The 132790-nt window shown below is 46.8% G+C and overlaps 1 long non-coding RNA gene across 2 annotated transcripts; it reads left to right on the top strand.

Moving 5' to 3' along the window:
- Positions 1-11153: 11153 nt before the first annotated feature.
- On the top strand, positions 11154-96903 carry LOC147577933 (uncharacterized). Of its 2 annotated transcripts, XR_015254162.1 has the most exons (4): positions 11154-11364; positions 14782-15021; positions 54386-54516; positions 96651-96903. It is a non-coding gene; the product is annotated as an uncharacterized LOC147577933 (long non-coding RNA). The 2 variants fall into 2 exon arrangements; XR_015254163.1 differs by lacking the exons at positions 54386-54516; positions 96651-96903 and adding an exon at positions 39990-42308.
- The last annotated feature ends 35887 nt before the right edge of the window (positions 96904-132790 follow it).

Raw genomic sequence — 132790 nt, 5'->3', positions numbered from 1 at the left:
GGAAATTCTTCCTCTGGAGGTAGCTTTTGTGCTTTCTAGGAAGGAAGGGGGCTCAACCCGAACTTGTTTTGGCCTAGTGGCTGTTCTTATGCATCTGTCGGTGACACGGCTTCTGGTTCTGGGACATGGGGCCTTGCCTTGGGGCTTGGACATGGGGACACTGAGGCCCAGAGGGGGAACAGCTCTGTCAAGGTCACTCCAGGGCAACCAGGTGTTTCAGTCTGGGATTCTTGCTGCCAGCAAGTCTTGCTCAGAAGGCTTTTCTATTTAGTCCTCTCCAAGTTCTGCAGTTTGTATTGATTTTGAGAAGCATGGAGGCTTTGTCCCAGAGCGAACGGACCATTAGGGCCTAGGAGCGGGGTCAGGCATTGAATGGGCGTCCTCTCTCCTGTGGGCCTCTAGGCCACACCTGGCCCAGTGGGGCCCTGCAGGCCAGGTCTGATGAGGGAGGGCCGGCTGCGGAGTTAGGGAATGGTGGTGTGAACGTCCACTGATCCTGTCACCAGGGAAGGTGGCCTTCCTGGGGGTGGAGGGAGTACCCACCACTTGCCCCTCTGTTAAGATTACAATTTCCATGAAGGAGACGCTCTCTAATGGAGGCTGTCAAGTCGGCTCAGGCCGCAATGGTTCAGAGCACTCCCGCCACCGAGAGCCCCGCGACTCCAAGGGGATCCCAGGCGTTAACCGTGCCTTGCGTACCAAGGACGCAGAAGGCGGCCAATTTCGATTTCGAAGGGGACTCGGATCTGGCACCTGTCAGGCCCGCCGTCAAATTACTCGGTAATTATTCCGCACAGCCGTGCAATCGGCGGGGTCGCGGCGAGCCCGCCAGCCACGGAGGGGGGAAGGCGAGTGTCCCCGAGGCCCCGGGGCGCGCTCGGGTGGAGAGGGGCCTCTCCGGGGCCGCCGGGCAGGGCCCCCTTTGACTGCGCGCAAGCACCTAGAGCGGCCGTCCTTACTGGCAGCGGGAGAGGCTGGGGGGGGGGGGGGGAGGGAATGGCAAAACTTGTGTCGGCGGCGGCGTCAGTCTTGCAAAGGGGGGTAGCCAAGCGGTTTGCAGCGCGTTCCGTTCCCCGCGCGGCCGCCACCGCCTCTGCCGCTCCGCGCCTGCAGGGGAGGGGGAGGGGGAGGAGGTGACCGAGTTCACGTCCCCACCGCTGCCTCTCCTGGAGTGATGGATGGCTGTCTACTCAGGCGGGGGAGCGCCTGCACAGCTTCCTCTGCAGGGAGCCGCGCTCGGCCTCCCACCCCCGGCGCTGCGGCTGCCGCAGGCTCCCGGCCCCAAACGCTCGCGGAGGCCGGGCCCGGGGTCCCTTACCCAGGTCGGTGGTTGTGCGTTAATGAGACCCGTCTTTGGTTCCATCCGAATCCGTGGCAATCTTGCACAAACGTCCATCCCGTCTTCCGGGCTCCGGGGTTTCGGGCCTAACCTTTTACAACAGACCCACAGTGGGTTTTCCTTCCTCACGTCTCCGACGTGGAGGAGGTGGTGGGACTCCGCCGAGTTTTCTCTGGGTGGCATTTTGTGCTTGGGTTAGGGAACAACTTACCTCCTGGGAGACAGATCACAGAGGCTGGCTTTTTGTCCCTCTCTTCTTTAAAAGAGAGTACACGAAAAAGTCCATCAATCGGAGGCTGTGGCTAATCAGTTAATTGTAGGACTTCGATTCGATTTTGTCTTTCTCCTCTCCCTCCCTCAAATGTTCTTTGTATATCTTCTGTAGTTGGGACTTCTGAAATCAAACCCTGGGGTGGGGAGGGGAGTTTGGGTAGATTGGATTTAGGGGTAGATTGGGGAGAAGCCTCTCCTGTGGGAAGGGGCCTTTATTTTGCAGTTTGCTTCATTCCGGGGATCCTTGGGTCCAGTTCATGATGCAAAACCAAACCCCAGCTGGGGCTTGAGGGCAGGATGGGTAGATGCTACTGCACCTGGGGCCCAAAGTGCTTTAAAAAATGCATTAACAACAACGATGATGCAAATAATAATGCAGGGCAGCCAGCATTTCTTGGGCACCTAGTATGTGTCAGATACTGTGCATTTAATCTCCATTATCTTCCTTAATCTTCAGAGCAGACCCTTGCACGTAGGTGCTATCATTCTTCCCACTTGGTCGAGGAGGAAACTGAAGCTCAGAGAGGTTAATTAACTTGCCTCAAGTGACACAGCTGGAAAGGGACAGAGGCAGAACTCTGCCTAAGTTCTGACTTCAAAGCCTTGGACTTAATTACTCTCCTCTATTATTGCAGAAACTTGGAGTCATCTTGCTGCAAAGCACATTTTTATGTTGGGAAATACCCTTCAAAATTATTTTATGGTTTTGCAACGAGTGGATATTTGGCTTTGCTGCTTCTCTCTTTGTTTGAAAAGCAAACCCAAAACCATTCTGTCACTCTCCAATGGGTCAGCCAGGTTAGAGAAAGAAACCGCTGCATTTCACTGCTGGCTTACATAAAAGAGAAATTGCCCTAGAAGTATTTGTCTTAAGAAATGATGCATTCATGTAACTAATATTTAGTGCACTTACTGTGAAGTCACCTGGAGTGTCTTCCTTTTCCACCGTCCTCTCTTCCTGGTGTGCCCCAGGATCCCGGATAAATCTCTTCTCCCTTGGTACCACATTGTACCTGCCTTTCAACTTCTGTGAGGACGCAGAGGGCTACCCCATGAGGAGGCTCTGCACGGACTGCTCAGCAGAGTTGGCCCAGAGCCACGGAGAGTGAGAAACTTTCAAATTTCAAAACTGCCCTGGGCCAATTTAATAAACTCTTGCCACCTCCATTCTTTCCACATTTTTGAATTCTCAAAAATTCACTCCCATCTAAGATGCGTACAAGAGTGGAAGGATTTTGGAATGTTAATAATGCAGAATTTTACAGCGTAGCAAGGTGAATTCTCAAGGGGTAGTGGTTAACATCTGCTTTCTCTTCCCAAGATAACAATGGGGGAAACCTGTGCTCTGCACACACACACACTAAGCCAGGATAGTGAGAGCTGAGTTTACCTCTCTCCTTCTCAGCAAAGAGGTAAATTGTCCCCAGATCCAACACTGGGAACAATAACCAGAAAACTTGGATGTGGCAAGAGTGACAGTGATAGGACACACACACACACACACACACACACACACACACACACACACACACCAGTAACCCCAAACAAAACCAAAGCCAAATCTCTCAGGGGCACTTCCTGGGCTGTGAAAAAGACTTTCTTCCAGGGGGTCTGGAAGATGGCAAGAAGCTCTCTGCTTTGTCCCAGTGGGGCAATTCTTAGCAATCAGCATCAGAGCTGTGGTCCTGACATGTCACCCTAACCCTAACCCTGGGAAGTAGCAGGATGCTTTATGACTGAGAGAGCTCAGTCAGTCTGTGGTTCTAGATACAGGCTCTGGAGCATTTGGGGAAGGGGTCCTGTGCTTGTCCTCTGAAGGTCTGTGCTTCTGTCACCCTATCTGCCCTCCACCGTGACAGATAGCGACTACCAGTGAGCTCTGGAAACAGAGGCGCCCAGGTCTCAGTTTCACGTCTGCCCGTGTGAGCCTCCCAGGCTTCTCATTGTAAAATGGAGGTAATAGGACTGGCCTCATGGGTTTTGGGTTGCTTAGCATGGAGTCTGGCTCAATACATGGTAACTATTTAAAAAAAACCACACACACGTAAATATAGTCCACACTTGTTTTCTAAGACCCATTTCACACCCTTTGAGCTGCTCATTTTAGGGAATAAAGTGCTCTGTGACTTGGAACCAGGCGACCCAGAATATAATTTCTGATCTAGCCTTGCCCTATAGACTCGCTTGGATAGCTCTATGGAAATGATCCAGATTCAAATCTAGGACCAGTGCAGACATGCTTTTTTAAGGGAATCTCTTGGTTAGTTTTATCGGTTAAAAAAAAAAATGACCCAGAAGTTATTTTTAAAAATGAAGGATGCCAACCTTTTGCTTGCAGCTACCTAGGGATTTTTATCACGGGATTTGGGAGCTGAAACAAATGTTCCTGTATGTTGCAACAATATCTTCCAGCTGGCAGAAATGCAGGGAAGTGGCCAGGGCCTCATTGTGTAGATACCATTTTAGCCGAATATTGGAAACCCTGAACTGGTGCACCCCCCCCCCCCCCCCCCCCCCCCCCCCCCCCCCGCTTCTCTCTGTCGCTTGCATAATGCAATTTAAATCCCTTGTTAATTTCCAGGTCGAGTTTCATTCATGAGGATAATCTTTAATTGATGTTAAATATAGGGATCAAGTTAAGTGCATTATTTCTTTTTTACAAAGTGCTAATTGTTCATGTTCTCATAAATTATTTTCTCTTCTCATGAAGCAGGTTTTATGAAAGAACTTTTCAGCCAGTGCTTTTAACCTCATTGTATGAATATTATCCTGTAATCAGGAGGTCGCTCAGGTCCCTCATGAGCTGATGATCTCTATGTCACCTTTCGGAGCAGAATGGAGAAGAAAAATGAGCTCGTTTTGAGCGTATCTATAGATGGGTGGCTCACAGATATTAAAACAATATTTATACTCAAACATTAAAATTTTTTTTAATGTTTGTTTTTGAGGGAGAGAGAGAGAGAGAGAGAGAGAGAGAGAGAGAGAGTAGGAGAGGGGCAGAGAGAGAGGGAGACACAGAATCCCAAGCAGGCTCTAGGCTCTGAGCTGTCAGCACAGAGCCCAATGCGGGGCTCGAACTCACAAGCTGTGAGATCATGACCTGAGCCAAAGTCGGATGCTTCACTGACTGAGCCCCCCGGGTGCCCCCCTCAAATGCCGCTTACTCATTTGTAAGTGTACAGTCAGCAGTGAGTACATTCACAGGGTGCCACCAATCGCCAGAATGCTTTTCATCTTGCAAAACTGAAACTCTGTACTCATTAAACAGCTCCCCATACCTCCCTTTCCCAGGTGATGGGCACTGGGGCGGGGGAGGGGCACCTGTTGGGAAGAGCACTGGGTGTTGTATGGAAACCAATTTGACAATGAATTTCATATTAAACAAAAAAGAAACCACCATTCCACTTCTCATGTCTATGAATTTGGCTACTCAAGGTACCTCATATAAGTGGAGTCATAGAGTATTTTTTTTTTTTTTTAGGTGACTGGCTTATTTCACTTAGCATAATGTCCTCGGGGTTCATCCATCCATCTGTCAGAATTTCCTTCCTTTTTAAGGCTGACTACTATTCTGTTTTATAACTATGACACATTTTGTTTTTCTACTCATCCACTGATGGACACGTGGGTTACTCCCACCTTTTGGTTGTTGTGAATAATGCTGCTATGAACAGAGGTGTAGAGCCTGAAACTATTTCTGATTGTTTCATTTATTCTAAAAATGTTTAACCATGTTCAGGAAGCCCCTGTGCTCAGAAAGACGGTATGTCTGCCCTCAAGGAGCTTGCAGAAAAAGAAAGACCAGACGATAGTATTACCAGCTACTTCCTGAGTTCTTACACGCATCGTCTTACTTAACCTTCTCTACGACCCTCTAAGGGAGGTGCTGTTTTATTCCTATGTTACACATGAGGTAAGTGAAGTTCAGGACCATTAAGTCACTTGCCCAAGATCATCGCACTTGAGGGAACTAGGACTTGAACCTAGGTTTGTTTGACTCCAAATCTCGCCCTTAACCCAAACAATATCCTGCCTCGTATGGGCATAAAGCCCCATAAAAAGAAGGTAGGGGAGCTGTGTTCCTCAGGATGGTGGTGGACATTGGTCTGGGAGGGCTCAGACGGCATGAGATGACTCCTCTTGGGATCAGAGCAGGCTTCTTGGGGAAAGTGATGTTTGGGCTACAGCTGGGAGGGGGAGGAGAATGTGGGTGGGCAGAGATAAGAGGGAAGAGGTTTTATGGGAAGGGACAATGAGAACAGAGACCCAGGGGAGAGAGGGCAGGAGGAAAGGGAGGAAAGCAGTTTGGGTGGAGTCTGAGGGCACTCGATGGGAGATAAGGCTGCAGAGATGTGCCCGGAGTCAAGCCATCTGAGCAGCAAGGGCTGAGAGATGCGACTGTCGTTGGGGAAGCCGAGGACCCAGGAGGAAAACCAAGCCAGGTCTCCAGCCTCTAGGCTGGTGCTTATTCCACGGGAGTTGGGAAAGGTGGAGGGTCTTGTTATGGGGGTGATGGGAGAGCACTGAAGGTGTTTTGGCAGAGGGATGATGTGGTTAGGACTGTCTTGGGCATTTTGACCTTGTACACTGAGCCCCAGAACCACAGGGCAGTCTTAGATGTGAGGATGGTGTCAAGGGCAGTGGCACCTACTCAAGGGCCCTGCTGGTTTTGGCTGTGGGCCTATGCTGGGCGGATGGGGCGGGCCCTTCTCTCAAACTGCTGGAAGCCAGTAATTGTCTCCCTGCAAAGCTACTGAGTTTGCTCCTTCCATCATGGGTAAATTTCCAGACCTTTTTTTAAAACAACTGGAGGCAGTCGGTGGAAGGGTGGTTAGGAGCACAGGCGTTGGAGACAGACAGGTGTAGGTTGGACCCACCTCTCGGTGCTATAGCTGTCTCAGTGCAAAAGGAAGAATGCAGCAGGACTCAGGTGCAGATTGAATGCAATACAGTGTGGACGCAAGGAGGGGTTTCTGGCTTCAGGAAGCACTCGCTCAACGCGAGTACTACCACGGGTGTTCCCAAGACGGCTCAACCAGGTGTTTTCTCTTCAGTAGCAGCCCCACTGGGGGTGGTCAGCACTGGCATCCATGCTGCAGATCCTGCCCTTGATCTAGAACAACACAGAAACCAGACAGGGCCAGAGGCCGATGGTGGGTGTTAAGCATCTAATACTGGATTTTGTCAGCCCTGCTCACTGGCCGATCAGGAAAGCTGGCTGTTTGGGAGTGAAGAAGTCAGACCTTTCTGTTCGTTCATCCATCCCACGAATTATTATTGGTCGATGGCCTGCTTTGGCGGAAATTTCCCGAGTGATATCTGCACGTGGAGGTAGGCGAAGCCCCACACAGGCTGGCCTTGGCATTGTACCCAACTTCTACCCAAGGCTTGGCCCTTCACAACCTATTAAGGCTTTTTGGTGCATGCTTGTGGCATGATCTATTTTTGACATATGAGTGCATCTTGCTTATTTTTTTTTTTCTATTCCCCGATCTCTGTGCTCCAGTAGCCTGGCCCTTCGAATTCCTCTGCCTCATGGATTCTTGCATAGGGCAAAGCAAGAATAAAAGCCAAGGCTCCTTGAATAAATGGTGTCTCACAGAGTGGGGATTGCATTGGAAATCATCAAGAGAAGACGGAGACTTCATGGAGCTAGAAAGGGAGAGAGCAGGGGGTCCCTCCAAGAGAATTGCAGGGCCCCATTTCCAAGAGAGATAACATGACCTCAGAAGGCCAGCTGTGTGGCCTGGAGATAGCAGAGCTGGTGGGGCTGTGAGGTTGGGCCTCCCCGGCATGTCCTTGGGAACAAGCAGGGCAGGTGACTGCTGGTGACTGGGGGGCCTCTCTGAGGCCCAAGACCCCAAGACCCCGGAGCAACCCTGGGGCAAGGAGAACCCCAAAAGTGAGTGATAACATCGCCCATGGCTTAGAGGGCTGGGCCTTCAGAGCTGGGCTTAAACTTATTTAAAGAAAAGACATATACTCCTTGGACACTCGAGTTTGAAGATTGCACTGAGTATCTGCCACACTCCACCTTAGCCACACGGCCCCCAGAGGGAAGCCAGGCAGGCATCGATGGCCCCTGGGACTCGATGGCTCTGGGGCTCTGGGAGGACAGAGGTGGAGATGTCCTAGGTTGGAGGAGGATGGAACAGGCCGGGGGTGGGTGCGGCAGCGGGGAGGTTGGAGGGCTGGTTTCCAGAGGCTGTGGCGGCACAGGAAGGTATCAGCCAGGTGGATGAAAGGATGATGGGAGGTCCCGGCAGAAGGAAAAGCACGTGTAGAGGTAGGAGAGGGTAGTGTGTTGAGGGATCTGAGGGAGACCAGGTTACGGGCAGCTGCAGACGGTAGAAGGTACGGGAGGGTGTGAGTCCGGGTCTGTGCGAGTGCGTGCCTCTGTCCCCCTCGCCCGCTATTGTCCAGCCCTTCCGACTTCCTCCATGTCCCCCCCTCCACCGTGTGGCTCTTCTCTTGCCGTCAGATCTTGGATTCACACGTGCCGTTCCCTGTGCCTGGAACTCACTTCCTCCTTGTCCCCCAACCTGCCTAACTTTGAAAATGATTTGTACTGGCACAAGTAATGCTCGAATCCCTCCTCTTTTCAAAAATAGTTTTATTTAGACATAATTCACATACCATAAAACTCACCCTTTTAAAGCCTACCATTTAGTAGTTTTTATATATTTACAAGGTTGTGGAACTCTCCCCAGTGTCTAATTCCAGGACGTTTTCACAACCCCCCCCCCCCACTACCCCAAAGAAAGTTTGCACCTATTACCAGTTACTTCCTGTTATCTGTTCTTGTCCCCATCTGAGCGCATGCCCTCTCCCCAACTCCTGGTGACCACTAATCTTTCTGTCTTTATGGATGTCTCTTCTGAACATTTCATATAAATGGAATCATACAATACGTGGGCTTTTCTGACTGGCTTCTCCCACTTAGCATCATGTTTTCAAAATTCTTCCATGTTGTAGTGGGGGGTCAGTACTCCATTCCTTATTGTGGCTGAATAATATTCCACGGTGCAGATATCCATATTTGATTTATCCATTCATCAGTTGACGGACTTTTTTGTCCACTTTGGCTATTGTGAAAAATGCTGCTGTGAGCATTCACATACAAGTCTTTGCGTGGACCTGTGTGTTCAGTCCTCTTGAGTATAGATACATAGAGGTAGAGATGCTGGGTCAATGGTAACTCTGTTTAACTGTTTTCCAATGGCTGCACCATTTTGTGTTCCTCCTGGCAGTGTTGAGGGCTCTAATTTCTGCCTGTGCTGTGGGTCTGTTTGGTTATCGCCATCCTAGTGGGTGTGAAGTGGTATCTCCTTGTGGTTTTGATTTGCATTTCCCTAATGACTAATGATGTGAGTTTCTTTTCATGTGCTTATTAGGCATTTGTATACCTCTTTTGGAGAAATGTCTGTTTATATTCCTTCCCCATTTAGAAAATTCAGTTATTTGTCTTTTTATCATTGAGCTGTAAGAGTTCTTTATATATTGTAGATACAAGTTCCATACTAGATATGTGATCTGCAAATATTTTGCCCTATTTGTGGGGATTGTCTTTCCTTCCTTCCTCCTCCCTTCCTTCCTCTCTTTTTTCTTTCTTGCTTTTTTCATTCTTTCTTTCTTTTTCTTCCTTCCTTCCTTCCTTCCTTCCTTCCTTCCCCCTTCTTTCCCTCTTTCTTTCTTTCTTCCTCCCCCCCTCTTTGTTCTTCCTTTCTTTCTCTCCTTCCTTCCTCCCTCCTTCCCTCTCTTTCCTTTCTTCCTTTCTCTCTTTTCTTTCTCACTTCTTTCTTTCTTTTTCTTTCTTTCTTTTTCTTTCTTTCTTTTTCTTTCTTTCTTTCTCTTTCTTTCTTTCTTTCTTTCTTTCTTTCTTTCTTTCTTTCTTTCTCCCTCTCTTTCCTTCCTTCTTTCCTCCCTCCTTCCCTCTCCTTCCTTCCTTCCTTCCTTCCTTCCTTCCTTCCTTCCTTCCTTCCTTCCTCCCTCCCTCCCTCCCTCCCTCCCTCCCTCCCTCCCTCCCTTTTTGCAGCATGGAGGCTTTTAATTTTGGAGCAATTCAACTTCTCTTCTTTGTGCTCGTGAGCTTTTGGTATCGTACCTAAGACACCACTGCCTAACCCGAGGCCACAACTATTTACTCCCATGTTTTCTTCTGAGTTCTACAGTTTCAGCTCTTACATTTAGGCCTACGATCCTTTTTCAGTCAACTTTTGTACACCATGGTGTGGCTACCCCGTAGTACCAGTACCCTTTGTTCAAACAACTGGTCTTTCCCCACTGAGATATCTTGACACCTTTGTCAAACATCAACTGGCCACAAATGTCAACACTTAATTCTGGACTTCTGATTCTATTCCATTGATCTGTATGTCTATTCTTATGCCAGTGTCACACTGACTTGATTTGTGGTACGTTTGGCCCCCTCCCCTCTCTCCCGTCACCCCCAGGCAATTGCAGTGCTCAGCACACACATGGCGCATGAATGGTAGAAAGTGACAGCCATTCCTGCTGATGCTGGGACACCAGGTGCCTGCACGCATACACCCGAACCTCAGGGCTCCTTAGCTTCTTCTTAAAAGGTGCCACCCGGAGCACAGGCTCCTTCTCCAGCCTCCTCTTTTGAATTCACTCGTTCCTGAGAACCTTCCTGGGCCAGAAAACTTTAGTCCTACGAAGTGCACGCCTCAGTCTACCTCCGAGACAGACTTTGCTCCCGGCTGCTTCCCCCGGCAGTGCGCGAGCTTCCTGGCTGTCAAGACCTCTGCCACTTCACCCCTCGGAGCCCCGTTTACCGTGACAGTATTAATACCCACCTCTCAGGGTTGTTGAAGAATAAATTAGATAACGTGTCAAGCACTGAGATAAGTGCTTTCACAAGCATGGACTCCTGTGAGATACGTACCCAGCTTCATCTGTAAGGGTGGGGAAACTGAGGCACACATAGACGAGGCTGTAGACCAGGGCCCCGTATCATTGCACTCAAACCCACGCCTGGCGCCAGAGCCTGTTCGCCAGGTCCGGAGCTGCAGGGACGGAGGGCAGGGGGCTTCCCGGGGAGAAGACCCCGGTGGGGGTAGGCTGCGGGGCGAGGCCTCGCCCCTGCCCCGGGCCCTTCCGGCCTCTCCTTGCCTGGCACGCCGTCCCAAAGTGGGGGGTCTGGCCGGACAGGGCGGCCGGCAGGGGCCCCCCCAGAGGCAGCCGCGGGCCGCTGCGTTCCGCTCTCGCTCTCGTGGCCCCAGCGCTCAGTCCGCGGCCCGGGACGCGCGGCGCGTTCGGGCTGGAAACTGGCACAAAAGAACAAACAGGGAGGCGTCTAAAATGCTAATGCGGCGCCCGCGCGGCTGGCGGCGGCGCAGCCCGGGGCCGCGGTCACGCCGCCGTGGCTCATTATTGCCGCCGGGGGCCCGCGGCCGGGAGCAGCGGGACGCGGGGCCGCACGCGGCGCGGCTGATGGCGGCGCTGATGGCGCGGTGGCGCGGCCCGCGGGCGCAGCGGGCGCCGGGCCTGCCGCGGGCTGCGCGCTCCGGGGCCCCGGGCCGAGCGGCGGGCCCGCGCCCGCCGCACTCCTCGTTCCCACTCATTTTCTAATGAAAAAGCCCTGGCTTCTTTGAAAATCCAAAGGGCGCCGGACGCTAGTGGAGAAGAGCCCCAACAAGACGGCGAATGCAGAAAGTAACAGGCCGGCGTCCCTCCAACTCGTCCTTCGCAAATCTCTCCAGAGAGATCCAGCCTTTACAGATCGGAAGGTAGCCCCGCCGACTTTTTTTAATGCTCATAACAATTGGATTTAAAACAAAAATCAAAAGGGAATCGTAGTTTATTTCCCTCACCCCTGAATGCAATCCTGATAAACATTCTGGTCTCTTGCTTTTTTTGAAGTTAAGAATGTGACTGGAGATCTTAACCAGGTTATCAGGCCTAGCTCGATCCAATTCTCCCCAAAAGTCCTGTGATATTCCAGGGTATCAGGGTACAATAGCCAATATAACCTTTCTTCTGTTGCCACGAATTAAATACTTGCTACATGCCAGGCTTTTGCATAAGCACCTTACCTGTACGGTGTCATTTTTTAAGTTATTATAATAGAGGCAAGTGTAATAATTCCCTTGAATTAATGAAGAAAGGGGCACAGAGAGGCGAAGGAACCTGCCTGAGGCCACACAGCTAGTCAAGTAGCAAAGGCAGGAGTGAAGCTGGGTGGATTTGACTTGGAAGTCTCGCCCTTCTCCCAAAGCTCAGTGCCCAGCCAGATGGATCATTCAGGTCGCTGAATACTGGTAGGGGGCCCTTTCCCTGCTCTGGTAGTTCTTTTCCCACAAAGTCTACTTCAGTGCTTCTGTGGGATTCTGCTGATTTCTTCCTGGTGATTCTACCCCAATTATTTTGATCTGGGGATCAAAGCATTGAAATTATATATATTTGGTTAAAAACAAGTACCAGTGGCTATGAAGTGAAAAGTGATTCTACCGTTCCAGATTTCCAGCTTCCTTTCAGAGGAAACCCTTGTTAGCAGTTTTTGTGTATCTTTCTAGACATTTGCAGTGCCTGTGCTTTCCCATACAAGTGGTGGCATACTAGATAGGCTTCTGTAGCTTGCTTTTTCCAATTAACATTATATTTGCAGATCGTTTTGTATTGGCAGAGATAGATCGATTCATTCTTTTTCTTGTTCTAAAATTCAGTTTTGCTTTTTGCAATAGATAATACATTCAAAGCATTCAAACATCAAAATAGTAGAAATAAGAATGCATTGAGAAGTCGATTCCAGTCCCTGTCTCCTCTGTGGGGGTTCCTCTCCCACCTTGGGCATCTGCTTTTATTAGCGTCTCTTTATACAACATTTACTGTACTTCTGATGTATTTAACTATCCTATTGGTGAATGTTTAGGGCTTTCAGGGTTTTTTTTCTTTTTCTTTTTTTGGCGATCGCATAAAGCTGTAGTGACTATTCTCGTACGTACTTTTTGCACACGTTTGTGAGTGTATTTTGTAGGACACATTCTTTAATTTTAATTTTTTTTAATGTTTTACTTATTTTTGAGAGCAAGTGAGAGACAGTGCATGAGTGGGGAAGGAGCAGAGAGAGAGAGAGAGAGAGAGAGGAGACACAGAATCCGAAGCAGGCTCCAGGTTCTGAGCTGTCAGCACAGAACCCAATACGGGGCTCAAACTCACGAACCCGCAAGATCATGACCTGAGCTGAAGTCGGTTGCTTAAGAAGTTGGTCGCTTAATCGACTGAGTCACCCAGGCGCCTCCTGTAGGAAACATTCTTAGAGGTCAAATCGCTGTATCAGAGGTGCCTGGGTGGCTCAGTTGATTAAACATCTTGCTTCGACTGAGGTCATGATCTCGCGGTTCGTGAGTTCGAGCCCCACATCCGGCTCTGTGCTGACAGCTCAGAGCGTGGAGCCTGCTTCGGATTCTGTGTCTCCCCCTCTCTCTGCCCCCTCCCCTGCTCACATTCTGTGTCTCTCTGTCTCTCAGTAATAAATAAACGTTGAAAAAAATTGAAAAAAAAAACACAAAAAGATCGCTGCATCAAAGGACACGTAGGTTGAAAATTTTCAACTTCTTGCCAATTTGTCCTTCAAAGAACTTGCACGAATTTACACTCCTATTGACAGTACATGAGCATATGTTGGCATCTTCTTGTTTCCACCTGCAAATGGTATTGTTACACTAAATTTTTTTTTGCCAATCTGATAGATGAAAAATAATCTGTTGCAGTATTTCATGATGATTGAAGCAGAACATCTTTTCAGGTGTTTTAAAGTGATTTCTAGGGGCGCCTGGGTGGCGCAGTCGGTTAAGCGTCCGACTTCAGCCAGGTCACGATCTCGCGGTCCGTGAGTTCGAGCCCCGCGTCAGGCTCTGGGCTGATGGCTCGGAGCCTGGAGCCTGTTTCCGATTCTGTGTCTCCCTCTCTCTCTGCCCCTCCCCCGTTCATGCTCTGTCTCTCTCTGTCCCAAAAATAAATAAAAAACGTTGAAAAAAAAAAATTTAAAGTGATTTCTATTCCTTTTTTTTGTCACCATTTTTCTTTTTCTTAAATTTAATTAATTAATTTATTTTTACCATTTTTCTATTGGGTTGTTGGACATCTTCTCGATCTCTGAAAGTTCTTACATCATGTGGACATTAGCCTTCTCTCAGTTTGCCATTTTCTTTTGCTTTTGTATTTGTTTTGTCTGGTAGACATTTTCAAACTTTTGTGTAGTTATATTTGTTAGTTTTGAAATAATTCATGGAACATGTATCTCACTTAGATCTTAAAATCTTTTCAAAATTTCAAATGTTTTTCATGTTTTCTTTTGTATTTTTATAGTTTTATTTAATATTTAGATCCTTTATCTATCCAGAATACGTTTTAGTATAAGAAGTGAGGTCAGGATTTGACTTTTCCCCTCAGTATGCATAGCCAGCTGTCCCAACACTAGTTATAAAATAATAAAAAATTTCCTTATTGTTTTGAAATGCCAGCTTTTTTAATACACCAAATTTCGATATGTGTTTATTTCTAGACCCTCTATTCTTTCCATTGATTGGTTTGTCTATTCATGATTTGGTACTGAATTGTTTTTTTTTTTAAGTTTTTATTTATTTATTCAAGTGATCTATCCCTACACCCAACATGGGAATCGAACTCATGACTCTGAGATCAAGAGTTACACGCTCTTCTGACCGAGCCAGCCAGGCACCCCCAGTACCAAATTATTTTAATTACTGATTCTCTGTAATATGTTTTTGTATGTAGTAGGGCTAGTCCCCATACCCGTTAGTTACTATTTCTTTTGCCAGAATTTTTCTGGCTATACTTACATGTTTCTTTTTTCACATGAGCTTATGATTTACTTGTTTTGTTCCAAGAAATATCCATTGGTACTTTATTTATTTATTTTTAAGTGCTCTCTACACCCGACGTGGGCCTCGAACTCAACATCCCTAGATCAAGAGTCACATGTTCCACAACCGAGCCAGCCAGCCTCCCCTCCTGTTGGTACTTTAATTGGGATTATATTACACTTATAGCATTAACTTAGGGAGAATTGATATCTTCCGTGAGTCTTTTAAATCAAGATCACATTATGACTTTCATTTACTCTGGGGCAGGCGCAGTAAATTCTCAGCAAGTATTTAATTCATTCCTTCTACGTTTTGCAGCTTCTTGTACATGGCAGGGCTACATACCTGGTTCTGGCTGGTGAAATATGAGCAAAGGTGACATGTGACACTTTGGGGCTGAGGCAGTGACAAACCCAAGCGTGGTTCTCTGCGTTCTCTTCCCTTGCTTTGGTGATCGTGGGAGCATGAGGCATCACGGGATGAAGGCAAGCCTATTGCTGAGCCACACGTGGAGGACAACTGTCTCCAACACTCACCCAGATACACAGCCGAGTTCAGGTGAGAAAAATAAGCTTGTGTTGCGTTAAGCCACTGAGATTTTGGTGGTGGTTGTTTCTGCAACGTTTAGCCTATTCTTTCTCTCTTTTTCTGTCTTCCTTCCTTCCCTCCTTTCCCCCTCCTTTCCCACCCCTCCCCTTTCTTTCTCTCTATGCCCAACATAGGGCTTGAACTCACAGCCCTGCAATCAAGAATTGCACGCTGTCCCAGCTGACCAGCCAGGTGCCCCTAGCCGATGCTTTCTGTTACACCCTCAGTAGAGTTTTAATGTTTTACTCATAGATCCTGTGCATTTCTTATTAGGTTTATTTCCTTGTATTTTACTATTATAAATGAGGTTTCCTCCCTTCCTGTGTATTTTCTAACAGGTTGTGGTTTATGTATAGGAAAGCTATCAATTTTTATGTATTACGTCTGTAATCAGTCACCTTACTGAAGCTCTTGGATTTTTGAATAGATTTTTAGTTGATTCTCTTGGGTTTACCTTTCCTTTTTTCCTTTTTATTCTTATCTATTTGCTAGAATGGAGGTTGAAAACTAACTGCTGTAGGACCAGGTGTATTTTCTGTATTTGCAAAATAATTCAACCATCTTTTAAAAAAAATCGAGAGTTTGTGCCCATATATTAAAGCTGAAATTCCAGCTTCACTTGAAATTTTAGGTGGTTAGACAACACTGGGCTGGTATTCCTGCCGGGAAAAATACACTGGAGCGCATGAGCCTCTGCCCTGAGATAGGTCCTGATCCTAGAGTTTAGCCAGTCCCTATTTTTTAAATTTAATTTAATTTTTTAATTTTTATTTTTGAGAGAGAGAAACACAGAGCGTGAGCGGGAGAGGGGCAGAGAGGGAGAGGGAGACACAGAATCCAAAGCAGGCTCCAGGCTCTGAGCTGTCAGCACAGAGGCCGACGCGGGGCTCGAACCCACGAACCACGAGATCATGACCTGAGCTGAAATCAGATGCTCATCTGACTGAGCCACCCAGGTGCCTCTAACTAGTTCCTGTTTTTAAAAACCTAATTATCTTCACTTTTAAAAATTACCTGCATGACCCCTGAAGGCATTTGAGTTTGTAACCTTGCTGGCACTTTCAGAAAGAAATTAAATAATACTGGTGATAGAAAGTATCCTTGACTTATTTCTGACTTTAATGGCAGGGCTTCTAGCATTTTACTGTGAAGTATGAAGTTGGTTCTTTCCTCTAACATTTTATTATGAACAAATTCAGATACAGAAAAGTTGAAAGAATTGCGTAGGGAACACTCATTCCCAGCTCCTACTTGGCTACAATTAACATTTCATTATACTTGTTTTATTACATTTTTATCCATCTACCCTTCCCTTCCATCCATCAATCCATCTTATTTATTTATTTTTGATGCATTTCAAAGTAAATTGAAGACATCAGTACACTTTACCTCCAAAAATTTCAGCATACATGTCATTAACCAGAGGTCAATATTTGCTTTTTTTTTTTTTTGAGGTAAAATTTACATACAACTTAATGCGCAAATCTTAAGTATGCCATTCTATGAGTTTTGATAAGTTCATGTTCTTGTGTAACCCAAACTCTTATCAGGATTTAGAATATTGCTATCATTCCAGAAAGTTCTGTCGTACTCTTTCCCAATTCAGTCCCTATCCCCCAACCTCAGGCAGCCACAGTTCTGATTTTTTTCCACCACAGATCAGTTTTACCGATTCTAGAACTTGATATAAAAGGGATTGTACTCTTGTGTAAGTCTTCTTTCACAAAGCGTGTTTCTGAGACTCATCCATGTTGCCACAGATATCAACAGTTCTTTTTATTGTTGAATATTGTTTCATTGGTATGGACTGAATGTTTGCGTCTCCCCCCAAATTCACATGTTGAAGCCCAAACTCCCAATGTGATGGTATTTGACTATGGGGCCTTTGGGAGGCAATTAGGGTTAGGTGAGGTCATTAAGGTGGAGCCCTGGTCTGATGGGATCAGTGCCCTTATAAGAACAGACACCAGAGAGCTTGTTGTCTCTCTCCTCCATGTGAGCATGCAGGGAGAAGGCGGCCATTTACAATCCAACAACAGAGCTCTCACCAGAACCTGACCATGCTAGCACTGTCTTCTTGGACTTTCAGCCTCCATCCAGGACCATGAGAAAATACATTTCAGTTCTTTAAACTGCCCAGTCTATGGTATTTTGTTATGGCGGCCTGAGCAGATTCAGACACGCATTATATGACTATATCACCATTTGTTTAACCAGTATACTGTTGTTTGGTCCTTTCCGGTTTGGGGCTAATATGAATAATAGTATTATGAACATTTATGTACAGGTCTTTTTGGGATATTTGCTTTCATTTCTCTTGGGAAAATTCTTAGGAGTAGGATTGCTGGATTGCAAGGTTGGTGTATATTTAGTTTTATAAGAAAGTAACAGACATTTTCTCCCTTTTTAATTTTTTTTTTTTTTTTGAGAGAGAGTGTGTGAACAGGGGAGAGGGGCAGAGGGAAAGAGAGAGAATCCCAGGCAGGCTCCATGCTCAGTGTGGAGCCTGACGTAGGGATTGATCCCACAACCCTGAGATCATGACCTGAGCCAAAATCAAGAGTCAGACATTCAACCGACTCAGCCACCCAGGTGCCCCCAGACCTTTTCTCCATGTGTTTTGCACGTCCACAAACAATGTGTGGGAGTTCTGGTTGCTCTGTGTCCTTGTCAACACTCAGTGTGGTCTGGATTTTGTTTTGATGTCCAAGGTGTGTAAATCATGTTCATGAAATACCCATCTATTCCTATTTTATTAAGGGTTTTTTTTTCTCTGTTTTTAAAATCTGGAAAGAATGTTGAAATGTATAAATTCTTTTCTAGCATCTATAAGATGATCCTTATTATTATTTTTTATTTGTCGTTATAGTGAATTACAGTAACAGATTTTCTAAAATTGAACCAGCCTTGCATTCCTAGGATGAACTCCATGTCGTCATGGTATGCTGGCTTTCTTTCTTTTTTTTTTTTTTTAAATTTTTTTTTAACGTTTATTTATTTTTGAGACAGAGAGAGACAGAGCATGAATGGGGAAGGGACAGAGAGAGAGGGAGACACAGAATCGGAAGCAGGCTCCAGGCTCTGAGCCATCAGCCCAGAGCCCGACGCGGGGCTCAAGCTCACGGACCACGAGATCATGACCTGAGCTGAAGTCGGACGCTTAACCGACTGAGCCACCCAGGCGCCCCTCTTTTTTTTTTTTTTAAGATTTATTTATTTTTGAGAGACAGAACGCAAGTGGGGAAGGGGCAGAGAGAGAGGGAGACAGAGGATCCGAAGTGGGCTCTGTGCTGACTGCAGTGAGCCCAATGCAGGGCTCAAACTCAGAGCTGTGAGATCATGACCTGAGCCAAAGTCGGATGCTGAACCGACTGAGCCACCCAGGTGGCCCTGTATGTTGATTTTCTAATATGTGGCAGCACTCTGGTTGCTCGTCCTCTATTTAGATTGTTATTCACTATTCGTAAGTAAGACAAACCAGCTTCATGTTGGGTTTTTCCTTTGTGAGTTTTTAATGTTATACTGGCTTTGAAAATGGATTCAGAAGCTTTTTTTTTTTTTTTAGCATCCTGGGCTCTGACCCGGTGATCTTGGACTTGTGGTTTCTGTATGATTTTCTGTCTGTCGGTTGGTTGATTTTGGCATGAAAAAATAAATAAACGTTACTAGCAGGCATACTACCCGTTGTGTGGTCATCACACAATATGCTGTAGCCACAATATGCTGGGGCAGCACAGCTATTGGTTAAGAGCACAGGCTCTGAACCCTGGTGGGGCCACATTCTAGCTCTGCCATTTTCTGGCAGCGTGGGGGCAGCTGGGGCTCCAGGAGCCAAATGCCTGGGGCGCGGTAAAGAGACAAAGAAATTCTCATCTATGACACGGGGACAGTAATAGTATCTACTTCCCAGGGGGAGTTAGGGGATGGATGCAGTGCCAGGTGAGGGTACCAGCTGAGAGCCTGGTACACAGTAAGCTTGTGGGAGACACGACGGTGAAGCTGGTTCTAACCCCTCAGTCAAGTGGAATCAGTCAAACCCTTGCAGTTCTCTGTCAATCCACAGAATTCGTGTCCTTTCCTTGGGAGCAGCTTTTTCTTATCGTTTCCCCTAGACACAGGGTGAGGATGTGAGAAGAGCCAGCCCAAGTTCCCCGGGAAGTTCAGCTGGGTTGGTGATAGGAGCCGTCTTCCAGATGGGTGCAGCCAGACTTGCTTGGACCCACAGAGATTAGGTACCAGGCGTGACGTCTTCTCTGTCACCCATTTCCTTGCCCTGCTCCCTGCTTTCCTGGAAGGTGTGAAGCTGACGAGTGCTCTGGAGCAGGCTAGGTTCCTGGATGTTGCTGGATTTTCTGTTTTTTATTTTCTTCTTCCTGTATCGAATGATTCTAGTTAATTAAAAACATTTTTTTTAATGTTTATTTATTTTTGAGAGACAGAGACACAGAGTGTGAACAGGGGAGGACGGAGAGAGAGGGAGACACAGAATCGGAAGCAGGCTCCAGGCTCTGAGCTGTCAGCACAGAGCCCGATGTGGGGCCCTAACCCACAAACGGTGGGATCATGACCTGAGCCAAAGTCGGATGCTCAACCCACTGAGCCACCCAGGTGCCCCAGCTAGTTAATTTTTTTAGAAGCTGGGTTTAAGACTTTCCTCTTATCATCCTGCCTCGGCAGGGTGGGGTGGGGGGGTGGATGGCTTCCTGGCTCTCCCCACTGAAGAGGCAAGAAAGCGTGGGAGGTGGAGGGGGGACAGAGGATGCTTTGGAAGGGCGTGAGCCCTCTATCCCAGCAGGTGTTTGAGAAGAGGCAGGACGGCCACTAGATATGGACACTGCGGTAGGGATTCAGGCAGTGGATGATGGGGGTGTCTGGGGAGTGAGGTGGGGGACTGTGATTAACTAGTGGAAAGGTCTTCGAAGGTGGATGGAACTGGGTACCTGGGTGGCTCAGTCAGTTCAGCATCCAACTTCAGCTCAGGTCACGATCTCACGCTTCGTGAGTTCAAGCGCCGCATCAGGCTCTCTGCTGTTAGTGCAGAGCTGGCTTTGGATCCTGTGTCCCCTCTCTCTCTCTCTCTGCTCCTCACCACTTGCCCTCTCTTTTTCTCAAAAACAAATGAACGTTAAAAAAAAAAAAAGGTAGACAGAACTAATAACACATTCCATAATACAACAGTGTGATCTCTGGCAGGTAACTGCTTTTCCGTGCTTCAGTTTTCCCATCTGTGAAATGGGTACAATAATGGGCTAAAATGCTGTTTCTTTTCACCCAGAGATTCTGTGAAGCAGGAAGGGTTTTTCTGACGTTTAGCCAGAAGGACCCTTGTTTTTAGCACCTGCCTCACCTTGCAGCTCACCCCTGTCTTTCCCACGAAGCACACAGTGTGCTTGGGTTTAGAGGTTTCCACCTTAGAGATGATCTGGGGGCTATGGCTACAGGGCCAGGGACACATGTCACTGTGAGTGGGTCCTGCTGTGGATGCGGGAGGTTTCTGTTATATTTGGCCTCATTGGCTACTTCCCCCCAATCTGTAAATCAGATATGCGGGCATCATTAGAGTGTCCACTTTGGCAAAAAGACCTTCCTTAGACTAGAAATGCAGCTGCCTGGTGGCTTCCTGGGGGCCTGAGGAAAGTCAGGTTTGCGTGTTCATTCCATTGTGCTGGGGACAAAGAGAACACAGTTGAGGACCAGTGCGAACCTTTGCATTTTTGGGTGTTCAGCTGATGATTTACGATGCAAAAATTTCCAAGAGAGGAAAGATTTGGAGCTTGATGTACAAGCCTGTCTTGAGGTTTGATGGTTAAACGTTATATTCTAGAACTACAAGATGTAATAATAAAAAAATTTGGGAAAATTTCCCTATAATGGCAGATGGAGATTAAAATGCATTTGGGGACATTTCCAACATACATGAACATAGTGGATGAAAGCAAGTCCTCAACAAGCTAACCTGTGGGAGCCAAGCTCTGCCCTCACACCTCCACCTGAGGGGGCCATTTAAGAGGCATAAAGGCCTGTAGTTAATTAGATTGTAAGGGAGGGAGGGGTAAGAATCAAACAGTCCCCAGGAGCAGGTTGGTGAGATAAAGCCATCCTGAGACAAAAGTAGTTTTGGTTTGGAGTTTCGGAGTATAAAAGATGCCAGTGAATATCTAACCAGAGCCAATATGGACAGAGAATGTTGCCCATTCTGCAGTGGCGGTAAACCGAACTTGGAAACACAAAGATTTCTAGAGGCTATCTAAGGAGTCAAGTGTCCTTGACAAAATCATGCCCGTCTCTTTGCCCCGGACTTCCACATGGATCCTCTCCATCTGGATCCAAGCACCCTGTTATTCGGGCTGGGCTGGCACGAACACCACCAGGATTATAGAATCACCTTCTGCAGGTGCTAATTAGCAATGTGGAGGAGAGAAGCCTTAAATCCTAGCCACTGGCAGTGTCCCATGAGCCGCATGGGAGGGAGATCTGGCTGTACCATCAGCCCCGATCCCTAAAGCTCTCCCCCCCCGGGAGGCTGCAGGTGTGGATGATTCAGGGTGCAGAAACAATTCAAAGACATGGGTGCCTGGGAGAGGAGGCATCGTTGGGGTGGTGGGATCCTCATGGCCGCTTGGCAGCTGTGAGATGCTCCGTAAGCTGGGACTGAGGGACGGCGTGGGGGCACGCTTTGTGCTGCCTGATGCGGCCCCTCCCTCTCCCCACTTCTCAGGCCGCTCCCAAATCTTCATAAATTCTACTGGAACTCGTCAAGTGCTCGGTGTGCATAGATTTCCAGGGGACTCTGGTCAAGGGGCTGAGTTTTGCACCTGGGGGGATGTGGGACGGAACACGGACATCAAGGGGAACAGAATCTGGACCACAGGCACGTGAGTCTGGGGACTCAACTCACATCCTGGGAAGGCTTGAAAAGTCCCCATGTATGTAGATACGTATGTAAACCCCAGGCTGGGACTGCACCTATGTTACATTATCAATACCCCCCCTATTTAGAGTGGAGGAATCGGGAGTCTCGAGAGGTTGTTAGCTGGCTGGACATCTTTTCCCATCTGGAGCTTTAGATCCGGACAGCAACACTCTGGCCTGCCTCTCCTGAAAGTCCTCATGCCTGGAGAGAGAAATTGGCCTGCCGTTGGGGGCCAAGCGGAGACCTTCTGAGAGGTGAGCTGTGAGAGCAGGGAACAAGGGAATTCAGGAAGCAGGACTTTGTTATGGGCCAAGGCCACTCAACTCGCTGCCATCTGTGAGGATTTTGGAGGCTGCTTTCTGGAAGCCCAAAACACAGCTTCCAGAGGACCTCATTGTTCCTGGCTGGCCAAAGGCCTGACCCCTCCAGCAGCAGCCTGGGCCTCCTCTCCCTCTCTTTGTACCTTGGGCTTCCAGACCTAGAGGTTAGCTTCCCTTCCCAGTATCCTCAGAGGCCTTACAGGTATGCATTTCAGTGCCCACAGCAAAAGCACTACAGGACAGGGGACTCTTTTCTCTAGAGCATTTATTATTAGGGGCCAACGGTACCCGGAGGAAAAAAAAAACCCACTGACTTCCAAATTCTGCTCTGGAAACCAAACCTAATTTAGGGAAGTACAATGTGCTAAAGAAAGATTGCCTCTTAATTTTAGATTCATGCGGAATGCAGGCAGGAAGGCAGAATCACTTAACATAACACAGGCTTTTTGGTGGTGTAACAGAATAATAAATCCTTGAGGAATTCCCCAAGCAAGGTAAAGTAGGATAATATACATTTCTTAATATTGCAGAAGTTCCCTTAATCTTATTGTTTAAACTTTTCAATAAACCGTAATGTTTATTAGTAGTTTTTCATTTCCAACTGTCAGATAATTCCTCTTGCTAAGTTGGGATAAACAGGGTCCCCCAGTGCCTCTGGTTTCAGTTTCGTGTGATATATATCTGACCAGACACCTGATATAATAGAGAAGTATTGTGTTTTCCACTGTGTTGAACTTCGAGGTTCAAATGTGTTAATGCAATTGAATTGATTGTAATATTTTATAAAAGTTTCTCCAACGGAAATATGGTTAGCGATCTGAGTTGTCAGAGGTTATGAGAGCACAGAGAGACTTACTTGCAGTGCTAGAAGCTTCTGGCTAAGTACTGGGGGAGGGGCAGGGAGGCTTGGTGTCGGGGAGTTCGTTCCTTGTCTTCTAGGAAGAGATTCATCCGGGGGGAATGATGGCCAGGTTTTCCCCCAGAAAGGTCTGCTGGAGGGACAGAATGCATTTGTGTTGTCTGAAGGGCATGCATTTGTCCACGGTGAGCCTGGCACGCTGGTTCCTCCCCGCAGCTGAGCACCCCGAAGTGAGGGAGTCGGGGAGTCCAGGAGGCTACATCAAGCTGGAGACTGAATGGAAGAGTTCTGAGCCCCTTTTGCAGGAAAAAGTGGGAGATGGCAACGTTAATCGCCACAGAGAGAGAACTTTTTTCCTTATCAAATGCCCCAGAAGTACTGTTACTCTTTGCTGTATTCCCCGCAGGGGAAAATCCTATCTTGAGTGATCAGCACACACGATGAAGAAATTCATTTGTTACCCTCTCCCTGACTCTTTTTTTTTTTTTTAACTGATTTTTGTTCCCTCTCAGAAATGGCAGTAATCTAACCTTGTTGCAGAATTCCTTCCACTCAGTAGTAGAGGGAGGACCCCCACCCCCTGCCCCAGCCCCAAATCACAGTAAGGAAAAGGCTAAAATCCCACCTGGCTAATGAGGTCTATAACTGAGCCATTAGTTCTGCCTAGAGCCCCGGTCAGCCTCAGATGAAGTCGATGGCCCATCCCGGTGTTCTCAGATGCCTTTGGTAGCACGCTCCACTACCTGCGGGGGGTGGGGGGCACCTGCAGGGGGGCTCCTGCAGTCTGGTCTCTCAGAATTAAAGGACAGACAGTTGGCCCGGGATGTTTTCTGCTTTCTGGGCAGATGCTGGGATGATGGAGAGGATGCTCAGGGAAGAAGCCTGTTGGATTTCTGACGCTGAATTCCAGCTCCCCGACCTTCTAATATTTAGCGAGAGAAGCAGTCTGAATATAATTTTCAGAAAAGACTGGATTGAATGGAGCAATCAGTAGGGAAGGGTTACGTTTTGTAATTTCTTCTTTCCCCTTCTTTAAGTGATGTCCAAGCTGTTCAGGACCCATGGGGACTGGAGGCACAGAGGTGAGCCTGTCATCGGTAGGGTTGTCCTTGAGCAACCTCTTTTGAAAGTCTCTTTTCTGCCTTCGGACTTAGAATCTGCTCTAAGGGCTGAAAAATGGAAATCTGTGCTGTCCAATATGGTAGCACCTAGCCACATGTGGCTGCTTAAATTTAAGTTCAATTTATTTATTTATTTTTATTTTTATTATTATTATTTTAAATATGAAATTTATTGTCAAATTGGTTTCCATACAACACCCAGTGCTTGTCCAATTTAAGTTCAATTTAATCAAAGCAAGCTAAAATGAAAATTTAGCTCCTCAGTTGCACTGGCCACATTTTAAGTACCCAGTAGCCATGGGTGGCTCATGGCTACTGAATTGGATAGCACAGAACATTTCCATCATCGCAGAAAGTTCTAGTGGACAATGTCTGCATGAAGCCCCAGGTCTGGTCACCCGAGCAGGTGGGCGTGAATACACTTGGGGCATAAAACTGGAGACTCCACAGAACCGGATGTTGTTTAGACAGCAGGTCTTACTGTTTATTGGCCGGGAGCCGGAAGGAACCCATAGAGAGCCTGTAGAGAAAAGAACAGATAAACCCGAGTTCTCCTCCAGCAAGGCTGCTGGCAGCCACAGGCTGGGGTACGGTGGGGCTCTGCCAGGTGACCATGATATGATGCTGTGATTCATTTCATCCCAGTTGGCCCTGAGGATTCCTAGCAGGGGGAATGGAATACACCAAGGCCCTGAGGCAGGAGGAGATTGGCTATCCCAGGAACTGGAGGGTGTCTCTCACTCATCTCAAGGCACTGGCAGGGTAAAAGCCGGCAAAGGCATTGGCTGTGACCGAATCCACGGTGTGCAGAAGAGTCTGAGCGTGATGTCAAGGGAGCGTCCTCAAGACCTTTTCCCACTCAGGGTGTCTGTCCTCTGTGTGATCTTCAACTCAGATCCCAGTTTTTCACCCAGCTCCAGAGCTGGAGTCACGAGCCTTCCCTGACGATGGCGTGTCTGGCTTCCAGCCTCCAGGACAGTGCTCGTAGCAGGCGCGACAGATTATGATTTCCAAAGATGGCTACACCAGTATACATCTGACCCGTGCTCTTCTTACAATGTGAGCTTGATTTTCCTCTTGAAACTGGCCGGAGCTTTGCAACTGCGTTGATCAAGAGAGTACGATCAAGGCAGCATGAAGTGAGGCTGCCTGACTTGGGACGTTAGGTCATAGAAGGTGACGGGTGGCATCTCTTCCTCCTCCCTTTCCCTGCCTCTTCTTCCCCTTCCCTCCCCAGCCTCTCCTCCCCATGCCCATCGGGAACCTGGGCTGCAGTGTAAGCAGTCTGACTACCTTGGCGCTGATTGGGTGCTGGAGAGATCATGTGAAGGGGCTACAAAGGAGACAGATGACTGAGGAGCCCTGGGGCTCAAGATCATGGAGCAGACAGGAGCCACCTCCACAGTGCTCTGTCTGAACTCCTAACCCGCGGAACCCAAGAGCATAATAAATGAATGTTTTATACCACCTTGTTTGGGGGTAATTTGTTACACTGGCGTTGTAACTGGAGCAGGGGGTCTGGTGGGATCTTTGGGGGTTAGGGAAAGCACCAGCTTTTCATCTTGGGTGGCCTGGAGCATCCCCGGCAGGTGCTGGAACCGGTGGGGTGCTTTTGCAAATGCAGTCAGATTTTGTGATTTCAGAATTTGGAATTTGCTTTGTTTTCTAATCAGGGTTGGGCTAGAACTCCCCAGAGCCCCTTCCGTCGAGAAAGCAAATAGGAATGGCAACGGAAGTGAGGGGGAGTGCTTTAGTTGCCTAAGAGGACAACTGATTTTGAAGAGACCCAGCCACAGGTGCATTACTGTTTACACATAAACGATTGATATGCTTACCACAAATCCTTGTCAATCCACCAAAGCGGGCCCCTGAGGACCTAGTTATGGGAGCTACAGCTAGCTTTGTTAGGCTTAGAGCTTGGCTAATGTCAATATAGTCACTTGCACTTAAAAAAATAATAATTGATGAGCATTTCCCAGTGGATCTTAAAATCCAATTTTTACTTTTTGAGATGAGACCAGCCCCTGCACTGATCTGGTGTGAACCGTCGTGGCTTTTATTTATTGAGACCTTCGAGTGTGCCGGGCAGGAACCATGCTGGGTACTTTAACCTGGAATGTTCTCGTTGAACTGTTGCAGCCCGCCTTTGAGGAAGGTTCTAGAGGTATCCTTGTTTGGCAGATAAGGAAATCATGGCTCAGAGAGGGAAAGTGACTTATCCAATGGCACCCAGCAGTCTGGACTCCAGAGCATGAGTGGGTGGCCGCCAACGCTGGTTCAGCCGCTCCAGGGGACGTTTGTCCATCTGTCCAGGCGGTCTGGTGGAGGACAGCAGGTGCAGCAGCCAGGAGCTCCTGAGCTCCATGTATGTGCACCGGCGAGAGCTTTCCCTGGGGTGCCGGCGCAGTGGGCTGTGTGACCTCGGGCGGGTCATGTCCCACTGTGGGGGAGCTTGGCCTTGAAGCTCTCTAAGCCCCTTTCCCAGTCTTGTCACGGAGAGGCTCTCTGAACCCAGGGTAGCAAATATCCCCTTAGGTTGCAACTCCTGTTTGCAAAGCCTGCTACAGATGCCTTAATTAATTATTCAGGCTGACACATCTCCAGCTCCAAAATCAGAGGGTTGAGAAAAGATCAGAGGAATATAATCAATGTGAACTCGGCTGATAATCGCCGGTCCCAGGGTGGTGTGAAGAGAAGAAAACCCTCCAAATTGGTCTTCTTTTACACTTTGGCCCTGTCTCTGCCAGCGGCCAAGATACAACCGTCCTTCCTCAATAATTAATGAGCGGCAGCGCCCCCGGCCCCGGGGCCCCGGGAGGAGGCCCCTCACGGTGGCTGCCCCCCGGAAGCACGCGTGCCCGTGCGCACCCACGTGCGCCAGGCAGTCGGGGGCGGGGTGGCGAGAACACTGAGTCACGCCGGCTGACCCAGCAAAGTGCTGGGAGTGTGACCGGAATGAAGGGTTGCTCTGTCTGTCTCGGAGGTGGCGTGGCAGATCAAATCACAGCGGATCAGGCGCCGAGATGTTGCCTTGCTCTGAGTGACAGAAGTTAATAATTAGTGACAATGATTGACAGATACACTCCATCTGCTGCTCCGACGCCTAGGAGCAGTTATTCCACAACTGTCTGCGGGCACAATGAACCCCCCCGGGAGCGCGGGCTGGCCCGTGATTGACAGCTGCCTCCAAGAGAGACAGGCCACTGACGGGAAAGTCGCTGTCAGCAGAAGCGCTCAGGTCCCCCCACCGCGTTCCCGGGGAGGCTCAGTCTCTGTATACATTTATTCTGTTTCATTTATCATGTCAGCCGTGGTTTTAAATAGATTACTAGCTGGCCTGTTTTTTTTTTTTTTTTTTTCTTTTTCTTTTTCTTTTTTTTTTTTTTAACTGGAGAGTTTTCTATCGGTAAATTAGAAATATCCACGTATGTCGACGACTCCCCGGGACGCGCGTCTTCCAATACTTTGTTCTCCTGGTAGATGGAGGAGGGGAGGTGGGAGCTGGCCTGGGTTGGAGATTTCACTGATCTCCCCATTAAAATCAAAATGGAATCTTTAACCAGCAGCCCCGTAAAATGGTGCTGAGCATTTACTTGGTAAACTCGGTCTCAAAAGTCCAAACGGAAGCTCTAAAGTTCCCTGGTTTTTTTCTCTGTCTTTCTCTTTTTTCCTTAAGAAATAAACATGTCTCTGAGGTGCCTTTCGATGACACAACTCACAGTTGCTCCTAAAACGAGATTTGCATTTTTAGACTATGGGAACAATTCCTTGGCAGTTCAGAATCCCCGCTTTCTCAGGGCGAACTGTTTATTCCCTGGTGCCTTCCTGGTCAAAATCTGGAACGAACTAGCTGGGTAATCTTGACTGTGGGTTACCGTTCTATCTAGACCGAAGTCCCTGCTCCCGTTCCCTGAGTATTTTTATCCTAAATTAAAGCTCGGCCTCCGTGCGGCAGTAACCGGAGGACTGACACCTTGTAGCCCTGTTATAAATAGGAACGCAGAAATATATATGCATTTTTACGAGCGGAATTGTCATTACCTAATTGTTCCTACTTATAATTTGTTTAGCTTTCTGGAAAAACGCATTTCAGTTTTGCTTCATTTAGGATCCGGCAGATAGGCTTTCCGGACCATCACTTAACTTCTCTCGATCCTTTTGTCCCCCTGATGCTTCAGCATAATTTAAAGGACTGTCCATTGCCGTTATGAATAAAAGCCTACTTAAGTCTTGCTATTTAAAATACAGTGAACTCTGCTTATATTGATCTCATTCAGAATGTTCTCCCGCATATGATGTCCATCTTTTAAAGTATGGGTCATGTTTCCTCTTAAGATGTTTTCTTATCTTATTCCTCTAAAATGATATAAACAGTTTCAGCATTCTTGATGATTGGGTATGCGGGTAAAGGAAAGACATCCTGCTCTTTTTTAAGTTTTTAAACGATCAGGATACCAGAAAATGAAGTCATAGGGAGCACAAATGTTTGCCTCTCGTCCAGGGGTCTGTTCTCCTCCTTGTTTCTGTAACAAGATGGTACTTAGCCGACCTCAGGCAGGCCTGAGCCTGCCTCGGTGGTGCCCCAGATGGTCCTAGCTGCCCTGCCCCAAAGGCTTAGAGTAGGAGTGGGGTGGGGGGGGGGTGGTGCTGAATATCGGAGAGGAAATAACGAAGTATGATTGTCCCTCCGACTGCCCATCTCCATCCCGGAGTTAAATGTGTACCCACCTGCCCTATGATAAATGCATGCACAAGTTTGTGTGGTTGGTGTCTCTCATATCTTTTTAAACTTTTTTTTTTAATGTTTATTTTTGAGAGAGAGAGAGAGAGAGAGAGAGGGCGTAGGCGGGGCGGAGGGACAGAGAACGAGGGAGACACAGAATCCGAAGCAGGCTCCAGGCTCTGAGCTGTCAGCCCAGAGCCCGGCATGGGGCTCGAACCCACAGACTGCGAGATCATGACCTTGGACGCCTAACCAACCGAGCCACCCAGGCGCCCTCTCCTACCCCTTCTAGAGAGACTTTGCAGAAGGTGTGTTGATGGAGCTTGTTTGTTTAGCTGTTTATTTTTGGCCCGTCAGCTGGAAGGTCAGCACGCTCCATTTTCTTACTTAGACTCTGCCCCAGTTAGAGCTACAATGGCCTTAAATAGCCAGGCACTGTGCCGGTTCCAGAATGTGGTGGGGAGCACAGAGACACCCTCAGTAGCTTACCACCTGTTGAGGGACTGGACCAGCAAACAGGGATTAGACATCTCATGACCGATGCTGAGATGAGGAGGAACAAGGGCCGATGGAGCCCGGAGGAGAGGGGCCGCCTCTGGGTGTGGGGGTCAAGGAAGCTTTCCAGGAAGAAACTACTGAAGGGGAAAGCGGTAGGAGCCCCGGGGTGCTTCGGGCACCAGGAATGGCACGTGGCAAGGATCTAGACAAAGCTCGGCGTGGTCACCACACGCCGCCGGAGCAGGTCACATCGTCTGAGCCTTCTCTGTCACGTGGAAGAGCGTGGACTCCATGGTAAGGATTTGCGCTTCAGGAAGATCTCTGTGCGGTGATCTGCGGAAGGGCTTGGAGGCGGTGGGAGACGGGAGGCAAGGAGTGGGTAGGAGGCTGTCGGCCCAGGTTAGGGCAGCCGCAGAAAGGAGCTGTGCAGACAGATGGCAGAGGCCTCTGGGAAGTGGACTCCATAGACTTTGGCGACGGGGCTGAGGCGAAGTGTCGCACACTATAACTCGGCTGACCGGGTGGATGGCGGGATGTTCTTTGAATGAGGAACTTACGAGAAGGAGCGTGTTGGCGTGGGAGAATGACGGCGAGTTAAACCTCGGACTGGTTTGGGTTTCATGGCTGCAGTCAAGGCTGGCTTTGTGGGTTAGCAACCTGGGCAGTCGCCCTGCGCTCAGCAGGGTTCTGCACTTGGTTCAATGCTCTGCTGCCATGGTCTTGAAATTCACAATAAAGTTGGAGCGAGGGGCCCCGTATTTTCATTTGGCACAGGTCCTGTGTACAGCTCATCCAGGCAGAAAAGTCAGGGAAGCAGCTTGCTTCCCCGGGTGGAGACAAAGGGGTCCGGGAGGCTCCAGCACAGGGAGAGGTATTTAACACCCGGGGAGGGGACTGGCTCAGGAGGGAGAACATGAGGGAAGAGAATCCACGGTAGGACCCTGTGACACACAGCCTTTTAGGGACAGGACCGAAGGGGGAAGAACCTCCAAATGCAAAGACCCCGTGACCTATTGCCATGTTTTGCCTTGGAGGTGGAGCGTGCAGTGAGCCGTTGCCTCAGGTCTGAGGCGTGTCTGGCTGTGTCTCAGGTTATCAGCTAAATGCAAACTCAATCAGCGAGTGCAAAAGAATCTTTTTTTTTTTTTTAATTTTTTTTCAACGTTTTTTATTTATTTTTGGGACAGAGAGAGACAGAGCATGAACGGGGGAGGGGCAGAGAGAGAGGGAGACACAGAATCGGAAACAGGCTCCAGGCTCTGAGCCATCAGCCCAGAGCCTGACGCGGGGCTCGAACTCACGGACCGCGAGATCGTGACCTGGCTGAAGTCGGATGCTTAACCGACTGCGCCACCCAGGCGCCCCGAGTGCAAAAGAATCTTACCAACAACTATCTATGAGTCATTATAGACATTTGTAACTTTCTCCAGGTTCCAAAGTACTTTCATTCATTCCTTCAGCAGCTATTTAGATATTTACTGAGCACCTACTATATGCCAGGCACTGCGCTGGGTGCTAGGGATGCATCAGTGAACAAAGGACACAAAGACCCTGCCCTCGAGGAGCTTACATTCTAGGGAGGCGACACAAACAGTAAACAATAAACATGATATGTAGGTTAATCGTATAATAGATTAGGTGGGGACTGCAGTAGCCACTTAGGTTGTCCGTGCTTGGTAACATTTACCACCTGGCTAAACGCGATCATGGGTGGGTTACATAAGGAGAATTCTCCACCGGCCACCCACCTTATCATTTGTGAATTCATCTCCCCACTAGCTCTTCTTGGTGACAGTAATAATGTCCCCTTCTTATTAAGTCCTTACTGCACACTGGATATTATGCTAAGAGCTTTACTTGCATCGTCACATATAATCCCACCAGCCACTCCAAGAGGTAGGTACTATTTCTAATCTTCTTTCACAAGCGCTCCGGCGGAGCCTTGGCGGGATGAGGTAACTTGCGCTCAGTCATGGGTAGTGAGTGGGAGAGAGCCTGGACTTAAATCCAAGTACGTCTGGTTCTCCCACCCAGGTTTTTAACCACTGGCAGAGCAAAAGTTTTTCTTTTTCCTTTTAAAGGAGAACATAGAAAACTAGTCATGGAGACAAAGTATGGCTTGTCGCTTTCCCAAACCCTACAAGCATTTTTTTTTTTTTCTTTTTTAAGGTGGAGTCTATTCCTGCTGGGAATAGCAGCCATCAGTTTAAGTAGCAGAGCGCAGCTAATGCCTAACGTGACGGAGGCTCAGAGCCAAAGGCCTTGATAAGGTGTTTGGTTCAAAGGCACTTTGAGGCTGTGTGAAGTGGAAAGCTACAAAGCCCTGGGACAGAGCCCCTCACTACCCTGTGGGCTGTGATGTCCCTGTTTGGAGGGGATTTATGCATCTGTGTCAAATGCACGGTGCGTGCAAGGTTTTCCCGGGCTTCACTGTCATCAAAAGTGTCAAGAGAATTACTGACTCAAAATAATCATAACGGCTACCACTGATCGAGTGCTCCTGTGCCGGGACTGGCTAAGAGCTTTATGTAATTACCTCCTTTAATCCTCATAAGAGCTGGTGGGAGAACAGGGGTAGGTAGGTCCTGTGAAGTAGGCACAATTACAATCCCCAGTTGAGATACAACAAGCTCGAGACTTGCTCAGGGACATTGGAGATGACCCGCTAAGGGTGACGGTGTCTAAGTGGTGGAGATGGGATTTGAACCCGGGAAGGGCTGCTGTCTTGGCCACCGCCCTGTGAGACCTGCCGCAGGCCCCGGAGACGCTTGCGAGGTCGCCGAGGCTAACGAGGCCAGAGTGGGGCAGGGGCCTGTTCAAGGTTGGGAAGCAAGCCTCGGGCAGAACGGGGGCAAGAATCAAAGTGTCCTGACCCCTTGTCTACACCCTTTCAACATGCTGTCGAGCTTCTCTAACAGCTTGTGCAGCAGGGATTCCTAAAACTGACCTAGAGGAAAAATTGAGGAGAGTTCTATTCCTAAAACACTTCCGTAGCTCTATATGCAATTAGCCATTATTACTCAGAGAGCTTGGCTTTGACCCTGCCCGCTGCCCTGCATTTCTCAGCTGTTGTCGATGACCTCGTCTACCTCGTCATGAGCTCATCTTTGTTGAGAGGCAGTGGTGTGCTCGGCCAGTGAACCTTCCACCCTGTGTGCACCATGTTGTTCCCAGCAGGGAATCTCTTTGGGGCTCCAGAGACCAGGCCCAGAGATACGGTTCTAAAACAGGCCACCGCTTCTGTGCTGCTTTGTCACTGCGAATGTGCACACTGCCAACAGCAGCCAGTGTTTATTGGCGGTTGACTATGTTTCAGGCTTTCTATAGAACACTGTTTAATCTTTACAACTGCCTTTGGAGGAAGTATCTCTTTTAACCCCATTTTACAGTTGAAGAAACTAAGGCCCAGAGAGACGATGACACTTGCCCTAAAACATGGCCGGGAAGCAGCAGATTCAGATCTTGACCCTCTAGGGTTTGTATGACTTAAGAGTCTGTACTTTGGGGGCGCCTGGGTGGCGCAGTCGGTTAAGCGTCCGACTTCAGTCAGGTCACGATCTCGCGGTCCGTGAGTTCGAGCCCCGTGTCAGACTCTGGGCTGATGGCTCAGAGCCTGGAGCCTGTTTCCGATTCTGTGTCTCCCTCTCTCTCTGCCCCTCCCCCATTCATGCTCTGTCTCTCTCTGTCCCAAATAAATAAATAAACGTTGAAGAAAAAAAAAAGAGTCTGTACTTTGCCCCTTGACTCTTTTTTTTAAATTTTATTAAAAAAATTTCTTAAAAAAATAAATATTTATTTTTGAGAGAGAGAGACATACAGAGTGAGAGCAGGGGAGGAACAGAGAGAGAGGGAGACGCAGAATCTGGAGCACACTCCAGGCTCTGAGCTGTCAGCACAGAGCCTGATGCGGGGCTCAAACCCACGAACCGTGAGACCGTGACCTGAGCTGATGTTGGACGCTCAGCCGACTGAGCCACCCAGGCGCCCCGCCCCTTGACTCTTGACTATACTTTTGAGAAGGTTGTCCCAGATTCTGGGGGAAAATCTAGGGAGCCATTTTTCTTGCACATGGCTCACCTTGTTCTTTGGACACGAGGCCAAGGCTCCTCTATGCCCTTGAACAAGGACAAGCTGATGCGCCCAAATTGTCCACCTCAACACCTGAAGATGACTGAACTGAATTGCCAAGCTCGCGCTCCTATACCTCAGTTAAGTGACCTTATGTCTTCTCCTGGAACACCCAGCAGCTACTATTTAAGGCCCTTGCATGTGGTGGGCACTGAAGCAGTTACTGGGGATGGTGACAAGGTTCACGCTCCCTGCTTTCCCTCGGCTCATAGCCTGGTGTGGAAGACAGACAATGAAACAAGTAGTTTCAATATTGCGGGGTGAGTACAACAATGAGGCAAGGACAGACTGCTCAGAGGCACACAGCAAGGAAATTGAACCCAGCCTGGGGGGTGTCATCAGGGAAGGCTTCCTGGAGGAGGTGAGGTTGAAGCTGATTCCTAAAAAAAAGTCATTCCAAGAAGGGATGGGAGAATGTTATAGGGAAAAACCTGGGGTGAGAGAAGATGGGGGGCTCCTTTTAAGACAGTCCATTCCATCTTTGCTGTATCTTTGCATGTTCTTAGCTTGCCTGGGGTCATACACCTAGGAGGTCAAACTGTTTGTCTCCGGAGACAACGCTTCTAGCTTCTCTACTCCATGTGCCCTTTCTTCCTCTGGAGATTGTTGTGTCTGCCCGTGATGCCTGGGACTGTTGCTGCTGTCTTGGCACCATGAGGGGAGCCAGCCCGAGGGCAGATTCACTGAGAGGGCACAGCAGAGAGATATAAAGAACCTGAGTTCTTTTTTTTTTTTTTTTTATTTTTAAAAATGTTTATTTATCTTTGAGAGAGAGAGACAGAGCATGAACGGGGGAGGGGCAGAGAGAGGGAGACACAGAATCCGAAGCAGGCTCCAGGCTCCGAGCTGTCAGCACAGAGCCTGACGCGGGGCTCGAACCCACAAACCGTGAGACCATGACCTGGGCCAAAGTCGGAAGCTTAACCGACTGAGCCACCCAGGCGCCCCAAGAACTGAGTTCTCGGTGCCCTCATGTAGTTTCTGAGTCAGCCAGCCCTGGACTCTGGCTCGCCTCTGCTGCCCTCAAGTGACACAGTGCTCGAGAGCATAGGGGTACCTGCCTGCTCTGCCCCTCGCTGGTCATGTGACTTTGGGCACGGTAACTTCTCTGAGTCTCAGCTTCCTCATCTCTAAGATAGGGATCATAAGAATTGATAATAGTTGTACTTACCCAGCAAGTGACGTTGTGAGGAGTACATGTGTTAATGCATGTCACGAGCTTACAATAATGCCTGGCCTTAGGAAGTGCCAACAGATGGAAGCTATTAATATTGCCAACACATATTTCCGTAGTCGGCTCACACTCCCAGCCTTTTTGAAGCTCTCAATTAATAACAGAGAGACTCGGGCTAATCACAGTGCAGGTTGATCAGCTCTGTGATAGAGCCCAGAACGGGGAGCAGTTAACTTTTGCAGGAGGGAGCAGGTGAAGGTCAATGTGTTTGAGCAAGGGCCTGAAACATGAGTAGAAGTTTGATGGTAAAGAGGAAGAGGAGAGGCGTCCGTGGCAGTGGGCGCAGCCTGAGCAGGGCATTGAAGCCTTTCAAGGGCTTGGTAAAGGGCAAGTAGCTGGTGCGATTAGGATGTCACGTGTGGCCGCATGTGGAAACGGGGGTTGGGGCTGGGTGTGGAAGGCCTTGAGTGCCAGACTAAGGGATTGGTCCCAAACAGGGTCCATGGGATCATAGTCCTGAAACAAGGGTTCCGTGGCGGTCAGGTCAGGGATGGAAGGGCTGCACACATCACAGTCCCAGCAATGGCCGGCGCTCATTGGCATAATAAGGGCTCTGACAAGTCCTGTAGGAAAACCTGTCTGACTTGGTTTCACCCAGTGTTTTACAAACTTATTCGCAACAAGGAGCCCTTTATTTGCCCAACAGCCATTGCTGCAGGTCACACTTTGGGGGATGCAGTTCCAGACACTGGGGAGCTGACAAAAGGTTTGAAGCATGGGAGTGAGGGTGTCAATTCTGTGTTTTCCAAAGATTCCTCCTAATGATTTAAACAATAACAGGTCAAATTAAGTCAGAAGTAAGCTGTTTCAAAGAATTGGCTTGCTCCGCTGAGGATCTTTAATTTTAAATGGGTGACTTCTCTCGGCTGTGTCCCTCTCTGAAAGTCTTCTACCTTTCAAGTATCCAAAGCAGAAAAACTTCCTGCCACGTACTGTAGTTTTCCTTCTGACCTTTTTGCTCTGGTTCTTTAAAGCTGAAGGTTAGATAATTCAGGGGGCTCAGCACTTGGATTGACACTTGAAAGCTGCTGTGATGCTTTTTTGGGGGTTAGAGGTTAGAGTCACTGGAGCTGCAGTCTGACTTGAAAAATTTTTGAAGTTTTTAATTTTCATTCCTTTCTCCTCTCCTCTCCTCTCCCCTTCTCCTTTCCTCCTCTTTCTCCTCCTCCTCCTTCTTAACATAAGGGACAGTTGAAAATGATGCTTTCCAACTCGGCAACTCCTGCTGAAGGCAGAACGTATGATAAACATACCCCTTTGGAAGACTTTGGCTGAGGTTGGGATGTCTCAACTGCTGGGCAGTGGGGAGGGGGACTTATGAAAAATACAGATTCCAGGGAATCTGCATTTTGGGTGATTTGGATCCACAGTAAAGTTGAAAACTACAGTTGGAAAACTTCAGATGTTACACATCCGACTTACAGATACTCTCTAGGTGGGAACACCTCTTCCTTATTCATGTCCCCTCCATGCTGCCCATCTGTCCAGCCTCCAGCCCCAGGGTGCTCCCCTAGGATGGGCCCTATCCCAGACCACACAGACTCTTGTCCCATCCCCTGGATCTCTACTCCCCTTCCCTGCTCTCTCACCCCCCTGCTGTAGCCAATGTCCTTGCTCCTAGGGTGGTGAGGAATGAGGCTCAGGTGCAGGAGCAAGGACTTGGGGGTGAGGGAGGTGGTGGTGAACATTTTCAGGGACTAATGTCATCGGTGCTGGTCCAGCCCCGGGGTGCTCTAAGTGGTTTCACGTTATGGGTATCTGACTCCCATATAGCTTCTGCCCTAGGAATGGCCACGGGGAAATTTTCTCTGTTTGGGATCTCACGAGCCCCTCTTCCCTTTTGGCTATATCCTTCTCCCCTTGCTTTTTTTTTTTTTTTTTTTTTTAAACCTTTTCATCACTGCAATATTGCCTTTTTTCTCTACACTGTGACAGATCACCTCCCGGGGCTAAGTCACTGGTGACAACACTGGTGACAACAAATCCTTATGACTATTCTCATCTTCCACCCCAGTTCTGCTCTTAAAAGAAATATCCTATCTCCTGCCACACCAGGATCCCCACTTAGGAGGCCTTATCTTGGTCCTTCTCCAGGAGAGCCATCCCAGCTCTTGGGAGAAAAAGCTCCAGGCTGGGTTAACTACTAAAGAGATCAGTAATACCTTCCCCACTGGGAGGTGTTGGTGCCCTGGAGCTTTTGGTCTCTGTCTTAGCTGGGGCTCTCATAACAAAACACCAGAGACCGAGTGGCTTAAACAACAGGAAGTTGTCACAACAGTTCTCACTGTTTTGGGGACTGGAGAGTCCACCATCACGGTGCCAGCAGGGTCGATGTGTGGCTAGGGCTCTCTCCCTGGGTTGTAGATGGCCATCTTCTTGCTGTGTCTTCACACGGCCCTTTGTCAGTATGTGTACATGGAGAGAGAGAGGGAGAAAGCTCTTGGTGTCTCTCTCTTTTTAAAAAATTTTTTATGTTTATTTTTGGGAGACAGAGAGAGACAGAGCATGAGTGTGGGGTGGGGGGGAGCAGAGACAGAGGGAGACACAGAATCCGAAGCAGGTTCCAGGCTCTGAGCTGTCAGCACAGAGCCCGACGCAGGGCTCGAACCCACGAGCCATGAGATCATGACCTGAGGTGAAGTTGGACACTTAAATGAGCAAGCCACCCAGGCATCCCCAGCCACATGACCTTATAAATATTATATATATTAGTCAGGGCTTCTGATTGTGAGCAACAGAAAGGAACTCTGGCTGCTGTGAGCAAAAAGTAAATCTACTGAAAGGCCATTGGAGCCTACATGGGATCTGGGAGACTAGGCTGGGAAAAGACGTGGGACTTTGTAGTAGGAACTGTAGTGAAGGTCAGGCCTTGGTGAGAGTCTCAGCCTCACACACACTAGCCACCACCACGACTTTGATCTTGGAATGTGCCTTCCTTCGTTGAGGCACTTTCTTGAGCTTTAAAGAATCAGGAATGAGGGTCTGATAGGCCGAACTTAAATCATATGCCTGCCTTGGGAAGTGGGTGAAGATGCCAAGGTTTTCAATGACCCGACCCTCTCTTCCCCAGCTCAGTCCTCAGATCAGGGCTGCAGTGGACTGGGAATTAGCCTCCTGCTGAGTTGATAGGAGGATTCTATTATTAAAAAGGAGATCTGGGTACTTTTTGGGAAGAAGGTGAATAGTTGGATTTCAAGCCACAAAGCAATAAATATGCAGTATTCCATTTGTTTGCAGAAAGCTCCAGATTTGTACCTTTAGCTCTGGACTCTTCCCTGAGGCCCAGTGCCCCTAGGATATCTGATAACCACCGTGGACTTAACATATCTGAACTAAAACATTTGATTCTCTTGCTCTTGCCCAAATCATTCATGCCCACCCCCACCATCTTCCCCATCTAATTCCACCATTTGCTTAATTTCTCAGACCAGAACATGAGGAGTCACCTCTGATTCCTTGCTTGCTCCTGCCTACTACACCTGTCCATTGGTAGGTTCTGTAGGCTCTACCCAAAAGATAGCTGTGTATTTTCCACTTCTTGTCATCTCCATTGTTCTGTTTGTTTTTTAAAGTTTATTTATTTTGAGAAGGGGGGCGCGGTAACAAGAAGGGTAGGGGCAGAGAGAGAGAGGGAGAGAGAGAATCCCAAGCAGGCTCCTCACTGTCAGCACAGAGCCCAGTGTGGGGCTCTATCTCACAAACCATGAGATCATGACCTGAACTGAAATCGAGCCAGATGCCCAACTGACTGAGCCACCCAGGCGCCCTATCATCCCCATTGTTACTACTCACATCCAAACAACTACTGTCTCTCATTAGACCACCTCAGTAGCTTCTAACCTGGATTTCTTGGTCTCTTCATGCTCCCCTATAATCCGTTCTCTATGAAGTGCGCTCTAAGGCATGGATCATATCAGGACTGTCTCTCATAACCTCCAAGCTTTTGGCCATGGCTTCAAGGACCTCTTCCTGATCTGGCCCTTCTCCATTTCTCCAACTTCTTTCCACACTGCCTTTCCCCATCCACCCTCCTATTTGTTGCTCTCCAACCGTGCCAGTCTTCTTTCCATACCTGTAATATGCAGCCTCAGCCTGGCTCAGTCCTTGACTCCTGCCATTGTCTCTGGAATGCTCTTACTCCAAATCTTGGCAGAGCCCCTTTACATCATGCAGATCTAGAATCAAATGTTGTCTCCTCAGAAAGTCTTCCTCTGACCACCCAACCAAAGGTGCTCCCCATCTGTACTTTCTATCATATTACTGTTTTGTCACCTTATGGCACCTATCATTATCGGAAATTATCTTATTTATAGTTTACTTTGGTTATCTGCCTCTAATTAAAATATAGACTCACCCAGAGCCAGATTCTTGTCTGTTCACTGCCGTGTTCCCACTGCTTAGGAGAGTGTCTGACACATGGTGGGCACTCAGTTGCTATTGATTATTTGTGAATGATGGTCCGGAGCCCTCCAAGCCAAGGGTCCCACTTAGGGCGAAGCCCCATGTGTGTAAGGGGGGGATGGATATGGCAGCAGCCCAGAGGGTGCAGCCCCAGTCTCTATCCAGCCATATACCAATAGCCCCACCTGGACACTGTCCCCTCAGTGCTTCCCCGCCAGCAAATGGCCCCATGGTCTCCATGTTTGCCCAAACTTGAAGACCAGGTGTGACTTTTAATTCCCCATTCCCCACATCTAATCAATCACAAAGTCCTAAAAATCAATAAAAAGACAAATAACCCAACAGAAAATCAGATTAAAGCTGTAAACAGGCAGATCACAGAAGAGAAATACAAATGGCTGTAAACACATGAAAAGATGCTCAACCTCATGAGAAAGGGCTCAGTAAAATGAATTTTCTCTTACCCCCTTAAGACTGATAGAAATTCACAAAAATAGGTAAAATATCTAGTGTTGGGAAGGGTTGAGGAAATGAGTGCTCTCATGTACTGTGGGGGTAATACGAGCGGGTTGAGCCTCTTTGGAGGACCACTTAGCAGCATCCATCAAAAACCGAAGTGCATGGTGAGCATGGTGCAACTGGGAGCAGCTCTTCCTGGCTCCCTAGGGAGCGTCTGGAGGAGACAAAATATCCCAAAAGGCATAAGAAGGATCTAATCCAGAGGTCTTCCTTCCCTTACAGCCAGCCAGTTGAAGAAGGATCTAGTTTCTTTGGAGACTTGTTTGGTTTGAGTGTGCTTCCTCCACCTCTGTCCGCTGAAAATCAACACATCCTGAAGTTGGAGATGTGGGAAGACCCTGAACTCACCTCCTGCCGTGGACACACCAAATCCATACCTACGTCTAGAACAGTTGTCTCTGAAAAAGACCTGAAAGCTAGCTGCGTAGCTCCTCCACAGCAACGGATAAAAAGGCCACACTGAGATGGATAGAAAAGACAGAGATATGGTCTTGCGAAAGACCCCACTCCCAGTGCAGTGACCCATAAGCACGAGGGTGCCCACCCATATGCACAAATATGGTGCATATCCCTGAGAAGAGAATTTGACCCCCACACTAGGCACCCCAACCCTTTGCTGAACATCGGCTTTGAAAACCAATGAGACTTATATCCAGGAGACCCAAGAGGTTGTAGGAAACTGAGACTCTGCTCCTGAAGGACTCAGACACAGACCCACTTGTCCTGGGACCCCGTACAAAAGTAGCAGGTTGGAAAATGCCCAGACCATATGTGAAGGAGATTCATTGGCTAAGCTTAAAGTATCTGCCAGAGGGCCAGGGGTCTGTTGGAACTCTCTCTGGGGAAGGAGGCTCTGGTGGGTTCCATTTTTGCACTCTCTCTTCTACTTTGCTAGTGGACACCATTTTTGCACTCTACCTTTATCTTGCTAGTGCCATTTCCCCTGGCCCAGTTCTGTCCTGTGGTCCCACCCTTCCAAACCTGGTGGGCTGGCTCACCCTGACCCAGTACACCCCTGTGTGAGGCTGCTCCACCAACCTGGTGGGCAGACGTGGCCCCACCACTGCTGACAAGTGCATGCAGTCCACACAGGGGATGTCCCTCGAATGCTTGGCTCTGATGGCCAAGTGGGCTTGCATTTCTGGGCCCCATGGGACTGAAGCAACTGGAGAGACAGTTTTGGGCAAGGGAGCACTACAGGGCACTGAACAGACAGCGGACTGAAACATATTCCCAGTCTTCCTGTGATCACTCCTTTAAGACTGGGGGAGACAGCCATTTCACCTAATGCATAGAAACAGACACAGAGAGTCAAGCAAAATGAGGAAACAGGAAGATGTTCCAAATGAAAGAATAAGATAAAACTCCAGAAAAAACCTTAATGAAATGGAGATAAGTAATTTACATGGTAAAGAGTTCAGAGTAATGGTCATAGAGACGCTCATTGATCTTGGGAGAATGAACACAGAGAGAACTTCAACAAAGAGACGGAAAATAGAAGAAAGTAGGAAACATAAATCTCAGAGCTGAGGAATACAATAACTGAAATGAAAAATACACTGGTGGGATGCAACAGCAGACTAGATGAAACAGAATATGGGATCAGTGACCTGGAAGGCAGGGCAGTGGAACTCACCCAAAACAGAGCAATAAAAAGAAAAAAAGAATTAAGAAAAGTGAAGATAGCTTAAGGGACATATAAACAACATCAAATGAAACCACATTTGCATAATAGGGGCCCAGAAGGAGAAGAGACAGAAAGAGACAGGACACTTATTTGAAGAAATGATGTCTGCAAACTTCCTTAACCTGGGGAAGAAAACAAGACATCCAGATCCAGGAAGCCCAGAGTTCCAAATAAAATGAACCCAAAGAGAATCATACTAAGACACATCATTAAAATGTCAAAGTCAAAGAATCTTAAAAGCAAAAAGAGAAAAACAACTTATAACATACAAGGGAACCCAATAAAATAATCAGCAGATTTTTTAGCAGAAACTGTAGGCCAGAAGGGAGTGACATGATGTATTCGAAGTGCTGAAAGCAAGACTTACAATCAAGAATACTCTACCCAGCAAGGTTATCATTCAGAATTGAAGGAGAGAAAAAAGTTTCCCAGATAAACAAAGACCCAAGGAGCATATCATCACTAAAGCAGCCTTATAGGAAATGTTAAAGGGACTTCTTTAAGCTGAAAAGAAAGGGCAGTAAGTAGTAACAAAAAATATATATATGAAAGTAAAAATCTCACTGGCAAAGGTAAAATATATAGTAAAGATAGTGGACTAATCACTTATAAAGCTAGCATACAAAAGTAATAAAAATAACTATAGCTACAGGGGTGCCTGGGTGGCTCAGTCAGTTAAGTGTCCAGCTTCAGCTCAGGTCATGAGCTTGCAGTTCATGGGTTTGAGCCCCGTGTCGAGCTCTGTGCTGACAACTCAGAACCTGGAGGCTGGATCTTGCTTCAGACTCTGTGTCTGCTTCTCTCTCTCCTCCTTCCCTGGCTCGCACTCTGTCTCTCCCTCTCTAAAAAAAAAAAAAAAATTTAAAAATTTAAAAAAATAACTGTAACTACAGCAATTAAAGGGTATACACAGAATAAAAAGATGTAAAATGTGACATCAAAAACAAATGTGGGAGAGTGGGAATAAAAATGTAGAGTTTTATTTTATTATTATTTATTAAATGTTTATCTATCTGTTTTGAGAGACAGAGTGCACAGACACGTGCACGCAAGCACGGGAGGGGCAGAGAGAGAGGGAGAGAGAGAATCCTAAGCAGGCTCTGCACTGTCAGTGCAGAACCCAATGCAGGGCTCGGATTTCATGAACTGTGAGATCATGACCTGAGCCAAAATCAAGAGTCAGACACTCAACTGACTGACCCATCTAAAAAATGTAGAGTTTTAGAATGTCCACACACACACACACACACTTAAAATTACTTAGCCATATAAAAGAATGAAATCTTATCATTTGTGACAACATGGATGGACCTTGAGGGTATTATTATGCTAGGTGAAATAAGTCAGACAGAGAAAGACAAATACTGTATTATTTCACTTTATGTGGAATCTAAAAAAACAAAACCAATGAATGAACAAAAAAAGCCAAACCAAACTCATAGATGCAGAGAATAGATTGGTGATTGCTGGGGGTGGGGTAGGGGGATGGGAGGGTGTAAGCAAAATAGGAGAAGGGGACCAAGAGGTACAGATTTCCAGTTATAAAAGAAATAAGATATGGGGAGGTGCTGTACCGCCTGGTGACTTTAGTTAACAATATTGGATTGCATATTATGTAACTTTATATGATGTCAGGAGGAAAGTAGACAGTGTGGTTACCATTTCACAGCGTATCCAAATATTCAGTCATTATGTCGTACACCTGAAACTAATGTTATATGCCAATTACATATACCTCAATAAAAAAGGTGGAAATGCAAAGACGAAATAAAATAAAATAAAAATGCACACCCTGCAACTTGCCCATGCCACCTGTAGTTATCTTTCCCAGAGCAATACTTATGGAATAATCAGAGAGCAAAGATGGTCACTGCAACATGGTTTATAAAAGCAAAAACTTTGGAACAACCTAAGTACTCACCAAACAGAGGTATAGTTAAACAAGCTGGGTACTTCCCTCTTATGGTCAGTAGCCAGTGCTACAGTGGTTTAAAAAAGAGTAAGATACATCTTTAAATATTGATGTGAAAATGCATCCAAGAAATGCAAGACACATTGTTAAGTAAATCACACAGGTTGCAAGGGTGCCTGGGTGGCTCAGTCGGTTGAGTGTCTAACTCTTCATTTTGGCTCAGGTCAACATCTCAGGGTTGTAGGATCGAGCTCTGTGTCAGGCTCTGTGCTTAACCTGGAGCCTGCTTAAGATTTTTTTTCTCTCTCTCCCTCTGCCCCTTGTCCTGTTTGCACTCCCTCTCTCTAAAAACAAACCAAAAACACGGGTTGCAGAATGTATTGACAGTATGATCTTATTTATGTTAAATAACCACACAATGTATATTTATACTAATAGCTAATATTCACTTATTAAGTAATAATAACTGGTAATATTTACACAGCGCTTACTCTGTTCCAGGCACTGGTCTAAGTGATTTAGTTACACTAACTCATCTATTCCTCATAATAACTCTTTTTTTTTTTTAAAGTTTTTTTCTTTTTCTTTTCTTTTTTTTTTTTGAGAGAGAGAGAGAGAGAGAGAGAGAGAACCAGAAAAAGAGGGAAAGAGAGAATCCCAAGCAAGAGAGCCTGATGCAGGGCTTGAACTTACCAACAGTGAGATCATGACCTGAGCCGAGATTAAGAGTTGGACACTTAATTGACTGAGCCACCCAGGCACTCCTCCTCATAACTCTACGAGGTAGATACAATGGTGAACATCAGCCCCACTGCTAGGTGAGAAAATTGAGGCACAGAGATGTTAAGCGATTTGCCTAAAACTGCATAGCTAATAGGTAATGGAGTTGGGATTGAAAACCAGATTGACTACATCTTTTAACTATTGCACTGGTGTAACAGGCACTGTGAGAAGCACTTGGTATATTTTTGTTGGTATTCTCCTATTTATAGAGATAAGAAAACTGAGCTACAGAGAGGTAAAACAGTTCACCCAGAGTCACCTGGCTTGTGAGTAGAGTCAGATCTGAACCCAGATGTCTTACATCAGCACCTGGGTTCTTAACCACTACCCTCTCAGTAGTTACAAAGATTTATGATAAAAGTCTAACTTCCAAACAATTGAGAAGAACGAAGGGTAAAAAGAGATTGTGTCTTTTTCCTCCTCCCCATTTTTCCTTTCTGTCTTAGAATTCTGGAGGGAGCCAGGTCAGGCAGGACAGACACTTGCTGCCTCAGCCGGGCAGAGGTGGGGCTGGGGCTGAGACTGGAGGCTGGGGTCAGAGTAGACCTAGTTGGTCCTGGACCTGGAAGGACTGTCTGTTGGTGGCTGCCCACAGTGGGAGGGGCCTTGTCAGTGTGATTGGAGCCCTGGGGGACCTGGCAGGTTGGGCAGGTGGTTGATACAGAAACACCATGGGATCCGGGAAGTGGGTAAGAATATGACTGTCCAGTGAGGCCAAAGAGGGATCTTCAGGGAGACCAGTGAAGGCCCCTATGCCTCAACTTTCCTCAGGGAAGCTTCTAGAAAAGACAAGGAAATGGATTCTTCCATAGAGCCTCCAGAAGGAACCAGCCCTACTGACATCTTGCCCTTAGCCTCGTGGAACTGACTTCGGACTTCTGGCCCCCAGAGCTCTGAGGGAATGAATTCGTGTTGTGTTAAGCCATCAAGAATGTGTGGTCAGTTATTAGAGCTGCTGTAGGAATTGAATACAATCCGTCTTTTAGGTGCCTCTTCAGTTTGTCCTCTTTTGCCCCATTCTTGCTTCCCCTCACGGTCTCATCCGTACCTGTCCCTTAGTCTCACAGCAGACATCCTGTGATGGCTTTCATGACCCATATTGACAGCAGCCCCTCCTACTCACAGCCGAGCCCCAGCCCCCTGATGTGACATTCGGTGTCCACTAGTTTCTGGCCTGTGGTTCCAGCTTCATCTCCTGCCTCGCCTTTGTGATTCGGCACAGCCATTCTTGACCTGGGGTCCACGTACTCACTCGCTTCCTCCCCGCTTGATTTTTATGACTAGCTTCAGAAGGCCTGTGAACCTCCTGGAATTCAGAGCAATATTTGCCACGCACACCTGTGCTCATGTGTATCTCCTGGAGACAGGAACTACAGGTGGTCCTAAGCGGGTTCTCATGCCCCCAAGACAATGACATGCTGGTGACAGGTTCTTGTTCCCAGCAAGCATCATGCTGCTTCACCCAGCACCTTACTCCATGTTCCATCCACCTGCAGTGCCCTTCCCCCAGAATTCTTTCATTCCATTCATGTCTCTGCTCTGTGCCCCCTCCTCAGAGAGGACCCCGGGGGGGGGGGGAAAGCAGTGAACAGGAGGACCCTCCCTCCCCTCCCCGCCCCCCGGAACACAGGTAAGAACTCTTCACCCCTCCCTCCTGAATCTGTGAACCCCAAGGGAGGGACCTGGGGGGCTAGAGTTCAAGGTATTTTCCCAAAGGACAACATTTTCCTCCCTAAGAGAAATTCTGGCGTCAGCCACTAGATAATAATTTCCCCACCTCATTACCTAAACCATAAACCTGGACGAAATAAATGTTACAATGCTGGTATTAGAGCTCTGCTTTGGAAGCGAAGAGAATTGGGTGATTAGTTCCAACCTGGGGAATTATGGCAACTCCACGGAAGAAATGTCGTTTGAGCCATTTCTCATTGGAGAACGGGAAGGATTTTCAGAAGGGGAAAAGCAAGACAGAAATGGGAGGAAGAAAGGCGCGGGGGGCAGGACAGTGCTTGGCGTGGGGGCCAGTGAGTTGTCTTGTGATGGCTGAGCCTTTGGGTTCTTGGAGGGAGCTGTGGTCAAAGAGGTCACCCTGTGGCCTCATCGTGGGAGTTCTGGCCTGGGTTCCGAGGAGCGTGGGCTCCACGGTGAGGCGGTGGAGAGCCATCACCAGGAGAGCAGTAGCCGCAGCTCTGTGTCTTGTTTGCTTTGATATTCTCGTCACCGAACAAGGTGTGCGGTGCCTAGTAGGTGCTCGAGAGATGCTTTGCCCGAGGGAGTGAGTGTGTATGGGAAAGCTGACTTCGCAGGAGGTGAATTGAGTTGGGAAGAGGCTAAAAATGGAAGCACCAACTGAGAACAAACTGAGGGTTGATGGGGGGTGGGAGGGAAGGAAGGGTGGGCGATGGGTATTGAAGAGGGCATCTTTTGGGATGAGCACTGGGTGTTGTATGGAAACCAATTTGACAATAAATTTCATATATTAAACAATAAAAATAAATAAATAAAAACAAAAATGGAAGCACCTACGAGATGCTTTCCCAATAGTTCAGATGGGAACGATGAGGCTGCCCCAGGGTGGGCACAGGGTGGAGAGTGAGGAGCACGCAGGGTATTATCACGGGAAGGACAGACAGGACTTGTTGCTTTTGGGGTGGGGGAGCGGTGGGGTGGGGGAGGGGGAGAGACTGGGGCAGGCTGAGGTCTGTGACCTGTGAGGGGTGGGTGGTGGCATCATTCACCAGCGGGGACCCAGGAAGAGGAGCACGTTTGGGGATGGAAGGGTGGAGAAGAAAATGAAGCCTTAAGGAGGCTGGTGTTCTGAGTTTGCTCAGGTGTCGGATGCACAGGGTGGGGTTGGTGCAGGGAAGGCAGGGAGGTGGCATTGTCGGGGGTGGGGGGTGGGAGGCGGACAGTGGTGTAAGTTTTACAAGTGATTCAGGTTATGCCTGCCCTTCCTGGTCTCTCTTCAGAGAACACTGAACGGTGCTTTTCCAAGGGCGGAAACCTCATTTGTTCTATCTCAGAACAAACCAACACCAAAACCAGCTGGAAGCAGCTACTTTTCATCCTGTTCTCAGCCACCAGCTCCTCCTGGGAGCCCTCATCCCGTTATCTCTCAGCTTGGCATGACCATCAGTTTGGACTAGGACAAGGCACTGTATCTCATGGAGATTTCCCTGATATGCTATCAGCAATGGGCTTTCACTTCGAGTCACTGTGCTTCGAAATGTCCATGAGAGGACCAGGCCAGCCTGATGGCATGTTAATTATTTGGAGATCTTGAAGGCATTTCTAGATCATAGTTAAACTATGAGGTAACCCCTAATTCCTTATCCTGAATCTGCCCCAAGAGCCCCAAGGCAGTGCATAGGGAAAAATCATAGCCATTTGGGGGGCATAGACAAAAATCTTGGGGGTTTTAGAGGGGACTGTGGTTCAAACAATTTCCCTGGGGTAACCCTGGGTATAAGCTAGTGATTTGCTTTTTTTCTTTTCTTTTTTTTTTTTTTAATTTTTTTTTAACATTTACTTATTTTTGAGACAGAGAGAGACAGAGCATGAACGGGGGAGGGGCAGAGAGAGAGGGAGACACAGAATCCGAAGCAGGCTCCAGGCTCTGAGCCATCAGCCCAGAGCCCGATGCGGGGCTCGAACTCACGGACCGCGAGATCGTGACCTGAGCTGAAGTCGGACGCTCAACCGACTGAGCCACCCAGGCGCCCCACTAGTGATTTGCTTTTATTCGTATTCATCCATCCATCCATCCATCCATCCATCCATGCATCCACTCACCCTTTCATTTCACAGATGGTCACAACAGGCCCATGCTAGGTATTAGGAACACACAGGTGAACAAAATGGACTTGTGTATTTTGTTGCTCAGGCAGAATGAGTAAATGAGTAAACAGGCCTTTATAGCACTGAGTACTGAGATGTCAAGTGTAGATCTGGCAGGAGACGGGGGTGGGGGGGTGGAGAGAGATAGAGAGAGAGAGAGAGAGAGCGCGCTAGGGACCAAGGGGTGAAGGGTAAAGTATGCTCCATAAAGAGGACGCAACAGGTACAAAGCCCCAGTGGTTTGGGCAGTGTGAGGTGTGAGAGAAGGAAGCATGATGAGTTCAGGAACTCAATATGACTAGAGTGTAGTGGGCACGTGCACGTGTGTATGTGTGGGTATGTCACGCCGGGTTATGTGTTCATAGAGGCACACCCACTCGAACATGCATATGCACACATATGCATATACACACACGTGGACTAGTGTGTGTGCACACCTATGTGCATGCACATGTGGCTGTGCACACACATATGCACACATGTACATGCATGTCTGTGTGTGTGCCTGTGCGTGCACATGTACCTTGGGTAGGGGGACTGGAAAGAGAGGAAGCTGGATAATGTGGACAGGGAGATAGTTATAGTCTCTTTTCCTCAAAGAATTCAGGATTTAGGGGCACCTGGGTGGCTCAGTTGGTTGAGTGTCTGACTCTTAATTTGAGCTCAGGTCATGATCCCAGGGTCATGGGATTGAGCTCTGCTGTGAGTGTTGAGCCTGCTTAAGATTCACTCCCTTTCTGCCTCTGCCCCCTCCCCAGCTTGCGCTTTCTCTCTAACAAAACAAAAAACAAAACAAAACAAAAAAATGCACTACAACCCCCATCCCTCTGCCCCAAACAGAATTTAGGGTTTAAGTAACAAAAGCCAGGAAGGGGATTGTTTTGCAGGTAAATTTCTGCCCCCTTTCTGGACCTCTTGTGGTCAAACAAAGCTCCCCGAGGAAAGGGGGCACTGAAGGACCTGGCCACCTTCATGGCATGATTAGATGGAGCCCAACAATACTCACAACGTAACCACTCAATACATTAGTTTGCCCCACACCCCTATCATTGCAAAAGGAAAGAGTTAAAATATTCCTGGTTCCTAATTTCAACCCTTGCTCTTGGGTTGCATGAAGACCCATCAAGTGGAGCTCAGAGAGCAAAGGTATGTCAGGTCTCTGCCCCAGGCTGTTTCTCTCAACAGAAGAGAATGATGTTGCTAAACAGAAATTTTCCAGGCCAGTGGCTGACAACCCAGTCGTGCATTTGGACAAAGAAACAAACGCAGACCAAGCTCCTGCTCTGCTCCAAGCACGGCTCCTGCGCATGCAGGTTAATTGTTTGTGTTGAACATTTCCTCCGGAAGACTGATATCTTAGCGGGGAGCAGAAAAGGGAGGGGTCATGCCACTCAGCCTCCCCAGCCAAGCTCAGAGGACTGACGGTGGCTAATCCCAGGCTGCCGGTGAAGGTTGGATGGTGGCCCCCACCTTTGTCTTGAGAATCAGAGCCCCAGTTTCCACCCCCCAACACTATGCCCACCCCCTGAGCACCAGGGTGTCTAGCCCTTACTCAGCCTTTCCTGGCACGTGTTCTGGGAACTCACTTTATGGCAGGCCCTGTGGGAGGCCAGTGCTGCGTCCTTGGCGTTGCTCTCCTTGAAGAGATGGGGGAAGAGGCATGTAACCAGCTAAGTACAATATAGCATGACAAATGCCATGGTGGGAGGATGGTAAGGTACAGCGCCAGGAGGTCCAATGACAGTATCAGCAATACGATCTCATGAACACTTATTTGCAGTAGGTATAGGCTGGAGGTTGGGAGTATAGCAGTAACGATAGTTAGTATCTATTGAGGGTTTATCAAGTGCTGGCCATTGGGCTTAAACTGCTTACATGAATGATTTTATCTAATCCTTAGACACGATCCCATGAGATACCTGTAATGGGCAAATTAGTGGCCCCCAAAGATGTCTACGTTTTAACCCCCAGGACCTGTGAAAATATTGTCTTATGTGGCAGGAGGGACATTACAGATGCGATTAAATTAAGGATCCTGGGGCGCCTGGGTGGCTCAGTCAGTTAAGCTTCCAGCTTCAGCCCAAGTCATGATCTCACAGTTCATGAGACTGAGCCCCACGTTGGGCTCTGTGCTGACAGCTCGGAGCCTAGAGCCTCTTCAGATTCTGTCTCTCTCTCTCTCTCTCTCTCTCTCTCTCTCTCTGCTCCTCCCTTGCTCACGCTCTGTCTCTCTCTCTCTCAAAAATAAATAAACATTAAAAAATAAAACATAAATAAATTAAGGATCCTGAGATGGGGGGATTATTGTGGATTGTTTGAGTGGGCTCAATGTAATTACAGTCATCCTTTTAAGTGAATGTGGGAGGCAGAAGGGTCAGAGTCAGAGCGCTTCCATGTGAGAGGGATGTGGTCGGCCATCACTGGCGGAAAGGTGGGTATGTTGTATGCTTCTATTTACATTTGGAAATATAGAGTGTATCTGGGACTGGCAAATAGTTTCATAGTCGAATAAATAGTCTGTAACAATTGCTGGGAACACTGTGTTGAGAAAGATTGGACGGCTGTGTTGGAGCGATGATGTGGTACTCAATTAGCAATGTCTGGCTTGGATGTGGAAAGAAAGAATGGGGCATGTTTGTTGGCTACTTGCCGTCCTGTGATCGCTGCACTCTTACACAGATGAGAGAAATGGGACCCAAGTAAGGAAACTGACTTGCTTCAGGCCTTCGCCTGTCCCATAACAGCTGCATATCGCTTGTGGTGACCACATACTCCTTCCTGTCTGGAATGCTGGTTTAAGAATGGGCATATCTCAGGGTGCCTGGGTGGCTCAGTTGGTTAAGTGTCCGACTTCAGCTCAAGCTGTGATCTCACAGTTCAGAAGTTTGAGCCCTGCATTGATGGGGCTCTGGGCTGACAGCCCAGAGCCCGAAGACTGCCTTGGAATCTGTCTTCCTCTCTATCTGCCCTCTCCTGATTGCTCTCTCTCTCTCTCTCTCTCTCAAAAATAAATAAACATTAAGAAAAATAAGAATGGGCATATCTCTGTGCCATCAGATTCTTCTAAGTCTTGGAATCTAACACCCACCTGCGTGGGCTGAGGGCCATATAATCTCTGTCCCAAGACTTCTGTGGTTTTCTGTCAGAGCTTCTCCAGTTGAGGCTGGTCTACTGTGAGGTAGTGAACTGCTTCCCAGCAGCTCGGAAACCATGCAGGGAGTGCTGGACTTGGTTAACGGGTGTGGGTTACTACCTAGACAAAGCGCTTGGTTTTTCTGGGCCTTGGTTCCTCGTCTGTAAAATGAGACTGATGATGCTAATCTTGCAGGTGGCCAAGAAGATTGCACGTGATGACTACAAGTGGAGATGTCCAATGCAAAGCTTAACACACAGTGGTTGCTTAATAAATATTTAATTAAAAAAAATCTTAGGGTGCAGTGGAGAAGAGCATGGGCTTTGGAGTCCAATCCTGGCTTCAGCTGAGTGTTCATGGGCAATTCATTTAATCCCTCCGGGCCACAGTTTGAACTCTGTCCTGTGAGGTTAACAGTGACAATGGAATGAACACCACAGGGCTGTGGGGACCTGTGCTTGGGCACCGTGTATAAGGCACCTAGTCCTGTCCTTGGCATATTGTGCGTCTCAGTAGATGTGAGTGCCTTCTTCCTTTTCTGGTCACTGGAGGAGTCAAGTGAGGCTTTAGAGAGTCCCAAAGCTTGGATTTGGTGACCTTTGACATCCCTCTTGTTTCTGCACAGAGGAAACAGGCCCCTGGGCTCAGCCCACCCTCCCCCAGCCTCTCTTGAAGTCATAGGTTGCCTGGCTCTCCGGACCTCAGCTTTCCTCATGGCTTCTGTTGAATTCATCCCTACTTCCGGTGTTCCAGAGTCTCGAGTGAGGCTTCCCCGAGCTCCCCTGGGCACCATAAGGTCCAGCTGGGTCAGGCCAGCCCTCCCCACGCAGGCACTCAGAACTGGATTATGGCGGGGGGGGGGGGGGGGGCAGCAGGGCAGATGGCAGCTGTATAAGGGGCATCACTGGAACTGGAAAGTGATGGAGAAAAATCGCATCTTCTTGAAATCCTCTTGGGAAGAGGACAACGTAGGAATACGTTGGTAAGCTGCTTGTTGGTGGGGCTGAGACCACAGGTGGAATGCTGATAGAAGAGATGGTCTCCAAATTGTCATCTAAGGGGGCTGGCCTGGGTAACTGCAGGGCTTTGACTTTGGGAGCAAGGAATGCAAGCTCAGGTTTCTCTTTTTTTGCTTTGCTTTCACATGGTACCTGGTTTCATGGGGGTTGAGAAAAGAGAAGAGAAAAGAGGACATTCTTGGTTGAAGGTGGGCATAAGCAAAGGCCCAGAGGCATGGCCACTGGTGGAGGTCTCGTAATACATAGCAACCACCAGAGCTAGTATAAGAGGGTGCCAAGATGGTACCCCATTTTGGCATATGCTCTAAGACAATCAAGAAATCGTTCTCCTGAAAACGTTTTTCAAATGCTATGGCATTTCTCCCCAGTGACCCCATCCATAGAGTGGGGTGTGTGTATATATGTGTGTGTGTGTGTGTGGGGGGGGGGGATTATCCTAAGCCTAAGTCTAAAAAGAAGACCTTACATTGCCCCTGGAGTTTGAGACACAGTGCAGTGGTGATCAGCATGAGCTTAAACATAATTTACAGCTGCAAGGCTGGTAGGAGTGGCTGTGACCACACTGAGCTTCCATAGGCCAGAGGGGTGTGACCAGGAGCCTATGTCGCATGTAGCAGGGACATTTAAAAATAGATACCACCTGTAATGGTTGACGTTGTGCTTCTCCAGAGAACTCTGACTAATATACCGTCCACAGGGCTTCCTGCCAGGGGTGAGGCCATCTCAGCAGAAAAGGCTGGAGGGGTACTGGCTGGATGTAGGTTTGCAGGGGGCGGTATATGGGCCATCCATATAAGCATCCACTGGGTGACCAGTTGGATGACTGGCATTACCTACATCGAGGGGTCTGCTCTTTCGTGTTCCCAGTGAGAATCCATGGATCCCACGAAAGCCACTCACTCAGGATGGTTTGTGAGAGAAATAATCATCAGGAGATGGGACATCTCACAGGCCCCAACAGCAGCAGGCCTGGGGAGGGGTCTTGAAAGAGAGGCAGGAAGCCAGACCCATCCTCTCTCCATCTCCATCCTGTGGTTCTTGTGTTGCTCTCTCTGTGAGGTGACTCTTCGCTTGCTCATCATTGTACCTTGCCTCAAAATGTCTTCTCCGTTTGCGGGCTCAAGACTGTCTGCCTACTAACTGTCACTTGTGTCTCTTAGTTCAAATTTTCAAGAGAAATCTGATTTGCTGATGGTTAGCTAGTGGCCTGTGTCCTCTGCGTCAGGAGCTCCCTTCCTCCTTGACAATAAGCAGAGGCTGGGAGGTAAGCCCCACCTTGCAGTGGATGGTGCGTGGGGCTTCTCTCTCCCAGGGCTCTGAGTGGAGCAGACTGAGTGAACAGAGCAGATGAAATGTGGCAGGAAGATTACCAGTAGTCATCAAAGGTCCGGCGTGGCTGCAGCCTGCAAACCATGGAAGGTGGTACTGAAAGATGAGGTTATGGAGGGCATTTGAAACTAGCTCGCGGAAGGTCTTGAATGCTGCGTCAAGGAGTTTGAACTTTAACTCCTGTGACCAGGACCTGCAGAGTAACACTTATCACCAGCTCCATCCTCAGGTCACTGCCAAGTGGCCCATTTACCTGGCTAAGTAGTACGATTTGAAGGTAGCAGATAGCTGGGGAATGCTCTGAAGAATGTGCTTTTTTTGATGGACGCTTGAAATGATGCTCAGGCTTTGGAATGATTCACTTCAAGGACTCTTGGCTTTTGTATGTTTCAACTCTCAATTGCAACACTACACTAATGTGGTTTTTTGCATTGAATTAAAATTAATCTAATACTTGACAACTCTGGCTGGACGCCTGCCAAATATGGAGACTGGAGATGCTTCCTGTAAATTCTGCCACAGAGGATTCTTACGATTCAGGGAACATCCCATTTATCTCACTGCTATGCACTCCTGACCCTAATTCTCTAGAGATTCCCTTCGTAAGATCCTCTTGCATAAACGTGAGCGTGTTCCTTGGCAGTTACTTTTTCAAATCTGTATAATCTCTGGGGACCAGGATCATCTGAGGTGCAGGGAAAGGGTCATTTGGATGAACCAACTCTGCTCAAAGTCAGTCTTGGATTTTTTCCAGTAATAATCTCTTTCGTCATTAATGGCCTGCTGGGTGAATCTTATTACATCTCCTTAAAATAATTTAGATGCTAATATCTCCCATTGACCATTATGTGGGGAACGCAGGGCTGGAGGTGGTGGTGAGGACTGAAAGCTGTCTTAATTCTATGCTCCTTTTCACAGCTGGAGACTCTCGGCCGATGGGCTTGGAAAAGCTGCCTTAGCAACCAGGATTTTCACGCCTTTGCCCTTAAAATGCCTTTGATCGCTGTCCCAAAAGTTCTACTTTCCCAGATGAGGAGCCAGGAATCTGGGTGAGCAACCCAAGGGGATTCTGGGTGAATATTCCAAGAGGATTGTGGGTAATCAATGGAAGCGCAATTGTATTTTTGATCAGACGTGAGCTTGAGGGTGGGCTGGGGGAGGCATGAAGGGAGAGGAAGGACCTGGTAGTCAGGAGGTTTGACTTGCAGTTCTTGGTTTGTTTATTTATTTCTATTTATTTTTAATTTTATTTTTAAGTCATCTCTACACCCAGTGTGGGGCTCATACCTACAGCCCTGAGATCGAGTTGTATGCTCTACCCATTGAGCCAGCCGGGCGGCCTCCAGTTCTAGGTTTATTATGACTAGATGAATTCCTCCCTCCCTTCCTTCCTTCTTCCCTCCCTCCCTTCCTTCCTTTATTTATTTAGCAATGATTGATGTCTACTCTGTGTTGGGTCCAGTGCTGGTTCTGAGAAAGCAGAGACTAATAAGCCATCATTCCTGCTTCAAGGAGATCATAGTTTGCATATAACTTTCTCCTTCTTGGGTGTCAGTTTCCTTATCTGCACAAGGAAGAGGTTGGAGAAGTTTTCAGAGTGTTCTTCCAGGGTCAGTGTTTGGGGACCATAAGAGCACCTTTCCTTTGGTCTCCTTCACTATGATCCCCCATGCATTGCCTTGGGGGGCCAGGGATCCTGGCTTGCCATCAGCATCTTGCTCTTGGGGAGCTCAGGGTCAATTGGAGCAGGGTTACATGGCCTGGGGGTAACTGGGCCAGTGCGTGTTTGTGCAGAGCCCCGTGACAAAGCTGAGGAGGGAAAAACTGCTTTGCTTAGAGATGGTGCTTGAAAGGGTTCCCAAGCTTCATGGGTCCCGACCTCTAAGAATGCCCAGAAAACCCCAGCCTGCTTCCAGCTGAGCCTTTAACTCTTTTCACTGGATGGAGGGTTTGTGTGGCTCTTTCTAACTCTTTGGAACTCGGTTTCTGATTCAACCCTGGAGAACAGGCTGATTTCTGCACCAAGGTTCTTGATGGTGAGCACTAGGGAATATGCCACCACTTAGAAAGAAAGTGATAATGCTGTTGACATTTTCACAGAAATATTTCTTGTTGGGTGCTCGAGAGTGCGCCAGTGTTGTCTTCTTAGAACAGGAGGAAATGTGAGGTGTGAGTATAAAGCTTGGTTGTGTAGCAGATGGGCTCTGCCAGCCAGGGGGGCGGGGTCAAGATGGCATCCCAATATTGTCCTGAGGGTGCTATGTCCCTGGCTCTGTCTCAGTTCACCTGTGGGGACTCCAGGTCTAACCGATTCATCCCAATATATCCTGGGAGTTCCTGGCTGTCTGGGTTTGGGTTCCCCCAGAAGCAGAATCTGAGACAAGGTGTATGGGTGAAGCCTGTCGGAGAGGTGCACCTGTCACCGTGAAGAAGCGAAACACAAAATGCATCTCCTAGTGGGGGTTTGCCTGGATTCTGACACACTTTGTCTCTGATTTTTCTTCTGGAGCAATACATACCCACATTTAAGGGAATTATTATAAGGACCGACCGGACCTCACACATTGTGGGAGTCTCTGTAAGGCTGTGATCGCTGTGCCTGATACCGGAGGCTGAAATCCAGCAGGCAGACAGGAAGGGAGGATGGATGGAGAGTAAGGGACAGCAGAAATGAGCTGGAACCCTATGAGAACTCTGGGAAGTTGGGGTCGGTTCTTGTTGCCCCTGATGGTGTGGGGTGTCCTGCAGAAGCCAGGGCCCCGTATCACAGCGCTGAACATGTGTGCATGAGCTGGTGGTCAGAGAAGCTGAGGGGAGGTCCAGGGAGAGTGCAGCAGGTGTGGACCTTATGCCAACGGGGCCCAGTCACAGAGTGTGCGAGCTCCAAAATGGCTGTGGCTTCCCTGCTGCCCTCCCAGTCTTCTGCAAGAATTCCTCTGTGGCCCACATTGGCCGGAAACATCCAGGAAATGGAATTCTGGGAAGTGTAGTTTCACTTAGCCAGTTGCCCCATTACCAAGTCCCCAAACAGGGATTCAAGTCCCAGTAGTTTATTCAGGAGCTGATCCCAGGGAACATGGGTGGGGGACAGGGAAGGGGAAGGATGGCCAATTCCACTGTGGGCACCTGGAGCCTGAGCCCCCTGGGAACTCTGGAAGACAGTCTGCCCAGTCTCAGAGCTATCTCGCTTCCTGGCTAAGGAAACTGGGTATTGTCTCCGTCATCAGTTGAGGGCTGCTTCCAGCCAGAGAGAAGGTGTTTGTGCAGAAAGTCGCAAGTGTTTGTGATATGCAGCCTTTGGGGGGCAGTGGGGCTGCAGGAGGCCATGCTGGGAGAGCCCTCCTACACCGGAGCGTCACTTCTGTGTTCTCAGCTGCCCAATGTCCCTCCATTTCCTTTACTGTTCTGTCCTCAAAGTGGGGCTGATGTGAGTTCACCCTCAGGCATCACGGAGATTTTAGGGCAAGAGTTTAGTATGTATCAATGTGTCCATGTCTGACTGTCTCCTGGACCCGGCCAGGCCCGGGAGCGGAGCCAGGGACGTCTGCCGGTGGACACAGTTGTGTTGTTTTCAGAACCGCACCTCTTTTCTGAGCGAGACCCACTGCCCATGGGCTAAGGGTGCACTCTGCTGGGCAGATCGGGGCTCCCCTCCACTCAGGGGGAGCAGAACCACAACTCAGCGGAGACTTGGGGTGTCAGAGCCCCTTAGAATCTCAGCATACTAGAGCTGGAAGGGGCTCTGCCCAAGTCAACCTGCCTTACACCCTCACTTCACAGAGGAAGAAGTTGAGGCCCAGAAAGGAGGCGGATCCTCCTGGGGTCACACAACTGTTTCATGGGACTCCAGGCTGAGTTCAGGCCAGTTGATTTTCCATTATGTCGTGCTGTCTACCAGGACTAAGTGTCTGAGTGGCTGTTCCATCAAGAGGGAGCTCATCACGGTTTTGGAAGTCTCTATGCGGCTGACTTTGAGTCTGTTTCACATCCTTGCATTACAGCCAGACCTTTCTTTCCCTCCTGTGCAGGTTCACAGATGTGCCCTTACAGACAGTCCCTCCAAACAAAAAGGGCAAAGACTTCAGACTTGGGTAGCCTGGGGTCAAGTTCCAGCTCTCTGCCTGCGTGTCTCTGGGAAAATTACTTAAGCTCATGTGCCCCATTTCCTTATCTGAAGAAAGAGGGTAATAAAATATACTTCTGATGCCTATTGCACGGATTCAGTGTGTGGATATGCACAGAACACTTGGCCCAGGCTTTCGGACATAGTAACTGCTCAGTAAGCAGTGATGGCGATCGTCATAACTGTTGTTGACGTCAAGGCCGTTTGTCTCTATTATAGGGGCAGCTGATTGTGCTGCCTGTGTGAGTCTGTCTTTTTTTTTTTATTATTTAAAAAAAGTTTTTGTTTATTTTGAGAGAGAGACACAGCATGAGCAGGGGAGGGGTAGAGAGAGAAGGAGACACAGAATCTGAAGCAGGCTCCAGGCTCTGAGCTGTCAGCACAGAGCCCGATGCAGGGCTCGAACTCACAAACCTCCAGATCGTGACATGAGCTGAAGTCAGATGCCCAACTGGCTGAGCCACCCAGGCACCCCTCTCAACACGATGTATGCTATGATGTACTGAACCAGTCTCCTGCTGGTGATATGCCAGCTATTTTCTGTTCTCCCTCAAACATATGACAACACTCTTCACCCTTTGTATCCTCTCTTGACTTCCATGGACCTGTCAGCAGGCTCCTCTGCCTTAGAGCACCGTGGGTTACTGGGGGTGGCAGAGAGGGGGGCAGAATGCATTGCTCTGCCAGCTGGAAGACCCTGACGAGTAAGAGAGGGACAGAATGGGCTACATAAGACTGTTCCTGTCTTCAACCCACCCATCCAGGTGGGGAGGGAAAAGGGCCTAGCACAAAAAAAGCCCCAAAAGCAAAAGACAAAACAAAACAAAACAAAACAAAACAAAACAAAACAAAACACCCAAACCAAAATAAAACACAGGACTATTTAGATAGACTTCCTTTGTGTAGAACCAAAAGGAATGGGTAAGAAAAAAAAAGCCATGTAAAAAAAGTCACAGTCACACGCCTCATTTCATTTAATCCTTACGACCAACTTGTGAGGCAGGTGATGCTATTGATTCCCACTTTACAAGTAACACAGAAGCTCAGAGAAGTTAAGTAATTTGCCAAAGTCACACAGCTAGTAGGTTACAATGTTTGGACCAGAAGCCGTGGCTCCTGACCCCAAGTCCCCCCCTCTCTGCATGGATCAGGGATGTTTTCAGATGTTTGAGGTAAGGTTGAGGAAGATCCATAGTGGGGTGGGCCAGACTCTTGACAATTCTAAGGCTCCGGGTGACAGGGAAAAGTAATGGCCGTGAGCAGAACTGCAAACCCTGCTCTGTGAGGGAGCCCATGGGAGCCTCAGCGGAGCCACTGCACTCCCCGCGAGCCCCAATCTCACCTCTTCCAGTTTCCCCGCGTGCCCCTGTGCGCCGCCCACCTCCGTGCCTTTGCACCTGCTGTTCCCCCTTCCCAGAATGCTTTCTCCATCTAGCATCCCTTGTGGAAATGTTCTGTCCTTGAAGGAACAATCGAAACGCTCTCTTCTTCCCCAAAGCCTATCTCGACCCTTACAACTGTGTGTGCTCTCTCCCTCCTCCAAATCTCTTTTATTTCTCTGTGGAACCGGACCGTGAACCCCACGGGAGCCCCAGGCAGAATCCCTGCCCCTGGCTTCAACCGCAGCTTGCCCTGAGAGGGTGTGCAGCTGTTTGTCAAATCACATCAGAAGCAAGGAATTTTGCCTTTTAACATTGCCCGTGCATTCCGAGATACAGAGGCTCAGGTTCTGCTCCAAGTCTGCAGCAGCAACTCTAGGGGGCTCCCCACCTGCTCCCCCCACCCACACAGAGGCCCTAGCTGCAGGTCTGGCACGGTGCATACACTCCGCGTGCACAATTTTCATGAAGTCTTTTCTCCTGATCCTCATGATTATCTCCCCCCTCCTTCTCCACCTCTCCATCCCTCCAGGTGTCAGTTAGCTATTGCTATGTGACAAAGCAAACCAAAACCTAGTGGCTTAAAAATGAGAATTTATTATTTCTCCTGATTCAGTGGGTTGACCGGGTCCAACTGAGTGGCTCTGCTCCCACCAGTGTAACAGAGGTCACTCACGTGGCGGTATCCCGGTGCCCAAGACGGCCAGTGGTCTTCCTTGAGTTTCTTTACATGGCAACTGGCTTCCAGAGGGAAAAGTAGAAGGTGCCAGCTCTCTTAGGGCCAAATTCTATGATCAAAGCAAGTCACATATCCACCCAGATTCGAGGAAGGGGGATCAGTCTCCACCTCTTGACGTGAAGAGCAGTTTGTGCATAGAGGGGTGCAAAGAGTTGTTGGTTGGAGGCCATGTTTAGAAATCGGCTCCCCTCCCCTGCCCCCACCTTGGGTCCAGCTTCATTATGTGACAGCCCCCCTTCCCCCACCACAGTCCCAAGCGTCTGTCTCTTCTGCAGAGGGATCACTCCAGGATGCAGATCTGATCACGTGATTATCTTACCATCCCTTGTAGTTTATTAATTTCCTCCCACATAGGACTCACCGAAGTCTTGACTATTTGCCAGGTGTCCCATGATTCTTCATGCTTCCATCTATGGCACAGGCTGTTCCCTCAGCCCAGGATGCCCTCCCCTGGCTTTATGGTGCATTCCTCTTTATGCTTTGGGCTCCTGCTCAAAGGCTACCTCTGCCACAGGAGTAGGTTCTCCTTCAGCTTCTAGAATTGTGTAAGTCTAGTTAGCCCAGATCACACTAGAGCCCAATTACCAAACTACTGGAGTTCATTGCTTCTAAGATTTTCCACACGTTCATATTTCTGAAATCAAGATGCATTTTCTTAAAGTTTGTTTTTTTGTTTATTTATTTGTTTATTTTGAGAGAGCAAGAGAACAGGGGAGGGGCAGAGAGAGAGGGAGAGACAGAATCCCAAGCAGGCTCCACACTGTCAGCGCAGAGCCCGATGTGGGGCTTGATCCCACGAACCGTGAGATCATGACCTAAGCTGAAATCAAGACTCAGACACTTATCCAACTGAGCCCCGGGATGCATTTTCACCAGGCATGACACTGTCATAGTTACTGTTGGAGAAGTAAGAGTCGTGATGTGGTTACCACTGCCTGTGCATGCTGGACAGTGATCATTATTCTTTGTGACTTGTCCTGACCATATCCACCTGTCCGTGTAAAAGTCATAAGCCAGTTAGAGGCCATTCAAGGAAGGAATATGAGTCTGGGTTCTTGTCTGTAAATCTTCGGTTGACAACCTTCTGGTAAGACCAAGACAAGTCCAGAACTGGAACTTGTAAAAGTGGATGTCAGCAGCAGGGAAGAATATCCCAGAGATGGCAGTGGAGTTCTCTTTGAAGGAACGCACCATCATCTATGCTCTTGATGTCAGAGGATGACATTATATGACAATAGCCTGGCCATAAACCATTCTCAGTAGAAAAGTGATTCAGAAAGGTTGGGCTCTGAATGTGTTTAGAGACCATAAGCACATAATTTTGCTTATGGTTTTCTTTTTATGTGTATGCCCCAGAGTGATATATAATTAAAAAAAAACCACATCTGATGAGGTCGAATAGAGCTCTTTTGATAAGAATAAAATAATTCTGTGATAAAAAAGTATCGTACCTTAGTTTCATTGGCAATATTTTTTCCTTTCTTATTAGTAATTAGTAATTAGCATCTAATAATCAATGCTGTCATATATTAAAGGAGAGATGGTAATTATCTGGGCAAATGTCAGGGCACCAACTGAGCCCCCCTAGGGCAGGGACCATGCCATTCATATTTGCAGCCTCCAGACTAGGTATCCATAAGTATTTGTCATGAATAAGTTTTACTGTATTCCTACAGGAAGACAGGAGGAAGATGAAGCTCAGAGAGATCTGAGGACTTGCTCAAGGTCATACTCCAGAACTGGGATTTGAACTTGAACCAGTTTGAACTCCAAGATCAGTGCTTTTCCCGCAATATGAATCAGTTAGGTCACTTTCAGCTATGAGGAACAGAAGACCCAACCAAAAAAAGTTTAGGGAAGATGCATAGTTTAGTGTTTCATAAGAAGAAGCCTAGAGTTAGGGGAGTTTCAAACCTGGTTATTTTTGCCATTCAGTGCCCTCATCAGGGACTCTTTTGTAAGCTATTTCCCTCGTGGTCACAAGAAGGCTGCAGCTGTGCCAGGCATCTCCCCTTGAGATCAAAGATCCCAGAGATCCTCGGGCAGCCTCCCCCACTTATGTCTCATTGGCTAGAACTGCATCCTATGCCCATTCCTAAACAACCATTGGTCAGAGGGTTAAAATGACCTAAGTTGGCTTAGGTCAATCAAAATACACTTGCTTGAGTTTGTGACCTCCTGATGCACTTATAACCAACCAATCAACAAACAAACTATAAACCAGGGACGGGGGGTGACATCAGAGAACCCACAGAGAATGCCACACCATGCCCAGACTTGCTATGTACCCTAAAAGGCCTCACGTATTTGAGGAACAACAGAAAATGTTGCTACATGTAGAGACCTTACCAGCGTCTCTGCTTTCTATCTGTATCCTGAGAGGCCTGATTCCCCCTGGCCAAGCGGACTATGCCTTGAGCACAGCTGCCTTGAGCTGCCTTGAGCACACCGCCTGGGTATGGAAGGAGGAAGGCACTTCCCTCTCTGGGACCCAAACATTTTAGACGATGAAATCTTCATTTCCCCTCACTGTGCACCCCCGTCTTGGAGGTCATACTCATCTCTAACCTTCCTTATCTTCCCAGCTTACACACTTGACAAGTGAAAATTTTACTTCCCTTCTCTGGCTCAGATAACAGGTGAAAGAGGTTTGGCTTCCTTAAGAGTGATTGCTTGGGGCTTTATGTGAATATATTTTAAGGGTGTAACGATTCAACTTTTTCTCCTTCCACTTCTGAGAGGCAGCTCCATGCTTATTTTATGTCTTGGTGAACTTGGTCTTGCACGCAGAAGATCCTTACAGTCTGTCTATCCAGTTGGGTTTTCCCAGGAGGCAGCGTACGGTATAGGTTAAAAGCCCAGACTGGACTCAGACCTGAATTCAATTCTCACTGCTGCCGCTTATTAGCTGTGGGACCTTGGACAAGTCGTTTCCACCCTCTGATTCTCAGATTCCTCAACTGGTGCCAATGATGGTCTCTACCTCATAGCATTGCCGTGAGATTAAATGAAGCATCATTGGGACGCCTGGGTGGCTCAGTCAGTTAAGCGTCTGACTCTTGATTTCGGCTCAGGTCATGATCTCACATGGGGCTCTGTACTGACAGTGCAGAGCCTGCTTGGGATTCTCTCTCTCTCCCTCTCCCTCTGCCCCTCCCCAGCCTATGCACACACACACACACACACACACACACATGCACGCACTCTCTCGGAAAATTAAACATTAAAAAAGTGCCATTTGTCTTTAGTGTCACTGAAGACAGTCTCAGTGTCTCCATTGGCTCATTGAGAAAAGGGGAGGCACAGTACAGTGAAGAGCAAGGCAGACACAGTCTCTGCCTTCTGGGGCTTATAGAGAGTTGGGAACGATGTTCAGAGTAGCATAAACAGCATGTGCAAAGGTCCAGAGGCGAGAGAGCGGGACATATGTAGACCAATGGAAAGAAATGCACTTTAGCTGTATGGGAGAGGTGTAAGACTCAATCAGAGAGGACCCTTGGGGTCATATGAAGGAGTTCAATTATTTTCTAGAATAATGGCCACTTATTAAAGGGTTTTAAGCAGGGACACAATCAAGTGTGCCTTCAACAGATTTCTCCCGGTTGCCTTTTGGAGAATGGACGAAGTGAGGGGTCGTGGTAGGAGGAGGTAGAGAGAGAAGTTAGGTGGCTGCTGCCGCGATTCCGGTGGGGAATGATGGGCGTGTGGCCTAGGGTGGGAGCAGCCGATATGTCACCTGAGTTCAGAGGAGTTACAGTGAGGACAGTCAACTAATTGGGCAGCTGGAATTGGAGACCGCAGTGCAGGAGCTGTCTCCCTAGCAGTTTGCAGGGCTGGCTGAATGCTCAAAATCCTGGTAGGATTCCAGGACCCATTCCCTGGGTTCGGCGCCCCCAGGCTTTCTTGTGTTCACGTGGCTTCCCAGAGGCCACATTCACCTTCAACGCTGAACTGGGCTGATGTGGTACCAAGTGATAATTCCAGTTACGCTCACTGCGAGAAGAGCCTGTTTCCGTCATCTGGAAAATGGGATCAGTAACAGTTCCCCCCATTTGGGATGGCCGTGAGGACAGAATGAGGCAGGGCCGGCAAAGTGCTGGCCCAGCGCTTGGTACCCAGCAGGGGCTGTGATCATTTCCGCTCTTCTAAAGGTGGACGCCGTGGCTGAGATGGTATGTGTCTGTGCGTTGAGGGAGGGCTGGGGTGACCCCTGTGTCCTTTAGTACCTGTTTCATAGGCGAATTTTGTTCTGGGAGCTTCTGACGGTCAAAGGACAGACTCTAACCCATAGCTCTTAGGGGGATGTGGATTGGGTTAGCGGACAGACGGTTAACCAGAGGTCAGGAGCCTGGGGTTCTGGCCTCAGATCCGCTACATGACTTGGAGTAAATTCGTTCCTTGTCTGCTTTCGGTTCCCTCATCTGACCAAAGGGACAGATAGCTGCTGCCTTGCTGTATATGGTGTTTGTTTATCTTCTCTCTTCTCAGGGGTCTGGAGATTGCACAGGGGGAGCGCAGGGGGTGCCGGTGTCCGTGCAGTGAGGCAGGCTTGGAAGGCAGGAGCAGATACGCAGCGCAGCTCTGCCCTGCTCTCCCTTCCTTTCTTCCTCAAACCTCACAGGGCCTACAACAGGTCACGCTGGTGTCCCTGCCGTCGGTGGTGTCCTGAATGCAGTCATGAGGAGCCGGGGTGTTTTTCTGGGGTCTCCACTGCTAAAGGAGGGAGAAGAGGTGGGGGGTATTCGGGTTCTGAGTGTGGACAAAACACAGATGCCTCCGCGTGGCCCGAGGCGCCTCACAGCCCACCGGCCGCCTGCTCCCTTCGCCAGGTGTGACGCTTAGTGTTCCAGCTCCCCTGGAACCCCGGAAGTGCCCTCCCGGCTGCAGGCCTTTGTTTGGGTCTTCTCACTGCCTGGCTGCTTCTTCCTCCAGCTTCACCTCATGAACTCCTACTCACGTAAAGGCCCAACTCGAATGTCACCGCCTCTCAGAAGCCCCCCCTGCCTGACCCAGGTAGCACGCACTGCTCCCTCCTGCTCTCTCAGGGTCAGTGCTTCCGGCAGAGACTGGGGAGCATTTCCTACAATTTTTGGTTCATCTTCGCCTCCACTAGGCTGGGACCCCCTGAGCGTAGGAACGGTGCCGGCCTCAGGCCTGTATGCCCTGGGTGCAGGGCTAGGTCCGCAATGGCTGTTAGCACCAGCTGGGCAATGCGAACATCCCATGGGCCTCCCAGCCTTCGGGGGACAAATGAGGGCCCCTTACCATGGAGGCCTGGCTTTCCTGTGCCCCGCAGCCCCTGACTGCAGAACAAGAACTCGGGTCCTGTCTTTTCTGACACCCCTAGGGGCTTCAGCAGACAGCAGTGTCATGCTGCATTCCCACAATGCCCTCCGGCTTCTTCTAACCACAGCACTGTGACAGCCACTGTTTCTGCCTCCCCCACCCCCCTATACCTCCTGGCAGTGCTTCATCTGGCCCCGGCTGTGCCTCCGCCCCCTCCGTCTGGATGGACCGCCACAACCCTGTCGCTTCCGAGGCAGGGGTGCCGCTCTGGGCTGTGCCCATGCTCTTCTCTGGAGGCCACCATCCCTGCCCTCTTGGAACCGTACCTGTCACTCTGCTGCCAATCGTGGGGAATTTTGTCTCCTTTGTTGTGTTTTGCTTTTTGGGGCCCCAAAGTAGGGGTGCTTGGGCGTCAAGCCTCTACACCTCCTGTGGTCTTTGGCCCCACAGCCTCTCCCTCTCCTCTGGGTGGCCGGCTGGGGCAGGCTGGAGAAGCAGCCACCCAGAAACACCACTCCTGCCTGGTCCTTGGGCCCTTCCCTGGGGTGGATTCTCTCCCAGGACCCCATAGGCCCTCCTTGGGATTTGACTTCTGCAGAGCTCCAGACTCCTAGGCACACCTGCAGATTGCCTGTATAGTTATGCCCCAGGTGCTGACATTCTTGGAGTCCTTTTCCAGAAGTGTCCTCCGCTGCTATGTAAATCAGTTGATGGAAAGTTGTGTGTGTGTGTGTGCACGCGTGCATGTGTGTGTGTGTGTCAGGGTCCTTGATCACTCCCCCAGGCCCTGCTTAGGATCTGCTGGAACATCCCACTACTGTTGAGTGAATGAACACCTTGGTCCCTGCCCTGGCTTCTAGGGCATTGCTGCCTGAACAGCTGGTGTGAGAGCGTGGGGGCTGGGAGGTGGGGGGCAGGGTGGTGGTGAAGGGGGATGTTACTGGTTTTCACTGGCAGCTTTAAGGCAGGCTCTGTTTACAACTCTTTCTGGCAGTTACTATCTGGGCACGCTTGGGCCGATTACATAGCCCCTCTGAGCCTTGGTTTCCTCTTGTGCAAAACAAATGAACAAGAAGTATGGCATGCGCAGTCTCCGTGCACGGTGCGTGAGGCCCTGCTTACTTTCTAGGGTTGTGGTGGGGGGAAGACGAGATACGCAGGGCGGGAGGTCTCCTGGTGAAACACAGCCTTGCGTGGAGAGGTCTGGCTTTGGGGCATGATGGGGAATGTGGGGCCGGGAAGAGAGAGGATTACTTGGGGCAAGAGGCCAAAGGAGGGGCGTGGGAGGACAGCATGGAAAGTCTCAGGGGTCTGTCCTCCGGGAGCTGAGTCCCACTAGCCCTGAGTCCCAAGCAGAGGGAGGCGGAAGTGGACATGGAAGGTGCGGTGTCAGCAGGAGAGCCAGGGAAGTCCCAGCTCTTCAGTGACACCTCCACCTCTGTGCAGTCTCCTGGCCTCCGTGTCTCCTGAGGCAGCCTGAGAAGGGCTCTCACCTGCTCCCACCTCGGTGCCTCTCCATCCCCCCCCCCCCCCCCCCCCCCCCCCCGGGCCTGGGGTGCCCTCTGGCAAGCCAAGGGGTGGGGGAAGCGGTGCAGTCAATGGGGGGAGTTTGGTCTAAGTCTCCTCATTGATCAAAAACAATTTTTCCTAATTTAGTCAGATGATTTCCTTAAGAACATTCGTGGTTCTCTAAATGAGTACATTTGCATAAGCTATTCCGTTGTGACCTCCCCTCACCGCCCCCCCCTCCCCACACCTACCCCACCCGCACCCACCCCTCTCCGCCTCCAGGAAGCCACACAGCTTCCGGGCTAATTTGATCAAGAGGAGTAAAAGCAAAACCATCTGGTTTCCTTCGACAGCTGATTCCAGAATCGCTATTGTAAAAGACCTGTCTTCCAGGTGGGCCTGCCATGTGAGGGGTGTCTCTCTTTGCCGAGATGAAAGGGCTCGGCCTGTTACAGAATACCTCAGCGCAGGCATCAAGCTTCCAGTGAATCACATCAAAGGCCTCCCTGCCAGTGCTGGCCCCTTCCAGCTGGGGGAAAATGGGCTCATTAGAAGCGGGAAGAGTACACTGTTTACATTAGGCGGTGCTGATTTACAAGCCGGAGCCACCATTTCCCTCTCACCTTGAGCTCCCGGCTCAGGAGAGCCCTCCACTTGCCTGGAAAGGCTCCTTTGAAGGTGCGCAGCCTCCTGGAAAGGAGGCTGTGACGGCCCCGCTCCCTCCCTGCTCTCCTTCCTCCGCTAATTAGGTTGTTACCAATTGAGCAGTATCTGGGGCTTGGGTAGAGACTGGCAGGGGGACTGTCGGCAAAGGCCTCTGCATAATTGTGTTGATTAAGAGGTACAAGGCTGGAAATGTTGTCTTCCTTCAAGATCAAGTCCCTGCGCTTGTGGGAGCCTTGATTTTCTGGGCCAATTTGTTTGTGTTGGCCTAATTGCTCAGGAAGGGCCTTTTTTTCACGGATGCTTCGGCCTAGATGATTTGGTGTAGTTCTGCGGCCCAGCCCCCAGGACTCCCAGGGCTGCGGGAGGGGGCCAGGGCTCTGGTGGTCTGTGGGGGGAGCTGTGGGGCCCTGTCCTGGAGGAGGCGGTGCCTCGGTGTGGGACAACTTGCGGGGGGGGGGGGGGGGGTGGCTGCAGAGGCGAACTGGGTGATTTTTCCTCAGGGCAGGATAAACAAAATGTTCACCGGGGCTCCTGGGTGCGGGGCTCTCCATTAAAAGCCACACTACTGGAGGCCTTGGAGAAAATTCAAAGGAAGTGAGAACTCCGACTCAAGTCCTATTTGAAGGTGTTTTTGATTTCATAGGGCTTCCAGCGGTTGCTGCTCCTGGAATAAGCCCTCTTCACACATTTTCCAGCCTGCTTTGTATGTGGGCGGAGGCCACGTGACTAGTTCTGGCCAATAGATTTTGAGGGGAAGTGACGTAGGTCACTAGGGGTTAAGGCGGTGGCCAGCTGGTGCACCTGCGCTATCTTTGTTTTTGCCTCTGCTACGGAGAACTTGGGAGACTGTCAAGTACTTTGTAAGACAGAAACCTTTATTGTATTATGCCTCTGAGATTTCATGGTTAAGGTCTTCCTGCAAACTAGTTTGGTCTGTCCTAATACATGCCTCCCTCCCGCCCCCCACCCCTTCCATGTTGCCCCAAGACACCTTCTGGGCATAGCTAATGTAAGAAAGAGAAACCTCCTTCCCAAACTTGCATTGTGCCTTTCTGTTTTACCTAGGGTATGTCAGGCTTCCTCATCAGCACCTGGGAGGGTGGGCCTACTTGGGTCACGTGCCCACCCCTCCCAGGGTCACTGAGTAGCGGGATTGGGGCATTTTGATTGGCCATCCTGGGCTGTGGAGGTGGGGCCATATGATTGACAGTCCCAGCAGGGGAATGGGACAATTTGGGAAAAGAAAAGATTCCAAGCAGCCGAAAACGTCTATTGCAAATGCTGTTCCTTGCACCACCGTGAGCCAGACAGCTAGAATGGCTCAGATGATTCAAGAAGACCTTACCGCCAAGGCCCCAGGAAAGCTGTCTGGCTAGGTACAAAGAAGGGATGTGTATGGGTGGGTGGGTCATGGTCTAATGGACTTGTGGCTAGAGGTGTGGAAGGAGTGGTTAATGAGAAAGGATTTCCTTGTTTTGATGGTCGAACAGTTTGGAAGCAAGGGGCGGCCGCTCTGGAACTGAAGGCATGTCTGTGGTGGGTGTGGGTGCTGGCAGCTGGGGAAGATAGGAGGCATCGTCCAACGCTTTTGTGGGGGATGGTGAGGCTGTCCTGCCGGGCTTCACCACTGGAGAGGGACTTCATGACGTCTCATTCTGCAAGGTGTCTTCATTCTCTTTTTCCACAGCCCGACTTCTGGTCACACGTCTGTCTGCACAAAGCCCATTGTGGTTCTTTCAGAACGGTGGGAGCATGGGCCCTGCGTCTCCTGACCTCTCAGCTCCACTGCCGGAGCTAACACCACAGGCTCTGGGGCCTCATCCCAAAATCTCAGGAGGAGATAATCCACATTGGGCCTTCTTGAGTCAGGTGTCCGTCTGTGGCCAATCAGCTATGGAGCACAGTGGAATACATGGCACCATAGGCTGACCCTTCTAGGGCTGTGAGTGTGGCCAGTGTTGCGAAAGGGGCTTAGGAGAGGAGCCGATTACTGTCATCACTGGCGTTGACCAAAATATAGGCCTCTGGACTCCCATTCCCGGGCTCTGAAAAATGGAGTAAGAGAGAGGCAAGAATTGGGCTCCAAGAGATGGACTCTGAGAGAGGTGAGCTGCTCAGTCCAGCCACACCCTGTGTCGGGACACACAGCAGCGTTTCTGAGTTCACTGGAACCTTCAGGACCCTCTAAAGGGCCAACACTGGGCTTTCAAAGCAGGAACACTCTGGAAGTGATACCCTCGTCTCCCCAGGATATCTCTGAGCAGAGCTTAACTCTTTTTTCTTTTTTAAATGTTTATTTTTAAGAGAGAGTTCAAGCGGGGGAAGGGCAGAGAGAGAGGGACAGAGGATCTGAAGCCGGCTCTGTGCTGACAGCAGTGAGCCCAATGCGGGGCTCAAACCCACAAACCACGAGATCATGACCTGAGCTGAAGTTGGACGCTCAACCAACTGAGCTACCCAGGCGCCCCAACTCTTTTTTTCAATTTAGCATAGCTGTGGACATCAGTTACTCTGTCTAAATCTTTTCATAGACATTAAGAAAAAATTTTTTAACATTTTATTTATTTTTGAGAGACAGAGATGGACAGAGAGTGAGCAGGGGAGGGGCAGACAGAGAGGGAGACACAGAATCCAAAGCAGACTCCAGGCTCTGAGCTGTTAGCACAGAGCCTGACGTGGGGCTCGAACTCACAAACTGTGAAGATCATGACCTGAGCCGAAGTCTGACGCTAAACTGACTAAGCCACCCAGGCACCCCTACTCTGTCTAAGTCTTAAAGTATTTCTCTGACCCTGGAGGCCACCATCATTGGCCATATATACTTTGCTTACCCTGCACCGCTGGAATGATTGATGTGGATAACAGAGCCCTGGGCTGGTGAGCCTGGAAACATCTAGGCTTTGCCACTAGTTGTGTGGCCTCAAGAATTCAAGTTCTTTCTTGGAGCCTCACTCTTCTAGCTGCACAGAGATGGGCCAAGTGGCATTATGTCTGGGGTGGCTGGTGTCTCTGATGATGGGAAAGCAGTGTGGTATCGTGGTCGAGAGTGTGTGCTTTGAAGTCAGATGGCCCTGGGAGTGAATCTCAGCATCCCACCTATTAGCTGTGTGATTCTGGGAAAGTAACTTGCCTTCTCTGAGTTGCAGTTTTCTTGTCTGTAAAATGAGGCTAATAGTGGTACCTACCTCAGAGGTTTTTTTGTTTTTTTTGTTTTTTTTTTAAACAAGGATTAACCAAGATGATACAAGTAAGGCATATAAGCTGCAGTTGGTGCATGCTCAACAGATTTAGCTATAAGAAAAATCTATGTTTTTTTAGAGAGAGAGAGAGAGAGAGAGAGGGAATCCCAAGCAGGCTCCACATTTAGTGCAGAGCCCAACATGGGGCTTGATCCCACAACCCTGAGATAATGACCTGAGCCAAAATCAAGAGTTGGATGCTCAACCAACTGAGCCACCCAGGCACCCTAAAATCTATGGTTTTAAAAACTATTTTTCCCAGGAGTCTCTTCTGCAGAGTTGGATTGGGTTTTCACAGTGATGTCCTTAAGAGGATGAGCTCTGGATTTGGAAGAGGGCTGTGGAGAAAGGGAGAATGCCAATGTAGAAATCCACTGTGTTCTCCGGACTCAGGTGGGCTCAGGGATGATGTATGGGGATAGGATTTAGGCAAAGGCATGGCTAGTGAGGGGGCATCTGGGCCCAGGCCAAGTGGCCAGGTGACCCGAAGCCTTGGTCCGAAGTGTGGACCAGTGCTTATGGGACACTGGTCCCCGTGGTCCTGGGAAGGCTAGTGGGTTGGGTGGCAGGAAGGCAGGTAGTGGTGGGGGCTCCTGTAGGTGGCTGTGACCCTATGAGATGTTACTGTGCTGTGGCCCTTGAGCAGGAGGCAGGTAGGAAGGATTTAAGCAGGGGCCAGGCCCAGGCCACCAGTATGTAATCACAGTGCTGGGACAGGAAACCTTGAGGTTCTAGGCCAGGCAACAGCCAGGTCTCTGAGGCCTGAGAGGGGCCAGTGTGGAGTGGGGCGGGGCAGGAGGTGGTCCGGACTCCTGAACCTCTGAGCAGCTGTGGAGCCCAGCGATCATGGCTGAGCCACTGGAATCAGGACTGTGGCTCTGGCTTTATGCCAGCTCTAGAGGTGGCTGGGGCTGCCTGAAACAGCCAGGATTGCTGCTGGGGCCAGAAGCAGGAGGGATGCTGTGCAGGTGGGAGCCCCAGTGGGCCCAGGTATGAAGCAGAGGGGAAGAAATGAACAGGAGATTGACCTGCAGAATAACTGAAAGTGACAGTTCTATCAAAGACACAGGGCTTGGGCTGGGACGTTAGGGGTCAGAGTGAGCATTAGGAAGTTACACCAGGGCAGCTGGCACAACGGAAAGATACAGTCCGGCCACTCCCAAACCATCGGATGGTGTCAGCATCAACACTAACTTTCATCCATTGAATATTTACTCTGGGCCATTAATGTGCCAAAAAGGCACTTCTTGCATCTTACACAGAATCCTGACATTGACCCTGAGACACAGGGATTATTCTCCCCTTTTGTGTGTTTGAAGAATTTGGCTCAGAGAGGTAAAGTCACTTACTCCAGATCGCACAGCTAGTTGCTGGTAGAGTCAGGATTTGAACCCACCTCTGGGTTCCAAAGCACAGGCTCTTGGCATTTGCACCCTGTGCTGCCTCCTGGGCCCCGGCAGCCCTGCCCGGGCTGCTCCTGCCCTTGCCCACAATGCTCCAGTCGCACTGCTTTCCTTTCTATTCCCTGATTGTCTGAAAGGCTTTTCTAGTCCAGGGCCTTGACACGTGCCATTCCTTAGGCCTGCAATACTGAATTCCTCCCCGTCCTAGGTTCCCATGCAAAGCCACTTCCCTGAGGAATTCTTATCCCCAGTCTTCAGTACGTTCCCTGGCCGTGACTTCTCAGAATATCCTCTCTTTTCCTTGGAGCTGCTACCACATATTTTTATTTGTAGTATTTGTGTCCTGTTGGTTTTCCCCTTCCTTACAGGCTATGAGGCTTAGGAGGGTAGGGACATGTTGTTGTTGTTGGTTTTTGTCACAGCTGTCCCCAGTGCTGGGGACAGGAGGCCCCTCACATATTTGCTCTTATCTCTGGTCCCCAGTTCTGTCCTTGCTGGCTCTGGGAGCCTTTTTGTGGCCTTGACATCCTAGCCTCTTACCCACAACTTGGCTCTGGAGGTGGGTCATGTGCAGACAGGTGGATTGGGCACCAGCCCTGCATCCCTCGGCCTTTGTCTCTGCCTGAGGAGGAGGGGCAGACCCCTGAATTGTTCAGACAGCTGGCATTTCTCCCTACCCCTTGCCAACCCCTTCCACTGGGGGCCTGGAGCAGAGGCCTGGGGCTTGACACACCTTTAGGCTGTTACCCACCTCCTTCGGCTGACACCTACCTCCTGTGTGACTTGGAGACAAACATGCGTTGTCTGGGTGAGAGAAATTGCGTGCTGACATTTTGCACCACGAAGGTCTGTGACCGGCTCAGGCAGGAGACACTAATGTTATTAAGTCAGTTTTTAAACTGGACAACATTCTTGACATTTCGGCCGAGATGCGGGAGCATGAATAGCTTCTCCCTTCCTGTTGTGCATCTGCAAACAGTAACTCTGTAGCAATATGACTTGACTTAAAAGCCTGGGGCAGTTTGCTCATAATTCTAATAACCATCCAGAATTAGATCACTTCACATTCACCTTATTTCTTCCCTCATTCATCTTCTGGTCAGGTCATTAGGAACTCCCTGATTCTTCCCCCAACCTCAGCCTTCTATTATTTATACATTATACACATTTCTCTATAGAGTCCCCAGAATGTGGTGAAATGACCACAGAGGATGGGCTTTTTGCCCTGATGACAGCTATCTTGGTTCCATTCGTGGATCCATTTGGATCCATTGAGATTTTAAGACTTCCAGCTAAAAATATTGCCCAAGGGCTTCCTCCTGGGGTCCCAGTAAGCTTGGGACAAGTCAGGGGGATGAGCCAGTGACCACAGCTTGACAGGAGGGTGGGGGTCAGAATGTTGTTCAATGCCTTCTGTGACCCCAAGGGAGCTCTTGGATGTTGCCATGTTGATGTGGCCATATTGTGGTAAGAGATCTTTCAATGTGCCCATATCAGCTTGGTTTGACAGGTTGGAAAACCACCGTTTAAAGATGACATTTATCTTTATTGTGTGTTTGTTTTTCCTGATGACAACAGAAATACTTGCTCATTGAAAATAACTCAAACCCCAGAAAAATATATAATGTAGAAAGTGAAGTTCCCTTATAATCCTACTACTCCTGGAAATGACAATACTATGCATTATAGTCTACATTTTTCCCCCTACACATATACAAACATAAGTGAGAATATATAATTACATACAATTAATTTTATTGTAAAAAATGTGTGCCTCAGACATCCTGGATCCACGCTCCATTTCTGATTGTTAAATTTCACTAAACTCTTGGGGCTGAAAGCTAGAATTTGGTTCAGAATTAGGCAAGGATGTTCATCACCCACTATGCTGGTGATTAAAGGAGATGAAATATTAATGGATTATGTTTTATTTTTTAAAAATTTTTATTTATTTTTTGAGAACAGTTTTTTTTTTTAATTTTATTTTAGAGAGAGGGTGTGTGAGCAGGCAAAAGGGCCAGAGGGAAAGAGAGAATCCTAAGGAGGCTGCACACTCAGCATGGAGCCCAAACACGGGGCTTGATCCCACAACTCTGGGATCATGACCTAAGCCAAAATCAACAATCAGATGCTCAATCGACTGAGCCACCCAGGCGCCCTTAATGGCTGTAGTTTAGTCCATGCCAAAGTGTCCTTTCGTCTGGAGACCAAGCCTTCATCCTCTGCTAGCAACCTTGCTCCAAGATTTTTCCACCAGAGAGGTTCCCTGGATCCTCTACCCTGGACCCCTCCCAGTCTGCTTGAAGTCCAGAAGAAGGCAGAGTAGAGGGAGCAAGCCGCCTCTGAGATTTAGCACGGCTCTAAAATTTCACAAGCTCCAACTTTTTCCTTGAAGATTTGCTCTCTGCTATGGTCTGAATGTTTGTGTCCCCCATCAATTCATATGTTATAACCCTAAGCCCCAGTGTGATGATATTAAGAGGTGGGGGCCCTTGGGGTGATTAGGCCATGAGAGCATTCCCTCGGGATGGGGTTAGCGTCTCACAAAAAAGGTCTGAGAGAGCTCCCTCTGCACTTCCATCACGTGAGGACACCGTGAGAAGGCAATGGCCATGAACTGGGAAGGGGGCCCTCACCAGAACACGACCATGTTGGAGCCTCAATCTTGGACTTTTGGCCTCCAGAACTGCAAGAAAAATAAACTTCTGTTGTTTGTCAACCACCCAGTCTGTGCTATTTTGTTATGGCAGCTGAATGAACAAAGAGAGTCATCTAAACAATGGGATGGAACACCTTTGTTTCCAATGTATTTCAAAGTTGCATTTTAAAAGTCTTCCTAATATGCAAGGTTAAGATAAATGATATTTGGTCTTGGCTGGAAGGGCCAGATTTTTCACCTCTAAGTTTTAGTCCACGCATTGAGGTGTTAATGCATCGAATGGCAGAACAGATGAGCTCGCCGTGCAGAGTATTTTCTCCAGGAGGGAAACGTATTAACAACAACCAAAATCAGACAAATGATGTGCAAATCAGTAAGTTTATGAAGTACTGTATCTGATGATTGGGATAGTTGATCTTCTTCCAATAACTCATTGCTCAAATGAGAGACATTCATTGTCAATATTTTAGAGCATCAAACCACAAACAGGTGGTTCCGAGTAGCAGAAAGAGCTCATCTCTCCCCCTAACATCAGTGCGGCAAGTTAGTTACTCTCTCTGAGCCCCGGTTTCCTTGTTGGTAAGATGGGGAAGAAGTTCTGCTCTGCTACCTTCTCAGGGTTGTTGTGGAAGTCAGATGAAGTCATAAAGATCAAGGAGGTATACGGTAGATATTTGTGTTCTGGGAATGCCTAGTATCCGAATACTCTTCTGATTTGGAGGCTAGGTGGGAAGGAAAGCCATTCCCGCCCCCCCCCCCTTCGCTGCTTGCCAGTACAGAAAGGGAAGGGGTCAGGTGTCCGTGTGAATGGCCATGTGGCCCATGCTCAGTCAATCATGCAGCTATTGCTCCGTGCAGTGACTTCAGGATTGAGTGATGCCCGGAGGTGGGGACAGGTCAGAATTCATCTTGGTGGCCATGGGGGCTGCAGATGGAGGCCGTGGAGATGGGCTCCAGGAGTGGCCACAGCTATGTTCTACTCAGACTCCTGGATTCCTGGATTTCTACCTGCTTTTGAGCCGGCTTCTCCCCATTGGTGCTGTGAGCTGTCAAATAGTCTTCCTTTGCTGCAGAAGGTGCCTACTGTTGGCTTCTGTCATCTTCAGTGAGGAGTCCTGGCCCTATTGTGCACCTGCGAGAGATTTTTTTGTGTGAGATGTGGCTCCTTCCCTGGAGGGTCAAAAAATACAGATGACTGGGATTCCAATTATGGAGAATTTTGGTGTTAGGGTGTTCTTCAAGCCAGAAGGTACTGAGAAGTGACAGTCTTGGTCCTGTTTTATAATCTGTCCAGGGCACCAAGGCAACATCTTCTTTTAGAAAACGTGCTCAGTTGTGTCCATTATCTTCCTCAGTTGCTTCTCCCTTCTAGTTAACCTGGTATATGGAGACAGGGTTATGCGCGGAGAGATGGTCATTTAACAATATGGAGACAGGCCTGATTGCCCCAAACGAGGTTAATGGTTAAGTAAGTCATGGCTTATCCTCTTGAATGTTACGCAACCACTAAAAGTGACATTTGGGCAGAAGGTTTCAGTACCACCGGGAGTTATCTGTAAGTTAAACCTGCTTAACCAAAAAGACGTAAGAAAGCCTACCAACATATTTATAGCGCAGGAGAGTTTTTTCACAAAAGGCAGCTTTCTCCTTTTTCTTTTCCTTCTTCCCCTTCACGATGCTCCATTCAAACTGGTTTATGTGTGTAGAGAGTTTCCAGCAAATTACCGAGAAATGTTGGTGGACAGGACAGTGGCCATTTTAAGGGTGGCCATCAGGCCTAAACGAGTCATGGGCTAATTGCTCCCTGCTTGGCTTTCTGTCTCCTGCTGGGAAGTTGCCACCCGTGGGGGTGTGGGTGGAAATGCCAGGCTCGCCCCAAGCACAGAGAGCATTAGGATGTATGACATGGTCCAGTTACTTTAGGATTTCCCTCTGTGACTTTGTATTGAAGTGAAGCAAATGTTGGAAGCAAACTCTATTTTTCAGCTTGAACTAATGTGGATCAAGATAATAATAGATTCCTAGGTAAAATGTAGTATCTCTATTCGTTAGAAATTATATATTTCCAGTCTTAACTCTTTTTTGAAAGTTGCCATGAATAGGTAGAAAATATTCATTCATGAGTGCGTTCGGGCGTTCATCATACGTTTGCTGAGAACAGAGCCGGAACGCCCTTCCTTCTCTTGCATTGTTTCCTAGGGTCGGAAGAAGCTTCTAGTATTTGTTCAGGCTCAATCTGGCTGTTTGAGGCTTTTGGATTCTGCTTTTGGCTCAGGTGGTTTAGCATTTTTTGGTCTGTTGAGGGGTTTTACCCTCTTTCTTCCTGGTGCTTGGCTGGGAGGGGCAGTTCAGTCAGGTTTAGGTTTCCTCCCCAGAAGCCCTGGGCATGTTCTCCTGCTGCACCTACCCTCAGCCTTGGAAGGCAGCATTCTGCCAGCCACCCTCTCTCTGTTAGGTCTGTATGTTAGGTGGTTCCTAAAGAATAGAAAGTCTGCCCTATCCCATATCAGTCTATTCCGGTTCAACCCATTACATGGGAATGTTATAAAAAATGAGGAAGTCCTGCCATTTGAGACAACACGGATGGACCTTGAGGGCATTATGCCAAGCGAAATAAGCCAGACAAAGACAAATATCATATGATTTCTCTTATATGGGGATCTAGCAAGCAAACAACAATAACAAAATAAAGCAGACAAAAAAAAAAAATCAAATTCATAAAAAAAAAAAAAAAAAAAGATCGGATTTGTGGTTACCAGAGGTGGAGGGCAGGGAGGTAGGGAATTAGGTGAAGGTGGCCAAGAGATACAAACTTCCGGTTATGAGATTAAGTACTGGGGATGTCATGTATCACCACATGGTGACTATCGTCAACACTGCTGTGTGATATATTTGAAAGATCTATTGAGAGAGTACCTCCTGAGAGTTCCCAGCACAAGGAAAAAAACATTTTTTTTTTTTTTTGGTATCTGTAGGAGATGATAGATGTTAACTAAACTTATTGTAAGTATTTCACAACATATGTAAGTCAGTTCATTCGGCAGCACTCCTTAAACTCACACAGTGCTATCAATTCAATTGTGATAAAACTGGAAAAAAATTTTGAAAATTAAAAAAGTACAAAAACAAAAACAGGAATGTGGCCCTGAGCCCAGGCCTGTGCTGGGGATTGAGGTGGGTATAAAGGGTTAGGAGCTCTCAGCTCTTTTGGAGGCAAGACAAGCATACAAGTAGCCAAGTTCCGTGAAATACTCCAAGGACGCTTCTTGGCATCGAGCCCCAGCCTGCTGGTGCCACTTGGTTAGTGGTTGTGACTCAGTCATTCGTTAGTTTCTTTTTTCAACACACCTGCTGTGCTTTGGGTGGGCACAGTGCAAGCCCTGGTAGCCCAGGAATGAGGAAGACAGAGCCAGAAGCTCAGAGCCTTGCAGGGGAGATAAGATGTGCATAAATAACAATGTAATAAAATGCAGAAAGTTGTCCTCTTTGAATTTCTGCTGATCCTGCTTCCTTAATAGCTCTTAAAATCTTTTCCTCCTCATTCCCGTTGCCTTTCTTTTCTCTCTGGGGTGATTCCATAGACTTCCTAATTTGACTTCCTGCCTCCAGTCCAGCCCCCACATGCCCATCAGATAGATTTGTCTAAAATCTAGACATATATTGCCTAGCTCCAAATCCTCCAGTCTCTATACAAGGCCATCCATGGGATGGCCTCCATCTCCCCTTTCTAGCCAGCCCTCTTGTCCCCAACCTGCCTCACGGTCTCTGTGGTGTTGGTGCTATGTGCCTTCATGTCTTTGTACTTGTTATTCTCTCTTCCAGACACTCTGTCCCAACTTGTTCTCCTAAAAGACTATTTTGTACTTCAAACCTCAACTCATGTACCAGATCATCTGGAAAAGCTTCCCTGGCCTCTTATGTTTCATTCATTCATTCATTCATTCATTCATTCAACATCTCTTCAGTGAGTGTCTACTAGGTGCCATGCATGGTGCCAGGAACATAAAAGTGAGTAGGACCAACATGGTACCTGACCTCATAGAGCTTCCAGCTGACTGGTTGAGAGAGATACACATTAAACGAGCTTACAGATAAACGTAGGACCACCAATTGTTATAAACGGTATGAAGAGTATGAATGCAGGTTGCTCTGAGAGAGGAGAGCCAGGGCTCCACACCTGGAGTGCTGTGTGGCTGTAGGCTGTCAGTCCTGACCAGGCGCCAGCTTCTCTCTCTAAGGAGATGGTCTGACCAGAGGAACAAAGGGAACCATTTGGCTTGGCCTTGACCTTGTGTGTTGGGCCCAGTTAGTTGTCTCTGGTTATGACAATACAGTCCTTTACTGGATACTGTCTGGAGGGTTCTGCCCGGCTCACAGTGATCTTCCTGCATTGCCCTCCCCATCCTTGGCTACCTACTCCTGTAGCTATGTCTCTACCATGTGACCAACCTTCCTTGGTCATGGTTCGATGTATCAGAATGGATACTTGACCCAAATTTGGTGACTTCAATTCCTTCTCCTCAGAATCTGAGATTCAAAGGTTCTAGTAAAGGCTGGAATGGAACATATGGGAACTTGGGAGGAAGGGGTGCCTATTTTCTTCTGCCTCGTGAGCTGAGAAGCAAATGTGCTGAGGAGAACAGAAATGAGACACAGAGCAAGGTCTTTCTTGAGGTCCAGTGTTGTTTGTGTCCTTGAGTTCGTGGAAACATACATTCCTTTAAACAATTCCCCTTTGCTGGCTAAGCTTAGCTTATGTTGGTTTCTATTTCTCGAAGCTCAAGAATTCTAGCTAGACAGATCCCAAACAGCTGATCATCAATGCGGGCAAGTTGAAGAAAAATCAGTCACCTCAGCAAAGACTTGGATGGAGCTACTCAATGAACGTGAATCAGTGGAGTCAGGTGTTTAGGACTGGCAGCTTCTTGTCTAACCTTCAAACGTTTCTTGGGTAGTTTTGGCATCTTGTACACCCCAAGTCTCCCCCAAAATGAAATCACCCAGATAGCTGTTAACAAACGCATTGGTACCTGGTCTGCCCAGTTCTAGTGGTTGGTTGGCACCCGTGTATACATGTCCTGTGTCTATCTCGGTAGAGCCTTCGGTCTTTAGGGAGTAGTTGTTAACTCTGCCGAGCATATGGTCAGGTTCTAATCCATGCAGGGATATTGATATTCTGTAGAGGTATGATTTGCCAGGTCAAATTTATTTTTTCTTCTTCTTTCCTCTCGAGAAACCAAAATTTTTCCTCTTCTATATCACAAAGAGAATTTTTTTTTTTTTCTAATTGGACTTTTAACAGATCTTTAGGAGTAAAATTAGCTGCGTTTGACTTCTGGGATTTACTCTCCTCTTGGGTTAATTTTATCAAATTGGTGGCAAAATAAGTCTTCTAAAAATCACACTTCCTCCACAGTCTTAGAAAAATAAATGAAAAGAGAGGCCCTATTTAAGTGGCCTTGTTATTTCTCTTGATTTGCACAGCCTTAGCCTCTCGCTTTTGTCCATACAAACCGTAACACGGAGGTCACAAAAGTCCTTTGACTTATTTAAATGTGGTAATAGCATCGTTGATGCAAACATGGGGTTAACCCAAATATTTCATAGTTTGGAGATTTTCAACTAATAAGAGGAATCAAGGACTATATTTGGGGAGAGATTAAGGTCACTGGCCCTCATTTGAGTTGATTGGTCTCTTGAAATGAGATGCTAATTGTGAAATTGATAGGCAGATTTCCATTTGATTTTACCACCAATAGTTTATGTTTATAATTAAAATAATAAAAATGGAAAATGTCCAGTTCAATCAGCATAATCTCCCATCTATTCTCAAGCAACATAACTGAAGTCAGATGCATCTGTGCGTGTAAGTCGCAAATTCCTTTTCCTTTGCCTCTGCTGGCTGGAGGGAAGGGGAGGAATAAATTGCTTAGAGTCTAGATACGTTGACATCTCCTCAGAAACTAGAGGAGACCAACCACAATGTTAGAATAAAAAGAAAAACTAAAAAAGAATTAGGGCCATTTTTATATACATCGCAGAAAATTCTTGTTTGCAATTAAGGTTATTATTTGATTCATTCATGCAAGCAATATTTACTTGGGTACATACTCTGCACCAGGCACTGGGGATGCAGAGGTGAATATAACAGTTGGATCCCAGGTCTTATGGTGCCTGCATTCTGGTCAGGAAGGGTTTTAAGCAGGGGAGTGGTATGATTTGATGCTGTTTCTGGTGGCCAATCACCCTGGCTGCCCTGTGAAAAATACACTGGAAGGAAGACAGGTAAAAGGAAGCTAGAAGATTAGTCAGAAGACTCTTGCAGTGGTCCAGGTGGGAGATGACAGTGGTTTAGAACTGGTGGTGACAGCGGCCAAGGCAAGAAGTGATGCATTTAGCATACGTTGTGGAAGTTGAGTGGAAAGGACTTGCTGATAGATAAGATACGAGGGGCAAAGAACAGAGAGGAATAGACTTTTTTCCCCTCTCAAATGTAGGATTGTGCCCTATGGCAGGTGGGAAGACTGAGGGGGGATTTACAAGTTCCATTTTGGATTTCTTGGCTGTGAGATGCATCTAAATTGACTGACAGGTTGCTAGTTACCTGGGTTCCGGAGAGGGCTGGGGAGTTCAATCCTTGATAAGGGCTTGCTTCAGTGACTGAGGGAGGCAGAGTCTTCCTAGATATGGGGAGTGCTAGAAAATGATTTGCATGACAATTTAGAATAGGAAAACAATCTTGGCCAGCTGGTACATTGGGCAGCACCTGAAAAAAGAAATTCAATAAAGATGAATGAACCCAGAGACAGAACAGAGCTGGGGAGGTGGGGAGGGAGACAGAGGTATTTTGCATTACAAAAGGAGGGGTTGGGGTGCCTGGGTGGCTCAGTTGGTTAAGCAGTTAAGCATCTGACTTCCACTTAGGTCATGATCTCACGGTTCATGAGTTCAAGCCCCGCATTGGGCTCTGTGCTGACAGCTTAGAGCCTGGAGCCTGCTTTGGATTCTGTGACTCCTTCTCTCTTTCCCTCCCCCACTGGCACTCTTTGTCTCTCTCTCTTTCAAAAATAAATAAACATTAAAATTAAAAAAAATTAGGAGGGGTCTAGGGAAGAGTAGACTCCATAGAAACCTAATGTGAAGAGTATGAAAAATGCATGTGTGTCCTCTTTCTGATTCTAGAGCGGGAAGAGTCCTGATTTAGGAGTCGGACAGATCTGGGTTCTAATCCAGATGCCATCACCTATAAGCTCTTTGTCTTCAGGCCAGTTCCTAAAACTCTCTGCACACATACTTTGGAAGATTTCTGTCTCCCCAAAATATTGAGGTCGTTAGATACGAACTAATTTGTTTCCCCCATCTTGTGTTGAGCAAAGATATATCAAGCTGCAGCTTGAAATGTCAGGTCAACTTGAGAGAGTGTGACCACATGAATTGAAATAATTGCAGCCAAAAGCAAAGGCAGTTTTCTTTAGGCATGGGTCTTATCTTGCATGAATGGGTCATTTAAGCTGTGATTTTTAAAACCTTGAGACAGGCTTTTGTATCCTTCAGGCTGTCTTCTGAGATACTGAGAGAGGGACCAAGGGGCCATTTTCCAAGAGTATTCCAGGTGATAAGCTCAGGGATGTCCAATAACCTTGACTACTTCTGCAGGAAATAGAGGTACACTCCCAAGAAATAAAAGACCTTCATAGCAAAAGCAACAAAAGCCAAAATTGACAAGCAGGACTCCATCAAACTAAAAAGCTTCTGCACACCGAAGGAAACCATCACTAAAAATGAAAAGACAACATACTCAATGGGAGAAAATATTTGCAAATCCTATATCTGATAAGGGGTTAACATAAAAAATATATAAAGAACTCACGCAACTCAAAAGCAAAAAACCAACCTGGTTACAAAATGGGCAGAGGAACTGAACAGACATTTTTCCAAAGAAGACATACAAATGGCCAATGGGTACATGAAAAGGTGCTCAACATCACTCATCATCAGGGAAATGCCAATCAAACCCACAGTGAGATACTACCTCACACACCTTTTAGAATGGCTAAAATAAAAAAGACAATAGATAAGAGCTGGTGAGGATGTAGAGAAAAAGGAACCCTCATGCACTGTTGGTGGGAACGTAAACTAGTGCGGTGGCTGTGGAAAACAGTATGGAGGTTGCTCAAAAAAATTAAAAATAGAACTACTATACATCCAGCCATCCCACTTTTGTGTATATAGCCAACAGAAGTGAAAACAGGATCTCGAAGAGATACCTGCACCCCCACGTTCCCAACAGCCAAGATATGGAAACAACCTAAGTGTCCATCAACAAATGAGTAGATAAAGAAGATGTGGTATATGTCTTCTCTGTACAGAAACACAGAGTAGAAAAGTGGTTGCCAGGGGCCAGGGGGTGGGGGAAATTGGTAAAAGGGTACAAACTTTCAGCTATAAGATGAATAGGGTCTGGGGATCTAATGTAAAACATGGTGACTAGAGTTGATAACAGAGTATTGCATAATTGAAATCTGCTAAGAGAGCAGAACTTAAATGTTCTCACTGAAAAAAAAAAAACCAAGATAAATCTGTGAGGTGATGGATGTGTTAATCAACGAGATGGGGATTCCTTTCACAATGCATATGTGTATGAAGTCACCATGATGTACACTTTATCTTGCAATTTTATATTTAAATTATACCTTAATAAAGCTGAAACAAACAAAAAAGGACCTTCAGATTTCACGAAGAGGTATGCAATGCTTCCCCTGTCTACATTCTAGGAGTGTCTTTAGCAAAGAGTATTGTCATACCCTCCACCTCTATCAATTTTTACATCCCATTGGGAATGAGAAGAGATTTTCTGTTGTGGGGATGGTCTTGGCTGATGTCTGCGTGGTATCATGGCATCTCATCTTAATTCTAACTCTAGTTGTTTGGTTCACGTGATGCCAAATAATTCTTGATACTTTTTCACCACGGGTTTTTCCGGTTTGATGGCTTGTGCATGGACGCTAGCCATGATGAGTTAGCCATGCTTCCCTAAAATGTATATCATAAACCAGTACTTTTCAAACTTTACTGTGCATATAGACCGCCTGGGCATCTTGTTAAAATGCAGACTGGTTCAGCAGGTCTAGGTGGGGTCTGATGTTTTGCATTTCTGACCAGCTCCCAGGTGATGCCTGCTCATACCTGAGTATGAGCCCTCACACCTGAGTACCAAAGTTGTAGAATTCTAGTTAATGGGACCCAAGTTGCTGGAAAAAGAGAGAGAGAGACTTGGGGGAAATTGTATATTTTATCTCCTGTTGTAGGTTTAAAATGCACCTTATTCACATCTTAAAGTCTCTAAGAACTCCTGCAGTTAAAAAACTGTTTATTTGTTTTACTCAATGTGAACTCATTTGATCATGAAAGTCCCTTTCGAGGAAAACCATCAACATTCAGTAGAATTAATGTTCTTTGTATCAAATTTTGGAGAACAATTCGAGGCACCAAAGATAATCATGTTGTTGCAAACAGTCCCTAGGCAGTCACCTGGGAAAATGCCACGGTGTGCAATAATTAAGAACGTGGGCTCTGAAGTGGGGTCAAAGCCTGTGGTTGAATCTTGGCTTTTCCCTAAGAGCTGTGTGACTGTGGGTCAGTTAGGCAACTGCTCTGAGCCTCAATTTCCTAATGCATAAAATGGGGATAATAAAAGATCCTGAAAATGGAAGCTGATATATCATAGCATAGTTACCTGGGTTGCAAAACAGATGATGTTGAGCATCTTGGCTACAGCGAAAAGTGTTCAGGCTAGAGGTAACCCAGGGGAACAGTAATATGGGACAGATGGAGGTTTGAGCTACCAGGGCCTCTGGAGACGGATGTAGAGCCCTCCCTCTGTGGGTGGGGAACCTGGGCACACAGTGGAAGGAGTTCACCCAAGGTCAGCAGCAGAGAGCGGACCAGGATCCGGAACTCTGGCCTGAGTGCACCATGCCCTCTGGCCCACTGTGCCGGCCCGTCACTAAGTCACCCAAGTAATGCCTTCCTTGCAAGGAGCCGCATCTGTTCCACCGTAGTGTTTTGGGACGAAAACCTTTCATGCATGGGGTCCAGGATCAGCACTGTTTTGTCAGCACCAGTGTTTGAAGCTGTGGCACGGTGAGGGGAAAAGAAACAAAGATTTTGCGTGTTGGCACCCTTGCCCCACTGCTGCCGGTAAGAATCCTTGGTTACCAGGGTCCCAATGGAAGTGGTGGTGACCTTCCCAGAAAGGCAGTGCCCAGGGGGTAGGAGGGTGTCTGTAGGACATGGTGCAGCGTGAGAGGGACCCTGGAGACATCGGGCCAATTTTGTAGAGACCAGGCAGTCCCCTGGCCCACCAGGACACTTTCCTGTGGTGAAGGCGGCTGGGTTTAAGAGCAAGAGAGGTGTGAACGAATTGCTAGTCCCCCAGTCTCCCCTTTTGCTGTGGGTCCCAGGGCTTGTTGCTTACTCCCTCTGTGCACAGGCCAAAAGGACATGAAGGAAACAAACACCCTGCTTTACAGTTCCTGAAGACCTTTCCGTCTGATCTCTACTTTGAGTCTCTGAACATCCCTGGAAGGTGCCCCCCTTAAAGCATTCCTCATCAAGGGTCCCTCAGCCAGGAAGAAGCAGATGACACACTCCCGCTGCTGCCAGTGGTGAGGCTGGGACTTGATGCCCAGGTCCGCCTGCACCTCTGTCTTCAGCCCCAGCTCTTGTCTTCCCAGAGATGCCTCTCAACAACCCAGACAGGTGCATCTGGTCTGACAGCTGAGGGCTGTTACCTACCAGGTTTCCTGAAACCTGGTTCTTCCTTATCCCTCTCACTTCAGGCCCCGGGACGGGTGCACAAAAGGACAGACGATCCAGGACAAAAGGACAGACCATCCAGGATAAAACCTCACCAACACCCTAATCACATGCTCACCAACACCCTAATCACATAGGAGAGAGCTTCCAGAGTTCATTCACATCCATTTTCCTACTTTTTCCCTCTGCTAGCCTCATGAGTGGGCGGGGCGGGGCTTGCAATTCTCCTTTTTACAGATGGAGGAACTCATCATGGGTCCATTAACAAGATGGCAGGGGAACCCAGGGCTCCGGGCTGGGCCAAGCCACCCCAGGAGCCGAACGGGAGGTCACCACTTGCTTGTCAGAGCTCCTCTGCTGCTGCCACGTCCAGGAAAATCTGTGTCCCCTGAAGAGCTGTGAGCCCCACTCTTTCCAGAACTGCCCCTTGCCCTGTGCCAGAGGAAAGTGTGGGTTGTAAGAAACATCTTGTATTAATAGCCCAAGACTCTGCCTGGCCCCCAGGCAGCCCGAATGCGTGCATGTGTGCGGGTAGTGGTGGGCAAGCGAGGGCAGGAAGAACCCCGGGCTCCGGGCCCAATCCCTGAGATTTCCCAGGAGGGACGCCGGCCTTCAGGCAGAAAGCCAGGAGTGTCCCTCATCGCTCCAGAAAATGGGTCCTGGAGGAGCCGTCTGTCCCTCGTCTCCACTGCTGATGGGTAGCGCAGGGGTGACAAGAGAGGGCCGGCCTGTGCCCCCCGAGGGTTGCCACCAAATCCGGGAGGAAGCACGTATTTATCTTATTTCCTGTGCACCATTTTGACTTATTTTCCAGGTCCAAAGAAAGAGCTGCCGCGTAAACTAAGGCTCCGTTCTAGGGGGCCTGTTGGCTCCTCGGAGTCTGTAATTGGGGCATTGAAAGGATACAAAAAAAAAAAAAAAGCCCACAGAGGAGTGAATGATCTTTTATACTTAAAGTTCCCCCCTCTATAAAAGCGACATATTACAAACCTCTTTCTCCTCTCGAACATTTCTTGCTAAGTGCATTCTGATGCCACATTGAAACGCAAAATAGCTGGAATCAAGCAGGCACCGAAGGCTATTTATATGCTAATCTCTATTTCCCAAGCTGAAGCAGGAACCTGGAGCTGGGTGCTGCTTCTAATGATGGCTCAGCTTTAACCTCTCTGGAAGAAAGAAAAGTATTTTCCTTAAGAAAACAACTCAGTTTCTTTAAGATGAAATGTAATTATCTATTATCAGATGTCCCTTAAAATGCAAGGCCTATTAAGGCTGCTAAAAATATTGAAGCCCTAATTTCACCATAATAGCATTTTAATTTCAGCAAATCATGGTTCTATTGTTACAGGACATTTTGCTGTAGGAATGTGGTAAGAGGTCCATCTTAGCATTCTTTTTAACATTTTCCTTTCTTTGAGAAGTACAATTAAATCATTGCAATCACCTAACCTTGCTCGACACAAAATTTTACTTATCAAGTGCGAAAACAATGGTCATTAGCATTTAAAAGAATTTGTTTTAAAAGTAGCTAAAGTTTAATTGCTTTAAATATTCTTGTTGGAGCGTGCAGCCGCTGTTGGTTCAACGTTCATATTAAAGAGAGGCGGTGTTTAATTGATCGCGGAATTTCATTGAAAAATATTTACTTTCTTTCCGGGCAAAGTACGAAAGAGACGTTTCGACGGACCCTCGAGGCGGAAGGGTTTGGGGGAAAAGGACGGAGTGTGGGGAGTTGCTGGCAAAGTGGCCAGCTGGGTGCTCACCTGGGCATTGAATCCATTCTCGGGAACTTTTCCTCTGGAAGTTTCTAAAATGAGCCCCCCTCCCCTTTCCCCGTCCAATCTTGTTCTGAATAGACCTCGACAAGAAGCCTCTATGCTCCACGCAAGATCCTTGAACTTGTAGTCTTGTTTTTCAGAGCCCCTGTGGGTAATGAAGACATTAAAGACAGGGGGCTTGATGTCTGAGAACCAACCTGTCCCCTCGGAACCTTTTCAAACTGGGGCGGGGAGGAGGGCTGGGTACAGGGGCCCCATTCTGTGCTGGGTCTTCTGCCCACGGACCTGTTGGTGAAAGCAAACTCTTTGACTAATCCAGATCAATCCACACCTCCCTCCTCTCTTACTTAAGAAATTTTAGGCCGTTTTAGTGGAGCTGTTGCCACTGAGTCTCACCAATTTTGTGGAATTTCTGAGTTCCTGGGGGAGGCTCTGGCAGGCAGGAAGAACTGTGATGGACGAACAAGGTGGGGCAGGAGGGGAATCAGCTCAATAGGCTACTGACTGAGGTTGGCAAAAAGGGTGTCATTGGGACCCTCAGAATCAGTACTATTTATTGAGCATGTACTGTGTGCTGAGTTCTTTATTTACATCATTACCCTTAATTTTCACAATAACCTTCTGATGGACGTTATTGTCCCCAGTTTCCAAATGTGGCAACTGAGGTTCAGATAAGTTAATTTGTGTAAGCAGCCAATGGGAGTCAGAACCCCAAATCAATCAGGGATCCATCTGGCAACAACTTCCATGCTAAGTAGCCTCCTTCTATTAGTGTCTATCCTTCGTCATGACCTTAAGTCAGGCCTCTAGCTCAGACCCAGTTCACACTAATGGCAAGTTCCACTGACTCTGTTTTACTTCCTTCCTGCCCCCTTTGCCTTGGGACCCTCTGGGCCCATGTACACATGGGATTTGTAAAGTCTCCATTCTTTTCCCCTCTGGGGCTCTGTTTGCTGCCTGGAAAATGAGGGACTTGGATGACCCAGTCTTCAAGAGCTCGGCTAGGTCCAAGTTTCTGTGGACTCGGTTCTGTTCCACAAAGATACTGAGTGCCTAATCAGGGTCAGGCCCCGGGGTGTGCGGAGAAGGGTATCAGGGCCAGGCCTGGGGTGTGTAGAGAAGGCTAATGTGGGTCCCTGCCTTCTAGATGAATGCTCTCAACAGCAGCTCAGTGCAGCTGACCATCTTCTGGCTCTTGGGGCTGATAGGTGGGCTCGTTCAGGGTCTCAGGGTAATCTGAGATTTTGCTTGGTGTTCCCCTTGGTTTGCTGGACCAATTCCTGCCTTTCTTCCAACATCCACCTCAAGAGTTACCTCTTCTGGGGAACTCAGAACCTGGATTCTCATGGCTTTTCTAACTTTTCTGTCGTGTAGCACCTCTTCTTGCAATAGAAGAGGAAGGATGTAGCTCGGGTTAAATTCCTGCTTCCGCTATGTACAAATGGATGCTTTCTTAACATCACTGACCCTGTTCCTTTATCTCTACAGTGGGGTAATAATAGTGTCCACCTCCCCCTCTGGTTGTGTCAGTGAGATTTGTACAAAGCTGCTACAATAGTGTCTGGCACATAGAAGCACTTAATGGGCATTACTTATCATCAGTGTAGTGAAGGTACTTATTTATGGGTGTGTGTTACAGCCAGGCTGTGTGCTCTGCCAGGTCGGGCATCACATGGTTGTCACTTTTGTATCTCTGTGGCTTACACAGAGACTGCTGCCTATGGGAAAGTATCAGAAAGTGGCCAAGGGCAGGTGTTCCAATCCGGGTCATGCCACTTACCAGCTGTGTGACCTGGGGTAAGTTCCATGACTTCTCTGGTCTTCAGTTTCTTCATTTTTAAATGGAGATACTTACCATGCCCTCTTTGTGAGATTATCTGGAGGATTAAATGAGGCCAAGCTGGTGAAGTTAAGGCCTCGCTGGGCGCAGTTGTAAGCCCAACCCCACAGTACCTATTAGGTTAACAGGTACTCATTAATCACTGACGTCTGTATTCCCCTTTCACATTCTTATCTCATTTAATGACAATAACAAGGCTTCTGGGAGGGGCCTCTATTATCATCTCTGGTTCATTCAGATCCTACAGCTGGTAAGAGGCAGGTCACCTGACCTCACATCCCCTCATCCCCCATTAGCCACCCCCGATACCCCATATCATGAAGTCAGATAGACAAGGGAACGATTCTCAAACAGGCCAAATAATCTTTCATTAAAGTTAGGTGGGGTTTGAAAAAAAAAAAAAAAGTTAGATGGGGTTTGGACTCGTTAAGAATTCAGCTGAATTGATTTCATAATGGTGGGTCCTGAAATGACACCTCCAACAAGAAACTGCACTTGGCTTTTCATACTCTTCAGGGGCTGTTATAAATATGATTATATCTGAAATAGCAGATTTCAAGTTGAAGTCCCCTTTGTCCACTCTGGAATTCAGATTTATTTCTAAGAGACCAGTGCAATTTTCTTATCTTTGTTACAAATTACCACGGTCTGGGTTAATCTCATGCAGCAATAAAGCTGTTTGCCTAGGAAGCTGCCTGCGGTGTCAGAGCTGATGAATGGCTCAGTCCAGAACATTGAAGAAACTTGGGTCTTGTGCAGCAAACTCTGCCGATGCGTTAGGCTGCTCAGCTGTTAGAGGTCAGACCCTCTCTCCTGGGTCAGGGCATCGGACCCTTTGAAGCTATGAGGTCTGTGGCACTCTGTGCCGTCTCCTCTCCTTCACAAAGAAGGCATTCCTGTCCCAAGTTTTCTGAGTGTGGCTGTGGATCCGGTGGCCACAGTGGAAGCCAGAACAGGGAGTGGGTACAGACAGGGTGGCCGCAAGAAACAAGGGAGAGAGTGGGCTGGTCTCAGAAGCGGAGAAGAATGGGGTACAAGGGGAAGGAGCAGGGGGCTTGTGTTGTGTTCATTCAGCAATCGCCATGGTTTTTCTTTTCTAAGTTCACTTATTTTGAGACAGAGACAGCACGAATGGGGGAGGGACAGAGAGAGAGGAAGAGAGAGAGAATCCCAAGCAGGCTCGAAGCTGTCAGCGCAGAGCTTGACACGGGACTCTATGTCACAAAATTGTAAGATCAGGACCTGAGCTGGAACCAAGAGTCAGATGTTGAACTGACTGAGCCACCCAGGCCTCCCAACAATTGCTATAGTTTTTTTTTTTTTTTAATGTTTATTTTTGAGAGAGAGACAGAGAGTATGAGTGGGAGAGGGGCAGAGAGAGAGGGAGACACAGACTCCGAAGCAGGCTCCAGGCTCTAAGCTGTCGGCACAGAGCCTGATGTGGGGCTTGAACTCACGAACAGTGAGATCACGACCTGAGCCGAAGTTGGACGCTTAACCAAGTGAGCCACCCAGGCACCCCTTAAAACCTAACACACCATTGATTAGAAAATGCACTATAGACTTATAAGAACCCTTTTCGGAGGTATGAGGGAATAAATACAACCACTTTCAATGTACGTTTGGATTTTAAGACCCGGCGTTGAAGGCATTCTAGAAGGATGGATATCTGAAGGATAGTAAGAGATGGTTGCTGTTTGTGTGCATATGTGCACACGTGACTGTGTTTATGTGTGTGTGTGGGTATTTCTGAGCACTGGGGGACGTTTGGGAGAAAGCATTCAGGAGAGCAGAAGTCCAAAGCCCTGGAGACAAGAGGACTTGCTGAAGAAACTTTCTGGGGGTGCCTGGGTGGTTTAGTCAGTTGAGCACCCAATTTCGGCTCAGGTCATGATCTCGTGGTTTGTGAGTTTGAGCCCCACATCAGGCTCTCTGTTATCAGCTTAGAGGCCACTTCATATCCTCTGTCTGCCTCTCTCTCTGCTTCTCCCCTGCTTGTGCTCTCTATCAATAAATAAATGAATGAGTGAATGAACAAATAAATAAATAAACATTAAAAATAATAATGAAAAGAAACTTTCTGAAAGAAGGTCAATGTGATTTTGGGAGAGGAGATTGTGGGAAGGTGATGCTGGGGATCAGCAGGGGACAACTCATGCATGCAGGTGGGATGAAGGGTTGAGATGTTCTTCTGAGGACAACGGAGAGGCCCTGAAGAGGTTTAAGTGGAGGACTGATATATTCTGTATGTGGGGCACATGGGAGGCAAAGCAACCACAGCTTGGAAGACAGCTGGGTCACGGAGAAGTTGGCGCTGGGGAGGGCGCACACACCCAGAGGTATCCCCACCCAGGACAAGCACTGGCTTAGCGGGCATCCGGAAGTGCCTCAATAAGACCACTTAAAGTACGATTTTAGAATTTAGGAGACAGCACACTTCTCCAATTCTGTAAATCAGAATTAACCTCTTCTGAGTGTCCATCCCTCTAGGCTGGCAAGATCAAGTCTTCATGTGGGTTTCTGTTCCTTTCCTTCCCGCCATGGCTGAGTAGTACAAATGCCCTGGGGGCGGGGGGTTTACCCGATCCACTCTGGTCTTCAGTCCCCTCTGGTCACTGTGGATTAGCTTTCTGTTCAAGCCTGCTCAGTATTTAAAAGGTGGGGTGCTCCTCAGCCCTTATGCTACACTTGGTCACAGGGATCTTCTCAGGTGGGTCCAAAGGCCACAGATCTTAGTATTCACCCCTCCCCCTCCATCACACCTTCTCATCGCAGCACCTTCCTGTCATGGGTGCCCTGTACCCATTGGTCTGTGTCCCACTTGGAAACTTCTGAGAAACCTATCCTTTCTCTTCTTCCTTCCCCTAATGGCCTAGCCACTTTGGTCCCTTATATTCTAAGCATTCTCCCACTCTCCCAATCTGAGATGATCCAGTGGATAAACTCAGGGATAGGTTGTCTTTTCCTACCTAGGAGTTTCAGCTTTTGTTGCTTTAATACCAAAGCCCTGAAGGTAAGGGTAAGAGGACACGCTCCCCCTGACCCTTTCTTTCAAACTTAAGATATTGTCAGAGTCCTAGTTTAGCTGATAGAGTCTTTTCCTGTAGAATGGGCTGAGCAGGGAAGAGATGGCCTTGTCAAATTTCCACACATCTACACACCCATCCGTCCATCCGTCTGCTGCTTTTGAGCAGGAATAAACATTTTTTTTTAATGTTTATTTTTGAAAGAGAGAGCACAAGTGGGGGAGGTGCGGGGATGAGGGTGGGCAGAGGATCCAAAGTGGGCTCAGATGCTGACAGCAATGAGCCCGACACAGGGCTTGAACCCATGAATCACTAGATCATGACCTGAGCTGAAGTCGGATGCTCCACCTACTAAGCCATCCAGGTGTCCCAGGAGTAAAAAGTCTTCAAGGATGCCATCCAATTCTTTGATGACTGCCCACTTCTGAGGATAGATGCCTTGTCTCTCCACTAGGCACTGTCCGTTGTCCATGATGTCCCAGACCAATACAGTATAATGTTAAAGCCCTCGGCTCTGGAGTCAGAGTCCGTGGGTTCATGTCCTGGCTCCATCACTTGCCAGTTATGTGAATTCAGTCATGCAAACCAGATTTTTGTTATGGAACTTACTTCATCTGTAGAATGAGGCTAACAGTAGCACCTACTTCAAAGGCTTGGTATAAGGATTAAACGAGTCAATATGTGTAAGCCTTTGGAGCAGTACCTGGTATTCAAGAAGTACTCCATAAAAATTAGATATCATGAGTGCTCTTGGATGAGCATCTGACACCAGCTGGGCCAGTCTGATTCTCTCTCTTCTCTTCGAAGTTTGGAATCAAGACTGGAGTGAGTCTGGGTCATACAAAGCTGCTGGCTTGAACTGAGATGTTGTAGTAAGGCTGCCCTGGACTTTGAGCCGGGGGAAGCTGGTCTATAGGGAAGAAAATAGGAATTGAATGGAGAGGAGACAAGAGGCCTGGTGGATCTGAAGAAGGGAGAGAGAGGAGGAGAGAAAACGAGAGGGAGGAAGGCAGATGAGGAGGAGGAAGGAGAGGAGGAAGGGAAGGAGGAGGGAAGAGGAGACAGGTTTAAAGATGCTTAAGTGCTTGGGATCCCAGTCCCAGACTTGCTCCTGATGGTCAGTGTTCACCCTGTGTCCAGGTCAATCCCCATTTGCTTGATTGTTTTTTGATTCAGTTTTACTTTGGATTGGGTGTCTGAATGGGAATGAAAGAAACAAAGGCAAAGACAAGCAGATCACAGCCCTGCCTTTGAGGAATTTGCCATTGTTGTAGCCTGAGTGTCCCCTACGTTCCTATGTTGAAACCTAATCCCCAGTATGATGGTGTTAGGAGGTGGGGTCTTTGGGAGGGGATTAGATCATGATGTGGAGCCCTCATGAATGAGATTAGCCCCTATGAAAGAGGCCCCAGAGAACTTTCTGTCCCTTCCTCCAGGCCTCCATGTGAGGACGCAGCCAGAAGATGGTCATCTAACTAGGAAGCAAGCCCTCACCAGACAAGGAATGTGCTGGCACCTTGATCTTGGATGTCCCAGTCTTTAGAACTGTGAGAAAGTTTGTTGCCTAATCCATCCAGCCTATGTTATTTTTGTCATAGCAGACTGAATGGGCGAAGACAACCATGTAGCTGGTGAGGACAGGAGATACGATGTGGGTATAGTGAATGGGAAAACAAGGATGGATGGGTCTGTAAGAGAGGATGAAGAAGGGATATGCTAACGCTGAGGAGAAAGTCAGGGGGGGTGGCAGAGGGCTTGATGGGGGAGGTCACAACGGCATTAGGTCTTGGGGAATAGATTTTCCCTAAACTTCCTTTGCAGAGCTGAGCTACGTCCACTGCCTTTGGCCATAATGGCCCACTGGGGCTATGGACAGAAGAAGCAGGTAGACCATGAGAAAAAGACTCTCATAGTAAGGTTCCCTGGAAGATACAGTGTGTGTTTTCCCTCCCCAATGTGTCAGGGCTTTCCAGTCTGACAAGGTACCGCTCAGTCCTCTGGGGTTCTGCACAGGGTGGCCTTATTTATCAGCATCCTTCGATCTCAAGGAGTGTCAGAAGGCAGCTCTAAGAGGGATTTATAATTTAAGCTTCCCCTTTCCCCACACCAGTCATCTTGAGTATTAACCTCACTGAAAAGGCTGAGGGAGCCAGCAGGAGTTCCATGAGGCAGGCTCCTCCTGGAATCAGATCAGCTGCCCCGTGGGGTCAGATCTACGGCCCATGAACCCAGTGGGACTAGTTGCTGTTCCCCACATCCGCTCTGGGTAAAACTCCTCACTTCCAGGCCTTTTTTTTGTGCCCCCTCCCTGGGCCCCCCCCATGTCCACCCATGGGAATACCACCCATTCTTCAATGCCCATCTCCCTTTGTGCCTTTTCCGTAATGTTCTCTTCGCCCCCCGCCCTCCCAGATGAGGTATGGCTCTGCCCCCGTGCCCCCTCAGTTTGTACCTCTGATGCAGCATCATCAGAGCATATTCTGAGCTTAACTGTAACACTACGCTCTTGTGTTATTCTTCTTTGTTCAACCCCCACCAGACTGGGACCTCTTCAAGGACAAGACCTATGGTTTATTCATTCTTGCATCTCCAGAACCTCCATAAATGTTTATTGACTGCATAATCAGACTTTGTAGTGCTTTAAAGTTATTGATAAACTACAACCAGAAACATGTGGTGCTAATCATATGCCAGGAAGAGGACTAAGATCAATCATTTTGTGTCATCCTGATGCCAGCCCTGTAGGTAGGTGGCACCATCATCACCATTTTGCAGATGAGAAGAACAGATGGGGCTCTGAAGAATTAAGTAAGGCAGGGCATGCAGCTGGTGAAATGGCAGAATTATATTTTCAGTCCCAGACTATTTGAGGCCAAAGCTCTCAACGCTTGAAAATGACAAGATGCCGTGACCCTTTTCGAGGACACCCCCTTCCCCAAAGCTAATTAAGACAATGAAGAGGTATCATTTCGATTAACCTATTAAGTGAGTTAAAAAGGTAACATCGGTGTGGACAATGTTGCAGTGGATGTGATAGTCTCCCGCACTTGTGGTGATCATTAATGCCGGGTCTAAACGTGGGTCATTCCCTTGCACCCAGATATTGCATTTATGTGGAAAAGTCATCTTAAGGAAATAATCCCAAAGACTGGGGAAGGACACAAAAAATACAAAGATGTTCATGGCAGCATTGCTTAGGTTAGTGACGTGCTCACCAAAGGAATAGCCGAGTGAGGGATAGCACCACTCCATGGAGTACGAGGCGGTCATTCAAATGACAGTCATGAAGATTGCATATGGTGCCGAAAAAGTTTAGGATGTCGTATGGGGCCATGAAACACTGGGGACACCGTTGCAAGAGCACCACAGTTACCAGGAGGTAAGATCTAGAGCTGGGGAGAGAGGAAACCTATGGAGAATGCTAATAGGACTCATGTCAGGGTGAATGAGTTATGGCTTATTTTTGTTTCTTTTGTTTCTTCTATTTTTCACTTCTTCTGTAACATAGTTATATTATTTTTTATGATGAAAATGATGTGTGTTTTTTTAAACCTGATGAATAATTCCATAGCTGAGTTTTATTAGCAGCCCCAAAGTGACCTTGTCTAAAGAAGATGTTCTTGGCTTTGGACCGGACAGCATGTGGTATGTGCCATGAACATCTTTGTTCATGGGGGGTGGGGGTGGGCACAGGTGGACACCTGTGTGTGTATGTGTGTGTGAGTGTGTTTGTGTGTGTCCCCTTATACGGAACACTACCAACACTGACCCCGGGGCCCCGGAAGGGCTGCACACTGGGAAGGTTGCCTAGCTTTTCAGGTAACACAAGCATCCCAAACCTCCCTTTTCTCTCAGAGACGTACCAGCTTGTATACACCACCGTGCCTCCCTGTCGGCTGTAGCCTGTGAGTAGCAAGTTCGGACGCTCGGGGAGGAAGAAGCTGGATACAGCACCTGTATTTTTAAGTAAAAGGAGACACCAACAACAGAAATGAAAGCTGAGGGACTAAAGATGTGATTGACGGTTTGCAACATTTTTATTATCTGCCCAGTTCGTTGAAGAGCGCTCTGTGGTCTCTGACCACTTACAAGGCAGTTGGCCCGTGTTGTTTCTGACTTTTGGCCACTCTCAGTTTTTCCTCAGCTTGTAGGGCTCTTTGGCACGTTAAGAACAAGGTGAAGGAAATGGGTGTATAGAAACTGCCTCAGATTCCCATCTGGTTTATGCTGTCAAAGCCCTCCTCGGGGATGCTGTGCTCCCCTCTGAGGGAAGGTGACACTGTATGTAAGAAGGTAAAGCCAGATGTGAGCTCTGTTTTAGCTGTTTCCTAATTGTGGTTAAATTATCTGGGCAAATTCCTTCATCTCTCCGAGCCTCATTTTCCTTATCTGTGAAATGGATGTTAAGGATGGCACCTGCTTCAGAGGGTTGTGATGAGGTATAAAGTGAGTTGAGGGTATTGAGCAGTGCGGATCTGGGCCATTCTTTGTGCTTGAGAAGTGCCAGTCCTTATTATACTATTATGCAATGACCACCCCCTCCTCCGTTCCCATACTGAGACTCATGGGCTTTTTCAAACAGAACTTTGCTATGGCAGAAAGAAAAGGTGATGGTAGCAGGAGATACGGGAGATAACCCACAGACTTCCTATGGTCTTTAACATTTTTGAGCCTCAGACTCTGCCCCTGCAGGAATTCTCTTTCCCAAATATCACCAGGTCTTTGGGACTTTGGTCTGGCTGACACCCTCCTGACCTGTCTCTGTTGAAGACGACTTCTTATTTCCCACCAAGAACAGTTGATCTCCTGAGCATTTCTTCATTCCTGCCAAGGACTCAAGACCACAGTGTATCATACACAAGGTACTGTGCTAAGGGCTATACATGCAACTTCCAATTTAATTCTCACAACCTTTGAGGTAGTACTTTTTTTTTAATGTTTATTTGTTTATTTTTGAGAGAGAGAGACAGAGAGACAGAGACAGACAGAGAGAGAAGGAGAGAGAATCCCAAGCAGGCCCCATACTGTCAGCACAGAGCCCGACTTGGGGCTCAAACTCACAAACTCAAACAAAGTTTGATCAGGTCAGTTTGATCATGACCTGAGCCAAGATCAAGAGTCAGGTGCTTAAGTGACTGAGCCACCCAGGTGCTCCAAGGTAGCATTATTATTATCACCCATTTTAGAGCCAAGGAAATGGAAGCTCAGAAAGGACGAATAACTTGTCCAAGGTCACACTTTTTTGAGTAAAAGGCGGAGCAAGGATTCTAAATGAGGCCAATCTGATCATGAGCTCTTAACAACTGCAGCTATAGACGATGACACTAGTAGCTGCTGTCCAGGAGGCTGTGCTGGGATTATTAGTGAAGGTGAAAAGTACACCATAACCTCTAATGTGCTAGGCAAATAAAAGGGCATAATAATGTATAACAACATAGACAGGAGGAACTACGGGAGGAAGGAGGCTTGTGTTCAAATTCTAGGCCATCCCTTATTGACCCCGTTTTTTTTAATGTTTAAGCCTTCTCTGAAAAATATTGACATAAAGGTAGTGTATGTCAATTGCATTTTTTTTAATGTTTATTCATTTATTTTGAGAGAGAGAGAGAGAGAGAGAGAGAGAAGGAACAAAAACCAGGGAGGGGCAGAGAGAGAGAGAGACAGACAGACAGACAGAGAAAGAGACAGAGAGAGACAGAGAGAATCCCAAGCAAGTTCAGCACTGTCAGCACAGAGACCAAGGCGGGGCTCAATCCCACAAACCGTGAGATCATGACCTGAGCCAAAATCAACAGTCCAACCGACTCAACTGACTGAGCCATCCAGGTGCCCCCTGCTTATTGACCTTCTCTCACTTAAGCAATGTTGGGCATATCGTTGAATGTTTCCAAGCCTCCATTTCTTTCTCTGTAAAACAGGGAAATCTGATGGGGTTATGGTGACAAATGTGGTAGCTTGGGGGAAGCCCTTAAAACAATGTCCAGCACATAATTGACAATAAATAAATAAAACTCTATAATGTGAACTCATTGATGGGAGAGGGTACTGTTTGTCCATTCATTCTTGCATACCCAGCACCAAGAGCACCTGTGCATCTCTGCATAAATGAATGATGGTGGTCCTAGTTGTAGCCACAATGTCTCTGGTGTGGCCACTTTTCTTCCAGGGATGCTCAGCTGGGTTGGATCTGTATGAAGGGCCGGGGCTGGCTCTGTTACTTTAACAAACAATTTGATGGATGGACCAGGGCAACCCGTAGACACGATGGTCTGAATGGCCTAATCCAAGGGCAGTACTCAGAGACAGTCACACTGACACTCCAAGGGCTGCTTCTACCTGAGATTTCATCATTTCGCTGTGAGCTAAGTCCATCTAGGCAGCTCTTTCTGGCCTAATTGGAGTTGCTTGTCCAAATTTATTGTCTAGAGTCAAAGGGAAGACCCTTATCAAATTAGGATTACATAGGGCTAGAGAGACCACCAGGGCTTGGGCCTCCTACCCCATTCTTCCCTAATAGGAGGCCACGAGTAGTTAGAATTCAATTAAACCTTGGTGAAGGGAGTCTTCGAGGCAAAGCTGGGGCAGGCCCGTGTCTGGGCTGAACAGAACAACCGATTTAAGCTAAATCAACGCCTACTTAAGTGAGCCGTAATAAGCATTCTGGGGGCAACGCCAGCCTGGGGGCGTCATTTATCACCGGGTAATAGAAAACCGTAATGAATAATAACTTGGGCCCAGCAGCCGGAGCACGCATACATTACGGGTTCGAGCTGCTGCTGTCCACTGAGCCGGGAGGGTGGGGTCCGAGGCCTGGGTGGTGGGGCTTGCATATTGAATTCTGCCTCTTTGCAGGAAGGCCTTTGTTATACATGAAAGCCATTAATCTCACGCCCGCTTTGCCAGTCTTGCAGTTGGCGTGGGGGAACACACGGGCTATTTGCTTGTGTTGTACCAAAAGGGACCAAGATGCCCCTGAGGAGAATACGTGTTCTTGAGAGATGCTAGTTTTGGCTTCTGCCTTGGCCAGTGTGTGAGAACAGAGACCTCAAATCAGCTCCTTCTGAGGCCTGATCCTACAGTCCCGTTAACTTACAGTGTGAGCACCAGCATTGCACACAATTCTGCGTGAGCAGTGGTGGGGTGTGGGGGTAGCACGGGGATAGGGACATAAAGTTCTGCATCAGCAGTACCTCATTTGCTGTCAACTAACTGCTTTTGAGATAGATGTTATATACGTGCCCCATTTTACAGACAAGGAAACTGAGAACCAGATGGGTTAAATGGTTTGCACACACAGCTAGGAAGTGGGAGTCCTGGAATTTGGATCCAGGCCTTCTGATGAAAGTTCTGAATCCTTCACCTTTTAGCACTTCCCTCCAGGAAGTGTATTTGGTATCAGGTATCCAGGTATCTGATACCATTCCCTTGGGCTCTGGATCCACAGGAATTAGTTATTGCCCTCCCTGTCATGTCCTGGCAGACCTCTCCTCTCCTTTTGAAAGTTCTTCTAGTGTCTTCCATAATACACCTCTGCCAGTTCACCTCAGCCTCCACAGCAGGGTAATTACTATGTCTCACTGCTGTTGTGATGATAATGCAGCAATCTGTACTAAGTCAAGATTCTTCTGGTCCCACGGGTCTGGGTGTCAGAGAAGGCCACGAATAATAACCAAACAATGTCTTCCTGACTCAGACCCCACCACAGGCTCATTTCTAATCCATCCCCTCACATTCTTTGAGGAGTGCTGGGGTACCTCATGTTGCTGGCAGCTTCTGTTGTTTCCAGGGCACCACCGTGATTTCCTCCTGTCCTCTCTGTGAGTCCATCGAGTGGCTTCCAGTTCAGTGTTGGCCTCTTCTCCTGCCTCCAACACTAGTTTCTTAGTTCTGGGCCTTTGGAGTTGTCCTTGGTTCCTCCTGACTGGGGTTGACTTCTCTTTTGCTCTTTCCAAGTACCCACTTCAGATGATGGGGAGGTTGCCTTCCTGCTCATTCACTAGTTCGTTCCACAAATATTTATTCATCTTCTGGTGGATGGAAATTCAAAGAGGGTTTAGACCGTGTCCTCCTACACCAGACAGATGCCTTCCTCAGGGGCTGCCCCTCCTTGCTCACCTTCATATTTCTTATGGATTCCATAGTTCAACTACAGAGCTGCAGAGTCTTGTGTTTTTTATTTCCTGAAGAATCTGCTACTCCTGCTTTTGTTGTTGTTGTTGACTGGCTCTTGACCATACACTCAGCTTTTCAGTACTGATGATGAGTTCATGGGAGCCTGGAGCAGAGTCAGTGCCATGAGCTATGCTGGGCTCAGATCTCCTTCCCTTCTGACCTCAGCCAATGTCCTCGGACCAAGATGGGACCTGGGCCTGAACTTTCATTGACACCTTACACTGAATAATCAACTGCAAGAGATTCATAAGCCATTGTAAGTAAATGGGAAAAAGTCACCTTGCTTTATTTTTAAGAAAAATTTAAAATTTTTAATTGAAGTAGAGTTGACATATAATGTTATTTTAGTTTCAGACATACAACATAGTGATTTGACAAGTTGATACATTACGAAATGCTCACAGTGATAAGGGTAGTTACCATCTGTCACCATACGAAGTTATTATGATGTGATTGACTATAATCCCTATGCTATCCTTTTTATCCAACCTCATTCTAATCAACCATAAATTGATAAAACCCAGTGGGACCAGAAGAAAACGAGAAGTGTTCTAACACTCATGTGAGTTGTAATAGCTTTGCTTTGACCTATTTTCTTCTGGTTTGCTCTCTGCTATTTGAGACTCATCATCCCTTTGACTCTTTCATCCTTTGGCCACCTGTGTAACAAATCCTCTGAGAACAAAGCATCTTTATGATGACGTCAGCCATGTGAAGGTGGCCATTGGAGGTGGGCCACTTAGCTTTCCCTTCAAAAGAGCCAGACTAGAGTTGGCTGATGGGCTCCAGGCGCTGCTCCTTTGGACTTGCTGTGATGTTCAGCTGAGGATACATCGTCCCAGGGCTGCTCCTGGCCAATGACTGAGCACTGTGGGGTCACAGAGCTGGGCCATTTCTGCCTGGAAATGCTGGAGCCCTCTCATGGGCCATCTTTGCCCCAAGCTTCCTATTGGCCTGGCCATGACATTCTCAGAGCTGAACTTCACTTTGTGGCTCTTTCTGCCCAATCCTCCTTTTGTCCCCCTCTCCTGTCAGAGGTGTCAGATCAGTATATGAAAGGCTTTCCTTGATCACTCCTGCTTCAGGTCCCCTTTATCCTTCACAGGCATTTTCCCACTATAAATACCTGGCACTTCTAATTCTGTCCTAGCACCTGCTTCCTGGAGACCTGGGCTGACATGCATACCAAGAGAGAAGCAAATAAAAATGTATGATGAATCATACCAACACTTCAGGTGGCTTCAAGGGACCAGAATAGAGGCTCTAGGGAGGATGGTGCTCTCAGCATCACCAGGGTATCCCCTGAGGTTTCTAGCATGGACCCAGCTTTTGACTGGGACTCAGTGAGTGAGGATCACTGGGACTCTTCCAGCCAGACCACACTTAGGATAAGACTGTTGTGCCCAGAGGTAGAACTGGGAAGCCAAAAGGTCTTGCTTTGACCTACCTTGTTTAGCTTCCCTTCCTGTGCTATTATCACCAAGAACTGTGTCAGTCACTGATATTAAAGTGGTTGCCTGCATTCTGTATTCCAAGGGACCTTGGGACCTCAGGAAGGATTCTCAAGAACCATCTGCCAGTTCTAGCTTCCAGAAGGCCTTGACCTCTGTGGGCTGAGGCACCTGTTGGTCCTCATACCCTGAGAATATGCCACCTCATTCTCCACACCACCATCCGCAATCTTCAGGAAAGTCTGCAGTTCCTTTTGGAGGGAGGCACTGTTCAAAGTCTGTTCCAACCTTGGGGACAGACTGACAGTGATCTGAATGACAGTTGTAGTGGGTGGTAGTTGGCTGGGGTGGCCAACTGGCTAAAATTGGTAAGCAGGGCATGTGGCCTGAGAAGTTGTTAAGGGGCTGCAGGAATGTCCAGGGGGCAGAGAGATACTGCTTCTGGAAGGTAGGAATAGTGGTGCTCCATGTTGCTAACCCCCAGGGTAACATCTCTATCTGCATTTCCCGCCATTGCAGCAGAATTCACCACAGTTGGCACCCCTCCTGTTTGTTAAAGACAAGCTTGTGTCTGTGTTCGTGAGGGATCTTTGTCTGCACTTAATGTGCCCTCAGTAAAACAACAACAACAACAACAACAACAACAACAACAACAACTCCTGATTTACTCCTCTCTTCCCAACTTGTTCATCTCACCATCTTTTTATCTTAGTGATGGGGCTCATTCAGTAACTCATCATTCCTGCGGAGGTTCAAGGCAAGAACTTTGGAGTCCTCTTCTTTTTTAAGAAAAAAATTAACACCACTAACAGCTAATCCATTAGTAAGTCCTGCAGACTCTTCAAAAATCTATTGCAGAGAGCATCCACCTCGTAACCACCAGCGCTGCTACCATTTCAGTCTGCGTCATGGCATCTCTTGCCTGGACTGTTACAACGATCTCCTGTACGATGTCCTTGCTCCGCTCCTGCAGCCCAAGTGGCCTCTTTAGAATTTTGATCAGATCATTCACTTCCCTGTTTGAAACCCTCTTATCATATTGAAAATGAAACCCATCATGAGGATGAAAGGTAGAGCATAGAGAATATAGTCAATTGTATTGTAAGGCAAAAATAAAATAAGGTCCAGATATCTTACCATAACCTATAAGGCCAAACATGAGGGCCTCCTGCCTATTTGTCTCAATCTCCTAGCATGTTCTTCTACCTACTCCACTCAGGCCCAACTCCTTTCTGAATCCTGAACACAATTAAGATTCTAAGATTTTTTTTCCGTTCATGGCCTTTGCACATGCTGCTCTCACTGCTTATTGTGCTCATCTACCTAATCTTTGATGCATAGTTGCTCTTTCTTATCACTGTGGTCTCACTTAACATATTATCCCTTCAGAAAGGTCTTTTCTGATCTAATATAAAGAAGCTTCTCGTTCCTGTTGCTTTCTTATTCCATTATCCCCTTTTATTTTCTTTAAAACCCATGTTGTTAATTGCAAAATGGCCACAATTTTCAATCCCTCTGTCTACTGATGCTGCTTTGCAATGTGACTTTGCAACACTTTCCGTTGACAGGTAGAATCAATTTCCCCGTCCTTTGAACCTGGGCTGGAGTTATGACTTTGACTAATAGAATGTTTTAGGGGCACCTGGGTGGCTCAGTCGGTTAAGCATCTGCCTCTTGATTTCAGCTCAAGTCAAGGTCTCGTAGCTCATGAATTCAGGCCCGACATCGGGCTCTGTGCTACCAGCTTGGGATTCTCTCTGTCTCCCTCTCTCTCTCTGCCTCTCCCCCACCCCACCAAGTAAATAAACTTCAAAAAAAGAGAATGTTTTAGAAATAAAAGTGTGCCAGCTCTAAGCCTTGCCGCCCTCCACTGTTCCTTTTGGACCCCAACAACTGATATGTGAAGAAACCTGAGCCAGGCTGGGGGAGGATAAGAGAACACATGGAGGGAAACTGAGGTACCATTGGCCTTCCCTAGAAACAGAGCCACTTGGCTGATGTGAGCCAATTGTAAGTGCATAAAGGAGCCCAGACAAGACCAGTAGGACTGCCGAGCTGACCTGTAGTCTCATGAGCAAGAATAAATGGTCATTTAAAAAATCACGGAATATACTATGGTTGGTTATGCAGCAAAAATGACTGATATAACTTATGCCATTATTTGAAGCTCTCTTATATGTATGCTCATTTCTATATTGTGTCTCCTCCACTAAAATATAAATTCCTTGGGGGTAGGGGGGTTTGCTTTTCATTGCATTGTAGTGGTAGCATGGGTCAAAATGACAATATGACAATATGGTATTTTGAGAAAGACCAAAATGTTGGCATTTCATTAAAAAAGGTGAGATGTGGCCACCAAAATCTTCTATGCTTTATTCAAAGTTCTTCCTGAGGGAAAGCCAGGGTAGGACCGAGGCAATTTTGTTTTTCCAGGAGAATGATGGTAAAAGTAAAGTACCCAGGGGAAGAGGAATTGGGCACCAGTAGGGGATCCAGCCCTTTCCTGGGAGGGGAGCAGAGCAAATTTAGCCCCGGGGAAAGGAAGCTTGGAGGATCTGAGGACCTCATTCTTCACTTGTCCCTTCCCTACCCCCCAATCCTGCTGCCATATTCTCCTTTTGTTTGACTTAATGGGTTCCCTCATCTCCTATTCTAAGGAGACTCCACTGGGCCCTCAGAAAAACAGCAGAACCCAGACTGGCTTTGGGAACAGTATGACTTACTAATGGCACTCAGCCCAACCAACTGAAGGGAAAAGCAAACAATGACCAAAGACCCAGTGATCCAGGCCATGGGATTTTAACTATACCAGGGGAGAAATACAGACAGAGGGATTTCTAAGTGAGCGCTTCTTGGGCCAGTTAGAAATTTTGATGTAGCATAAAAATTTCTGGGTATCTGTCCAGATGTAAGTAATTCAGATTTCAAATTTTAAAAGATACTGAAATAATGGTACTGTGCCAATAGAAATATTAATATTTTGATTCTTAAAGCTAGTATGTGATACTGAAATGTCTGAACACCTACAGCCTGACTGCAATAGCCATCACGTCCCCAACACTTAGGACAGCGCCTGGCAGGTGCCCAGTCTGTGTCTGAGTAGGTGAATGAAGAAATGCTCACCAGGATCCGGCTGTGGGAAGGGGCTGGGTGGACGTCTGCACACACACTTACACATCCCTCGAATATACACGCACACCACCTCCCCAAACCATAGTGGCCCCACCGCACAGGCTCCCGGATCTGACGGGGGAGCAGGAGGGACACCGTGGGTACTTCCTAGAACGTGCATTCCAGGACAGCATGCCTGGCAGAGGTGGTGATGCAAGGCCTCCGTATCCTCCTGGCTTGGTGGGGCTGAATCTTCTGGCAGAGGAACTGACGCCATAGGCTCCTGCGTCTCCAACTTACTGACTGCGGATCTTGGGACTTTTCAGCTTCCATAATCACATAAGCCAATTCCTTATAATAAATCTCTTCATATCTATATATACATCATCTATATCCATCTATATCATCTATATATCTATCTCTATATCATTTGTATCTCTATCTCTGTATCTCTATATTTGTATCTATACATCTATATCTATCTATATCTATGTCCCATTGGTTCTATTTCTCTAGAGAACCCTGACTCATACATCCAGAGAGGTTGCTTTCAACTGTGACTGCCTATTAGCAGCACTTGGGAGGGCTCAAAATCACGACTCCCTGGGCTCCATCCCCAGAGGTTCTAGTTCAGGCATGGGCATTTCTATTTTTAAGTTTATTAATTTATTTTTGAGAGAGAGAGAGAGAGAGAGACAGAGAGAGAGAGAGAGACAGAGAATCCCAAGCAGGTTCCTTGCTGTCTGCGTAGAGCCTGATGTGGGGCTTGAACTCATGAACTGTGAGATCATGACCTGACCTGAAATCAAGAGTCAGTCACTTAACCTACTGAACCACATAGGCACCCCATGGGCATCTCTACTTTTAAAAAGCTGTCCAGGGACTCCCTTGTGTAGTTGGGGTGGAGAATCTCTGAGTTGGAGCATGGGGCTGGTGGAGGAGAGGAAGGCAAAGGATGTAAATTCATTCAGGGACTCTGCATTGCAGGCATTTGCATAAGTTTGCTTGTATAATAGATACAGACAACCACATGTGGCAGTGATGATTCTTTTCCCTATTTTTAAGGTCAGGAAATCAGTTGTTCAGTGAGTGAGTGGGATGCGTCCAAGGTCACAAAGCTAATAAGTGGCAGAGCTGGGATTCACACCCCGGGCCATTTGACCCTAAAATTTAGAAGATAAGCCTGGAAAGTTTTGCCATCTACTCTGAGAGCGTGGAGAACAATGGAGCATGGTGACCCCTACTCTGAGGTCAGATCGCCTCACCCAGAACCCCAGGCTCCTGCCTGGGACGAGCTCTTTGAGCCTGGGGAGCCTGCAGGATTTATGAGTCCCATGATGATGTCTTGTGCTTTTTAGTGTCATGTTAGCAGAATATTAGCATTTGACTGGACCTCAGAAATGAAAGCATTCCCCATCCCCCTGCCTTTCTTCCAGGATAGGGACCGTGTCGCATTCATTTCTTGATTCCTTGACAGCAATGCTTGGCACACAGTGGGTACCCAATTAATGTTTATGGAATTGAAATAAATGGTTTTAAAGGTCACAAAACTGATGCAAAAAAAAAAAAAACAAAAAACGCTCAGTGAAGTTTAATTGCCTTTCTCACACAGGGTGAACTACAGCAGAGCTGGGACTAGAATCAGTTCTTCGGATTCCAGCCAGGTGGCCTTTCCATGCTGCTGTTCTACAGTATTGCTGGTTTCAGAATCAGAGCCTTTTGGGGCTGAATGGGCCTCAGAAAAAGTTTATACAGTATTTAAAAATAGTCTTCACTTTCCACATCCTTTGCAACTCAATAGCAATGGCTGTCTGCTGTGTTGCATAGAGAAAGATTTTGAGACTCATGAGGAAATAGTGACATCATTGATTAGTGATGTCTGCCAGGGATGTAGGAATGGTTATTGGTAGCATGCATACCAGATATTTGCTGTTCCTGAGTTGATCCAAACCCTTTAATTTATGGTTAAGAACATCCCGGTCCTTTTTGCCATCCATAGAATGCCACCCAAAAAAATAATGGGAGGCCCTTCTATAAGTAATAGGGGACGGTTCCACAAATCCCAGGTATTCTAGAGGCTCCTTAAGAAAAGCCAGCATTGGGGTTAATGGCAAACATTCTGGACTTGAAACTGAATGAAGAAATTGGTGCACACTCTCTTATGCTCAATGACAGTGTGATCTCACACATGTCCCTTCTTCTTTCTGAGTTTCAATTTCTCCATCTGTAAAATGGAAATATAATCACTATCTTTTAGGGTTGTTATGAGGAATAAATTCAAGAGAGTACGAAAAACGTCTCATCAGCTATGAAGCATTATAGGACTCATTCTTTATATAGATTGCAATATTGGTCTCACTTCTTTACCTTTCTCTGTATCTCTATGCCCTTTGCCATGTGACTTTGCAGTTCTTTCTGTAAGGCAAAGTATATTTCCCTGGCCCTTAACTTTGGGCTTGGCCATATGACTTGATTTATCCAATGAAAGGGGACAGAAGCCAAAGGGTACCAGCTTGGGCTAGTCCTCAAGAGGCATCAAATGTTTCCATTTGTTTTCTTGTGCTTCTGTCATTGTCATGAGAAGAGCATGTCTCAGCTAGTCTACTGGTCCAGTGACAATGAGAGAAATGAGGAGCAGACTTAGACCTAACTTGCAGTTTATTGCTGCCCAGATGAGCCCAAGCTGACCTTTAGATGCCCGAGCTAAATGATTGCTTATTGTGGTAAGTGACTGAGATTGTTTGTTATGCAGCAATAGCTGACTGAGGCACCTCTGAAGGTGACATCTGGTGAGAAGTAGATTTCTCTCTCTGGGTTTGCAGTTCTATTGCGGTGTAAGTAAAGGACAATGTGTTACAGGGGAGTAAGGGCACCTTGTCACAGACTGGACTTCCCTCCCTTTTCTGCCTGTGGGAGGTGCCTAGAGGCTCTTGGATGCTACTGACATTGAAATATGCAACAGCTTGTGTGACAGCCTCTCAGCCCAGACATAGCTCCATGGCCTCCTGTAGTCCAGTGGCTCAGTGCAGAACATCAGTGATTTCAGTTTTGTTTCCTCAGTCTTGAAAACCATGGCTTCCCCCAGCCACAACCTCCTTGTACCCACACCCCACCTTCTGGGGTTCTCACTGACTGTTCCCATTCTTCACTCCTCTGCATCCCACTTTGGGCTGGACTTTTATTCTCTCACTGCAGGAGGAGGAGGAGGAGGAGGAGGAGGGGATGCAGGAGGAGGTCAGTTGCCCCAATTAGCTGTGAAGGGAATGGGCCGGAGCCTCACCAGGGCGCAGGGCTGCTCAGTGGTGGGCAATGGAAGGGCACAGAGGACTGAAAGAGTCCAGGAGAATATGCAAAACTCTGCATTAAAAAGGCAAAGGCTCAGCTTTCCAAGTCCTTTGCTCTGAAGTTCAAGCAGAAAATGTGAGAATTGATATGCTAAATGGATGCAAAGAAATTCTTCCAGCAGGTGCCTGGATCTGAGAATTTCCCCCTAGATGAAGAAAAGAAAGGTGATATGTGTTCTGAAGCCATTTTCACTGATATTTCTCAGAGGAAGAGGCCATTTGACCTTGAGATCAACAGGTTGAGAGAAAGAAGCTAGGGCCAGAGAGGGTGGGGACTTGTCTAAGATCGCACAGTGATTTGAGGCAGTGCTAGGTCCTGATGGAGCTCTTCCTTTGCTGAGTGGGTTTTCAGTCGACTTGGTTCAAGAACAGGGTGGGGTCGCCACCCTTACATGGTTCAATTTTCACTCACCTTCTTGCTGGAATATACCCCTCTTCAAGGTATTCTCATGGCATGGCCCTGCTCTCCTGGGTCTAGAGGGTCACTCCCATGCTCACACTGTTGGTGATGGGGCTATGCACCTGCTGCCTGTGAAGCTAACTGAACAGGGCTGCCTTCTCACATGGCTGGTGTTTGGGCTGCTGTCGCCCTTGGCACTGTGGATAAAATGTGGAGGCTTTCTGCACTGCTCTCTCTGGCCCACCTTGGATGGATGGGGGCAGCCCACTCTTCTTCAGTACTTCCTTTCTACAGAGTTTGGAGCCAAAGACGCCCTCCTGCTTTGGTAGACACAAAGGGGTCCCCTGCTCTCTCCACCTACAACGCTGGACTGTTTCTTTCTCCCAGATTAATGACATTGTGGGATAATTGACAGTGAGAATATTTACGCCCTCCCAGGCAAAAATCCATTCCTATCCTTGGTGTTTCCCCCACAGTCTTGGCAAGGTAATCACAGAATGGTCCCATATTGGTATCTTTCCCAGGGTTGGGTTTTCCACTTAGTTTTATCCACTTTATTATACCCATGTGTTAAATGGGAAGCCCTAAGGGTGTGAGTGGCTTGCCTGAGATCAGGTCACACTACGGGTTATTCTTGGAGTATTGTATTGTTGGTTATTGTATTATGGGCTGAATATTTGTGTCTCCGCCCCCCCCTCCCCACTGCCGCCCCAGAATTCATGTGGGGAAACCCTAACCCCTAATGTGATGGTAATTTTTTTTAAGTATTTATTTTTTTAAGTTGGGCTCCAGTGTGGAGCCCAACAAAGGGCTTGAACTCATCACCCTGAGATCAAGACCTGAGCTGACGTCGAGTCAGATGCTTAATTGGCTGAGCCCCCAAATGCCCCCTGAATGTGATGGTATTAGGGGAATGGGTGTGGTTAGGTTTACATAAGATCAGGAAGCTGTGGTCTTCATGATGGGATTAGTGTCCTCACAAGAAGAGGAAGAGACATGAGCTTCTGCTCCCTGCATGAACACATGTTGAAGTGCAGACCCCACGGGCACACCACGAGAAGGTGGGCTCACACGAGACCCAAATCTGCTGATACCTTGAGCTTGGACTTCCCAGATCCAGAACTGTGAGAAGCAAATGTTTGCTTGGGCTGCCCCATTGATGGCAGCCTGAACTAAGGCAGGAAGTAAGAAGTCAGGCCTCCTACCTCTCAGCCCAGCTTTCCTTCTGCTTCACAGCATCTCTGGGGGAAGGTAGGCTGTACAGTCTCACCACCGAAGCCTTCGTTTACCTGGCTCATCACGGGAGGGTGAACTTCATTCTGTCTTTCTGCTGAGGACGATGGAGTGGGCTTTGCTGAGATCCATCAGCCATGGTGACACAAAGTTGGAAAAGTGTCTTTCTCCAAGAACACTTGTGACAAGAGAGCAGGAGCAGACATCTTGCTGTCCAACAAGTGAGGTAATTAATATTCCATTAACAAGGCCATTACAACTCCTGAATAGAAATATGCTTTCTCTTAAGGTGTGAAACCCACTCCTAAGTGAGGTGTAACAGCTGAATAAGCATACCTGCTGATTTATGTCCATAAAACTTAATTTATTAGCAATGTCTTAATTGTGATGGTGCATACCGTCCCTAAGCCATTAGCAAAATCCTCTAAAAGCCGCTGACGAGAATAATATGCCCAATAAATGGGATGAGCAGCACTTTTTCTGCTTCTGAGGCTATAGACTTGCTAATAAGGCTAGACCAGTCTTTTAATGGAGTGGCCAAGTGCATGGGTGGGAGCTCCTGGAGAGTGTGATGGGGGGTGGCCCATGGCTGTGTCTTGAAGGATGGGTGATATTTGGACAAGTGAAGATAATGGAAGAGGGTGGAGGGAACAGCAGCGGATTCTGCAAGGCATAGAGAGCATGGCACAGAGGTGGAGCGGGAGGTGTGTAATGCCAATGAGTTGTTCAGTTTGAGAATAAGTCTGTGACTTTAAGTATTACCTCTTCCCTCCCTCCCTTCTTGCCTTCCTTCCTATCTTGCCTTCTAGTCCTACCAAGAGCTTGGCCTGTATTGAGCACACATAGCACTTTAGTATTTGGGTGTTCGTATGGATGCCAAGAGGTGGACCCTGATCCCTTCTCATGTGGATTCAGGCATACTGGCCTCCTGAAGTGCCTGAACTCAGAACGAAAGCCTGGGAGAACCAACAACCCACGGGTTTTGGATGGCATATTATTTTGTGCATTGCAATAGATGAATCTAGGTTGCAAAACAAGACGTTATCTCCTCTGGGAACTCTAATGGGCAAAGAAGAATCGTGTTCCTTCTCCCTGTCTTTCCCCCATATGGGAAGGAAAGGTGTTGGAACCCTCATCATTAGGGGAAGTACTTCCAGTTTTCTCTATTTCTTTTATTTCTTTTAGTTACATTTATTTATTTATCTTGAGAGAGAGGGAGAAAGCAGGGGAGGGGCATAGAGAGAGGAAGAGAGAGAATCCCAAGCAGGCTCCACACTGTCAGCACAGAGCCCGACACAAGGCTCAAACTCATGAACCATGAGATCATGCCTTGAACTAAAACCAAGTCGGACACTTAACCCACTGAGCCACCCTGGAGCCCCCTTCTCTATTTCTTTCATGGGCACCATTTTCTGAAAAGGACAAATGGAAGGAATGGATCAAATAGATATACTCCTAGGCAAACTTTGTTCTGGAGTGTCCTGCTTGCACCCTCCCTTATCGACTGCAATCCTTACAGGGGCACCAGAGGGGCCCAGGGCTTCAGTGCTCTTGGGATGGAATGCTCTAGAATCCCACAGAGCAACGCACTACAGTTCTACCCAAGATACTCATTTTGGTCAGCCCAATTTTTGTTCTTTTTTTTTTTTTTTAAGTTTATTTATTTATTTTGAGAGAGACAAAGACAGTGTGAGTGGGGGAGGGGCAAAGAGAGAGAGGGAGAAAGAATCCCAAGCAGGCTCTGTGTTGCCTATACAGAGCCCCATGTGGGGTTCGAACTCATGAACTGTGAGATCATGACCTGAGTTGAAACCATGAGTCAGACACTTAAGTGACTGAGTCACCTAGGTGCCCAGCCCAACTTTTGCTTTTAAGCTAGTTTGGATTGGAGTCCTGTTACTTAAAACCTAAAGAATCTTGATTAACGTCATCTGCTAGGTATCACCCACCGCTTCTTACTAAACAATGTGGGGGGAGGAAATGTGAGAAAAAATCCAGCAACATGAGGAAAAGATACTGGCTTTGAGAAGTATCAAGGACAAAATCCTGTTCTAATGTGTTTTTTTTTTAAAGTCAACTTTACTGAGATGTAACTTACATTAAAGAAAATTGACATGTTTTAAGCATACAAGTTGATAACTTTTGATAAAGGTACACACCTGTGTAACTACCAGCCCAACTAAGATGTAGAACATTTCCATCACCCAGAAAGTTTCCTGTTGCCAGTCAACCACTGCGCTGATTTCCATCCAAGTACTAACCAGGTTGGACCCTGCTTAGCTTCTGAGGTCAGATGAGATTGGGCACGTTCAGGGTGGTATGGCCGTAGATTCAACCACTGTTGTGATTTCTATCACTGTTGATTAGTTTTGCCTGTTCTAGTATATTGTATAAATGGAGGCCTATAAATCCTACAACGCATGCTGCTTTTTATCTGGCTTCTTTTACTCAGCATAAGTCTTTTGTGGTGATTCATTCATGTCAGGTGTATCAATAGTTCCTTTTTTTTTTATTTTTATTTTTTTTGTAGAGTAGTATTCCGCTGTCTGGATACAGCACAATTTGTTTATTCGTTTACCTGCTGATGGGCATTTCTGTTGTTCCTACTTTGCGGCTATTATGAGTACAAGTGTTATGAACACTTATGTATAAATATATATACATATATAATTATGCACCTAAATTATTTATGTATCACATACATTATATATAATTTCTCTTGGGTAAATAGGTAAGAGTGGAATTGTTGGGTTGTATAAGCATACATTTAACTTTGTAGGAAACTGCCAAATTGTTTCCCACGGTGGTTGTATTGTTATATAGTCTCACTGGCAGTGTATGAATACTCCAATTCTTCCACATCCCCATCATCTGATCTTAGAATTGTTTGGGTTTCAGATTTTAGCCATTCCAGTGGGCTTGAAGTGCTGTATCTCATTGTGGTTTCAATTTGTGCTTCTCTGATGACTAATGTTGTTGAATATAGTTTCATGAATTGATGGGCCTTTTGTATGTCTTTTTGTGAAGTATCTATTAAAATTTTGCCCATTAAAAAAATTGAGTAGTTTGTCTTTTTATTATTGATCCATAAGAGTTTCTTAAGTATTCTGGATGTAAGTAAGCTCCTTGACAAATATGTGTGATACAGATATTTTCTCCCGGTCTGTGGCTTGCCTTTTCTTGATAGTGTCTTTTAAAGAACACAATGTTTTATTTTGATGGAGTGTAATTTATCTTTTTTTTCCCTTTTATGACTAATGTATTGTTTTCCTGTCTTAGAAATCATTGCCTAAACCAAAACTGCAAAGATTTTCTCCTATGATTTCTTCTACAAATTTTATAGTTTTAGGTTTTATGTTTATGTCTCTGATCCATTTCAAAATAATATTGGCGTATGGTATGAGGTAGAGGTTGAATTTCCTTTTCTTTTATATGACTATGTTCTGACACCATTTGTTTAAAACATAGTCCTTTTCCCATTGAGTTATGTTGGTGCCTATGTTGTTGAAAATCAATTGGCCATATATTGGCCAATTTCTGGATTCTCCAGTCTGTTCACTTGATCTATATGTTTACCCGTATACCAATATCATTTTATCTTGATAACTGTAGCTTTATAGCATAAATCTTGAAATCAGATAATGTAAATCCCCCAACTTTGTTCTTTTTTTTTCCTATTTTGCTTGAGCTATTCCAGATTCTTTGTATTTCCATTTAGTTTTAGAATCAGTTTGTCAATTGGTACAAGAAAATCTCACTAGGATTTTGATTGGGATTGTTTTGAACTTATAGATCAATTTGGGGAAAATGAACAATGTTGTGATACAGAATCTTCTAATGTGTGACCATGTTATATCTCTCAGTTTATTTAAATCTTGTTCAATTTCCCCCAGTAACATTTTGTAGTTTTCAGTGTAGTGGTATTGGGATCTTTTAGAAAAAAATGTTTGTTTGTTTGTTTGTTTATTTATTTTGAGGGGGGGGTGGAGAGAGAATGACAGACAGACAGACAGAGAGAAAGAGACTCCCAAGCAGGCTCCATGCTGTTGGTGTAGAGCCCGATGAAGGGATCGATCTTACAAAGCACGAGATCATGACCTGAACCGAAATCACAACCAACTTAACTGACTGAGCCACTCAGGCACCCCTGCAATCTTTTCTTAAATTTATTCTAAGCATTTTTTTTCTGATACCATTACAAATTGTGTCATTTAAAAATGTTTATTTTCCTATAGTTTGTTGCTAGGATCTAGAAGGATAATTGATTTTTGTATATTGATCTTCTGTGATTTTGCTAAATTTTCTTTTTTGCTCTATTAGATATTTTTTCGTAGATTACTTAAGATTTTCTACAATTATGTCAATTGCAAAAAAAAAAAGATCATTTGACTTATTCTTTTCTAATCTTTGTACTATCTATTTCTAATCCTCTGTCTTTTCCTTGTCATCTTGGCTGGGACCTCCAATATAATGCTGTACAGAAATAGTGAGAGTGGACATCCTCACCTTGTTTCTGACATTAGGAGAAAAGCATTAATTATGTTAGTTGTAGTTTTTTCGTTTGTTTGTTTTTTCATATATACCCTTTATCAGGTTGAGGAATTTCCTTCTATTTTTAGTATGCTGAGAGTTTCTCTTTTGAATCCGAATCCCCTGTTTGTATTGATTTAAGTATTTTCCTGTATGTTAAAATTAATAAATACTACATCAGGAGGAATCTTAGAATGAAAAATACTAAAATGTAAAAATTAAAGCTTAAGGATAACTAAAAGGAAACATGGGAAAACATCTTTATATCTTTTTATAATTTAGTGGTGTGGAGGTTCTTTCTAAGCATGACTTCAAAAACAGAAACCATAAAAAAAAGTTATTAGATTAGGCTACATGAAATTATAAATTGCTATTCTTAAGATATTATAAACACATGTAGATGGGTAATTACCACCTGATTAAAAATGTGCACAACATATATATGTTAGGTAAATGATTGTTGTTTCTAACATATGAAGAGTCCATACATATCAATAATAATAATTAGCACAATCTCATAAATAAAAGGGCAAAGGGCACACACGAGCAATTTGCAAAAGAAATAAAAAATATCAACAAAAGTAGGGAAAGATGTTCAGTCTCAACAGTAATAAAAGAAATCCAAATTAAACAATAACAAATGCTGTTTGGCAGCGTGGCAGAGGTAAACAGATTGATAATATTCAGTGTCAAAGAGATTGTAAGGAAACATATTGGTGGGAAAGCAAATTGTTATATCATTGGAGGGCACGTGCTAATATTTATCAAAAATTTTAAAACGTGCATATCCTGGAGCTCTACGATTCCATTTCCAGAATTTATTCCAAAGCAATAATCAAACAAGTTAAAAGAGATTTATTATATAAGGATGTTTATTGCAAGTCATTGTTAACATAAAATTTTGGGTACGACCTAAATATAAAATTTTGGGTACGACCTAAATATCCATCAACAGGGACCTGCTTATTAAATAAGTAAATTATGGGGCGCCTGGGTGGCGCAGTCGGTTGAGCGTCGGACTTCAGCCAGGTCACGATCTCGCGGTCCGTGAGTTCGAGCCCCGCGTCGGGCTCTGGGCTGATGGCTCGGAGCCTGGAGCCTGTTTCCGATTCTGTGTCTCCCCCTCTCTCTCTCTGCCCCTCCCCTGTTCATGCTCTGTCTCTCTCTGTCCCAAAAATAAATAAACGAAAAAAAAAAAAAAAAAGTAAATTATGCTAAAGCCATTCAGTGGAATGTTATGTAACTATTTAAATGAATTATTTGGATTTTAATTTATCAAAATAGAAAGATGTCCCTTGTTAAATTAAAGATGGCATGGGTATATTAAGATCCTATTTTTTGTATTAAAAAAAGGAAGTGCGTATATATGCCCAATACAATGACTGGCACATAGTAGGCACTCAATAAATGTTGACTGGCTAAGGTCCAAATCAAAAACAAAAGGCTAGATGTGTGTATATCAAGTATTAATGATGAATATCTATGGGTGGAAGGTGTTAGGTGATTTTTCCATTCTTCTCTATTCATTTCTGTATAGTCTGAAAAAAATTTTTATAAGTGTGTGTTATTTTCATAATCAGAAATTGTAACACATGTATTTATTTTCTAGAAAGGAAAAGAATCAATAGGACTCGATCAACTTTAAGTAGATGTGTTGAGGATGCCGGCCTGTATTTTGGCTTGAGTGACTGCCTTTAGGGTTCTGTTTTCATTGGAGACAGGACTATCAGGAGGAAGAAAAGGAGGAGGAACAGGGTGTGTATGTTTGTGTTGGTCTTTAAATTTTCCATCTGTTGTGTTTGGAGTGCTGGTGGGGCACCCAGTTGGATATATGGATCTGGATCTCTAAGAAAGAGGTTGGATGACCAACCAATGACTGTTGATCATAAGATGTGAGTCAGCAGCCAACGTGTGGTAGTAATAGTCACAGTCCTAAATGCTGCTTGCCCAGCAGAGAGAGCGGAGTGTGGAGAGGGCAAAGGGGTAGTTCTTCAGAACACCAACACTTTCATGGAGGGTAGGAAGAGCTTCCAGGAAAGGAACCAGAGGAAGAGCAGGGAGTTAGGAAGGAGGAGAACCAGCAAGTGGTGTACTGAAATAATGGGACAATAATACATAATAAATAATAATAAATGCAGCTGGGCAGTCAAGCTAGGTGCAGAATGAAAAGTTCCCAGGGGCTGTGGTGGTTAGCAGGGCATCCATGACCTTGGTGGGAGTGGTCTTGGTGGAATGGTGGGTACGGAAGTCAGAATAAATGAAGTCAGGGGTGAATGCCATGTGAGTCTGTGGGGGCAGTAAGTGTATTTTATTCTTATGAGACACTTGGATGAGAAGGTAAGACCAGACCTACGGTGGTAGCTGGAGGGAGAGGGAAGGGCAAGATCTAAGATACTTTTTCTTAGGACGGGAATGATTTGAGCATGTTCAGAGGTTGAAGGGAAGCAACCAGTCACAGGGGAGCCATGAAAGATCCTGGAGATGATGAGAATGGCTCCTCGTGTGGGTCAGAACAGGTGGCAAGTGACGAGATCTGTGGCACTGTGAAGGTTAGTCCTTGACCAGGGAGGCACCCCTCTTCCACCATGCTAGAGCCGGGGGAGAGGACCGGTGTGGGTGCAGAGGCAGCTGTTAGGGTGGGGGACAATAATTAGAGGTGGTTCGTGCTTGATTTTCTCCAGCAGGCAAGAGACGCACTCCCTCTGGTTGGAGTTTCATCATCTCACCACCAGAAAAACCAGAGTTTTAAGGTTCCCGCTTGATGAAGTTGGCTTGACGCAAAGCAATAATGAAAGTTGCCAATGGAGAATGTGGCAGGAATCAGCCCGGGTGTCAAATTCACTCAGCTCCTGTGTGCAAATAGATAATTACGAGGCGTCTCTACCAGTCGAAGGGATCAAGATTCTTCTCCTGCGTAAGCCGGCACATGTTTAAGATTTCCAGAATACAGATTTCCGAAATAATGATTCTAATAAACAGCGGTTATCTTAACTTTATTTTCAGGCCATAAAACACATCCTTTGATAAATTATTTCGCCGTCTATCCCCAAGTGCACCTCTCCATGCAAGCCTCCCCTCCCCCGGCCAGCAGCCGCCCGAACGGCAGCTCTCCATATATTATTCATTCCAATCAAATAAGACACAGTGGTGCCTCAGTAAACTTGCTTTTCATATCAGAATTGCTCTTATTGAGTAATACACACTGCAGACCCCAGCTTCCAGCACCAGGCCTGAAATGAGCAATTCTCTCATTGTAATAATGTGCCTCTGTCATCTCCTTATTATCAGCATGATAAAAGATGAAATATTCACAGATGCTGCCCTCCTAACCTGATCACAGCTTGATATTTGAGCTTTGGAAATGAGTTTTATAAGCTTTAATATACTCCTTGGCGGAGTGACCCCTGAAATTAAACATTATTACAGAGCGGATATTTAAAAAGCTGGGGCCGCAAATTACATCAAAATGAAAATATTAAGGAGTATTACGAATATACCAAGTGGGAGCTCACAGCTCTGGAAGCCGTGAACGCCGGAGAACTCCACACGCGAGTGTCAAAAACATCAGAAAAAATAATAACAGCAGAGACACCTTGACTTCGGTTATTTTATACTTAGGACTAAACGAAATTATTTGAATGGATTTTTTTTTCCTCCTGTAGGCTAGCTTTCCAGGAGGAAAAAAAAAAGCCCATTATTCTCAACTTTAGGTTCCTAATACATTTCACGCTTGGTTTAAAGAGGCACCTTCCTTTTTCCTTTTTTTTTTTTTCCTAGTGCATGGATAAATAAAAGAAATACCTAAATATAATGAAACCAAAGATCATGCTAAGAAAAAAGTGAGCAAACACGACTAGAAAGAGCCCCTGGATTCAATTTCCCCTGCGATTGGCACGCTGATGGACAGGCTCCCAGCAACATTGGGGCTGCAGGAAACCAAGGAGGAGAGCGGGGAGGACTCACCAGCCTGCAGTAGGACTGTGGCAGCTTCCACATGGGGACCTGAGGATTGCCCAGGAGCACAGCACCGTCTGCTCCAACTTCACAAGGGATTTCTGTTTGCCCGATGGTGGGTCCTGGAGTTGGGTACTATGGGTGCAGACTAGTGATTACTGATTTAATGCTGGACTCTGTTGCTGGATTGAGAGCTTTATGAGGGCAGGGATTGTGTCTGCCATGTTCCCAACTGTATTCCCAACCATAGCCCCAGGACTTGGGTTGTCCTTAATAAATAATGTATTTGATGAATGAATGAATGAATGAATGAATGCAAAAGAACAAAAGACTTCCCAGTTCTTTTCCTTCTTGGCCCCCATGAAGAAGAAGTCTATGGAAGAAGGGTTCTTTGTCTCCATGGACCTGCAGGGAACTCACAATGAATCTTTCCAAGGTCTCATCCTTTTGTATTTACCTGGGGCTATAAAACTAAGTTGCAAATTATAATTGGAGACTATTACAAATTTTTTTTTGATGCAATATACACATTTTGCTATTCTGTTTCCTTTTTTTGTCATTGCTTTTTTTAATATTAATTTCTCTGAGATTCTGTTTCCTCAGCTGCAGAACTGGGACACTAACACTCAACTTGCTGGTTACTGATAGGATAGAATGAGCAATACCAGACACATAAAAAAGTGCTCAACGTTGCTCCCCATCAGGGAAATTCCAACCAAAACCACGATGGGATACTGCCTCACACCAGTCAGGATGGTTAAAATGAACAACTCAGGCAACAACAGGTGTTGGTGAGGATGTGGAACAAGGGGAACTCTCCTACACTGTTGGTGGGAATGCGCACTGGTGCAGCCACTCTGGAAAACAGTGTGGGGTTTTTATCCAAAGGATATTTATCCAAAGAATATTTATCCAAAGAATACGAAAATGCTGATTTGAAGGGGCATGGGGGCCCCAATGTTTATAGCAGTGCTATCAACAATAGCCAAATTATGGAAAGTGCCCGTGTCCATCAACTGGTAAATGGATAAACAAGATGTGGTGTATACACACACACACACACACACACACACACACACAATGGAATATTAGTCATCAAAAGGAATGAAATCTTGCCATTTGCAACGACGTGGTTGGGACTAGAGTGTATTAGGCTAAGCAAAATTGGTCAATCAGAGAAAGACAAATATCATATAATTTCATTCATACGTGGAATTTAATAAACAACACAGATGAACATAGGGGAAGGGAAGGAAAAATAAAGTAAGGTAAAAGCAGAGAGGGAGGCAAACCAGAAGAGACTCTTAAATCCAGAGAACAAACTGAGGGTTGCTGGAGGGGAGGTGGGATGGGCTAAATGGGTGACAGGCTTTAAGGAGGGCATTTGTTGGGATGAGCACTGTGTGTTTTATGTAAGTGATGAATCACTAAATTCTACCCCTGAAACCAATACTACACTCTATGTTAACTAACTTGAATTTAATTAAGATCTTGGAAGAAAAAAAAGATGGAATGAGTAAACATATGCAAAATAGTATGTTAGGCCCCTTCTCTCCTTTTTTTTTTTTTTTTTTTTTTTGGCTTGCAGATGGTGCAGATGTATTGACCAGTTTGAAACAATCTTTCTTTTTTTCTTTAAAAGAAACAAAACAAAAATCCTTCTCAGTGGCAGATCAGTTATTTTATAAATCTCAAATGCTTATGTGTGATGGGGAAAAGAAATCCACAGCATAGGGGATAAAAATATGGATTTTGGAATGGCGAGACTGAGGTTTGAATCCTGACTATGTCTATCTCTAGCTTTGAGACTGTAGGCAAGTTATTTAATTTTTCTGAGGTTCAGTTTCCTTATTTATAAAAGTAGGAATAATGGTAATGCTTATCCCATTTGCCAGTTCCATGACAAGATATATATGTAAAAAAATTAAATACAAGGTATAAAGATTAGGAGAGAAGAAATAATAGTTTTATTTACAGGGTCTCCTGGCTGGCTCAGTTGGTGGAGCATGGGACTCTTGATCTCGGAGTTGTGGGTTCGAGCCCCACATTGGGTGTAGAGATGGCTTAAAAATAAAATCTTTTAAAAAATAGTTATTTGCAGATCTATTACTGACTCTGTAGAAAACCCCAAATAAACTATAGATAAGTTATTAGAATCAAAATGAGACTTTAGCAGGGTTGCTGGATACAAAATCAATATACAAAAGTCACTTGAATTTTTGTACATGAATAGCAGTCATGTATGAATTTAAAATTTAAAAGAAGGCATTCACATTAGTAACAAGAATATAAAAGTATCTAGGAGTAAATACAACAAAAGTATGAATTTTTATGTAGAAAATTATAATTTTTTGAAATATGTTAAATTACAAGTTAAATAAGTAGATGTATCATGGTTCTTGGATAAAATATCCAACATTATAAAGATATAAATTTCCCAAACTGGTCTTTCGATTCAGTGCAATTCCAGTTAGATTTATAGTGAAGTGGGAACTTGACAAATTAATTCTTACATTAATAGAGTATAGAAAAGGGCCAAAATCCTTCCAAGGAAGAATAAGCGAGGGGGATATTCCTGTACCAGATTAGCAAGACTTATCATAAAGCTATAGTAATCAGGATAGTGATAGATAAATAAGATGATGGAATAGAAGAAAGAACCCAGAAACAAGTTATACATATATGGAAATTTGACTCTTGATGGTGTAGCCAATGCAAATTAGAAGGGTATGAATGGAATATTCAATTCATGGTGCTGAGAAAATCGGTAATCCTTCCTAAAAAAAAAAAAAAAGATTTTGGTTCTTAACCTTACAATCTAAAGATAAATTCTATGTGGATTAAATCATTAGAAATGAAGAGAAAAACTAGAAAATGTTTAGAATAGAGGAATACTTCATAACCTTGAAGTCATGAAGCATACATGTTGTAAAGACAAGATTAATAAATTTGACTATATTAGAGTTAAGAACTCACTCATCACAAGACAACATTGAGTGAAAAGACAAGCCATACCCCGGGAGAAGATATTTATAACACACAAGACCAGCAAAGGATTGATATCCAGAATATATAAAGAATGACTGCAAATGTGTAAGGACAATACATTTGTATCAGACTAAGGGGCAAAAGACATAGGCAAGTATTTTCCGTAAGAGGAGATATGAACGGGCAATAAACATATGAACAGATGTTCAACCTCTGATAATTAGGAAATTGCAAATTAAAACAATAATCATTACATGTCTGTCAGAGTGCCAAAAATTAAGAATACAGGTAGCATCAAGTTTCTGGGGATGTGGGATAACAACTCTCATCTACGACTGCTGGGGGTTGTAAATTTGTGCAACCATTTTGGCAAAATTTTGGAATTACCTAGCAAAGTTGAACACGTCCATATGCTATGACCCAACAAATCCATTCCTAGAGTATATCCTAAACTCTTATACATGTTCACCAGAAGACATGTACAAAATGTTCATAACATCATTTTTTTTTTCAACGTTTATTTTTATTTTTGGGACAGAGAGAGACAGAGCATGAATGGGGGAGGGGCAGAGAGAGAGGGAGACACAGAATTGGAAACAGGCTCCAGGCTCTGAGCCATCAGCCCAGAGCCCGACGCGGGGCTCGAACTCACGGACCGCGAGATCGTGACCTGGCTGAAGTCGGACGCTTAACCGACTGCGCCACCCAGGTGCCCCCATAACATCATTTTCTATAGTAGCAATGATAATGGACTTAACCAACATGTCTATGTATTGGATCGTATAATGGATAAAGAAATTGTGTTAAACTTATGCAATGGACTGCTATTCTGAAATCAAAGTGCACATATTACTACTATTTGCATTAACTAGGATGATCCTACAATTCAATGTTGGGTGAAAAAATGAGGTCATAAAGAACATCTATAGTATGATTCCATTTACAGAAAATCCATAAAAATATAAGTAAAATAATATTTTGTTTAGGGATTCATACACAGATGATAAAACTATAAAGAAAACATAAGGAATGGTTCAAACAACATTGACAGAGTGGTTAGCTTAGGGTGGGGTGGAATCCATAGGAGAATGTATGAGATGGTGAGTATTTAGGGGGCTTCTAAGAAACTGGCAGTATTCTATTTCTTGGCCAGGGTTGTGTGTACATGGATTTTCATTTTCTTGTCATTATTCACATTTACTTATGTGTTTTAAACCTTTGGTATGATATATTTCATAGTGAAAAACAAAGCAACAAACCCAGAGGGAAGAAACAACTTGCCCAGAGTAAGAAGTAAACAAGGACATAGACCACAGTCCTCAGGCTGGTGTCCTTTTTAGAAGCATTAATGGATAACCCTTAACCTTCTTTTGACTGTGGCTCTTTCTCTACACTTACACTTATGTGCTCATGACTCCCTGGGTCCTGGGGTGACTTCATCCAATGTGTAGTCTTCCCCATGGGATAAGTAGCTAAGTTATGAGGCCTTATGTCTAATCAGGACTGTGTATTTTCCTTCAATCTGTCATTAGGAGACAACATTGAAACCCAAGTATCAGATGTGTCAGTCATCAGCACAAGGGCAGTTCGCAAGTTCAGTTTCCTTCTATCAGACTGATGGCAATAACACTAATATTAATAAACATCTATTGAGCACCTACTGTGTGTCAGGCCTTATGGTAAGCACTTTTACTTAGTCCTTCCTAGAGTCCCTGAGCATACTATTATCATTCCACATTATTCCCCCAGATCTGGGATTCACACCCAGCCAGTCTGACTTCAGAACGTTGGCCATACTCCATACATTCGACTATTACATGCCTGCTATATTCAAGTGCATGAAATAAGTAATGAGCAAAACAGACATGGTCTCTGCCTTTTTTATATATATAATTTAAATTTATTTTTTATTTTTTAAAGTTACATCCAAATTAGTATATAGTGAAGCAATGATTTCAGGAGTAGATTCCTTAATGCCCCTTACCCATTTAGCCCATCCCCCCTCCCACAGCCCCTCCAGCAACCCTCAGTTTGTTCTCCATATTTATGAGTCTCTTCTGTTTTGTCCCCCTCCGTTTTTATATTATTTTTGTTTCCCTTCCCTTATGTTCATCTGTTTTGTCTCTTAAAGACCTCATATGAGTGAAGTCATATGATTTTTGTCTTTCTCTGACTAACTAATTTCACTTAGCATAATACCCTCCAGTTCCATCCACGTAGTTGCAAAAGGCAGGATTTCATTCTTTTTGATTGCCAAGTAATACTCCATTATATATATATATATATATATATATATATATACACCACATCTCCTTTATCCATTCATCCATCGATGGACATTTGGGCTCTTTCCATACTTTGGCTATTGTTGATAGTGCTGCTATAAACATGGGGGTGGTCTCTGCCTTTATGGGGCTAACAACCTGGTAGGGAAGGCAAACATTCCTCCAAATATAAAATCACAAATAGTGGTAGGGCTGTAGATGGGAGAGAAATGGGGAGCATGATGACATGGGTCGGGGGACCCATGTAGGTTGGGAAATCAGGGAGAGCTTTACTAGGACGTGACGCAATGAAAGTGGGGAGGGCATCAGCCAACCTGGGGGTTTCGTTTTCACACTGTCACTGAGGAAGGTGGATATAGGGCAGAGGGAGACCAGGGCAGTGCAGGAGGAGGGTACAAGCCTCTGGGACAAAGTCATAGGGACAGTGACACACTGTTTTCACAGGAGACTTCACGTTCATAGACCACTCCAGACTTAGCAAGAAAAATAAGGGTGCTGGAGAAACATCCTATTCCATCATACCCAAATGGGCTGATGGGATTTAACATTCTAACACCATCTTGGGCAGCGGCTTGTTTATCTGGGATGAAATGGGAAGGCAGGACTGATATCCTGCCCCTTCCAATTTCCCTTCCTGGGTTCAGGGGAGCTTCTCTCAGGATATTGGTTTCCTTCCCCTGTGATGGAGGTGACTGCTTTGGGGACCATGGCTGAATTACTTCTTTGCACCTGGCTTTAGGAGCTTGTTCATACAGGAAGCCAAGACATTCAGTCAGGTCTCAGTGTTATCCAGCCAAGTAGGATGTGGCTGGGACTCTGTCTTTTGTCCTTTTATCCTTTGACTTTAGTCACAACCAGGGTCTGCTGCTCATTGGGCCATCTCTTCCAAAGTTGCTGTTTTGTAACTTTATATGAATTAGGACCAATGCTTGCAACGGTCATAAACTCAGCTGGAGCTAGCACAAAAAATGGGGGCCTATTATAAGGGTGTTTCATGTTTTGGGGTGTTTCATGAAATCTGAAGAGAGTGATGAGGCTGGGTCTCAGAAACAAATGGGCCCACGTGGTGGAGCATTGAGCCCAATCCCTCCCCACAGCTACAACTGACAGGGAGAATGGCTTCTCTGCCTCATTCCCTTGGTCACAGGTAGTATAGAGAACAGGTGAGCCTGCCCAGGAAGCAGAAGAAAGCCCATGCGCAAGAAGAAGGGGGTGTCCTACTTCTTGCCATCAATCACGGAAACTAAGATCATCGATAAAATGTGGCTCAACGAATGTCTAGGTCTGGCCAATGAGATCCCTCATTTCTCTCCAACGAGAGAAGCAAGCGCCAAGATGTGGAGCACAGCTAGCGTGTTGCTAGATGTAGCCGCCTTTATGAGCGGAAGTGGAAATAACAAGGCAAAGAGAGAAGACTTCCTGTCAACCCTGGCAAATTGGGTAGGGTCTCAAAATGTCACCGAAACCAGCAGGACACTCATGCAGTGGCCCTGGCCCATGGCCGGATCTCATTCCGTTAACAGTGCGTTCTGCTCTGATGTCAGAGTCGGTACTGGCTCCTCGTTAGTCCGTCTCCCACAAGGTGGCGATGTCAAAGGCGGGACTGACTTCCTATTGGCCGGCACACTCCCAGTGTTGTCATAGCGGAAGTGAAGGCTGACTGCTCATTGGTCCAGCTGCTTCTGTCTTGCTTAGGTCATCAAAATGAAATGCCAGAAATAAATACATTTTTTGTATTCGTATTTGCTAGTGGAAGTAAAGTTACTTTTGCTTTCTTAACTATAGTTCTTGGAGAACATGAGCATGCCCTGTATTTGCTTTTCTCTTTCTCTTTTTCTTTTTTATATTTTTAAAAAATGTTTTTATTTATTTTTGAGACAGAGAGAGACAGAGCATGAGCAGGGGAGGGGCAGAGAGTGAGGGAGACACAGAATCCGAAGCAGGCTCCAGGCTCTGAGCTGTCAGCGCAGGCCTGACGTGGGGCTCGAACTCACAAACTGTGAGATCGTGACCTGAGCCGAAGTCCAAGTTAGACGCTCAACGGACTGAGCCACCCAGGCGCCCCCTCTTTATTTTTCAAGGTAAGATCATCATGAACGGAATTGTAAGAAAATTCTTGTTATACATTTTGAAGATCTAGGTTCAAGATGTGGCACAGAGTTGGAAAGAGGATTCCTTCTGTGTCTGCAGGGAACCCACCCTGACTCCTCCGCCCACCCCCCCATCCCCTCAATGATCTCCGCACAGGGTGTGAGGGGTTGGGGTCTCTACCCTGCCCTGGGGGGGTCGTAGTGGTTGCCCCTGACAGTGGCTAGTCCTCTATTCTTCAGGGTTCTCTTTACTTACCCTTTATTACTCCTGGAATAAACTCTTTTTGTGTGTGTGCACTAAAAAAACCTTAATTGTGGTAGGAAGTTAACATGAGATCTGTTCTCTTAAATTTTAAGCATCTAATATGTTACTGTTGACTCTACGTGCAGTGGTGTTCAAGGTTATTCAGCAGATTGCAAGTTTCCTCATCCTACATAACTGAAATTAGATGCTTGTTAATTAATGACACCATTTCCCTCCCTGACAGCTCCTAGTAACTACCATTCCAGTCTTTGATTTGATGAGTTTGACTATTGTAGAGAACTTCTAGAAATAAAATCGTGCAATATTTGTGTTTCTGTGCCTGGCTTATTTCCCTTAGTGTAATGTCCTCAAGGTCCATCCATGTTGTCACATGTTGCAGCATTTCCTTCTTTTTAAAGACTGAATAGTATTCCATTGTATGTATATGCCACATTTTCTTCATCCATTTTCTGTCTGTGGAAGTATTTACCTTGTTTCCACTTCTCTGCTATTGTGAACAGCGTTGCCATGAACTCGGCAGTGCTCATATCTCTTTGAGATCCTTATAAACCTTATGATTCCTGTTACAGTTCTAATTCTTATATTAAAGTTTCCCTGTTCAAGTTACTGTGTACTTTCTCTCTCCTGATTGGACCCAAATGAATAGATCCAGGCTGGAGAGATATGGTTACATCAAAGCATAATGTACAAAAATTTCAAATTGATTATTCCCATTTTACAGATGGGGAACTGAGACTAAAGAGGATGCACCTTTGGCAGCAGATGCCGGGGGTACCCTGCCTATTTCCCCTTGCCTTTACCATTTTGGTGCACCGACATCTGCCAGCACTAGTGATTCTGTGCCTGAGGGATTTCTCTGTCAATGCTCAGCTTTCCCCACCTGTGCAATGGGGCCAGGGGGAATGACGGACTCTTCCAGAGCAGCCCTCAACCAATGACTGATGGGACTTGTTACATAAATACTCCTCCTGTCTCCTTGCTCCCTGGGGATGGGACAGCTGGCTGCAGGTCTACTCTGACCGCCGGAGTTTCCGTAGTGGGGTGAAGCTGCGTTGCAAAACGGATACAATAATGTACCCTTTATTGTTTGTCTTCCCTGCCCTGACTCACTTCCCCCACGCCCCTGCCAGTGTCTCCTTCACCTTCCGAACAAATGGCTTGCAATCAGATCACTTGCTCCTGGGAGAACCATGCCAAAGCATTTATCCAAGGTCACACAGTGAAGCAGGGGTAGATAAGGGACTGGAACCCAGTTTTCCTACTCTGTAGACCACGTTCTTTGTGCTGCACTGCCTTGCTCTTCTGTTCCTTAGCAAGCCCTGCTTCAAATAAGACTTTACATTTGAACTCATGGTTATTTCTCACACAATTCTCGAACTTTCTATCTGGCTGAAACTATTGGATGTGTCAGTCATGACTTTCCCAGTTACATGCCCTCCCAAAGTAGCCTCTTCTACTCAGGCTCCTGCTCAGAGGGAGAGGGTTTAAGTGCCTGCTGATAATAACTTGGTGGCCCTTTGCGGAAATTTCCCTACATACACCAGACACTTTGTTAAGCACTTACTTGCATTGGCCCATACAGTCTGTACCATTATCTGGTGCAATAAGTCCTGCTCCCGTAATTCTTCCATTCCAAGACACATACATCCTCTGTGTATTAACTTTTTCGGGGGTGGGGGACACTATCACATTAAATGCACGAATTGATTATAAGACATAGCCCAATTTCAGAACGCTAAAACGTGGGGAAAAAATACAGGATAATCTTCACTTAACAATAAGGTGTTAGAGACTCAAAGAGATGAGTCATGTGCCCACCCTCAAACAGTAAGTGGTGGAGTTGGGATTTCTAAAATTTGTGGTGGCGAGCGTCGACCTGGTTCCTTTTCTTCTCCTTCTTCCTGTACCTACTTCCAGCGGTGGCCAGCTGGGACAGGTATGACCGTCTGGTCTCCAGCTGTTGCAAGCTTTGTCTTTTTCTCCCAGGAACAAAGGGAGACTGAATCTTCCCAGAGCTGCTGGACTAGGAAGCCTGAGAGGGTCAGAGACAGGACAGGCCAGAGCCTGGGACAAGCTGAAGTCCAGGGTAGCAGACAGGGTCCATAGAAGCGGGCAGTTGGAGGAAGGAGATAGATTGGGCAGAGCAGCTGAGACAGTGAGATGGGGGTAGCCGCCCTTGTGATGGTCTCACTCTCCTTCCTCCGGGAGGGCTCTGAAACATTCTCCTGAATAAAAATCACATGTATTTGTCAGGTGCTGTGCCTCGCGTTTTACATACGTGATCTCGCGTTCCCTTCACGAGAACCCTTTGGCAAGCTGTTTTCTCACGCCATGTTAGAATGAGAACACAGGCTCGGAAAGGTGGCTTGCCTGGCTCGGTCTCACAGCTGGAAAGTGGCTGATCTGGACCGGGACCCACGAGGTCTGTGTCCAGAGCCGGGCTTCTCATCTCTACCCCACTTTACTTTGGGAATCACTAGAAACAATACCACCAAACAAACAAAGAAACAAACCAACCCCAAACCACCCTTATATTCACGCTGGTTCACATAAATGTCTGATCCTTGGTAGCAGGCAATTGTATCTGGAAGTTTTCACAAAGGATTTTGTTTTCCCCTCAGGGTTTATCTTGTTTGACTTTGGTATCGGTGACAACATCTGCTTTGTGTTTTTACAGACTCCTTTTCAAAGCATGCACCTGAAGCATGACTGAGTATGTGGTTTTGGGGGCTGGGTGAGTGAATACGTTTTATTTCTCCGAGAACCCACATCTTTTGGGGCCATGGTGACTCAACTATCTGGATTGTCTGATTCATCTGAGCAGTCCATGCCCCAAACGCAGCTTACTCCTCCTGTATCCCCCTTGATGGATGAATCCATTTGAACAGGGTTTTACACTTGCCATATGATTTATTCACTAACTCGGGTGCTCATTCAGCAACTGGGCATTTGCTGAGCTCCTGCTTTTTTTTACTAGATGTTGTGCTGCAGTCAGAGCCCCAGTGCCACAACCCTGCTCCAAGCAGCTCACATGGTGGGGTATGGAGAGGGAGGGGAGGGGAGAAGGTCGCTGAGAACTCCACAGCATTGCAGGTGCTGTCACAGAGCTAAGCATAGATGACAAGACTTCAGAAGAGCAGTGCGTGCCTCAGCCTGGGGTCTTATCAAGGCTTCCCAATCAGTTGACGGTGGGGTTGGAGGACAGGTGGTGTTAGCTGTGTATGTGAAGCAGAGACAATACCAAGGATCAAAGTCAGGAGGAAAGTTAGGAAAACTTTGAGTCACCTGGCATTGGGAAAGGCACAGGTGACAGGGATATGGACACAATGACCAGGGATCACACTGGAGAGGTTTACAGGGGACAGACGGAGGAGGAGGCTTAATAACAAGGGAAAGAATTCCATGGAAGGTTTTATTTTTTTTTATTAAAAAATTTTGTAATGTTTATTTATTCTTGAGAGAGAGAGAGAGAGACAGAGCGTGAACAGGGGAGGGGCAGAGAGAGGGAGACACAAAATCTGAAGCAGGAGTCAGGCTCTGTGCTGTCAGCACAGAGCCTGATGTGGGGCTCAAACTCACAAATGATGAGATCGTGACCTGAACCAAAGTCAGACACTTAACTGAGCCACCCAGGCACCCCTCCATGGAAGGTTTAAGTGTGGGAGTGTTGCATCTGGGCTGCTTTCTTTTTCTTCCTTAAAAAATTTTTTTTAAATGTTCATTTGTTTTTGAGAGAGAGAGAGAGGAAGGGAGACAGAGGGTGAGCAGGGGAAGGGAAGAGAGAGAGGGAGACACAGAATCCTAAGCAGGCTCCAGGCTCTGAGCTGTCAGCACAGAGCCTGATGCGGGGCTTGAACCCACAAACTGCAAAATCATGACCTAAGCTTAGCTGACTGAGCCACCCAGGTGCCCCTGGGCTGCTTCCTGATGGTGGCAGTGGGGTGGGTGGGGTGGAGTGATTTTCACTGTCAGAAAATCCAGCTGGGAGGTAGATCCTCTAATCTTGTAGAACAGTGACAGTCTGGATTTGAGAGCCATTTGGGAGGTGGAACTGGCTGGGCTTCTTGACAGAATGGAGCAGTGGGTGAAGGAGAGGGGGCATCTTTCATTCTTAGGTCATTGGTTTCGGTGACCATGTTGGTGGCATCATTTACTGAGATGGTGTTGGAGGTGGTGGAGCAGGTGTGGAGGCCGGACTGAGATGGAGAGATGCGTCCGGATTTGCATATGCCAAAATAGAAGTGCCTGTGGGACACATGGGGGGTATTGGCAGGAGAACACCAGAGAAGGGCAGAACCCAAGAGACCCATGCTCAGACAGCATCCTATAGCTGTCCTGGGAGTGAGATGTGATGATGGGGTAAGGCAAACTCTTTTGCTTATCTTAGGCATCCCATTTCTTACAAGTTTTTTACTTGGAAAAACTCCCCTGTCTGTTTTGGGGGTAGGTGGTCAAATCGCAATGTCAGTGCACCCAGCACTCGCAGTTTCCCTGGAGAGATGCATCTTCCCACCCATTTGGATGCAGCACGTCGGAGCTGATGTGCAGGATTCCGCTTGCTTGCAGTTCATGGCTACGTTCCTTGCATTTGGTACCCACCGTCCTCTGGCCATCACCAAGTCAACGGGATTCTAATATTCCTTTCCCTGATCCAACCAAAGCTCTTTGTAAATTGGACTCAGCAGGAGTAAGTCCAGTGACCTCATAAATAGTGGAAATGATTGCAAATCAGAATTCATATATGTTCCCAACTCAGTGGGTATCCTTCTTCCCCACAAAGGAAGCAATCATCGCTTTCAAATTTCTGTTTGCCCTTTCACTCAGCTATGTTGGAAGAAAATATAGAGAGAGATTTTGCTGTATAAGCCTGAAAAGTCCACTTCCTCCAACCTGAAAAAATAAAAGTCTTATGTCCGGCCCTGTGTAGTCACGTGGTCGCACTTGGGGAATCACCCAGAGGTGTGGGGGATCTGGCTGGGGGCTCATAGAAAAGGTCTTCCATAAGCACCAGGGAAATACTTCATACTAAAAGAAATGCTTAAAAAAGTTGTGGCAGAGGCTGCTGATGCTCCACCAACACCTGTGTTTCCCCCTCCTTCCACAGCACATGGAGAAGGAGGGGCCGCCATGAATCATTTTGGTCAGTGGAATGTGGGAAGAAGTAGTTATTCCCCTTCCAGACTTGGTCCTTCATAGGACCTTCTGCATGCTCTTTCTTGCCTATTTTCTGGCTTTTGTAGTGATCCAATGGAGGACTCTGAGTCCCTAAGAAGTGACGGAGCAAACAAATGGAAGGAGGTTGAGTCCCTGAATGACCATATGGAGCAGAGTTCTGCCTACTGGCCTGTATTGAATTACGACTCAAACAGGAACGAAACCTTTCTTGTGTTTAAGCACTAAGATTTGGGGCCTGTCTGATGTGGGAATTAGGTTATCCTTTCTGATACCTATTTCTTCTCTGAGTACTGGTTTTGGAGACCTGCTTGGATTTGCATGACAAAGGCTTCTTCCCTCCACCTTCTTCCTTGCCTGCACTCCCTCTGCTTTTCCCTGTAGAGAGACAGATGAATCCAGTAACTGCTGGTTCTGATGCATAAAAGGTGCCTAAAATAGAGAGAGAGCAAGGGATTGCTTGGGAGACAGCATGAATAGTCCTGGATTCTCATCTTGCCTATACCTTATATTAGCTGATAAACCATTTAATTTTGTCTCATCTCAGTTCCTGCACTTGTGAAATGGGCACATATGAAGAAGGAGAATTGCTATGAGGGTTTGATGAGATGATATATATGAAAGCCCTTTATAAACTGTGAAGCTTGGGGCACCTGGTTGGCTCAGTTGGTTAAGCATCTGACTCTTGATTTCTGCTCAGGTCATGATCTCTTGGTTTGTGAGATCAAACCTCGCATCGAGCTCTGTGCTGACAATGCTGAGCCTGCTTGGGATTCTCTCTTTCTCTCTCCCCTCTCTCTCCCCCCTGTTCCCCCACCCCGTGCATGCATGTGTGCGCACTCTCTCTCAAAATAAATAAATGAATATTTTTTAAAAATTAAAAAACCTCTAAAGCTCAATATGCCTGTGGCAGATTATCAGGGAGGTAGGAGGACGCTGCCACTTGGCTGAGTGATGCTTCACTGCTATTGTCCTCTCCTTTCCTCTGCAATTCTGGGCACCCACATTCCTTCATTGGAGGCACTAATGTTGAACCCCGGTTCTCTCACATCACACCTGCTAGAAATATTCTTTGGATAGCATTTATAGAAAGTTAAGGTTAATTTTGCTCACTCTCAATGCTTTTTTTTTTTCCTTTTAGTTGTTGCTAGATTTATGGAAGGAGAATTCATAGAGCAGAGTTAATAAGTCAATTAAATTTCATTTGGTTCACAAAAAAAAAAAAAAAATCTCCATTCTAAAACCGCCCAAGAAACAAAACTACATCTATTCACACAAATTGCAATGCTTTTCTCTGAATAAACAATTTCTTTTTGTGTTTTATTGGTTTTATGTCCTAAAAGGACAGAGAGATTCACCCGTCTTGGAGTTTCCATAATTTAAGAACAATCATTTGCTTTTTCTAATTTGTCCTAATGAGCCCACATTTTTTCTTTATCAGACCCATTTTCTCTGGCAAAAGGTCATCACAGGCAATCATCCATGTCTGCTGGGTATAAATTGTTTTCATAACAATTTTCATTTGCCTTGGAAAATGCGCCAGGCTGAAAACATGGCCACTTTGTATCTATGACAGCATGCATCGTATTTCCTCCCATTTATTTTGGAATATCAACCCTCAGAAGAATAAGAAGCCTTGGAGTCTGGAACAGGAGCTGGTGATGTGGACTGACAACACCCCATTCCTGCCTTCCAGACCTGCACCACTGTCCTGTCTCTTCTTTGTGGTTCACCCATGGATCCAGATCCCCTTCTCACTTCCTTTGCCTCCTTGCTGAGCTTTCTGGCTGCCCTGACCTAGTCTTATGGGCATTAATTCTCCTTCCTTCTGTGCCCCAAAGCTGAGGCAGGTCAAGCTTATCC

Source organism: Puma concolor, chromosome C1 (assembly GCF_028749965.1).
Source record: "Puma concolor isolate L17-30 chromosome C1, mPumCon1.1.hap2, whole genome shotgun sequence".
NCBI classification, from domain to species: Eukaryota; Metazoa; Chordata; class Mammalia; order Carnivora; family Felidae; genus Puma; species Puma concolor.
The sequence above is the reverse complement of the archived record's forward strand: the minus strand, read 5'-3'. Positions and strand labels throughout refer to the sequence as shown.